Source organism: Mytilus californianus, unplaced genomic scaffold (genome assembly GCF_021869535.1).
Source record: "Mytilus californianus isolate M0D057914Y unplaced genomic scaffold, xbMytCali1.0.p SCAF_8, whole genome shotgun sequence".
Taxonomy (NCBI): domain Eukaryota; kingdom Metazoa; phylum Mollusca; class Bivalvia; order Mytilida; family Mytilidae; genus Mytilus; species Mytilus californianus.
In genome coordinates this window covers 74,674,820-74,818,998 of record NW_026262734.1, presented here as the reverse complement: position 1 = coordinate 74,818,998, position 144,179 = coordinate 74,674,820, and the positions used below count along the sequence as shown (strand labels likewise).

The following is a 144,179-nucleotide window of genomic DNA, read 5'->3' as shown; positions in this document are numbered from 1 at the left end:
GCAAATAGATCTTGACCTAATGAACAATTTTATCCTCATCAGATTTGCTCTAAATGCTTTGGTTTCAGAGATATGAGCCAAAAACTGCATTTTACCCTATGTATTATTTTTTAGCCATGTCGGCCATCTTGGTTCGCGGGAGGGGTCATCGGACACATTTTTTAAACTAGATACCCTAATGACGATTGGGGACAAGTTTGGTTAAATTTGTCTTAGTAGTTTCAGAGGAGAAGATTTTTGTAAAGGATTACAAAAATTTACGAAAAATGGTTAAAAACTGACTATAAAGGGCAATAACTCCTTAAGGGGTCGACTGACCATTTTGGTCAAGTGACTTATTTGTAGATCTTACTTTGCTGAACATTATTGCTGTTTACAGTTTATCTCTATCTATAATAATATTCAAGATAATAACCAAAAACGGCAAAATTTCCTTAAAATTACCAATTCAGGGGCAGCAACCCAACAACGGGTTGTCAGATTCATCTGAAAATTTCAGGGCAGATAGATCTTGACCTAATAAACAATTTTACCCCCATGTCAGATTTGCTCTAAATGCTTTGGTTTCAGAGATATAAGCCAAATTCTACATTTTACCCCTATGTTCTATTTTTAGCCATGGCGGCCATCTTGGTTGGTTGGCCGGGTCACCGGACACATTTTTTAAACTAGATACCCCAATGATGATTGTGGCCAAGTTTGGTCAAATTTGGCCCAGTAGTTTCAGAGGAGAAGATTTTTGTAAAAGTTTACGGACGACGGACGACGGACGACGGACGCAGGACGACGGACGACGGACGCAAAGTGATGAGAAAAGCTCACTTGACCTTTCAGGTCAGGTGAGCTAAAAATGAACGATATTCATTTGATAACAGTAAATTGGTGAAAAATACACTGGCTATCAACCAATCAAAACCCAGGATTTTTACATAAGGTGTAATTATAACAAAAATAGTTCGGATATATGCAAGCTAAATATAAGCTTAAAGTGCTTCACTGAATACGAGTACCTTATTAAACTAATCATCTGCCAAAAAGGGCATGCTACTTGTATAACGATTATATACAAAAATAAGTAAAGAAACACTAATGATGATGATGCTGAATGGAAGAAGCATCTGTAACAATAACAGCTGTATCGGTTGTTTTCTAATTGTAAAAAAATATAACAAATCAAAGTCACAGGGTTGTATACTTTTTCATCTTCACATGAAAGAAGCCAAATAAAGCTGTTTTCTGTATCTAGGTATTTTCAATTAGTACATATTTTAAAGCAGAATCTAATAACCAGCTTGTCGCTGGTGGCGGAGTGCTGGATATTTCATAAGAAAATGATATCATCTTCAATTGACCTAAACACCAACATATACGAATTGTTTACCTTTGTAAATCTTTTATTAACGATCCTGCTCAGTCGATTATTTACAAACACCGATTCTAAAAGCTTGTGACGTGCTTTCTAGTATCACATTTTAGACAAAACCTAGTCTCCATTTTAAACATACTTTTAAATTTGAAATAAGTACGTAATTAACTCATTCTGTAAAAGATTATCTTTCCATATACTTTTTAATCAAAACACCTTTAATTTCATTAACATTAAGATTATTAGTATCAACATTCAACTTTCATGATGAAGAGATGAAGGGTATACATTAATGAGACAGCAACATAACGACACAAAAAGACATCTAAAGAGGTCAACATACGGCTTCAACAATAGACAAATTTCTTTGCAATATGCCAAGCTCTGAATCGCTCCTAGCCTAGAATTAAAGTTAGGGCAGCCATTAACACCAAATTCCCTAAATGACAAAAAAAAAATTATGATATACCTAAAGGCATCCAATAAGTAGGTTCTTGTGACAGGGATAAACTAGTTTTTTTGAAACCCCAAAGCTCCCCCTTTTACATTATGTCTTGATCAGTGTAATTGCAATATAAATATAAAACAACGAACACTTAAAATCGTTTTGTTATTAAAAAGAACTTACTAGCTGAACAAGGGTTATGTCCCATAAATGTTTCTGTGTTACAGGTGTAATAAGATCGACATTTCCAGTCAATATCAGCATATAGGCCATCAGCTTTTCCTGTACAGTCTCGAAGTGTTCCGCATGGTGCACCTACATTTATCATACTGAAAAATATTCAATGCAAAATTAAAATAAAGAAGATATAAATCCCAAGATTATACCAGTAAGTCGAAACAATCTTCAATGACAATCACAAGAAACAATGGAGACAAGATGAGAACCCAGTCAGGCCAATAGTATTTCTCGTTTGAGTACTATTAGTATTAGTTTTCATTTTGTCATGTCGCGGCCTTTTAAAGCTTACTATACGGTATGGGTTTTGCTCATTGTTGAAGACCGTTTGGTGACATATAGATGCTTACATCCATATCACTTGTTCTCTGGTGGATAGTTTTCTCATTCGCAATCATACATCTCCTCATTTTATATAAGTGTTTGCCATTTAGTATCCTGCAGAACAAATAGGCTTGCAACTTCGCAGGATGATGAAATTAGATAACTACCAGAAAGGTATCTTTATACTATGCATAAATGAACACGGCATTTTTAGAATTCTTAATATATAGTTATAAAATGTAGCTAAGTAACAAATACACTATTTTCCGTTCTACTTTTTTTTTTAATTTACAACCACTTGAGACGAGTGTTCGTTGGGTAACTCATTTAATTGGCATCTTCGTATTAAACCTAAGCTGCTGTTTTGATTTCGGCAAAGTGAAACTTCCAACATTTTCTGTTGTATCAAAAACGTGTTGAGTTTCAGTCCAGACATTATCGTGATTTTTTGTGTTAGTTTTCGTTTACTATAATGTTTACTGAAGAAACACTGATATTCTTGACAACAGTTAAATACTTACTCATCACAAGCTTGTGTTACATTGTTGAAGACCTTGTTATCTGCGCATTGCACGGTTGATGCCACACCGCCTGTACATTGGAGGTACGTTTTGCATGCAGGCTCATAAATTCCATCTGGTAGTTGAGAGCAATCAGCAGCTAGAGAAGATGCTGAAAAATTTAAAATACATATACATGTCATAATTAGTAAGTATGATTAACTAATCAATATTAAAACTCAAGATACACGAATGGAGAAGATAACCATAGACCACTTTATGACCAATTTAATTCGAAAATGGAAAATAAAAAAAAACTAATTTTAATAAATCAAATTACTTCCCCCAGACGGTAAATTTTGTATATATTTGCTCTCAGCCTTCAAAGTTCTTGCATTTAAGGAAACACTGCAATTAAAAGCTCTCCATTCGTACATGTTGTATCATTTTGAGATCTTGTCATTAACATAATTATAGGTATGAAAACAGCCATACCCAAATATATGTTTTCCATAATTTGTTATTTGCTATTTATTGCTTCACAAATAGGGATATCGGAACGAGGGCCCTATACTTTTATGTATTGAGATATGGTTGTTTCCCTTACATTATATCTATTCAACAAATAACATTATAAATGGCTAAAGATTGTTCAAAATGTACAAAATGCACCCAATGTAATAGATTTTGAGCATTTATTAAAGGCTCTCTGAACTAGGAGTACAATTGTCTAATTTTCAGATACTTCATTTTTGAAAAGTGTAGAAATTTTATCCATTTATGGTCTGCCGACTTCAGAATTCAACTGAAATTAATGATAAAATTCTACACTTTCCGAAATGACGTTTTAAAAATGCATGCAATTTGTAAAACATATATAGCCATTTGTCATCATAAATTTTTAACTAGTAAGTGGTCGGTGAATAATTTCATGAAATATGTATAAAACTGGGGGTCTAAATTCTTGTTTATTGGGCGCATAAACATTGTGTATATACATTACGATCTATTACAAAAACAAGTAATATGAGCTACCTTCTTTATTAATATTTTCATTTGTTTGATGGTTTATTTTTTTTTATTATTGATGAATCAACAGTTTTAGTGTAATTGAAAGAATATTACCATAAGAAACAATGATAAACATATTTTCACATAATTGAAGATAGCTTACATTTCTTTATAAATTTTGCTCATTTCAGTAAAAATCAGAACCAAAAGTCACAGTTTGATGGTGGCAACAATTTTGTACCTCTAAACTACTTTAAGTGGTAACCGGTTTTGTTTATCGCTGATTGACTATAAATATTCCCTCCGATAATGTTCTTAGATTAAAGGTCAAACAGACATTGACCTCAGTTTATTTTTTTTAATTCATGACAACAGCTGGGTTATGGAAAGGAGAGTTAAGCTGAAGTATAACGAAGAACGTAACAAAATAGTCCGCTACTCGCATGAGTTAATGGTAAGAGGTCCACCGTGAAATATTGTGACAAATTGTGTTGGAAACTTTGAATTTGTTAGTTACTATCTGATATCGAAGAACATATCGATTTAACAGCATATGTTGTTTTATTCAAGAATTTGAATCTTCTTTTTGTAATTTTATTGAGGTCTAAAAGCGTTGACCGAAACACTTCATACTAAACATGTGAGCACGTTCAACGCTTTAACACCCCTATAAAGTTACAAAAAGAAGCTTTTAATTCTTATAATTACATTTTATGCATTGTACTAGACCGAAACTTTGAGCCGGATTTTTAACTTGCTTCCTCTCGCACACAAGTATATATAAATAGATAAAAACCTTAGGAACTATATGACCTTAAAGGCATATCCAAATTCATCGAAGACAAACTTCGCCTGAGGGAATTAAAACTTTAGTTTACTAAAAACGTATATTTCTTTTTAAATTGCTTTTAATATACTTTTCATTTAAAACAGTGAAAGATCAATAAAGGAATATCAAATTTATATTTAATATAAATCTATCTATATTAACAAAAGAGGTGTGGGGTATGAGACATCAACTAAACAACACAACAAAATACATCTAAAGAAACAATACATCCAAATTAACACAACAAAATAATACCGACACAACATAAGAAACCCCTATTAACCGGAGGAACACCTTAGACGTTGCAAGAAATGCATCTTTGACTATTCAGTGCAATATCAAAGATATAGAACGCCAGGCAATTGGCAGCATCTGCAACTTAAAAAGCATCTTAAAATGCTAGAAATTTTCGTTCAAAGTGCAAAAATGCATGATAGAAGAAGATAGTAAAATTTTAAAAATGTGTCGACTTACCGATTAGTGATGAAATGAGAACTAGACCAGCAAGGTACTGCATGTTTGAGATTAAACGTACGTGTGGCTTACAATTCTGGTGGATTTTAGATAACTATGATTGTGACCAAGTGTGATTTTCGTTTATCATTTATACCATTATTACGTATGACGTGAATTACTTCCACCTGGTTATAATCCGGGCGTAACATCATGTCATTCCGTTATTGAATCTGTGGTATCATCTAAAACAAACAGAGTACGCCTTCCAATCATACAAAACAAACCGCATAAACAGACCCAGACTGTTTACAGTGACCTATCTTTAATGTGTAATTACTGATAATTTCCGTTTTATACCACTGTTACTTGCAAAGAGACAATTAAGTTAGAATGTAAACTTAGAATCTCTGGAATGACTTATCATTTTGTTTAGTGTTATTACACTACTCGATACATTTAATGGGTTTTTGCATCTAAAGTCTATTTTCTTTAAATAAAATACTTTTACTCTTTTTTGTCTGCATAACCGTTATTCTGACTCATGTTTGCACTTAAGAACTCTTCCGAACACCTCAGCAATAGACATAGAAAAGAAATTTATATAATCGATGTATTTCATTGTACTGTGACTGCAAGGAAAAAGGGTAAGAATTATGCATATTACAGTTAAATCAGAAAGTTAAATAGAATTGAAAAACAGTTATTTAAAAAGAATAGAATCGTTCATAAAATATAACAGTCTAACTAACCAGAAAGGGAAAATGTTATCAAATAGGCCTCTAATGTAATGACTGATGGAGACAAGAAACTGAATATGCCAACAGGCAAATATCTAATGTTTTAGTGTCAATGGTTTGATGCATTATTGATATATATTATACTGAAGTGTATATAAAGCACTGACAGGATATATGAGACCATATACCCTGTGAACAAAAACGAATACACGCCAGTATAGTATAAATTGTTATTCGGGCTTCACAAGTGATATGGGCTCATATTCACTGTCAGTGCTCTATATACCCTTCGCCGGCTCAGGGGATATAAAAAACTGTCTGGAGTATAAGCCCATATCCCTTGTGAAGAACCCGAATGACATATAATATCCACGATCGTTATGTTCAAAGAAGCTGTGTATGGTTAAATTCAAATATAAGAAAACTTTGTATAAAACAATAGATTGATAGGAGTGTACTTCTTTTGATATGACATAAGTTTGATAAAAATGAAATATTAAGTAAGAAGAAACCTAGATGTCAATTAAAAAGTAAGTCAATAAACTATAACTGACACTACGACCTAAAGAAAATGTACTGATTAGAAGACAAACAACACTACAGCGCAACTAAACATTGAGCACCACGATCTGTATCAAAATTTGTCTGCGAACTCAAGTTCTGCAGAAAGATAAGCAGACGAGTTTCTGCTCCACTACTCATTACAAAAATTAAACCCTCAATAATAAGTCATAACGAGAAATAAAAGACTGTCATGTGTGACACCGCAATTCCGCAAAAACCAAGTCATGATTCCTAAGATAAATTCGAAATCATGAATTAAATTTACCATTAAGAAATCTTTTTTCACCCTTTATCAAGGAAATACCTATAAAACAAGCTGTTTAATATTGTTTATATAACTTTGAGATATATACTCCACATGCAGGTGCTGCTGCAACTTTTAAACTACTGTTTTGCTTCATTTATCTCGTTTCTTGAACTTTAGTTCGCAGCGGACGCACTCTGTCGATTTCTACAAGTGGACTACAATTAGTGCGCGGGTTATATGCTGACAAATTCGTACTAAAACAAGCACATTTAAGTTGATATTGTCAGATTTAGAAATTTCTTTGTTCGAATCAATTAAATTAGCGTTTTACGCAATATGATTTGCCCCTCCATTAACCAGATAGTCATGATAGTTGTATCTCTAAATGGACTATTTTAATGAAACAAAGATCGACTGATTCCTATAATCTTATTATTTTAAGTTAAGAGTTCGGAGATCTTGTATATATGTAAAAGATAAAGAAGTCAAATATTCTAATACTTTTTTCTAGATGGTTTAACTGATTCCTTTAATCTAATTATTTTAAGTTAAGAGTTCTGAAATCTTATATATATGTAAAAGATATATATAAAGAAGTCAAATATTCTAATACATTTTTCTAGATGGTTTAACTGATTCCTTTAATCTAATTATTTTAAGTTAAGATTTAGGAAATCTTGTATATATGTAAAAGATATATATAAAGAAGTCAAATATTCTAATACTTTTTTTCTAGATGGTTTAACTGATTCCTTTAATCTAATTATCTTAAGTTAAGAGTTCTGAAATCTTGTATATATGTAAAAGATATATATAAAGAAGTCAAATATTCTAATACATTTTTCTAGATGGTTTAACTGATTCCTTTAATCTAATTATTTTAAGTTAAGATTTAGGAAATCTTTTATATATGTAAAAGATATATATAAAGAAGTCAAATATTCTAATACTTTTTTCTAGATGGTTTAACTGATTCCTTTAATCTAATTATTTTAAGTTAAGAGTTAGGAAATCTTGTATATATGTAAAAGATATATATAAAGAAGTCAAATATTCTAATACTTTTTTTCTAGATGGTTTAACTGATTCCTTTAATCTAATTATTTTAGGTTAAGAGTGAGGAAATCTTTTATACATGTTAAGGACAGAGAAGACAAATATTATAATACTTTTTTTAGATGGCTACATGTTGAGTGTTTTCGAGAACAAATCTAAATCAAACCGCCATTAGTCTAAGAGTCACAAAGGTTTACGTTTTGAGGAAAGTACCGTTTTTGAAATATTGTATACTTGTTAGTTGTTTAACGTTGAACGGGAGATATATAGATTCTACCACTGCATAAAGTGTGATACGATATTTATCCACTCGAGACGGTTAAATTTTCAAATTTAAAACGCGAAGCTCGCCGAGCGTTTTAAATATTTGAAATTTAACTGTCGAGATTGGATAATTATTCCACTGTATGTTAAATTTGATAGCTAAATCAATGTTTGATTGGTTGAGACCATTCCACGTGACACTGAACAAAACTTCTTATTTCTTATGCAGCAAAAATACTGCAATCTGATTGGTTAATTACCCCGGTGTAAATAACACCCTACCCTTGTTCACCCCGCGATAAATAAAATTTTGCCGAAAAATTAAAAAAATTAAAAAATTTGCCAAAATAAAGAAAAAAAAAATAAAATGTCAAAAAAAAAAAAAAAAAAAAATATAAAAAATAAATAAATTTGAGGACAAAATTTGTAAAATTTTTAAAAAAAAATTTAAAAAAATTTTGTTTTCCCGAAAATTCAAAAGAACAATTTTTTTCTGAATTTCCCAAAAATAAAGAAAAAAAGTATTTGACAATACGCAGCAACATCAACGTTGAAAAAATGTTACACTGGAAATTTTTCATTAGCATTTTTCAATTGTACATCCCAGTTTAAAAATGAGTAAAGAAAGGAATTGTTCATAAGAAATAATAATATTCCCCTCTGAGTATCATATTCCACTCTGAACGTCGGGACTTGCTCGTTCGACGTTACGCGCGGTTACTGTAAGTAACGTTTTGAACGTTTTTAAATTGCGACAGTAAAGTCATTATAGTGTTCAAAATTATTTCAGACGTAAAATCAAAACTTAAATAATAGATAATTATCTTTTGATCAGTACTGTTTATACATGTTTTAAATTATGTCGTGAGTAGTTATGAAAACAAGTGGTTAAGAAAAATGTATGTAAATTAATGTTTTATGTTCAGGTATTTAGTAGTAAACAAAGTATAGGCAGTGGAATAAAACATTCATTTCCCTTGGCTTAGGGAGATATGAAGATTTCTTCACCCTCGAAAAGTCATATTTCCCTCGGGCTCGGCCCTCGGGAAATATGAATTTTATTGGGTGAACAAATCTTCATATCTCCCTCAGGCACGGGAAATAAATGTATAATATCGTATTGCATGATATTTGGTGGTGGAATCTGTTTCTCTAATGATTTTAGACGAAATGCAGATAATCTTAATCCTTCTTTTCGAACGACCTGCAGAAAGATATGTTCTTTCTATGTGACGTCATCGGACATGGTCGCCTTTTTCATGACGCCACAATAGAAAATTTGACGTCATAATCGAATTTTGACCAATAAAGAACTGAAATCAAACGAACCACACGTTGATTAAATAAAAATAATCAACAGTCAGGAAAAGGATAAATCGAGTAAGAACTATTAGAGAAATTTGATATGCATTCAAGACAAAATCAAGTTTAGATTGATAGTGGTCTGGTGTACTATGATCGAGAAATGTCGGATAATTATGACTTCCTTCCTGATATCGAAGAAACAAACTGCAAAACACTGATGAAATTAACTTAATGTTAAAATAAGGAGATATTGTACGATTACCAATGAGATAACCAAAAAACGTTTCAACTCGATAGTATCTTAAATATCCAGTACGGTGACGGACCACTTACAGACCGATAAAAGGTTGGATTTCTGTTTACTTATTTGTTATTTGTATAAATTTGTAGAATATGAATACACATATTACTGTTTTCGATTGTGAGATGTGATATGTTCTACAACCTAGATTAATGGAGAAATAAGTAACAAGTACTATCTTCAAAAAAGATATCTGACGCATTCAGATATGAGCTTAGAGTTTAAGGTAGATGGGGTGTCTAAATTATGATCCATAGAATTTTTTAATAATTTGCCAAAATGTAGTTTATATCATGCTTTTTTAAAAAAAATAATAAAAAGAATGGGTCACGGGGCTTATTTTCACGCTACAGGTTGTGCAAAATTGACAAATTTTGTATAGATTATGCATGAAAAACCCAATTTTCTGCCATTAAACGAAAACTACACCATAGAATTTTGAGATAAAATATGAGAAGATAGCTCTAATAGTATGCTTTCAGATAAGAAAAAGAAAAAATGGGGTCACGGGACCCGTTTTCTTGCTACATAATAAAATAGGTAAATTCCTAACACATTCTATTGTAAAAGTAACTTTATCTGAATTATCTGCCCTTACATTTGAGTTGCCTCCCCTTATGTGGCAAAGTTGGAAAAAATAGAATCAAACAAAAGTATTCTGTTTTTTCGTAAAATACAACCAAAAATATGATAAAATATGTCATTTTCTCTATTCAAATAAAAATTCTTACACACGAATTACCTACTACTCTCAATATTTGCACCTTTTATTAAAGATCTAGACCGATTGTTTTCTGGTATTTCAAAATCCAAGATGGAGGAAGACACCCTATCTACCTTAAAACAAACCATGAATCATTATCAGTTTTTTTTTATCGCAATTTGACGGCTGAAGCCTGATGATTCTGAAAGTTGAGTATTTTGCGTTTTTCTCTAAAGAATTAAAATATATATAGGTAATTAACTAAACGTATATGAAGGAATTTTTTCAGAGATAAAGAAGCAAATAGCTGTGAAATAGAAATAAACATAAACTATTATTATGTTACGTATACAATCTGTTATGAATAACAAACTTAAAACGATTTAGAACCATGAAGAAATGTCAATTATAACTTTATGTCAAGCACAACTTTAACAATTAGGGATACAACCGCAGATGATTTATATCATACAGCTTTTTAACAAGTAATCAAATTTGCGATATATGTATTTTGACATTCTTGATTTCAAGTATAATATTTTGTTCTCTTTGAAACTATTATTACGCCTTGGAAGTTTTATACTGCATTTGCAAGTACGCAAATCGATAAGATATATTTATAGCACTCGTACTATTAATAGCCTAATTGACCAGCATTAACTGCATTGGTAGATCTGATGAACCTGTCAGTGATATTTACCTGCTCATGTTTAAAAGGCTGAGCCTACCGTTAAAAAAATGACAGTGGTGATAATGATACATTCTTTACCTGAAATTATTTGATTTATCTGGATAATTTCATTTTAAAGTTTCGTTTTATATCCGTAATGGTTTCCTTTTATTGTAACATATATCTTTTTTTGTTGGTTTTTGTTCTTTTCTATAATTTCGTCCAGAGTAAAGAATTGTGACATCATGCCGTTACCATAGTTAAGCATTCTCAGGTCACAAACAAAATTTATTACGGACTATGTCAGTCTATAATGCGACCCTTGTTAGTTCTTACACAGTTCCCGATACGTCCATCTCGTCTTTATCCCGTTTGCAGTCTGTTCTTATTCAATTGAGAATGTTAGAAATTATAAATATCTAGGTGTTATTTTTTCTGCTTCTGGAAGTTTTTCTACGGCTAGATATGATTTATATCAAAGGGGATTAAAAGCTTTTTTCAAGTTAAAAAGTACTTTTGGTGAAAACATCCCAAAAATTGATAGTTGTTTACATATCTTTGGCCATACAATAAAGCCAATTTTAACATATGGCTCAGAAATTTGGGGAACTTGTACTTTTAATTTTTCAAAATGTCAAACAAACAGCCCCTTTGAAATTGAGAAAAAAATTTAGTAAGTTTGATTGCGAGAACTTAAGTTTAAAGTTCTACAAATACATTCTCGGGGTAAATAAAAAGTCATGTAATTTAGCTGTTATGAGAGAGTTAGGTCATACTCCATTGCATATTGAAATCATTTGTTCTATTCTTAAATTTTTACAAAGAATTAATGGTTAAGAAAAGGATCATTTGTTAAAACAAGCCCTATTCACAAGTATTGACACTCACAAATGTAATTAGTCATCTTGGTATTCTAATATTGTATATATTTTAAGATGTATTGATGTTGATATGGAAAGTTTTGACATTGAAAAGGTTAAAAATATTTTGATTAGTAGATATAGGATTTACTGGAAAAATACTATAGAAGATAATGCAAATGTTAAAAAAGGAAAATTGCGTACTTGTTTTAAATTTAAAAACATCTTCAAAAGGGAAGCATATTTATGTCAAGTTAATAAATTTCAATATCGAAAAAGCTGAACTCAACTTAGAATCTGTGCTCATCAGTTAGCTATTGAGAAAGGTAGATATAAAAAAATCGATAAAGATAACAGATTTTGTGGGCAGTGTAAAAATATGCAGGTTGAAGACGAGTTTCATTTTTTAATGGAATGTACTGCATATGAAAAGGAACGGAATTTTATTCTTAATGAAGCATGCATTCAATATAAAAACTTCCCTTATATTTCAAAGTATGAATAATTTATTTGGTTAATGTCATGTGAGTCAGAAAATGTTGATATGTCAGTGTCAAGATTTATAAGTACTTGTTTTGAAATAAGAGAAAATTTGCATTCCAGTAACTAACTAAATATACATGTAGTAGTGATGTAGTTTGTTTATTTTTATGTATCAGAGAGGGTTAATATTCTATTCTATTTATTTTCAAACCCCATCTGGTATGGAGTATAGTTATTTAATCATTTATTTTTAATGTAATATATCTTAAAAATTACTGTATAATTAATACTATATATATATGTATATGCTCGGAAATGGGCCCTTTAATTGGATTCAATAAATATTCTTATTCTTATTCTTCTTATACTTATTCTTATTCTTATTCTCATCCAGTTCAGATCGGTTAAAATGCCGTTCACCTCATCGGGACATCGTTTCCAAACAGTTCAATGTAGCTTGCAGTCTGTTTAAACCGGTTTGTAACTAGTTCTACTTAGTTCCTAACTAGTTCCTAACTCGATCACCTCGTTCACAGACAGTTTAACTGTACTATTTCTGACTACGTCTTCATCTCGTCCCTAGTGCGTTCAAAACGTAATTATCATCAAGTCGTGGCCTGACGGCTATAAAAACCAGCGAGTTTCTGCCAGTCCTCTCTCGTTCACTGCTTTTTATATATCTTTCTGTTGTGCTTGTAGTTTCATAACTGGTGTTTTTTTAAATGATGATACTGTATATGGTGACATGCTTTATAATTGTCAGATATTCCGTCTTCAATGTTATAAACCGAATTGTACGACGTTGCCCCCAGCAGAGCTATAGAAAAACAGTACATTAACGGATGTTACACGGACACTTTTTAGACGATACACGGACACTTTTTAGTTGTTACACGGACACTTTTTATGAATAGAATCACTCGTGCATGATCAGTGAGTTCATGGGCACTTTAAATTTCAATTAGATTTGAATTTTTTGTTTCACCGACATATTTCCTGTCTTTTTTATTAAAAAAAATGACGTTGGCATCAATTACTATATTTTTTTCAAACAATTCCAGTATATGTATCAGTACACTAAGGAATTGGCCATTTAACTTCAAAAAGGGGGTTATGGTTTTTTTCCTTAAAAAATATGATCCCCAATTGTTATGAGAAAAAATATATTGGGTCAAGCAGATGACAAAATAATGTTTTGATTCTTGATTTTCCGAATACCGTATATAATAGTGCTAATTTCGAAAAAAAAAATATTTGAGTGATAGCTTTGAAAAACTAAATAATTTTCTTACTCAGAAAAAAAAACATACCCCCCTTTTGAAGGTAAATGGTCGGTCCGTAAATGTATATTTTTTTTGCAATATATGGACATGAATAGTATTCTGAACAATGCTGAAAGTAAAGAAATGCTGGTACCGACGTTTATATTTCAATAAAAAAGACAGGAAATATATACAAAAAATCAAATCTAATCAAAAGATAAAAATCCTATCAACTCACCAATGCACGATTGATCCTATAAATAAAAAGTGTCCGTGTAATACATGTTCAAATAGGCTGCCGTGAAATCTTGAAGAAAATCATTCAATTTATGTCACCAATTTTGAACGGTAAGCTGCGATTGGATCATATTGTGACACGTGTTTAATCCTGACCAACACTATTAGAGACATATAAAAACCTATAAATATGAAAAATAAAAAAAAAAATCCAAAATATATGCCTTTATATATCTAATAACAAGACAAAAATCCATTTTTTATAACATTTCATTCACTAATGAAATAGGAAAATTATTCTTTTGATACATTTATATTGTTATTGAATTCATGTATATTGAATTCATATATATTGAATTCATATATTTGTGAGCAAACGCACGATTTTGATTGTTTTTTTAAGGGGGAAAGGGGGGATGGAATGACACATCCTGCATTTTTTCAACAAAAAAAGAATTAAGCCTGTTTATTTTTAATTTATTTTAACCCCTCCCCTTTTCCGTTTTTCCCCAAATAAAAATGTTAGATTGCTTACATCTGAAATCTTTTTCATACATTACTTACTTACGAAGTTACATTTTAAAAAGTCGCAAATGTGTTCGACATTCATCTTTTACTTGACATGGTTTTTTTTTTACAAAATTATTAGATTCTTAAATTTCTTGAGAAAAAACTCTCGGCTGAAGGGAAGTGAAAAAAATAGTTTGTTTAAACTGTAACTTACATTAACTGGTATATGGTCATTTAAGTTTCCAATATGTTTAATTTTGCTACCTCTTCTAAATGCAAAATGTACCACTTCTTTCATGAAACGTCGTACAAGTCAGATACAAAACAAAGGTAACAGAAAAACAGGCCGGAAACAAACTGCCGTATAGTTTTTCTGCACTTGTAGTCAGGTCAAGGTCCTCGGCTATCGCCTCGGACCTTCACCTGACTACTCGTGCAGAAAAACTATCCGGCAACGGTTGTTACCGGCCTGTTTCTTTGTTACCTTTATATTGTATCTAATACTTACAGCATGAAAATACATATGTTAATATAGTATGTATATTATTTCCCCTCTATATATATACAAACTAGATCTGCTATGACGTTCATTGAAGATACTCCAAGTTCCCCCAGAGCTGCAAAGTTATCCGTGTGTATGTGCATATAAGTAACCAAATGCTGAACCAATAAGAAAACGACACCTTTCTTTTACCATACCTTGTCTGATTGTACTGCAGACATGGTGTACGTTTTTAAGAACTGCATCAAAAAGCAATAGACGTACTCAAAACCAGTAGATTGTACTAAGAACCATTCAACCTACTGCAAACTTTTAGAACTGTGTATAAACGTGTTGCTAACTTATTCAGAACTAAGGCCGTGTTCACATTGAGCTGAACTCGGTCTTGTGTAAGTGTAATCTACACTTAAACTAAACTCTATTGCGTTCCCATTGATAAATATCAATGTTTACATGCAGTTTAAAACAGGTTTTGACTACATTCAGTTGATAGTCAATGTAGTCCTTGTATGGGTTAAGTGGTCATAAAACTAGCTATTAAGTTTGTGGATTTTATTGTTAATATTAAAGGAAGTTACATATATTGAATTAAAATAATTATAATGTTATTATGAATTAAGTTATTTACCTATTTATATGACAAAAACTCAAAAGTAACTCAGTGATTAAATTCAATAGCCTTTGTATGCCATTTTATTTTCAATGGGAGGGGACATTTTGCTGAAAGACTAATTCATTTTACATCGGTTAATAGCTTATTTATTCAGCGCGAAAATTATTTTACTTTTTGAATACAACTATTTCTTCCAAATTCTTGCATTGTGTAGGACAAAATATTCATTTTCATCATGTCTTGGAAAAGTTTTTTTTACAGTTAGTACCAGTCCAGACTATTCATTTTCAAAATCACACCATGTGTGACTGGAGAATAGAAATATGGTCACTTAGGTCTTCTTCCGATCGACCGTAAAACCCTTGGCAAAGTGGGGCGTCCGTTTGGTTTTCGGAATGTACAAACACTAAGCCACGTCCGATCAGTAAGGGAACATTTAATCCGATGTCTCGTGTAGAGATAGTGCCACGCTCTCTGCACGTTGAGAACCTTTGCAACAACTCTTTGAGGGGTCCGTAGGTGGCCTGTTGCAAGGCAAAATTTCTGTCCCTATCCAGTATACTCTCATTTTTCTAATGGCAGTCCAAATAGCCCCAGTGTTCATCTCAAACGGCCTTTATTACAGGACCTACCAATTGTATTTACTGTGAATATGTTCTCGTCCTGAACATGCATGAACTATTTGCCATTAGACGTTAAGCAACAATCAATCCAATATCTTTTTTGCCTATTCTTACGCAGCTGTAGCCTACGTAATCGTGAAATCTTAAAAACTCTTAAAGTTCTTCAAATTAATAAAACGATGTTCTTAAGGTACCGACATTTCATTTTCGTGGGACAACTCATTTTTTTTTACCTACTTAAATAAAAAATAAACAATTTTTTTTCAATAACATTTTAAACTCTGTATTGAATCCCCCGCCCTTAATTTTCAATGAAATCGGACGATTTGCCTCACTTCCCTCCTGAAAGAAATGTATTTTCTCTTTAAAAAACATTTCAAACAATATATATACCCCCCACCCCCCCAAAAAAAAATAAAAAAAAAATCTAAAAAAAATGAATTGGTCTGCGCCTAACTGATATATATAGATTCTACCACTGCATCGAGTGTGATACGATATTTATCCACTCGAGACAGTTAAATTTTCAAATTTAAAACGCGAGGCTCGCCGAGCGTTTTAAATATTTAAAATTTAACTGTCGAGAGTGGATAAATATCGTATTACACGAGATTTGGTGGTGGAATCTGTTTCTCTAATGATTTTCAAACAATACGCAGGCAAATTTATTCCTTCTTTTCGAATGATCTGCAAAAAGATGTGTTCTTTCTATGTGACGTCATCAGGCATGGTCGCTTTTTTTCATGCCGTCACAATAGGAAATTCAGAGAAAAGCAAGAAAATTCGACGTCATAATCGGATTTTAACCAATGAAGAACTGAGATCAAACGAACCACACGTTGATTAAATTTTTTTATACAATGGGTGCAGAAAGGGATAAATTGACGAAGAATTAGAGAAATATAGATTCTACCACTGCATCGAGTGTGATACGATATTTATCCACTCGAGACAGTTAAATTTTCAAATTTGAAACGCGAGGCTCGCCGAGCGTTTTAAATATTTAAAATTTAACTGTCGAGAGTGGATAAATATCGTATTACACGAGATTTGGTGGTGGAATCTGTTTCTCTAATGATTTTCAAACAATACGCAGGCAAATTTATTCCTTCTTTTCGAATGATCTGCAAAAAAGATGTGTTCTTTCTATGTGACGTCATCAGGCATGGTCGCCTTTTTTCATGCCGTCACAATAGGAAATTCAGAGGAAAGCAAGAAAATTCGACGTCATAATCGGATTTTAACCAATGAAGAACTGAGATCAAACGAACCACACGTTGGTTAAATTTTTTTTATACAATGGGTGCAGAAAGGGATAAATTGACGAAGAATTAGAGAAAAAAGTTTACAGACACATTTTCAATTCAATTCTGTCTATGTAATGTACGTGTAAACTACGTGTAAATGAAGTTTACTGATGTTAACAATTCTCATGTTCAGGTAATTAAACCCGTATACAGATGAGAACACATTTAATGTGAAACCAGTGTTCATTACATGAAACTAATTATAAACAGATTTACAGTACGCGACGTTTGGTGTGAACACGGCCTTAGTCTCGTTATCGTTTTTTTTATCGTATTTAGACAGAATAAAGACGCACTAATGACGTAATGCGGTCGAGTTGGGTCTGTGTGTCAACGGGATGAACGTGCTACAAACGAACTCGGTCTGTGTATACACGTACATTGTACATCCAATTGACGCCCGACCGCAACACGTCGTAGCACGTCTATAGTAAGTCCCAAGTACGACAATTCCGTTCGTCGTCAATCTCTTTTTTTTTTTTTTCATATTTTCCATTTGTATCACATGTTTTGGAAATAATTCCAGAACGAAATTTCAACGAGACTGAAACGTCAGAGGAATACATCCTGAAGAACGTTGCCACTCCGTCTAATTGTAGGACGGAATGGTCGCCCGGAAATTTTGAGTAGGCTCAAAGTTCTAAAGCACCCTTCCAGATCAAACCTGTCTATGAATTTCGTAAACAGACCGTAAGGAGTTGCTACTGCGTCTACTCCGTTTGCACACAGTTTAAGGTGGTTTGGCTACAATTTTGGGGTATTGCATATGAGACAGCAACCAAACAACAACAACTTTTTTTCAATGGTAAAAGGAGAAGTGATATCTTCACATTGAATCTTTACATATGATTTTATTTTTAATTCATATCATACATTTAAATGAATAAAATAATGACTAACATATGATATACATTAAATACAGAGTTAATCATTACCTAGTAATATCCAATGTATAATGTTGTCATGTGTATGTGTATTATTTATAATTTCACTGACTGACGGACGATGAACAAATATTCACATGACTTAGGCCGTGCTAACATTGAGCTAAAGTCGGTGTAAGTGTACTCAACACTTAAACTAAACTGTATTACGTTCCCATTGATAAAAATCAATGTCTACAGTGTATGCTCACTTGTTTTTGTTCATATATCTTTTGATTGAGTTAAGCCATTGCAATTGATATTTTATAGTGTGTCTTTCTATATTGTGATATTACACTATTGTTTCAGGTAGGGTGAAGGTTGGTGCCTATTAAAAGTTTAAACCCGCTGCATTTGTTTGCACCTGTCCTAAGTCAGGAACCTGATGTTCAGTGGTTGTCGTCAGGTAATGTGGTTCATAAGTGTTTCTCGTTTCTCGTTTTTTATATAGATTAGACGTTGGTTTTCCTGTTTGAATGGTTTTACAATAGTCATTTTTGGGGCCTTTTTAGCTTGCTGTTCGGTGTGAGCCAAGGCTCCGTGTTGAAGGCCGTACTTTGACCTATAATGGTTTACTTTTACAAATTGTGACTTGGATGGAGAGTTGTCTCATTGGCACTCATACCACATCTTCTTATATCTATGTAGTTTCAAACAGGTTTTGACTAAACGCAGTCGATAGTCAATGTGTAACTTGTGTGAGTTAAGTGTGCATAAAACTAGATACTGGTATGAAGAACGTGGCTTTTATGATGAATATTAAAGAAGTTACATATATTGAATATTATAAAAATAATTATGATAATATTATGAATTAAGTTATTTACCTATTTATATGACGAAAACTTAAAAAATGGCTCATTTAAAAACATGATTAAATTTAAAAGCCTTCGTGGAAATTAGATTTTCAGTGGGAGGGGGATTGTTTGCTGAAAGAATATTCATTTTACACCAGTTGATAGAACGGCTTATCTATTTAGCGCGAAAATAAATTTCACTTTTTGTACACAACTATATCGTGCAAAGTCCTGTATTTTGTAGGAGAAAATATCCATGTTCATCATCTCTTGGACAAGATTATTGTTTACAGTTAGTTCCATTCCAGAGTTCACTTCCAAAATCACCCCGTGGGTGTCTAGGAAATAGATATATGGTCACTTAGGTCTTCTTCCGAACCTTTGTCAAAGTGGGGCGTTCGTTTGGCTGTGCGAGATGTACAAGTACTCAGTCACGTCCGGTCAGAATGGAAACATTAAATCCGATGACTTGTGTAGAGAGAGTACCACACTCTCTGCACATTAAGAACCTTTGCAAAAAGTCTTTGAGGGGTCCGTAGGTGGCCTGTTGCAAGATAAAATTACTGTCCCTATCCAATATACTGTCATTTTCCAATGGCAGTCCAAATTGCCACGATAGTCATCTCGGATGGCCTCTATGACATGACCTATACCTATTGTATTTATAGTGAATTTGTTCTCGTGCTGAACATGCATGGAATGCTTGCCACTGGATGTGAAGCAACAGACAATCAATAAATCAATCAATGTTACGCTGTTTTAGCCTTTTTTAATCAATAGAACGATTTTCTCTACATTCATCTTCGTGGGGAAAGCCATTTTTTTATTACAAAAAATGTCAACCCCAGCCCTTCATTTTCAATAGAACCAAATGATTTTTATCACTTTCCTCATGCAAAAAATACTTTTTTTGATTTATACAATTCTACATCCCTACACCCTCAAAGACAAATATAATTGAAAAATAGAAAAAATATGAATTGGTATGCGCCTAACAAAAGTTTATAGAAAAACATTTCATTCAATTAAATGTTATGTACATGTAAATTACGTGTACATGTTGTTTACTGGTGTGAACAATTTTCATGTACAGGTGATTTAAACCGACGTACAGAGGAGAACAAATTTAATGTGAAAACAGTGTTCATTGCATGAAACTAATTGTAAACAGGTTTACAGTTCGCGACGTTTGGTGTGAACACAGCCCTAATTGCATACCAAATGATTCAACTCCGAGGCCTATCGAAGCATTTTTAGGATTAGGACATGTCCTAATACCATCTTAGGATATATCTTTGTCCTAAATAGTCATTTTTTGTATCTCAAACCCTCTTTTTAGCATTATTGTTTGAAACATGAAAATTATACTGAACAGAAAGATCTGTGCTTTCAGGACAGCCTTCGGCCTGTTTATCTAAGATGTCTTAAGATCTGTCCTTAGACCTATCTTAGGAACAAATTATGATAATGTTAGGATTGACTTACACCATGTCTCAGCATGCACATCGAAGCTTTCTTAGCTAGGACGTTATTACCACTGTCCTTAGTGTTAGCGGAAAGAAAAATTGGATATTAAAGAATAAAAAATGTTTAAAAATGCATTGAATTTCACCAGCAGTAATAATTATAAGATCAACATTTTTAATTATTATTAGTATTATTATAAAGATAATAGACATTATTCTTCTAATAATTGTACATTCAAACTTTTTGAAAAAAAAAATATAAAAAATGTAACTACGTTTTATATAAGAATTGAACTGATAATTTGTAAATAGTGACAACTAATAAAATATAATCGGTAACAATCATTATATAATTTTGGGAGTTTAATTCGAAGTGTCACGGTTTTATACTTAACAGGTTGCATTTCTGTAAATATAGACAATGCAATTTCCCTTAGGAACTCCCTTTACGGCTAAAACTGTGCCACTTTTACTATGAAGTTTCGTAAAAAATTATATCCTAGAATGGGAATTAAATATGCACTACTATTCTATTCAAAGGTCAAAACATAGGGCAGTGCGGCATATTTTCAACATTATATGCCCCGAACTTGTTAGAGTTTAAACTTATACTAACATTCTGTACTACCCCTATCTTCACTTTGGGCCTATTTCAGAATTCAATTTTCACCGTAACCATATGTTTTTATACTTGTAACATTTACAAGTTATGTCTCTATGAGATGAATCATAGAGATCATATCTGGGAACCAGTACGTAAACAAAATGAAATATCTATGAATATTACACATCTCCCCAAAAGAGGCGTGGTTTGAGAAACAGCTGTATTTACAAAGTGTAACCTACAGAGTTCAAGGTCAAATCTAGTGTATCTTTCATATAAATACGGAGCATACATAAATTATTTCATTACAGATCACATGCAGGCGCTTAGGGAATGGACCCCCTTTTTCTGAATATTTTTTTGTGTTTTAACTTTTTTAAAGTAAATATTCTTTAATATTTTAATCCATTTTCATTTGTTTAATGTGATTCGTATACTATGATGCCCTCTATTCTTATTTTCCACGTGGAGGGGCATCGTATATATGCTACTCTTATTGTAATATCTTTTGGATAAGAGCAAGAACACATTAAATTAGTAAAAATATATTAAAATATCAAAGAATATTTTCTAACTGAAAACTGAAATCCTTTAAAAAAAGTATTTAAAAAAAAGGGAATCAATTCTCCCCAAAGCGCCTGTGTAACGGACGTGATAATCTATACTTGCATATAATATCAATGTCATCCAAATAGTGGATTAATATAGTAATATAACCTAAAGTGAGGACCATCCTAAGACCATCTTAAGATACGTAAATAGGTGTCCTAAACTTATGACATGTCCTAGTCCTAAGAGTGCTTCGATAAACATTCCCCTGTTGTTCGGCATCTGTAAAGTTGTGATTCCTCCTTTTGATCATATTCACTCGTTTTTTTTAGTACTAAAATAGTTTAACCCCACTGTATTTATACCAAAGATGCACGAATATGAATCTGTGAGACTTTGAAATCTACTTACATAAAAATAGTTCATTTCTTTTACCGTTGTAAATATTTACACTTAAGTTAGTAATTTTTTTTTTAATTATAGAAAGTATTGTTTAGTGTTGTTTCGTAAAAGTTTAAATGTACAATCATTATATAAGTTTTTTTTCTAATAATTATAATAATAATACTATTAATAGTTTTTATTATTTTATCATTATCTAAATATCATTATTATATTCACTGGTTAATTGTTATGCGTTTCATCTTAATATGTAGGTTCTTTTTTTTATTTTGCTATTAACTTAGGATAGGGGTTACGTCATCCAAGTCCATCCTAAATCAGGTCCAAAGATATGTTTTCGGACAGAACCTATGACACTTTCGATAAACAGACCACGGAATCCTAGTTATAGAACTTCTTTGTAAGGTCCTTTGTTACATCTTTCGAAAAAAAAACCAGTTATCTATAGAATCTTCAAGGGAAAAATAAAAAAATAAGTACTTTTAGCTTACCTGGCACAACGGGCAATGTGCAAGCTATTGCTAACACTTGGGGCCTGTTTATCGAAGGTGTCTAGTATTTAGTTTGTGTCTTTATTAAATTACGGTAATAAAAAACATGGTTGTCATAGCTAGTAAAAGAACACAAGGGTAAACTATAATAAATTATAGGTAAAAACTCTAAGCATAAAAAAATATCAGCCATAGAAGATTTACAAAAATGCCAAAAACCGAAACCATTGGTTGACTCAGTAAGGAGATATTGCCCTAAAATCAAGATTTAATTTTTCTAATTTTGTATGCTTGCCAATTACCTCAAAGCTTTAATAGATGAATAGAAATTGTAAACTGTGAAACTTATTTACAATAAAAGAAATTAAAAAATGCCCCTAAATCATAATTCCAAAAATGAAAATTTAACTGATTGCAAAAAAGATAAAAAACAAATATAAAAAACGACATAGTTTTATAAGATGAGCATTTCATGCTCTTGTCGATCACTTGATTTCTCTTGACAACAAATATAACTTTATCAAATAAGGTTTATGGTACAAAATCAAAGATATGCAGATTTGATATACGAATATTTGTTTTATCTTTATATTGTTTTATTTATTTACAGAAAAAAATACTCATTGTAAACGGAACAAAGGAGAATAAAGATTGAATGACGAAGATTTACGATTACATTATTTTCAGATAAAAAACGTATTAATGGAATGGTTTCAGATAGAAAATTGATAGAAAAATTATCAATGGCAAGTTTCCAGTCTTAAATTGAATATAAACGGCTTGGTTAATGTTAATTATAACAAACTTATTTTGAAAAAATATTTTTTAACTAATCTTTATGTAGCAATCTAGCACATAATAGAAATTTTGATGTTATTATATAATTCAAAAGAAACAATAGTTTTTATAATTATTTTCATGTTGGAATTATACACATATTAATTTTCCCAGAAGAAATTTCCATAGAGGAAATTTGATTCTGTAAATTTTCTTTAAAATAATTTAAAATCTTTAATAGATGGATAGAATTCCTGTTAATTTCTTCAAATGTTTTTTAGTTCTTTAAATTTGCTAAGGATAAATTTAATACTGTAAAATTCCTTAGGGAAAACGTGATGTACAAGAAATTTCCTTTTAGGAAAATGTTTTTTTTTCAAATTTCCTCAAGGGAATTTTTAATGCACCAGATTTCATTGAAGGAAATTTTGAGTCAACACCAAGTTAGTCCATTTTTCTGTTTCTACAAACATTAAGATGCAAATTTTTGCACTTAGCGGAATGGCTAACCAGTCCCGAACAGCGTTATTTGATAAGATACACATAAACAGTGTAATAGTTCGTTAATGTAACGGCTCGGAAATTTAATACACATGCAACGTCTCGATAAGTCCCACGAAGGATGGTAGCGTTTACCTTTTTACATTTGTGCTTGTTTGTTGTTTTTCTTTATTTCAAATATATAAACACTCTTGTGATGGAACCGGTGCGTTATGTCATCGTGACGTTATCAACGGAAATGACTTTACTTAGAACGTTATAAGCTTGCAGGGCCTTAAAGAGACTAACGGAGATACTACTGTATGTGCGTAACAGGAAATGCTGAAAATTTGGAATCACTTTGTACACCATAAAACCTTTCTGTAACAAAGAACTATGTCATTTAATAAATCAAAATTTTATCTTTGAATTATTACATATTAAAAAAAATTTCATTTTACAAATTATGTTTTCTCCCTGTTATTTCTTTTTTATTATTATTCCATTTTTCAATTTTAACCATATAGCTTTCTTATAGATTTACTTTTATATAAATAGTAATTCGTTTGTATCTTTATTTGTTTATTTTATGTTGTTATTGAGTAAAGTATTCCGTATCTTCCTGGTGTACATTCCATGCATTGTTTTACATAAATTAACAGCTGAATCTTATTAACTACTAATTTACATCTAATTCCTGGTTTACAAGGTTGTAATTAATGACTGTCGTGTTCACTTGCATGCACTGTTGTATTTTATTTGCTTATTTCTTTTTATGATGTGAACTACCTAATAAGAATGTAAATTTACAAATAAAATAATGTATATGCAACATATTTACAGTTTTTAAAGAAAACATTGTAGCTATGTAAAATAAAAAAAAAAGGAAAGTGGTCAGTTTTAGATAAATAGTATTATTTTACTATTTAAGAATTTTTAGGTAAAATTACCCAGCGAAAAGAAAGTTATTTTTTGATTTATCGGATACCATTATTATTGTTATTCTTATTATTATTATTATTATTATTATTATTATTATGACAAAAAATTAAACCATTAAAAGAAGAAAAAGAAAAGCAATCACATAATTTACTGTTAAAGAAAACAAAAATAAACTGATTAGTATATGAAAAAAAACCTTGGGCCGGTTTCACAAAACTGTCTTAGGATGGTCTTACGACAAATCTTAGTCCTAAGTGGGTTTCACAAAGTGATCCTTACTTAGGACATCTCTTAAAGTTGATCAAAAAGACAGAACTACACGAGAGGTGTCTTAGGATAGTCATAAGTTTCCACGGCTTCCAAAAGAGTTTGAAGCTCTGATTCTGTGAAATTGGGACTCCGTTCTTGCTCATAACTAAATTGTTATAGGTTGACTGGTTATCAAACTGATTTGTCAACAATAAAAATTCGTTTGAAAAAAAAATCACGATTTTATCCCTTAACCTTCTTATAACTGATACTGTGATAAACTGAATTCAACTCACTTGTACAAAAAAAATTGTCATCATTTTATTCTTTTTTTCTACATTTTGTATTAGAATTGTTATATGTATATTGGTGTATTATAGTAGATTATTTATATAAATAACACTTATTTTTTATATTAATTTTGCAAATTATCTAGTTATGGAATATTTTAATCAATACGTTTAGTAATTTATGGGAGGCACCTACTACATTTTCATGAATTTTCAATAAATCCATGTTAATATTTAAAGATTTAAAGAACTTGCGACAAGTTTAGGATATCTTTGCTAAGATCATCATAAGACAAGTTCGAGGCAAGGTCTGAGATATGTCCTAAGATAGTCGTAAGAGCCTAAGATATTTCTTATGACAGGCCTTAGGATAGCTTCGTGAAACCGGCCCCTTAATTGAATACTCTCTTTTCTATGGAATGATAGGAGAGACAGAAGAGTTAACCAGATAATTTCAAACGAAATACAGTTAAGGTTGTATGTCACTATCAAATACAATAGGGGCCAGTTTATCAAAGCAGTCTCAAGACTAGGAAATATCCTAAGCCCATCTTAGGAGATATCTTTTGTCTCACTCAAAAATATTTCATCGTTTTTTAACGATTATATTCTCAGTTGTAAATATTTACACTAAATTTGTTTAATTCTTACAGAAAATGTAGTTTTTGTTTTGTGTTGTTTCATTAAAGTTTCAATCAACAATCATTATATTAACCCTATCAATTAACAATATGATACTTCTATTAACGTAGCTTATAACGTATCTTAATAATTTTAATTTATGTAAAACAATGCAAGGAATGTATACCAGGATGATAAGGAATACTTTACTAAAATAAAATTAACAAATAAAGATATGTTATAAACTTATTAAATCTCGATAAGGTTGTCAATAATTCACAACTGAGATATTTACAACAATGATTATGTTATAATGATGATAGAAAGACAAGGAATACTTTACTAACAACAATAATAATAAAAATAGTAATTTTGATAATAACTTTTCATGAAGGCCATTACTGTATTAATATACTGAACTAAATTAAAAGATATAATTATTGTTTGGCCAATGTTGAGGCGGCCGCCATAGTTTCCAGACGTAAACAAACGATATGACGTCACTAGGTAGTTATTATTTTGACGTGCAAATCATTTTAAAAGAGTTATTTTCGCTAGGCGGATATTCCCGAACAGTTATTTATTCCTAAGCGCATATTCCAAAACAGTTATTTTGCCTACGCGCAATATGCCGCGGAAAAAGAGGTTATTCTCTTGAAGGTCATATCTTTATTATTGTATTAGTAGTTACTATAGGAAAGTGTAATAATAATTATTGTTGCATTATTGTTATTATCATTAATATCCTATTGATTGGTTAATTCAAGGATTTTAATCATACTATAAAAATCCGTGGTCAATAGTAATACATTTTGATTTCAATAGATACCTTTCAATTTTGTTTGCTATTTACTTCTACGCCAACATTTACGATAGCTGTTAGGACATCCGAGGTTAAGAGAGCTTCTATGTGCATTCTCAGACATATCGTAGAACTGTTCTAAGATCATCCCAAATCACGTCCTAAGATACGTCTTAGGACAGATCTGATGACACCTTCGATTACAGGCCATTACAGCTGGTGCTCAAAAAAATGAATAAACGTATTTCTTTAAAACTAAGAAGGAGCGTTTTTTCTTAAACACCATTATGACATTTGTTTGACATTAATAGTAGTGAACAAGCAATAAATGTCTTGTTTATTCAAATTGTGTTATAAACTTTAAACTATTTTGGTTTTTGTTTTCTTGATTATATCAGCCCTGCTCATTTATTCATAAAGACAAATTTAAATAACTATGAAAGATGCTTTTATAAATAGACTTATTCATCTAATTTCATTAGTAACCAAATACTGTCCTGTAATACCCTCCTTGCAGTGTTTGTAGTGTACTATTACATATGAATCATCTGGTGTGACGACACTGTCTTCAGGTCGTGACTTATTTCACTCAACAATGGATATGATAAGACTTATCTATAACTTATCTCAGTTCCAACTTGGACATAGTGTAACAGAATTATGGAAATTAAACGTATTTTCAGCATTTGTGTATTTTTTTCTTCCATATATGGTAGGTTTGTTTAATATAAAATTACTTACTTAATATTTTATTGTTTCATGTCATATTTTGATAAGCAGATTTTATGATAATGTTTAAAATTGTATTTTACATTGACATACAAAAAAGTCAGTAGACCAATAACATTTCAAATTCATTTTTGTTTTCAATCATTATGTGTCTTATATATATTTTCATTCAGTTTAATGTAGTTGGCAATCCATTTTTAATAGATACATAATTAAATTAAATTAATTTGAATAAAGATATGTTGTTCATACATGTATATCATTTGAAAGACATATTTCTAGTAAATTTTTTTTTACTTTTAGAGATTGAACAGGATGACAAAATTTGAAAAAAGAAAAATAGTGTCTTATATTACGCATATTAAAATTGGTACAGTTTATATTATTAAATGAGGAGACACATATGTAGCCTCTGACTGTTGGCATTACTCTTTGAATAAATACAGAGTAATTTGGATGCTTTGGATTTGCGCCACTTATTGCCATATTATTTTCGTTTTTTTTTAATGTACTTATATTTTCAAACATGTATATAATTTCAATACACATTACTAGTAATTTGGAGGAAGAATTTTAAAATGCTTATGGTCTTGATTTTTTCCAGGTCTATGAGAAAAATAATTTAATTATCAGAAGTACACATTATTAATGTTTTGTTGCTTTCCTTGTAACTGTTGAAAAATCTTTTTGGAAATATGCATTTGCATGAATTAGAGTTTTTGTAGTTGGATATTGCGAATATAATATAATATAAAATAATATTTGAAGTATTTTGATATAATTTGATACGATCTGGAAAATTAAGGTTTAAAATGATAACGATGACCTCGGCATTATTACATACGCAGTAATCAATTCTTCATGTCCTCTTTTCATGATCAATACTAACAACTCTTTTTTATTACTTGTACATGTATAACTAAATGTTTAACATTTAATTTGGATCGTAAGATGAATTCAGTTACACATGCATACGCATTGTACGATAATTTAATGGGTGTTTGTCAAATGTCTAGTTATAATTTGCCGTTGAAAGTATTATAATTCGAAAATTCTTCAATACAATGTATAGTCAAATAACATTTTGAAAGCATGAAAAGGCTGAATGTATCAAAATAAATGTTTATCGTTATAATTCTAAAGAAAAACAATTATGATCATGCATCCTAAGACCACCTTAAGACATGTATCTAGATGTCCTAACTTTTAATTCTAGTATTAATCTGAACTTAAGACAGTTTCACAAACATCAACTAAAACAAAGATATGTCCTAAGACGATTTTATGACATGTCTTAGTCCGAAGATTATTTTTTAGAAAACCAAGTACCTGCTTTTCGAAAGTATCATAAGACACGTCATCGGACAATAGTTCATGCATGTTCAGGGCGATTGTTGTTGGGTATTAGTAATATAATATAATATAATATAAAAAGTCTATAGTTGTAATTTGATACGACTGGGAAAAGTTTAAAAAGATATCGAGGCTCTCGGGATTTTTAAAATTAGGATACAATTTTTGCACGTCGTACATATGCATATATAATATGCAGCATAATCAATTCATAATTCCATGTGCGCCTTTCACGACCAAAACTAACAACTTTTTATTACATTTACGTGTACTTAGATTTGAACCGTTAGAAGAATTCATGGAAGACAATGTATGACCTAAGTCATGAACCTGTTGTTCAGAAGTTATCGTTTGTTGATGTGGTTCTTAAGTGTTTCTCGTTTCTCGTTTTATATAGATTAGACCGTTGGTTTTCCCGTTTGAATTGTTTTACACTAGTCATTTTGAGGCCCTTTATAGCTTGCTGTTCGGTGTGAGACAAGATTCGGTATTGAAGGCCGTACTTTGACCTATAATTGTTTATATTTTACACATTGTGACTTGGATGGAGAGTTGTCTCATTGGCACTCATACGACATTTTCTTATTTCTATTAATTAAATGATAGTTTAATGGGAATACATTTAACGCGCAAAGTATTTTTCACGTGACAGTATACGAATTCTTATTTTTTATACAATGCTCATGTATAGTCGAATAACACCTTTATAGGTGTAATACCACGAAATCATAGTACGTCACATCCGGTTTCATACGAAAAAGGGTCGAAAAAAAATATTCCCTTGAATTTGACAGTTGTAGGAAATTAACCCTGCATTTCATTGCAGAAACAAATTCTGAGTCACAAACATATATTTTGGGTGTTTCAAAGCAATACTTTGGAAACTTCAGGTGACATGGTTACTAAAGCTTGTTAAGAGGAAAAGAAGGGGTGGAAATTTGATTGGTTTACTTCCAGTGATGGTTATTATCTTAAATGCAATGAAATGTTATGTCAAATTGTCACTGTAGTACTGGACAGGATAAAACTTTACTTTTGTCAAGTATTTCTTTATTTGAAACAAAGATAAATTCTGCACAATTTTTTGAAAAATGCCAATTTAACAGACTTATAGGGGAAAATCAATGGTGGTATTACTCATAAATGGGAAGCTGCACATGCACCTTTGACCTTTTATGTACTTTAATTTGTTTTAGATTTCATGCTATTTCACTCAAATATAGCAAACACATGATATATTATGAGTGTATTGAGTCTCAAAAACACATTTTAGAGGAACTTGCCATGAAATTGGGCTATAACATAAATATTAGTAGGCTGAGCAAGCGATACTCAGTGTTTTGGGGAGCTTTTATGACTTTTCTCCTCATTTCCTTTCTTCATCTATACAAGAAAACTGTTTCCTCAGTAATTCTTTCAGAAATATACAGTAATAAATAAAAGAAATGTCTTTTGAAGCAGTAACAACAATTCTTTTTAATGAAAGGGAACCATTTTATGTCCCGCTTTGGAACGCGGCGTAAACTTAAGTTTTACGTTAGGACTTATTGAAACCCCCATGGACTCATTAAACTTTTATATGGATAGTTCATTCAGCTTGAACACTTCAATTACTCATTTATTTTCACATTTCTTACATAAATATGTAAAACTGTTCTGTGAAATTTTCACTGTAGTACTGGACAGGATAACATTTTACTCTTGCCAAGTATTTCTTTATTTGAAACAAAGATAAATTCTGCAATTTTTTTTGAAAAATGTCAATTTAACAAAGACTTATAGGGGAACATCAATGGTGGTATTTCTCCTATAGCATGAAAAGGCTGAGAGTAGCACAAAAATTTGTTATCGTTATTATTTTAAAGGAAAAATATGTCTGACCGTCCTGAGACCATCTTAAGACATATTTCGATGACTTAACTTTACGAATAATTTTAGAATCTATTTCCACTTAAGAAACTTTCAAAAACATCACATAGGTCTAAAATATGTACTAAGACCATCTTAGGACATGTCTTAGTCCTAAGAAACTTTCGAAAACCAGTATTGCAGAATGTTTTACAGTTGTGTCCTACTAATATCTTAAATTAATTCATGAGTCACTTAAAATCTCACATAGGCAGGGAAACGGGAAAACAACCAGTCAGGAAAAGATATCCGGATTTTGATATGTGACTACTTTCTGGTGCAGAACTTTGCCTGATATATTCACACAAAACATACAATGTTATTACTAGCTTTTCAATGTACACAATTATTATTTGATGACAAAAAAGTTCTATCATCAAAAGACGAAAAGAGTCACTATTAAAAAGAACAATTACAGAGTTGTCATACAATTCCTTGTATTAGCATCATCTTGTAAGTATATGAACGAGCAAAAGGTTTTTGTAAATCTTTTTTAAATTATTATGCGAACAAATTCAATACCTTAATCGATTTATATTGTACTGTCTATGAATGGGGTATCACGTCTCTGCTGGATTGTCGTCTCATAAGTAATCATACAACATCTTCTTTTATCATTAACCCATCGAAGCCCCTGGTATCGCTCCTTTTGGAGTCCATGTTCCATCAGTTTTTGTTTGTTTCCTTGGTTTGTCTTAAATCGATTTATGAAATTTGAACATCAGTAAAATACTGTTGGCTAATTCTATATTTCCTTAGCTAACTCCCTGTAGAAGCGAGCACATTTAACCCTGCTTTACAAATCATATGCCGTATTTAATCTCTAGTTCAAGGTAGTGGTAATCCTATTTGTAAGTGCACTATTCATGTCCTTTATTGTTTGTTTTTCTTTTACGACTTCTGATCTAGATTGGCAAAGGCAAAGATTTGTGCCTACGTAAAACTGGTTTAACCACATTTTGTGCCCGAACTAAGTCAGGTGTTCTAGACCATATGTTTTGTTCGTAGTCGTTAGTCTTTGTTTGTTTGTACGGCTATCTAGCTTGACGATTTCGGTGTAAGAGGTTGGTGTGTTATGTTTAACCGTGAAGTATTTTTTTGTGATTGTTGTTACCTTTTTATTTTACATACAGTTTCAATTTGTATATTTTTCTAGGCGTATTGAGTGTTGACTGTACAGGTAGAAAGGATGGAGTTTATGAAAGAGGATGTAGAGCATTCACCAAATGTGTCAATGAAACAGCAGAAATTGTCAACTGCAAAAATAATACAAGATTTAATCCTGACAAAAATGAATGCGATTAGTAAGTTCACATGATATGAGTTTGTTTTTATAACTTTTGTCCCTTACAAATATAATTTGGCTGTCGAATGGTAATTCTTCTTTACTGTAATTAGTAAACCATAAACAATCATAACAGTTTTTTTTAAAGTTCTTATGTTTAATAATTGCTTATTTAATTTCGTGTTTGGTACACATTGATCTCATAGACTTATGCATGTTGACAAGCATACGTTTCCGTTTGGCTTTGAAAATTTTCACAGCTACGCTGGAGCTATTCTTTGATAGACATGTTTGTTATTATAGAAAAAAGGAATTTGATGGGTTTTTTTTAAATTAACAATACGTATTTCTAGAATAACAAACCTATTACAGTAGTGCATTAATTTATAACTCAAGTCATGAAGTGTTTATTTGATCATTCTCTAAATATGTTACTTATTATCAATATGTTTAGTAATAAAAAAACCCAACCATATTAGGTCTCAACCGCCTGAGGAAGAACTACGTTTATTCTGAGAGGGTTTACGGTTTTTTTTTATGCAGCCCCTTAAATACTACTACATGGTAGAATTTCAAAATTTGTTCAATAAGCTTGTTTTTGAAGGTAAATCCGGAATTTAAAAGCAATGTTTTATTTCCTAAAATTGATTTACTTTACCAGTGAATTTCATGTACCACCACCATGCGGAACATACAGAGAATGTGTTCATCTGGCAGATGGAAACTACCCGGATACAGAACATATGTGCACTTCTTTTTACACATGTCTAAGTGGAATATTTCTAGGTCACACACCCTGCGCACCAGGTATGTACAAATTCAATGCTTACTCATATTCAAGTGTTTACTCATTTCATATTGTAAGTCTTATTTCTTAATTTGTGGTTCTATAGAATATGAGGGATATCAAGGAGCCTGGAATTATTGATAACTCTTCAAAACAACTTCCACACAATACTCTAGAGGTTACTACTGATTATTTTATCTATACAAAGTTGCTATCTTCGAAATTAAATCTGTCTTTCAAGCTAGACAGATAAGTTGTTCAGCTAGAACTAGTTTCAAATGATGAATATCAATACTAGTAAACATGATCAGTTCAGAAATTTATAAACGAAGATTCTAACATCTTCCTAAATTACCTGATTGAGAGAATGCTTCATAATAAACGAAAACAACAAATCCATCTAAGGTATTTGCTTGTGGGAGTTTCAAAATTTATAAACGGACAATTTTAGAAAAGTTTATCATAATCATGTCAGTACTGAAGTACTGACTACTGAGTAGATGATACCCTCCAGCAGAGTTATCGATCCAGTGCTGTAAAAAAGAAAACAACACATTATACATTTAATGCGTCCGAAACGCTTTTCTGGATCTACCTTCACCAGGAACGCTCAAAGATGGATATGTGAAAGCCAATGATGTATAAGAACCGAAACAGTTGAATAGTTATATGACCAAAAAGGACCTAAAAAATAGCCAAATCCATGTAAGGTCAACTTTGCCTGAGGAAGTTGAAACCTTGGTTTCTTTATAATTTATCTTACAAATAAAAACAAAGTTACGAGATATTATTCATTTAGACAGCAAATAGCGATACAATTAACCAAAACAAATCCAGAGGTCAAATACAGTTTTTCGATTGTCTATACAATATGCCAAACCATAACTCGTTACGAGTCGATGCATGATGTAAATACATTTAAAATTGAATTTCTCCAAAGAACAAAAATAAGACTATAAAAGGTACATAAGAGAAATACAATAACATTCGTTCAGGAAAAATCACTTTAACCTATACCAAGATAACAAGAGCTCACACAAAACAATATTTAAAAAAGTAAAGAGGCGAAAGTGCATTGTAAAACAATTTGGATCATGCAATTGTAAGGTCAAAAAGGTTAAAAAGATTACAATTAATAATTCTGAAGGTGTCAAACTAAATTAAAGACTCCATGACATAACAACATAAACTTTACAGCACCAGATGGGCATTTCGACAAGTAATGTCTCTTCGATGATGCTCGAGGCGAACATAAAAATGAATGTTTAAAATCCAAAATTGTTTATGATCTGAATTACTATGAGCGTTGTTAAAGTTGTTTAGTAATTGAATTATTATAGATGTTTCTAACATTTTACAAAACTGCAGAGACTCAAATGAACGTAATTCTTAATTTAATTTATCAATTTAGGTAACCGTACTTACTAAAAAAATAAAATTTATGTGGTGAAAATCATTAACATTAAGATCAATGACAGGAAATAAAAACGAAACATGTGGCACTTATTCTTTTATTCTTACTTCTTGTTATAATACAATGCGAAAATTTGTTGATTTGATGTAATATCAAGTTGAACTATCTCTGTAGAATTTATTCTCTCACAAAATACCAGATTATCTGATTCACTAAAAAGTCAATAATTGTAAAACTTGTCTTAATCATAAAACTGAAATTTTAGTTATAGATAAAATAAGTAGTGCATATGTTATAATAATAAATTATCTTTAGATTTTGAGAATTTAATAATACATTTCATTAATCGGTTTTACCTTGTTTTGTCATTGTGTATAAAAAAGATATATATTTTGAGCATTATGTTTGTTTCTGCAATAAAGTATTCATTCATGCATTCTTTCAAAAATAAAATAATATACACTTTTTTTCATTTTGGTTTCAGGATTCGAACCCATGTTTAACTTTCTATAACTTGTCGGTTTTAATGCCTCCACGAAGGTCGGTGGTTTTCTCCCACCACCCAAAAAAACTGGAATATCAATACGACCGTAACCAACAATGATTTTTTTTAACTTGAATTTGTTAGAGTTCAATATAGTTATTAAACTCCTATCTGCGAGTCAGAATTGATAAAAAAATAACATGTCCATTAAAAATAAAAAACTACAAAAACCTTTGGAGCTTTATATGCCAAGTATCCCCATTGAAACTATTTCACCATTGTTATGGTGAAGATAAACGCTCAGTGTTCCTTAATTCAACAAACAAACAAAAAACAAACTCGGTGATTAATTACAGTGTAAGTGTAATGTTCTTCTATATTTTACAGGACTGGTATTTAACCAAGGGCTCCAGGTCTGTGACTGGCCCTTTAATGTTACAAAGCCATGTGGAGTATTATAATTATGACTTGCCATGTGACTAAGCGTTCTGTTTCCTCCTACCTCACTTTCTTTTTGTCTGACGCTTTGTTCATCCTACCTCATAGTCATCGGAAAATGCAATAAAGCAAAAACAATTGCTCAGGGAACCTCACACATCTTTTAACTTTTACGCAACTAATTTAATGAAATAAAGATATTTTGTTGTGTATGTGTACTTTTTTATAAAAAAAAAATCTATTTGACATTTTTTGGCGGTATGAATCCAAACCTAGAATGATAGATTTGTCGCAACTCCATCAAAAGGAAGATTTTGGTAATTATCCATTGTCCCTAATCGTGGGTGGGTCTAGATTTGCTGAAAAGTAAATGTTATAACCAAAGACCAACATCTCTAGACGTTTTATCTAATAATTTGATTATAGGTATGCATCACTATTTACATAAGATTTAATTAAAACAATGATATTGAGAATGATAAAAAAAGAGTTGTTTTTGTTTTTGTTTCGTACCAAGAAGCACAATAAGTTTATACAAAAATGTTTCATAACTATGCAGTAATCATAAAGACACTTAACTGGAAGACGGTTAAAGTCAAGAAAAGGTTTGAAGTTTTAGACGATTTCGACGAACAAGGCGATAAAGTTTGTAAAATAGCTGGTGGTTGCTCCGTTGGCCAAGCCAGTTCACCCGAATTATGTCTAGGATAAAACCCATTGTTAACAACTAAATCACGAAAAAATCTAGATGATGCTTTTGGGACTCTTGGTCTAGATGGATCACTGAAGTTAACAAAATGGAGTCCAAATCTTTCTGAATACCCTCTCATCCACTCAAAATTATCCATAAGGGACCAAGCTGTATATCCTTTTATGTTGATACCGTCAATGCGTATTGCTTGTTATATGAAACGAACATAAAAAAAGTTCAATTGAAATGAATGACATTAGGTTAAGGTCATGAAAATAATTAGACTTACTGACTAACGTATGACTGATACTTGGAATGTTGAAGAAGTAAGCCTTACTCGATGAATGACGACCATTCGTAATTGACAATTTATTGCTGAAGGTATAGAACCACTTATTGTGGACCCGGCCAGGAAGAATATAACAAAAGAAAGTATATGTTGTTTTAATACGGAAAGCTGTAAAATTGACAACATGTAAAATATTCTTGTAATTTTAGTATAAAATGATTGAGGATCACTACAGAAAACTTGCTGCATGTTTGGTAAAAAACTAAATTTTGAGAAGAAAAAAACGGTAGACAAATCTTGCCTGTTTTTCAGATCACAAGTACCAATTGTTGTACTTTTGATCTTCCGGGCACCCGATATCTTCGCTAGCGAAGAGTTATGATCCGACCAACTCCTCTTCACCCTTGGCAGATTAAGGCAGTATTTGTGTATACAGTGTAGTGCCATCTTACGACAGATAGAAGTCACGCCCACTCCGACTTCGTCATAATTGATCAATGACAGCACTTGTACTCTTTAGTTCGGAGATGTAAAAATGACTGTGTCTAGTGTTTACAAATTTCGTAAAGAAGACACCACATATATACGTTCACATTCCAACATTTGCACGAGGAACATAACTAATTTGTTGAGTATCAATTTCAACAGTGTCTCAATATAGTCCTATGTTTTGGGGACAGAGACGCGCTACACAATCTGCACGTGGCAATTGTTTATTTACATTTTCTACATTTACACGTGATCATCTTAAAGGCGTTTTAGATTAGAAGCAGATAGTTACAACTGCGACCGATGGAAATCATTACCTTGTGGATCCCAAATTCTGACTTAATTGCCACGGATGAAGAGGAGCGGGTCGGATCGTTACCCTTAGCTAGCGAAGATGGAAACCCGATCACAAATAAAAATAAAAAAATGTTGTCAGATTATCTGGACAATTTGATGTCCGTTATTGTTTTTCAATGTTTGTACGTCTCTTTCATGGGAGGAAACAGGTCGTTCTGTCCAATGATGTTTTATAATTCCTGCTATATTTTATGCTCATCATATTTGATTAAATGCTACATTATGATCCAAAAATTATGTTAAAAAAGAATGGTACCTTAAATTGTAGCTCACTTGGTAATAATTCATGAATAGTGATATGGGCTTCACCTTTCATCTGATACCTTAATTACTGAAATATATTCTACATAGTTTTATTTTTACACCTATACGTAGGAACTATTTTGTTTTAAATATGTACTACTTTCCAGTATGTTCTTTTTTGACCGGGCCCGGTTTGGTGGTGTAGCATCTTACAAGGTCTATTTTAATTATTTTTGCAAAGAATTCCGCTCAAGCCGGTGCTGGGGGCCGTCTTAAACTCTCAGTGAGGTGAGAATTGTTTTGCTCCGTGTTGAAGGCCTCACTGTGACTTTGAGATGAGGAACAGCAAAACAAGCGCTCTCCCTTTGCTTTTTTGTGTTTTTTGCTGTGCATGTACTGTTTTATGTCATAGTTGGATACCCCATATCCTTTGTTTTTCTATTACTACTGAAAGACTCATTTAAAAATATTGCTGGATTATTCAATTTGACTCACTTTTCACAGATTTTGAACCCACTCACTTATCATGGAAGTCGATATTTAGGTATCTAACGAACATCTGTAGCTACCTTAGCTTCCTACAGTAGCGACCACATTTTGACTCTTTTTTTCTAAATCATAATCCGTCCTTTGTTTCTTTTTCAAGTCTGTAGTCATCCTGTTTGTACCTGCATTACGCAGGTTTATTATTGTGCGATCTACTTTTACGAAATATTTTGTATCTGTACCGAAGCAGACTATCTTGACCATGTGCTGTTCGTTGTTGTTCGTCATTATATGTGTGTCGGTTTATATTCAGAGGAGTCGGTTTAGGTGATTGGTGTGGTGCATTGTACTTTGCGGTATTTTTGAAAATTCATGTTGTCCCTTTTCATCCCGTGTCTTATATCATAGAAAATTAGAGATACCTTTCAAAACATTATTGATGTAATGTTTATAATAAAATATCCGATGATCATCATGTAAACTTCCGTTTCTGTCAGAGATACCATTTTCTGTTATGTATATTGGAACATTTCCATAGTGGTTTCTCATCCAATTCAATGCTTTTCTTATTCCCCAAGGAGTTAGTTTCAACCATGAAGATCCAGACCTAGAAAGTTACTTTAACTTCTATTTGTAATCAAAATTTCTGCTTAAAATTCTAATTAAACCCCTTATGTATGAAGAAACAATTTAGTAGGTTTGAATTACTAGAACCATATGGATATTTTTGGTCATTTTCCAGCTTAAACCTTAATGTTAGAAACAGAAATATAAAGTTTCAAAAATTTTAGATGCCACTGTGGGATGCCATAATCATAAGTTCTCCGCCTGTAATCTTCCCAATGTATTATTTAACATATTTTCGTCGCGATAATAACCCTCTACCCAAACAAAAAAACAAAACTAGACTAAGAAAGTATTTATTAAACCTAGTGTGATCATTAAAACTAAATTTTAGGACTTTGGTTGTAGGCCAATACGACCACTGTCGATAATAAAAGAACATAATGGGAAACAAAATTAAGTCTTCAAATTAGCAATTATAAATGTTAGTTCTCATTCAATTGTCCTAAAGTCAACTATAATTTGGAATAGTTTATTCCTCATCTTCAGAATAAGTGTTGGATTACCGGGATTATTTGTTTTCAGTCATTAATATGATATCTATAATTTTCTACATTTGTTTTTTATCACCAACGATGCGAAATGCATTTTCAAATGCTTATGTGGTGCATTAAATATTGCAAAATAGAAGGATGTATCTAAAGCAGAGTTTAATTTATTTGTTGCACATTTATTATATCGTAAATACAAAATTTACTTAACAGAAGTGCTCTTATTTAAATAAATGGTCCTTAGAAAACACAAACCGTTACCTTGATGATATTATTTCGTTAAATAATCAAGAATTTGTTAATTTTAATGCTGAAATTTACCCAAAGGAACTGACTTGAAATAAATCTAATACAGATAGCATTAAGTGTCCTTTTTTTCCAGTTTCACACGGGAAACTCTATACTAAAATTTCTGACAAAAGAGACGGTTTTTTATTTCCCAATTCTTATTTTTTCATTTTTGGAAGGTAATGTTTCTTTGGCCACTTCTTACGTTGTGTATATGTTACAACTTGTTCGAGATGCCTGGGTCTGTAGTCGCACTTTAGATTTCAATGAAAATAACTAAAAACTTTACCAAATTCTTTCATAGATATAAATATTTTGTTAGAAACTTTGGCTGAACCTGTAGGTTTCTACTGTTTACTTATATATATATATATATATATATATATATATACACCATTTTTCAGACTGTTTATGACGTCTTTACCCTCAATCCGTTGGATGTGTACTGATTTTTGTTTGTTCATGTCTATCATTGTTTTTTCTCCATAGATTGTTTAGTTATACATTATGCCGTTATTTTTCTCGTTTGGAATGTTTCATATTTTCATGTCGGGACCTTTTATAGCCGACTTTACGGTATGTGTATTTTCATTGTTGAAGTCCGTACGGTGGCCTATAATTGCTTTAAACCACTTCATTTTAACTCTGGTTGATAGTTGTCTCATCAGCAGTCATACGACGTCTCCTCATTTTTATATTATCATGGATAAACATTTGCTCTAAATGAAGGTCATCATAATTACCCAATCCAAGATGGATCTTTAACGGCAATAATATCTGTGTCATCCCTATAATCAACTTTATATGTAGGAGTTCGGCGCATGGATACCATTTCCGATGTGTAGAAGTTCAAACCAATAAAATCAGATGAACCTATAGTAAAAAGCGACGAAGAGATGAGTGGCCCTGTAGGTTAATGTGGACTCGATACAAAAGAAACAAAATTACGCGTTAATAAGTGTAACCGGTATTGTTTTAAACTACAGGTTAAGGAAATTATGAGATTAAATAAGAAGAAAATTGACTGATCGACTTTTTATAGATAGTTCTGAAAAAAACGCTGATAATAAAAAGACCTTTTGTTCTTTTTGAATCAATTATATTGCTACAGGTAAGAGAAATACAAGCCTATTGCATCATTGGCACTCATACCACATCTTCCTATATCTATTGAATGAACAAGTTGCACACTTTGAACGTTATGCGTCCAATCAAATACGTCAGTGTGTACTAATTCATTTATCAATGAAGATTACACTTTATAAATTTGGTGTGTCCGAAACGCTTTTCTGGACTTACTTTCAGCAAACAACAACTATCTTAAGTCAAGGATGTATAATTACTTTAATACGTGAGAAGCTATACGAACAAAAAGGGACAAAAAAGAATAACCAAATCCATCTAAAGGACAAAAAGAATAACCAAATCCATCTAAAGTAAACTTTTCCTTAGGGAGTTGGAACCCTACTTTTTTTTCTTTTCTAAATTTATTCATGGATAACCCAATTACCTCAGTAAATAAGTCAAACAATAGGCAAAACTTTTAAAGCATAAGGAATTGTGTTTGTTTTAAATACTGAACACCAAAAAATCATATTAGTGATCTGACTTTTTTGTCGTTTTCTAAATACCTTTTATATATTGTTTCTCGTACTCGGTAAAACTTGGGAGTCTGCTTGAATTAAAATTTTGACGTCTGCTCTTGTCCCCAATTTTCTTCTTCATTATATCTGGGTAGTCACCGTCTACAAATACAGGATTGGCGTACCATCCGAGGAAAAACTGGTTACCTGTTTCAGACGCCTCTATGTCTTCCGGATTAGATTTGTCCGTTGGTTCTTGCCAATGGAAATTGTAGGTTATCCCAACATTTCCTGTCAGGAAATATGTATGACAAATTTAATGAAGCAGTGTAGACATTACCATTTATACCGTCACACTTCGTTTCAACAATTTAATTATGGCTTAATGCTGTACATAATAACGATGTAATCTTGATATTAGACTAAATATATCTTTTGTAAATTTGACAATGCACACAAGCTGGAAAATAAATAAAATGCATTTCTTAGAATGGATGACACACGTGTTAACTTGTTCAATTACTTGTAGAAATAGTTGTATCCAATTTTCTAGTGAATATACTACGTTGGACATATTATAAAATTTCGATTGTTAGGTCAGTTCCAAATGAACCATGTTAGTCTTGTATGTTTTTTTTTTAAATTTTGGTTCATTTATATGTTTCGGAATTTAGTGTGACGTCCATTTTCTCTGAACTAGTAAATATTTTTGTTTAGGGACCAGCTGAAGCCCGCCTCCGATTGCGGGAGTTTCTCGCTGTGTTGAAGACCCATTGGTGGCCTTGGGCTGTTTAATGCTCTTTGGTCGGATTGTTGTCTCTTTGACACATTCCCCGCTTCAATTCTCAATCTTAAACAAACAAAAAATGTGTCGGTAGTGACAAAAAATTTATCTAGTAAGACTGTGCTTTAGTTAAAGTTTTCACCAGCTTGAGTAGTCATGATAATTTTTCGCATTCCCGTTATGAACGTGTTGAAGTAGATAGACCACAGCCTGAATATGCTTTTGCAAAAATTATCATTTGGCCCATATGGCACTAAAACACCATAACTAAGGGGAAAATACAGAAATGAAGTTTTTGTTCTTCTCAAAGAATCTTAACTCTCTTTAAATACAAACAAAACAAAATCCATGATTCTCAGTCAGTCCAAACAAAATGGTGAAACATCACATATTTACTATGAGAATGAAGCCATAGAGAACGTATCAGAATATTCATTTTTGGGAATGTTGATAAAATGTAATGGAAATTTATCACAAAGTACTTTAGAGCTGACAAAAAAGGCAAAAAAAGTATTTTTTTGCAATAAAATCCTATACTAAATCATTGAATAATCTACCTATAAAAGTAGCAAATAATCTTTTTGATTCTTTAGTAAAACCAGTTATGACCTATAATTCAGAAGTAACATATTTGGATACATATATTTCTTTTCATAGAGCCAAAAACAGAGCCTTATCTTCAGGAAAACAAAATAATCAACTTGATTTTACAGACAAAACCCCTATTGAAAATATGCATCTTAAATTTTGTAAATCTACTCTAGGAATAAGAAAAAATGCATCCAATTTAGGAGCAAGAGTTGAATTAGGAAGATTGCCTATAGAATGTTTTATTAAAACACAAACCCTTTTATATTTAGCTAGACTATATAATAATAATATTAATCGATTGATAAAGGAAGCTTTTTCTCTAGCACAGTCTCTAGATTTGACTGGAACTTATTCATGGTATACATATGCAAAAAATATTATTGAAGAGACTAATATTGACCTTAATATTCTTTCTACTTGTAAGGACATAAAAGATGTAAATAAAATAAAAAACGATATAAAGTTAAAAATGAAAAATAGATATGAAGATTTAATTGAAACTAAATTTGAAAACATTGATGATAAAAGTAAATTGTATCTATATAAAAAAACTTTAAAAAGATTGCATACTAGAATCTTATCTAAATATATCTAAATTTCAGATAAGGAGATTGATCACTAAATTAAGACTAAGTGATCACTCCCTCTTAATTGAAAAGGGGAGATATTTTAAAATCCCAAGAGAGGAACGAATTTATCATAAATGTAAAATACTAGAGGATGAGAGACATTTTTTACTCTATTGTGATTATAATAAAACACTAAGAAATGCCTTTTTTGAACACATATGTACTGAAAATGATAACTTTAATAATTTAAATGAAGAAGAAAAAATTCATTATTTACTAAATCCATCAACGCCTTTACAAACAAATAAGTTCGGATCCTTCTTGAAAAAGTCATTAGAACTGAGGGCAGGGGACTCTTAACAGCTTGTTTGTTTTTATAAATTTTGATGCTGTTTTTTATTGTGTATGTTTGATATGTATGTATATATGTTTATTGTGTTAATACATGTTGGTCACAAACTGTAAAGTTTATACGACAATAAAATATTTGATTTGATTTTGATTTGACTTAATCCTCCAATACACAGCAAGGATCAATAGGATCTATGTAGGGATCAGGTGGAATCATATGTATGCATAAAATGTATTTTATATATCCTTACGTTCATGTTTATTTCAATAAGATTGACTTAGGTGTTGTGCCGAATAAAAAAGTGCTTTGAAATTGTCAGAGTGTTATTCTTACTGTGTTTGATTCAACAAATTTTATAAAAGAGAGGCTCGTATTGAAAATCACGGATATTCAATTTCTACAACTGTATTGGTTACTGCATCTATTTTTAACCGAGAAAAAAAGTATGGCTCTTCACATCATACTGCATGTATCGTATTATACCGACAAACTAATTCAACTGATATTTAGAAATAAAAATAAGGCATGACGTTCATTCTTTTGTCCTAAAATGTCATGTAAACCTGTGTTTGCGCGGATAACTTTCTAGTAACGGATTTTTACTAAGCACATTTCCAAAAAATAGCTCAAAAGCGTATCAATACTAGTGCATTTAAAATGGTTGAAGGATAGTTTATCTGCACCCATTTTAAATGCATTAGTATTGATACTCCTTTGAGGTTTTCTTCAGAAATTTGCTTAGTGAAAATCCGTCGGTTTTCAACATGCCAAACTACTTTAGCACAATAACCATATAATTTCACATGATTTTGTGTATACTTTTGTTACCTTTTTGAATCTTCCTAAATTCGTTGTTGTAAACACGATAAGCTTTTGCGTGTGCTTTAATGAGGTTATGCGCTGCAATGTAGACAGTTGTTCCTGGTTCTCCAACCTCAGGTGGCATTGTACCGCCACCATATCCACGTGTTGCCACAACCCTGGGCTCATTGAGAGTTATCCATAGTTTTACCTTCATTGCAAAAATGTATTGGTTAGTCGCTTTTAGAATATATACCTGTATCACATAGTGAAAAATATTATGATAAATACTTAATTTTAACGACAAGTTTGGATAATCATCCGAAAAGCATAATTTTTTCGAAATATGTTGCAAATCAATTAATAAAATTCCAAAAATAACTGCAAGACTTTCAGACCTAAACATGTTCGTAACATACATTATTGAAACTTGTATTCCATATTTAAAATTAATTTTCATTTTATATCATTAACGCACAACTATATTATTTCTTCATGAATATATCAATGATCTACAAAGGATTACACTTTTCCTAGACTGTAAATAATAAATATGTTTCAGATCATATGATGATTGAATTGCAGGCTTACAGTGTACTATATAAGCGTATGATTCTGAATAGTATACCATATTTATAGAGCATACATTTTCATTCCCTCTGACCATCCGAGCAAACATAATTAAAATCAACTTAAATGTCTCCGTGACACTATGGAAATACTGTCTGATTTTCATAAGGCTTTAATTTCAGTCTCTTTTATCTCGCTGTTTGCATCATTTTTGAAAAAGAATTGATACGTACAATTTGGACTTTGGTTTTGGCAGTTGTTTGTTAGAAATGTTTTCTAATCTTCTGGAATCCTGTGTACTTGATGAACTCTTTGCACCAGATTAAGAAAGTTATTACCTTTGACAATTTTTTTAAGGACGTACAATTCTGGGTGAATAATGTTTACTGGAATATACTTGCATCAGATAATCGAGCATTCACAAGTATTACCGCGCTGTATTTATGATGTAATATAGAGACTAGTTATACCAGTCCAATGTATGGTTGTTAGGAACGACCCTTCTAAAAGTCTGGAATAGAATATTAAGTAGTTACCATACTTTTATTTGTTTATTTCGTGTGGAATAGATTTTTAGCCTCTGCTAGCTATCAGAATTGTTTCCACTTTTCGTTGTTGATGTTGTTATGTTTTCTCATGTTAATCAACCCAATACCATTTCAATTCAACTGGCCCTAAGGGTCATGATTGATATTGCCGCCAATTGGCGTCCATCGTTCGTCGCTTACCTGTCTTCCTTAAACAATGAAGAAATGTTAACAGACATTTCTCGTGGTATGTATGTAGATTGCGTTTATGTTATTCTCGATAACCAACCAGCAAGACCGTCATTGATAACAAAATAACGGTGAAAATTTTATCAAAGATATCAGGCTTGTAATTTGGTAAGACAGACGAGTGTTTCGTCTTCATAAGACTCATCAGATTGAAAATCTAACAAGGCAAAAATGCTTAGAGAAGCAAAATCTACCCACATTCATTTTTACCAAACTCATCACACGACTTCACACAAGAGTTAATACCCCAATATGACAAATTTTGACCGGTTTTTGTTTTGTTTTTTTGTCTTTAACATTCACACATATGATTAATAGATGAAAACAAGCGACATTAATATAGTGTTATTAAATGGGTGTTTTCATATTAATCCTGTATTATGTTCAAGAACAGTCGTATTGGGTCGAAGTTAGCAGTATTGACTCGTGGCGTAGCCGAGGGCCAATACAGCTAATAGAGACCCAATACAACTGTGCGAGGACATAATACAGGATAAATATGAAAATACCCATTTTATGACACCTTTATTAACCAGTGACTTAAAATAATCACCAAAAGCTGATCGAGGACAAATACGACTGTAGGAAGATTTGTGCAGGATTAAAATGTCCTGTTCTAAAAGATACAAGATCGCAACATCTATCTAATTTGAATTCTAAATTCAAATTTTTTTCAAAGTTATCTGATGAAATGAAATTTGTTTGGATTCTTTCATCTGTAGTTTTGTTTGTTACTTAAAATTTATTTAAATTATTGCACTTCCTTATTTAAAAACGAAAGAAACTTCTAGAAAATATCAATGTAGTTTAAAAAATAGAAAAATAAAAAATCATTACTATTTTAAGTATTGAAACATTATTAGCATACTTACATATACAGTAATTATTTAGATTATAACACAGAATTGTTTATATTTATATTGCAATAATTAGCCTTTTAAACTCTGTAAGTGTAGGTAACATATCTCATTAGGGTGTATCATTCATTATGATTGTATAGCAATTAAATTTTCCAATTCACTGTACTAATACACTATACTAAAATGCTTTTATCAATCTTTGTATTGATTTAAACAAAAATGAAAAATAAATAACTAGGTAAAGGAAAAATTGAGTTTTTATATCCCTTGAAAATGACTCTCAGTATTTGTCTGTATCAAATGTAAATTTTTAGCAATACTACTATGAAACTACAGTATTACTTTACTATTTTGTGTAAACATCATATTGTCCAATATTACCCAATTTTGGGAAAATTGCCCAGTCCCAGGATAATACTTTGTCAACCCTGTTGGAAACAAAATATTCTGTTCCCAATTGGTAAGAAAAAAACCCGATATGGTTTGATATTAAAACAAATTAAAATGTGTCAAGCCATTGAAGGAAAAAAAATCAAATAACATAAAAATCCATATACCCCCTTGAAGATAAATTGCTAATCCCTTATTTGGTATTAGTTTTCTTCATCACATATAATAAATGTTCTTTTAAACAAACTGACAAAATGTGTTTATGAGTAAGAGTTTTTTAGTTTTCAGTCTAGTATCCTATAACTGTGCCGTGAACTTTGCTGCACCCTACTTGATTGGGATTTCCACTGTCACGAACAACTGTGTTGACACTCACGTAGCTACCTCTAGATGTCTTGTTATGTTTAATTTTGTTCCTCTCGCTACAATTACCCATATTCTTTCTCTTTTGCATGTACTTTAATCAAAAAGAATAATTATCTAGTGTAGTGTTGGTGACAAATTTTCTAGGAATAGATCACCAAGCTTTTAAAGGGATGACAGATCGATTGGATAAATTTTGGAGGGATGATAACTATTTTTCAACCCACCAAAGTGAAAAAAAAAAATTAAGGAGACTCGTTCCGCAGGTAATCAATATTGGAATAACCAATGTCGGTAATATTTAAAAATAGAATGAAGTAATTTGAAAGCTGCATGTGAGAGATATGTTAAAGACAATTGCGGAAATAGCTTTGTCCATGCTCTACCATGTGAACTCCCAAAAATAAATTCAATCACACATAAAACAATTGTAACTTGCACATCTGCACATGATCTATTTTTAAAATATATGTAAGGTTATGTATATGTATTTTTTAAATATTCATAATGTATGAACAGGGTAGTACTGGATGTCGCAGCTGCTAATCCATCCAAACAAAACGGATTGATTTGTCCAACCCAACCGCCCCCCCCCCCCCCCCCACTACCACCACTACATACACACCGAGTTAGAAGATAGTTAACCTTGTCGAAGTAAGAGTAAGAACCACCATCACAGCCTAAGTGAGCAAATGCTTACATTAATATGTGATGATTATGTGTGCTAAATGTCTCCTTTACACCATATCTCATGGTTATGCTCCTCAGATAGGAGACGTTTATAGAGCATGTTGACATAAATAGGTAAGTCCGTGTTTAACCATTGATAACCGAAAAATCATTTTGATGAAAAAAATTAGCATATTTACAGAAGATGCTTAATAATCCTGCAAAGTTTCGATAAATTCCTATGGAAATTGCAAGAAATATGTTGAAAATTGAGAAATGGCTAAGTCCGTGTTTTACTATTGGAAACCATTGAAATCAACTTTACTTTCTGCAGATAGTATTCAATTACCCTGTCAAAGTTTATTGCTTTCCCATGGAATTTCTAAAAGATATGTGGATATCAAACTTCTTCACTCGTAAAAATTGTTTTTTTTCAGAAATTTTACTTTTAGCCCGTTGACATGGTAAATCCGTCATTAAAAGTAGATTTATTCTCTTATATTGCCAGTGACCCCCTAATTCTATTCCAGTTTTACAAAATATAGACATCAAGCTTTCTGTAATTTTTTTCCCTGGGAATAATTCATCAAAGAAGTTATTTGCCCATTTCCCCTGTATATTCATTGCGAAATAAGCCTATCAGCACCCATTTGTCAGAGGACGAAAAATCTTTTGGATGGCTGATGACCCCCTAAATTCATTGTATTTATTAAATACCAATGCAACAAAGTTCAAGTCCACAAAGTTTGAGGAAAATCTGTCACTTTTGTTCCATACTATCGAACTACCTTAAATGAGTATTTAAAAAACAATTACCGTTTTAAACAGTCGAATTGTATCTATAAATAATTACTGCGGTCTTTGATTTTATGACGACTGCATAGTATATATAATAATGCCTTTTAACATTAGAAAGGCTTAATCTCTTCAACTTCGTACTTTATTTGGCGTTTTTAACTTTTTTGGATTCGAGCGTCACTGATGAGTCTTTTGTAGACGAAACGCGCGTCTGGCGTAAATACAAAATTTAATCCTGGTATCTATAATGAGTTTATTTAAAAGATTTTGTGAATTTTTTTTATCATTTTTACATAAATAATTAATTGGACTCTGGTACTGAAGAACATTCATGTATTCGTCTTGATAAACTTGAATGATTTCGGAAAGCTGTATGTTAAAAAAGTATTTTCTCTATAAAAAAATTTGACCATGAAAATGGTAGAAAAAAATATCAATTTGGCAATCTTAAATATATGTCTGTTTGCATCTTACCCTATCACCAAACTCCTTATAACAGATTCTGGCATATTCTGCAAAAAGATCTGAAACTGTTTCACTTAGCCAACCACCATAGGCATCTTGCAGAGCTTGTGGTAGATCCCAGTGATATAATGTCACCATAGGTTCGATACCAGCTTTCTTCAGACCATCTAATAGTTGATTGTAATACTCTATCCCTTTACGGTTGACACTCTTTGTTGTTCCATCGGGTAGGATTCTTGGCCATGACAATGAAAATCGGTAATGAGTTACCTGGCACAAATAGAAATGATTTATATCTAACCAATTTTATAAGTAATCAAATAGTATGTGTCTGTCCGAAGTCAAGAACCTGTAATTCAGTGGTTGTCATTTGTTGCTGTTTTAGCTTTTGTTATGTTGGGGCCATTTATAGCTTGCTATACGGTATTGGATTTGCTTGTTGTTAATGTCCGCGTGATGAAATATAGTTGCTAACATCAACGTCATCTGGTCTATGGTGGATAGTTTACATAGTTTTATACACTACATTTATGGGACTGTAACCCATTTGACCTTATTATACAGTAAACTATCGATACGGATAAATACTCTCTTGAATGTGAATGGTGATTAATAGATTTCCAGATGAAGGATAACCAACATCAAAGGCACCAGTTTTACTGTACCAGATTCGTATTTCAACAATATTCGATAGAATTATATAGGCAAAGCCATTTAAATAAAAATAAAAGGTACGTGCCAGTTCTTTACGAAAAAGGATTATTTTTCATGAAAAACTTTTTATTGGTATGTAGCAGCATTCAAGCAGCACCTTCATAAGTCACCGGTTCCCCATGCAGTTTCTGCAACATATATTGCATCTGTCGTGTCTTTTTGAAAAGTAAAAAATTGAAGACGAGATTTATTACCATATAAAATCATTTTTGCAATCAAATTGAACATATTCGTGGTCATCTGTGAAGCACATATTCCATGACGGACATCCAATTCTGAATGGCATCGTTAAATTTCAATGTGATGACTTTAACGTTACCAAAAGGAATCCTTTTATCAAAATGTTTACTAAAATCAGGAACCCTCTTTCAAGGAAATTTGTATATGAAACACAGCGCTTGGAATATAGTATCAACTTGGAGTAAATATACATAAGTTGGTGGTTCTTCAATGCTGCTACATAAAAACGGAAAGTTTGTCATATGAAAATTGAAAACATCATTTTTTTTGGAAATTTCAATTCTTAATTAACATTTACTGTCAATATTTAGATGAACAAAGTTTATCATGTTTGGTGTCCTATATTTAAAGTTTAAATTGATAAATGCTATCAAAATAATTATAAAGTTACCATATTTAACCAATTCATGCAAATATATGTTGTCATAAAAATCAAACATCTTAATGTAGATTGCAGAGAATCAAATGATAGAATCAGATCGGTTTTATTCTACGAGGTATTTAAATATATTTCTTTCATTTACTCGTATGGAACAATCAATCTCAAACTTGGAAAGCAGAAAACACTGAAATCATGTTTCATTCTGTTTCACGAAATGGGCTATGATTATATGATCTCGTAACAGATTATTGGTTTTGTTCTGATTTACATGCATGATTTGACCGACCCATTCCTTCTTGATACCTAACAGTTCGGCATAATATCTTAACGATTCGTTTAGAATTTTATATCTTTGAATCACAAAAAAAAATATTAAACCTCTCAGTATTTAGAATAGTTCACTAACACTGTCTTTTGTTGATTAGTATTAAAATTATTTAAACAAATGAGAAATAAAACACTTGGAGAAACATATTGATGGGGCTTGATGTTCAAAAGCAAATATAAAATTGAGAATGGAAATGGGTAATGTGTCAAAGAGACAATAACCCGACCAAAGAGCAGAAAACAGTCCAAGGCCACCAACATGTATATTTCGGACCATAACATACCCTGATTATTACTAGACCTCATATTGAGTCAGATTTTCACGTGCTAGCTCGCAAAAGTAGCTCCGCAGAAAACCTATTCCTTTCAGCTGACTACAAGTCATTACCGCGTATTTGGCGATGAAGCAGCATATTTAAAATTTAGTTTTAGGTTGTATCTTAGGAAGTTATTGCAAATACAACTTCCCGCGCTTAAGACGAGCACGAGAACACTTTGAATCGAAGCGGTCACAATGTAACAGAAAATATTTGAACCCATAATAGTCAAGGTTCTATAATGGACTTGGAATTTAAGTATGGTAAAAAAATACTCATCTATAATTTTAACATTTTATTTTTTCATATAATTTTTATACATTTCTATTGGATGTATTTTGTAGGAGAAGCCATATTTATGTTATATGTACTAATTTTGAAACTATCCACATATATTATAAACTCTGAGCCCAAATTGACGTACACTTAGGACAAATATAGGCAACCATAGTTTACCAATGTTTAAAAACAATACATCGATAAAGAAGTGATAACAAGCGTGATAACATGTCGTGCAAATAATGAAAACCTTTTGTGAACTGCAATATACTTACTTCACTTGACAATTTTGTACATAACCCATGTAATTCTACTAGAAAAGTCTTTTTAATATGACATTTATAGACTTACACATATTGTTCCACTAGGGATACCTTCAGTCTAAATTGATGACAACCCAACGAAAGTGTCCATCACGAACCTGATATGTGTTTTATTTACCTTAGAGTATCACAATTGGTCGTAAACATATAAATAAATGTTACATATGTTTGTTTAGATATATTTTTGTTCGTACTAAATTAATCCATCGGATGCATAAAGTACTAGAAACAATACCAAAGATTTCACATACAAAACAGGACGAGTTTTTGTTATAATCTGACTCCACTGTTGGTTTTTTTTTAAATCTAATAGTGTAAAATGTTATATGATAATATTCGTTTTTCTGTTTACCTGTCTTGCTGTTGTTTACCGAATGAATTTGCCTTGATCCTGTAAGTTTGAATTGTTTATGCTTTTTTTTATCATGTCGTTGTTGTTTCTGTACCCCAAAACAAATCAAAAGGTGACGTGAAACATTTATCACAAAATGATTTTCTCTTCTTTATTTACTAAAAATTCGAACCTTTATAAAAATAGCAAAAAGGATCGGTAAATGAAGAAAGACAATAGTGAAAGAAAAGGATTTAAAAATATCTAACGGTATCTGTAAATACTATCAGCATTTTGCAAATATACATATTTGTAGCTGTTGATGAACAAGGGGGTAACATTCTGCTATAAGCTGGTGGCATTTCAGTTGATCTTGATGGCACTACAGCGGGATAAAAACCATTGTTTGATATCAAATCCCTAAAAATCGTGCTGATGCTTTTGGGGTCCTCGTTCCATTAGGATCATTGAAATCAACATAGTGAAGACCAAAGCGTTCGGTATTAGCTCTCATCCACTCTAAATTGTCAATTAATAACCATGCTTTATAAACTTTGACGTTGACATCATCAAGCTACAATTAAAGATTGTGATAAGAAATAATGAAAGAATTATACCGGCTTTCACAAGAAAATAAAAAAAAAGTTCAAATGTAGTAAAGATCAAAATGACAAATCCTTCAAATACCATCAAAGAGACACTCAAAACAAATGGAAACCGAAAATCAGACTCCTAGCCATGAAGTCAATAGTTGGATAAGCAACTGATGAAAAAAAAAACAAAATATCAAAATCTAACAATGATAAAAAAATCAATATGAGATTTTTTTTCTATTTGTAATTGAATATGAATGAGTTCAAATGATGTTGCATTACAATATTTATTTCATACAGCGAGGCAAGTCTGCTTTGGTATGCTATGACTACGCTAAATGTTGAAGTCCATGCAGTCCCCTCCTCTTAATTTGTTCTCTGGTAAATACATGTAGTTGTCTCATTGACAATCATACACTTTGTTCTTATTTTGATTTTGATAAACCTAATACCGAAGTATTTGCTACTGGCATAAGCTGAGGATATAGTAAACGTTTGGTAGAACGCTCATTTCTTGTATTATAATCTTAGGGGAAAACAATTACAGAACCGACTTAATCAAAGAGAAAAATGGATACCATCCATACATTTTTTGCCATAGTAGATGAATGCTTAAACTTAAGTTTTTTGACACAACCCAATCAGACGTGATTTAAATGACCCCGTAATGCTAGGTATGTACTACTTCGCATTCGATACGTCGTTTAATACTAACTTTAAATTCGATTTCTTTATGTGATACTACCTACCTTTCAAAACGTTATTGATGTAATGCTTATGAAAATATACATGATGAGTATCTTGAAAGCTTTTATTTCTATCTTTCTGTAATATAAATTGGAGCGTTGCCATATTGATTTCTAATCCAGTTAAAGGCTTTACGTAATCCCAAGAGTGTAACCTTCAACCAAGAGGACACAGACCTACATGAGAAAGTAATGACATAACAAAGACTCCATACAGTCATTCCTTATGTCTATTGTAATGCAATAACATAGCACAATATACAGACTGTACTTAATTTCTCGTATAAAGTACCCTGCCACGTCCGGTCTGTGAAATTGTTAATTATTTTTCAGCTTCGTATCGATCGGATGAGTTAAGCCCATTTTAACTGATTTTTATAGTTTGTTCATATGTTGTCAAGTAACATAACTGTCCCAGGTTAGGGGGAGGGTTGGGCGCTCGCTAACATGTTTAACCCCGCCACATTCGGTATGTGCCTGTCCCGACAGGAGCCTGTAACTCAGTGGTTGTCATTTGTTGCTGTATATCATATTTGTATTTCGTTCATTGTTTTTACATAAATCAGGCCGTTATTTTTCTCGTTTGAATTATTTTACATTTGTCATTTCGGGGCCTTTTATAGCTGACTATGCGTTACGGGTTTTCTCATTGTTGAAGGCCTTAATGTGACCTATAGTTTTAACTTCTATGTCATTTGATCTCTGTTGGAGAGTTAAATCATTGGCAATTACACCACATCTTCTATTTTTTACACAAAACTTTTTCGAGGGATGAACAATAAAAAATAAAACTAATAAATCCGTTAAAGACTGTCTATGTTTAACCAGTAGGAAAACGAAATAAAAAAAAGAGATGTGGTTTGATTGTCAGATTTGACTACTTTCAACCTGAACTAAAATGACGTGGATATCAGCAATTGTAGATCACCGTGGTCTTCAACAGTAAGAACAGAACCATACCGTATAGTCTGCTATAAAAGGTCCCAGCATAAATAAAATGTGCTTTGATGAGGTTATGAGCTGATTCAACACTGTGTCTCTAGTCCTATAACTCCTGGAACCATGTGTCCGTCTCCGTACCTCTGTGTTACGAAAAAACACGGAGCTCATTAAGTGTAATCCATAGTTTTATCTTGGAGTTTAAACATATAATAAGTAATCGACAGAAAACTCATTGTTTTCAATACAATATAACAGTATAATCTATAGATCCTTTAAAGAATTTTTGAATTGCATATTACTGCAATTGCCCATGAACAATTTTTTAACTTTACATTTAACATATATCAAATTCGAACCATATAACCAAAATATAAAAAACCTGAATTTTAAATGGTCATGCTTTCTATTAACGTAATAATTATTTTTTGTCTTACCCTATCACCGAATTCTCGGAAGCATATCTTAGCATATTTAGCAAACAGGTCTGATGTAGATTCATTTAATCATCCCTTGTATGGAGTTTGTAAAGGTTGTGGCAAATCCCAGTGATACAAGTCACCATCTGTGCAATTCCAGCAGCTTTCAGACCATCAATCAATTTACTGTTATACTCAATTTCTTTACGATTAATATGTCCAATTGTACCGTCAGGTAAGATTCTTGGCCAGGATATTGAAAATCTGTAATGCGTTACCTAAACCGGACTGGTATGCGATATATGTTTGGTTGAACTATTCACGTCGCGCGTTTGTCACTGTAGGTATCAGCAATTCATTTAGCGATATATTCTAAATTCACACTTTTTTTAATGACAATGTCATGAATGTATAAATAACAATGAAGATTTTTCTCATTGTAACAGTCTATTATTTGTATATAGACGTTAAAAGACATATATGGAACTGGCACTGATTACAATGTTGTATGATGTATGATTTAAGTGATCATCAGCAAGAGATTGGAAAAAGGAGATGTCATGAAAATCTTAATCTTTTAGGACAAAAACGTTATATTTCGTGAAATAAATATCTCGATTAAAACTGATTTTAAACAATTGAAGTGCAAACCAATTCATATCAAGATAACAAACTAAAAACATTTTTATAAAACACTCATTTTTGAAAAATGTGAAGCTATATCCTTTCGCATTTTTACCTTTCTTTCTTAAATTATGATGTAATCAGCAATACTTAAATAGTTTCTCACCTTCATGTCCGACATAATTTTGATGTCTTCCTTGTATCTATGATAACTATCACATGCTTTGTCGCCTGTAGCATTGTTGTCTATCTTACCATTGTGTGAATGAACATCCCAGATGCTCGGTCCTTTCCCTTAAGTAGATGTAAAAATCTTGTATACATATAGATAGGATGGTGAGCCTTAATAGTCTATATCCACAATAAATTCCAAAATAAATGTTAAGACTGAGTAACTGTTTTGACCAATTCATGATACGTGCATCAACGTTTAAAAAATTTAAGTACTTGTTTGGAAACTAACTCATCACTTTAAACAGGTTCATATTGTAATAACCACACACTGTACACTCAAACGTAATATTACTATCTATAATGAAATATCAACAACCGGAAAGGAACATAATGGAGTCGATTTTTGATATTTCTGACGCATTGGATATTAACAAATTAGCATTGGGCTTTTAATTGACACACAAAAGAACTCTTTTCATTTTTTTTTCAAAATTTATACACATCTGTTTATACCTTAGAAATAGACGTGTTTAACTTATTGAACAATTTATTAATTAAACAAGCTATCACATACCATCTTCATTCCATGCTCCTTCTACTTGATAAGCTGCCGTTGCTGAACTCCAGGCAAAATCATCAGGAAAAGTCCCGTAGTAGAAGTCATCTAGCATTGGTAAATTGTTTGGATCACGTGGGTATTTGACAGATTCAAATGGCATAAGTGACACAGTTTCCTTGAAGAAACCGTTGGATAATATAAGATCCTTGTAAAAATAAGCTGAATCTTTTGGTATTCGTTTTCTTTGTGGATCCTTTAAGTCAACATAATACAAACCGAATTTATCTGTGAATCCTGAATTAAATTCAAAACCGTCCATCAAAGTATGAGCAAAAAATCCTCTCACATTACAATTGTCCAGTCGAATTGCTAAAAAGAGAATAAACTTAACTATATTTGAATTCAAGGTACTTGTTTTTTTAACATAATATATAAATATGGACTTATAAATATAGAAAAACGTTCCGGATGCATAACATTTATAAAGTGTTGCTGTCATTTTGTATAGCACTTGGTCGATACCGCTGCCGGTAGACTATTATTTTTCGAGGGTACCACTAGCTCAGTAATCTGTGCTTTGGGGCTTGCACGATATATAACATAACTTTCTTGAACACTAAGGTTATAAACACATAGGTATAGATTGCCTTAGTCGTATTTGGCCCAACTTTTCGGAATGTTGAGTTATTACTGCTCTTCAACTTCGTAATTTGATTTTGCTTTGCAACAGTTTAATTCCAGCGCCACTGGTGAGTCTTATGGAAACGAAACGTGCGTCTGACATAACACATTATTATCCTGGTATCTATTATGTGATAGCTTGTTTAATTAATAAATTGTTCAGTAATCTATTTCTTGAACAGTCCGTTGATAAATCTAGAAATGATTAAGAAACTAAGGTTCCAACTCTTCGAGCAAAGCTGTATTGAGATGGATTTGGCTATAATTTGTATGTCACTTTTGATCTATTAGCTGTGCACGTTAATCGGTACATATCTGCTTTCAAATTTGTGGCTGTGAGCGTTCATGCTGAAGGTACATTTAGGAAAGCGCTTTGGAGTAGTCATTCCGTCTGAATTTACTCTCATGAACCGAAAATATTTAATCAAACATTCGTGTATTAATTTTACACCAACTACACTTTGAAAGTTGATGGCAAAAACAAGAAAAAAACAGCATACGATGTGACAAAACGATCTCCAGTATCATTAATATCTTTTGGGATGCTGTCATGTTTATAGATGAGTGGTTTGATTGCATTTAATAGTTGTTTATTTTCTTAACCCGTCTCTACATATTCCGTAATAGACAGCATGCAGGCATCATTAATCTTCGGTCAAAAGTTCACACAAACATAAACAGGTCAGATAAAGTTGCATGCTTCATGTTTCGAAGTATATGTCTTGTTGGAAACAAGTGGATCACAGTTTTAATTACTTGCTCATTGTGTGAACAGCTTTTAAAGCATTTTTTCAAAACATTTATCATCTATCCCCACCGCATGATTCACCTTCAATATTTAAAACGACAGGGGAAAGAACTCAACAAATGAACCTCTTGAAATATTCAAATTGTAATTCAAAATTTCCATTTTATTTTCCAAGCATTTCATTTAACCTCTCCAACCTCTACTCAAGACCTTAACCTCGGTAGCCCACCTTCACACGGAGGCTGGTCCATTGCCACACATGGGCCGGCAGAAGAAGCTTCGTTTTGTCCTTCTTTCGATCATCTGTGTTGTTAAAGTTGAGCGTAGTGGTTGTACTTTCCACGAAAAAACTGTTTGCTGACAAAATCCTGGAGCAAAATTATTTTTCAGATAGTTAAGTGATTTCCCAAGGCGAAAATTTGATACATTATACCGTATCTGTAGTACCACTGGTTCCATGAAAGTTATTATTTAAAACTACAATCTGACAGTACACTTTAATTACCCTTATCAGACTGGACCCTTAAAAATGTCATACCTCGATTGAAACATATGTAAAAGAAACTCTTTCAGAGATTACATACATAGAAGGAAACCCTCTCAAAGCACTTATTCACACTCCGAGTACATATGTTTCCCTTAAGTTTCCCCTTGTTTGTTTACCGATTTCAAATAATTTGTCCAGTTTAGAACAAAGGTTTACTCCTGCCAACTCAAATATTCAGACATGCACGTATCTTTGATGAGTTTTAATTTTTTTTTTAATGTTTTAATCAGAATAATTTCTAAACATTCCCTTTAGCCAAATAAGATTTCAAATACAAATATCGTTACAATAACATGGAAAAGCGAAAATGATGAACAAATATATGAACATATAAAATACATAGGTCAGTAGTAACCTTTTCATTTAAAATTTTCAGAAAATAGTAATGACACAATATCCGGATATACCTTTTAGAATTTCATTTATATATTTCTTGAAATATGATATCCTATGCTGATCATGAAGTCTTCCATCATGGTCTGATCGTCCTGTCTCTGTAACGTAAACAGGGACATCTCCATACTTGTGTTTTATCCAATTCAATGTTTTCCTCATTGCAAAAGGCGTCACATATGATTCATAACCCGTGTCCGTTCTATTAAAAAAATCAGTTATCCGTTAAAATATTATATATCATTAAGTTTTATACATAAAAACTGTGAAAGAATGCAACATTTTGCGGAAATATCAAAAGAAAAAATAAAGATAATGAACCCCATACAGAGTTACAAACCTATAGCTCTGTCTTGAGTATACCGAATAGACTAGATGGATTGACAGTTGTATCATATACTTTTGAAAGCACCAAACATGTTGTTCCTATGAATAGTATTTGATAATTAAATATTTCTTCCTTTTGTTTGTATTAAGTATAAGAATTATGTTAGAATGAGCTAGTACATCAAATTCTGCCTATTTGAACAACGTAGATTTGAGAGGCTTATAGATGATAATTAATTAAATGATTATACAGTATCTTTGTTGATATTTTTATATACCTTTCCCAATTTGTATCTGCTGAGTAATCAACCATTCCATCTTTGAGTACACCTTTCAACTCTCCTTCGTGTGTCGTAGGTGTAACTTTTAATGCTGTGTAGAGATTTAGACCTAGGAAGTCAGCAGATCCTATAAATATTCGATTTATATGTAATTTATAATATTTCATTTGGTATAAATATAAAAAATAAGGACATGTGGTTTGATTGCCAATGATACAACTATCCACCAGAGTTAAAATGACGTGGATGTAAGCAATTAGATGTCACTATACGGCTTCAACAATGCGAAAAATCCAATACCGTAAAGTCAGCTATGAAAGGTCACGGCATCTGAGAAAACTGACAGCCTAATTTATAACAAAAAAAATTACGAAATACAAAACTGACTGATATGAACAAACGACAACGACACTGAATCAGCGAATCCTGACTTGGGACTGGCACATACTGAATGTGGCGGGTTAATCATGTTTGTGAGTGCTCAAATCTTCTCATTATCTTGGACCTTGGTGTAACAGCACAACATAAGAACAAACTAAAAATCAGTGCAAAAGTTTTAACTCAAAAGAAACATACCAAGCATAAAAACAACTACAGTAACTCAAAAAACAATAACACGTAGCACCGGTATAAGAATACTCGCAGTTACTGGAAGCTAGATCAATGCCAACTACGACATATGAATAAAGAAACTCATGAATCAATCAGTCCACATGCAACGGATTTAGTAAAAGACGTCATAAACAGTCTAAAATATAAGTAAACAGTATCGACAGGATATAGAATCATGAGTATTAATAACTGTACATCTGTAGCAATATACTAGAAATAAAAAGATGTGGTATGAGTGCCAATGATTTTAAGATCCAAATGGCCTTTACATTACTGTAATTTAATCTTACCTCTTAAAGACTCCTTCTCATGTTCAGAAAATGATGGAAGTCTTTGAATCTTATTGCTTTTATTTACACTTGATTTCATCTGTGCAGGATAATCTCCATCGCCAAAAATAGGATTTGCAAACCAATCTAAGTCAAATGCCATAGCAGTTGCGGAGGCATCCCAATCGCCTGGACTATACATCCTTAGAGGGTCAGCCCATTTTGTCCCTAATGCTATTCCCACTTTACCTATTAAAAAGAATATACGTGTGTCATCAACTACACCATGCCAGAAACTCAAGAAAAATTATTTCCTGTTTCGATAGCAAATTATTCGAATTTTAATAAATTCACAATCTTAATTGTTTGTATCAAGTTTTTAAACGGCTTTTTCAAATTGGTAAAATGAAATATGATTGATTCTATGTTTATAAACCTATTTCTTTATGTGCTTGTCACAATTTAGGAGAATGTAATTAAGTGGTTGTCATTTTTGTGCTGAATGTAATATTTGTTTTTCGTTTTTTATCATATATCCGGTCGTTTGTTTCCTAGTTTGATCTGTTTCACATTTTGTCATTTCAATGCATTGTATTGCTGAGTATACGGTATGGGGTTTGCTCATTGTTAAATGTCATATTGGGGACCCAAAGTGGTCTACATCTAGATAGATGAATTTACACCAAATCCAATAACATTTCATTAGCGTTCAGTAAATTAACTAAATAAAACCTTATTTTAACTTTTAAAGTTTTGTGATGTGTTCAAACGTGTTTATTGTCAAATAAAAATTATGCTTTTCCATTCACCAATTGTTGATATCCATATACTGCAGCATGAATATTTTGTCAACTAACCTTTTTGCTTTTTCTTAAACATAGCCTGGTACGTTCTATATACTGCAGCATGACTATTTTGTCAACTAACCTTTTTGTTTTTTCTTAAACATAGCCTGGTACGTTCTATATACTGCAGCATGAGCTCTGAGCAGGTTGTGAGCAGCAAGGTAGACCCCTATTCCATCTCTATGTCCAACAGATGGAGGGAAATATCCCGTCTCATACCCTTCATAAGCTAATAGTTTAGGATCATGAATTGTTATCCACATCTTAACCTTTAAATTCATAACAGAAGAAAAAAAATCAATAAAAAGACAAACACTGTAAATCATACTTCTGAAGTCTAGAATACAGAGACAAGGAAGATTTTGTTTTGCATTTGATCATAGTACAAAACTTTACTACGACTATGTATTTAAATTAGTGCAAAACCTTGAATATATTATATCATATTCTTAGAACATATGCCAATTTGAATAATTAGACATTCACAATATAAAAAAAAATCAGAATGTTAGAAAGCGTGTGTGGTTTTCTTTTACACAGGATCAGATTTGTTTCTCTTTTTTGGTATATATTTTTCTTGCAAAGTACATATATTATGACTTCCCTATGTCAAGCAAAATGATGATACTTTCAGCTACTCCTTTGTTTAAATCTTTTGATATTCTGCATCACTTATAAGCAGGACTCCTGATATTGCATGGCATATAATCAACCATTATGTAGGTTGTTATTATTATGTGATTTCCTGTTTTCACAATCCTTTCTCATTGTATTTCCAGTATTATTGTGTGTGTGTTTTTTAAATTTTGTGAAGCTAGTCATGAAATTTTGACATAATCATACAGAAATTACTTTTCAAGTACATTTTTTTTTCATTAGATTGAACAATTTATGGCTAAGCTAAAATTTCAAATTATATCCGTTCATTCTTCTCTCTCATGTGTAGTGTCATGAAATATGTGCATATCTACCTACCAGAAATGAATAAAAAGCAGCAAGTCGGTATAATTTTACAAAATGAATGAACGGAACAAAACGAGTCTCAGGTCGATCCCTTTATCGATTATAAATGACTAGACCGTCTAACCTTTCTTTTTATAAGGAACAACTAGTTACCCATTTTATTTAAAGTCAATATATATCTGAACTGAATGTAGTATTGGCAAGGCATGTATAGCTATAAATTTTGAATAACATTGTAGTGTTGAATGATGAGTATATATATATATCATCTCCGATGAATGGTAAAATAAAAATTTATTATTCAAATTATGTTGTGTGTTTTTTTATTTTTTTGTGTGTTTTGTCTATGATGTGACTTCGTCTCAGTTAAAAACACCTTACATAAAATTAATTAAATACATACCCTATTTCCATATTCTTCAAAACACAGCCGTGAAAATTCGTTGAACAATGTGACAGTATGGTTGTCGAGCCATCCACCAGAATTTTGTAACGCTTGTGGTAGGTCCCAATAATTGAGTGTCACTACAGGTTCTATTCCTGAATCAATTAAAGCATCAATCAGCTGTCTGTAATATTCTATTCCAGCTTCGTTTTTCGATTGAATAGTACCATTTGAGAGTATACGTGACCATGCTAACGAAAACTTGTAGTGACTCACCTATGAAATAAAAAGCAAAAATAAATTGCATTATGGTTTTAAAGACTTGCACATTAATCTATAAAATACTTTTGCATGAACACTTAGAATATGGTTTCTTTTAATTTCAAGCGCTCGTTCATTTATCATTGGGATTATTTACTCATTCTCAGGAAATCGGGTCCAATACTTGATTTGTTGTCCCTGTAGATATTTAAAGCCTCGTCTGCTTTAAAATGTCAAAAAAAATATGTTTTTGAAAATCAAAGGAGATATCTAGCTAAAACTAACATAATTTCCAAGTAGAAGAATATCAAAACTACTCCAGCCTCACACAAAAACGTATTATTTTGAATAAAACGAATGTCCCTGGTGGTATGGATATTTTTTCCTGTTGAGTATTTGACTTAAGAAGCTTGCAAAACATGTACTTATGTTGCCTTTTCCGATCTTTCACCATTCTGCCAGTCCATATTTATATCATTTTAAGTAGTTTGTCATAAAAAAAACCAACACAGTTTTGAGATTATATGTCACTATTTCTTTGACCAGATACGTTACCAACTTTTAATCAAACTCTTCATTTATCTAAAGGTCAATTGAAAGAATAACTATGTTGCTTTTGAAGTGTTAGTCCATAGTTGTAACCAAAAACAAAATTATTTGATGTGTATTTATAACAATTTGGAAAATTCATAAGCTACTTAACTGGGAAATTGCTTTTGTACATTAATTTTGAACAGATACGTTACTGTGGAATCCTTTGCATAAAAATTAACCACTTGCACGGGATCTATTTAACTGCATAAATATGTTTTAACATATTTGATCTTCCTTTTCAACAGTGAAAAATGTCCTGTTATTAGAAACATATTTGAAATAATGAACCAAGAATAGTTTGTTAAACAGATACAGTACCAACAGATACGTTACTATGTTTCGATTAACGATGATTTATCGATATCATTTCGGTATTCAGACATATGAGCTATCTGCCTTAATACATTTTTGTTTTGTTTTATGATCAATGAATAATATCATCAGTACAACAAGTAATGAGCTGCAATTTGCGAAGAGGACAACGTCAAATTTGGTAATTGTACTTTTAACTGGATATTTTAATATATTTTTCGCTAATATGTTAATTTAGATATTTTAACACACAGATAGGAATAAGACATTTGAATTTTGTACCAGGATAAAAATAATGTTAAAGTATTGTAATTCAGGGTGCAAACATTAAGTAATGTATTTGTTTCCTATGGTAACGTATTTGTTTCCTATGGTAACGTATTTGTTTCCTATGGTAACGTATTTGTTGCATGCCTTGAACAGATACGTTACATCTTATATTCTATTGTTTCATTCAAGTTTTAAGCATTACGCTCACTTCTTTGATTTCAAATATTATATATTTAAAGTTTATTTATAATTAATAGTTCCAGAACCGATATAACAGAGTTTTCAATATCAAAATCGTCTTCTCAACAGATACGTGATCTGTTTATTTCCAAGTTGAAAAAAAAAGATAAGATATATAAACATTTGAAAAAATATATGAAATTAACAAGTACAGTTGTTGATAATTGATATTTAAACATATTTGGATTAATATCTTGATACATATTTTATTAAGAACAACTATTTGTTATGTTTTTGTCTTCACAGTTAAATTTAATCAAGATATGGATTCCGAAACAATTCATTAACTTTTCAGAGTCTATCCCCAAGATTTATGATTATTAATTGCATCTTATGTACCTCTAGAATAGTTTTGGAGGAAAATATTAAAGCAATGTCACTTTGTATGAAAATTCGTTTGCTAAGGAAATAAGACATGACGGTCACGTATCTGTCATGTGGAAAACAGTGACCCATAGTCTTGACCACGATATTATTTTCACAGTAAGAGCTAAGATCAACAACTGTGGAATCTTTCAAAATATATATATACGAATCATTTGAGCATTATTAAAAGTTGGTTTAGACAAATTTATTGTCCAAGTATAATTTTGGCAAATGGTCCCGATTTGCTGAGAATCAGTGTTTTTGCAATGCTTGTGGACGAGTTTAGACCATTGTGGACAATGGAAACAATTAGAAATACAATCACCCACAACTAGTTTAAACGTCTAGGATGCAATTTCATGACCTTAATAACAAAATAATATATTATATTTGAAATAGAAACACATATATTTCAGCATTAGCAAATACTTCATACGTTTTTTATTTTCAATTCTCGACTTTGTGAATTTAAAAACTGACAATGCAGTTAACAGAATAAATAAATAAACAATTTGTAAAAATTTTAAATCAGTCTGTTGAAACACAAGAACATACATTTAGATCTTTTAACAACTGTACATCTCTTAGAAACAATCTATAACTGTCTGTTGATATATCGCCGGTGTCGCCATTTATTGCTTTTCCAGCATGAGTAAAATCATCCCAGACACTATGTCCTTTCCCTAGAAAATGTAAAAAAAAATGTATAGCTACAATCATGATAATTCAGTAGTACACAATGAATACAGTATCCCCTAGATACATAATCAACTAAGCCTGGTCGTTATTTTGTCGTTGACGTCGTCCTTTAGGGAGTGTTGTGTTATGAAAAAATCTTTTATTATGTCTGATTTACAAATTGTCTAGACCTTAATGCGATTTTTTTAATATCTTTCACCTCATGTTTTACTCTTAGATGTGTTAAAAAAATGTGTGTATTCTAATTGACCTATAAACAACATCTTATTTTGTTCATATAAAATTGTGAATTATACTTTAAATGGTTAGGTAGACATCTGAATTTTTATTCTAGAATCGAATATAGAAAATTTATGAAATAACACAGTGACTTTTCCATAAAATGCAATCTATGGAATAATGACACAATTTCGTTGTTAAAATATTCTTCAGTTATAAATTCGATTTAGTAGAAAAATATAGATTTATCTATAAGGTTTAAATTCAGATAAGGCAAATAAATAAATCAACCTTATATTATTACGAATATCTATATTTACCATCTGCATCCCAACCTCCTTCTATCTGATAAGCTGCTGTATTGACACCCCAGGCAAAGTCATCTGGAAAACTTCCATAATATATCGTGGCCTCATATTCAATCACTGGCAGCCCTCCTGGTGCCGTGAATGCCTTTTCCAAATAACCATGGTCTTTAATCAGATTATAATAAAATAATGATGACAGCTTTGGAATTCGGGTTCTGTTTGGGTCGTTAAAATCAATATAATGCAATCCAAATTTTTCAACGAACCCTTGCCTCCATTCAAAATTATCCATCAATGACCAAGCTGTATATCCTTTAACTTTACACCCATCCAATTTGATTGCTGTTAGATTTAAACAAACTTCGATTAATTTTGTACTTATATAAGTGTGCAACTGCTATACATTTGAACACTAGATAGTTGTTACTGTTATGTAAAGATCTATTATGAAAATTTAGCTTCCCAAACATTAAGTATCAATTAAGCGTTTCTGATGTATTTGCGCGCGCCCTAAATCGATGACGTCTAAGAATGAAAGATTAGAATAAGCACACATTTTAAAAACAGAAGAAGAAAAAAATCTGGTATTTTTCAATTTTCAATTTCATTAAGCATACCTTTGATAAAAGGCGAACATAAGATTCGACAGATATGATTCATGATTTTGTATATGTATTTTTAATTCATATCAAATATAATCTCTGAAAAATGCCAATATCTCAATTTTCTAAATGAAAATAATACTGTTTCAATGAACACAGATGCAATGTGTAAGCATCAGTCACGCCAAAGACAATACTAAATGTCATTTGAGTAAATTAATCTAGTATCAAATGATATAAAAACATCAACAATTGAAATAGATTGAACGAATCTAGTCTAATGCTATCTTTTATTTAAACATTTATGTTTAATGATTAAAACAACAACACATTTTACCCTACCTGTATTTGTTGTCATTTATTTTGGTGTTGTTTACATCGGGTGCTGTCTGACTGACAACTTAATCATACATTTGTATTTTATACAAACAGTATATTCATTTATAAATACCTTTAAGCATTTCATTTATGTATGATCTATAATAGTTTACACGATGTACATCATTCAGTGATCCATTTCTGTCCGAAACGCCGTTCTCTGTAACGTAGATAGGGTAGTTGTAGGTTTCAGTTATCCAGTTTAGAAGCTTACGTAATCCAAATGGTGTCACCCACAACCAACTTGACCCTGATCTATAATTATATGTGTCTGAATATCAAAGCTCAATTCATTTATAAATAAAGTAAGAAGATACCTAAGAAAGGGAAATTAGAAAACAGGCAACACATAATTACAAAATGCTAGAAAGAACCACAAAATAAAACGACAAAAAGAACGTTGAAAAACTAGGGTATTTGAAGATGTAAGCAATTTGACAAACTCATGACACTTGTCTTGGAAAACATGGAAATTCTTTCATGACAGATGACAGATTGGCATGTTCAATCAGGATTGATATTTGAAATCAATCCACTGTTTAATTGTACAGAATTACATCTCATCTCAACCACACAAAGAAAGTTATATAATATATTATAACTTCTTCTACTACTTTTTTCATTGACTGAGAAAAGATATATATGTCGATCAAAAACATTTTGACAAATCTTAACTTACCCAAGCCAACTTGGATCTGTAGCTGAACCAACCCCTCTATCTACCCAGTAACTTATATCATTTTTTATATCAAATTGTTCTTTGAACATTAGACTTGATCCATAGGCATTCAATCCGAGAAAATCAGTACTGTCTGAAAGAGAAAACAGGAAAAGTCTTGTTTCAAATAGAAAAGGCAGAATTTCAAATTAAAAAATTAATACACGAAGTACACTACATTCCGTCCTATTTGAGGTGAAACAATTATATATGTATTTTTATATTAATGAATGGAACTTCTCGTTTGTAAATTAATTCACTAACTTTCTTTCTGCCAGTTTGTGTATTAAACGTGTTATGCAGTACTTCCAAATGGTTTATCATATTCATTCATTATTTCATGTCAAGTAAACTAATTGTGATGTACCTAGTGGTTGTCTAAAATCTAGTAATTTCTAAATTTCTTTCCAAATTGTCATTTACAATTAATTTTTTTATTACACCTGAAGTGTGAGGTTTTGTTCAATGTTGAAAGCCTTACTGTAATGTTGCGACGAAGAACAAATGTGCTGTTTTCTTAAGAGAGTTTAGGGATTTGTGAAAGAAATATATATCCATATTAACTTGACTTGTTCAGAACTTCTTTCATGTGTTGTAAGTTTTTTATGTACATCTAATGTTTGCATTTTAACCCGTCAGGGTTTTACTTTTTGTAATAATGTTAAACATTTATTATTTGCATAAGTATACAAATATGAGCATTGCCCATTTTTGCCTGTTTTCGTATTGCAGACCCCTAAAAGTAAACACTTCACGTCATCTTCAAAATTAGTTCATGCTGTTTTCCATGTTTAATAAATTCTATAGTAGAAAAGGTTGTTAATGCATACTCACTTTTTATTAAAAGTTTTTCACTTGCTGTAAATTCAGGAAGTCTTGATGAGGACATATTTTGGACTTGACTATTATTTCCCACACTCCATTTCATTAAATCGGGATAATCACCATACACTACTGGACTTGCGAACCATCCAAAATCAAACATCAATGCTTGTTCAGAAGCTTCTATATCATCTTGATTATACGGGTTTCTTGGCTCAGCCCAACCAACATTTAGTGTAATACCAACCTCGCCTAACATAGAAATATATTTCAATGAACAGTGTCTTAGTTTTCTTTAAAATTATAATGAAAGCTTTACGTAACGATAAGTACATTTACAATATGTTGATTCAGACTATTTCCTCTCTAATTTGAAATGTTGTATATAAAAAAATCACATTAAGATGATTAAACATACACGTGGCCACATATAAAATAAGGAACTATAATTATTTCAATGAGAAATTTCTTTAAACAATAGATAACACAGATTCATACAGTGCCTAATTGTACCATTTTAGTCAAAATGATACTGACTATTAAACCAAGCTTAGATAGGCAACAACATTAAAACTGTTTAATATATTCCAAAATTCCAAAATTAGGCAAATATGTAAAGATTGGAATAAAACTGTTGTTCTTAATTTTTTTTCAAAGCAACATAAAATACTGAACCATTTTGTTGACTCCAATCTCTTTTATATAGCCTGTATGCTTTTGAATGTGACAATATGATGTTGTGAGCTGCAATATATGTGTTTGTGCCTTTTCCGTGTTTGGCAGGAGGGAATCCGCCTTCACCATAACTAGTCCAGGCTGTTATCCATGGTTCATTAAATGTAATCCATAATTTGACCTTTTAAAAGGCAGGAACAATATTATTTGTATCATGAAACATATTGTATAAAATCTAATGTTTCTGTCATTTTGGTTCATTTGAAGGTTTTTCATTCATATGCAATAATTACTAGTAAGTAGACTGAACCGCTTTACCTGGCAAAAAGACATACCACAGAAAATCAATCATTATCAGGGTATTAATAACCAAACAATGGCCCTATATTGGACACAAATTTGATTGGAACGAGGTTTGTCTAATTTCTTATTCGTACTAATGAACAGTTGTTACTGGAAACGTAGTGTAGAATGTCCATCTTATCATTATTCGGTCAGAATATTCATTCAAAAACGCAGATATTTTCAATAACTGCTAACCTAACCCTACCCCTGAGGAACAAAGTTATTTTTTCATAGAAAAATTCCTCAAAGATAACATGGCTTATACTGTGTTACGTCAGACGCGCGTTTTGTCTACATAAGACTCATTCGTCGTGCTTAAATAAAAAAAAAAGCTGAAAGAAAAATTAAGGAAAGTTGAAAAGCATCAAAAACCTTATATTGTCTATCAGTTGTCTAGGTCAAAAGGCCACAACTTCCTGAAAAAATTGCTCATCTGGAACAACTCAAATTAAGTTTTCACTTCAAATAATATGACTGTATACATAATATATTTTTAATCGATTCAGGAATTAAGGAAATAAGCCCCAAAAATGGTATTTTCAGGCTTATTTCTATATCATAGTCTTTCAACTTCTGCGAAAAATAACTCACCCAAAGATAAACCAAAGCGTAATATGTTACTTTTTATGATATGCATATCTACCGAATATCTATTTTATTGATTCAAGAATGCCTTCCTCATTGCTATTGGGACAGAATAATTACGCAATCACACATACTTTGGACATGAAAGGACTATAACAGTAAAGTAACAAGTTTTCAAACGATAACAACTCGCAAATCGATACCATATATAAACAAAACATATCCGAATATACCTTGAAGTTATCCATATTTGATTTTCCCCGTTTTGAAATTTAACCTTTTGTCCACCTGATCAATAAAGGAGACTTCATGACTAGATTTTAACGGTTATGCCAAAAAGACAAAGCAGCTTTAAAATTTAAAAATGAAGATGTATAGTTTACTTAATATACAAAAAAATCTATAAATATGAAAGTTTCTATACTTTATATGCATTCTTACAAGGTTATATTATTTTACTCATTATTTAATAAAGATCCTTTAACAGTTGTCCGGATGTGTTGCATTTATAATTATAAGTTACAAGGATGCATTGTACTGTGCACGAATGGCTTTACTGAATCAATCTTAATCACTTTAAATTCAAAAGCAAAAGAATATACATGTATTTGAGATTTTCACTTTAGATGGATAGAAGACTCAAAGAAATCCTGAACAGATTCAGCTCTCCGAAATAAATTTCAAGTATTTTCAGTCTGTTTTTACGGAAACGTCCTTTCGAGTCACATTTTTTGTGTACAGTTTTACTATTATTAAGTATGGCACTGTATGAAGTATATTTCTCTGCTGTACTATTTTACTGATGTTGTATTTTTCTTATCTTTTTCATATGATACTCATTTTGGATAACAAGAGATATGCCTTGTAATACCAATCGCCAAGTAGTCAAAAATTAAACAACCAGAAATGTAAAATGATTATGATATCAAATTTGAATGTACAGCAATTAATATAGTTTTCAAATGTCATTAGAGTAGCATAAACTGAAAACGCTTCCGGCGTTCGCTGATGTCTTTAGTAGGGTCCAAGTTCTTCAAAATGTGCTTTTATGTACAGTGGTGTGTGGACTGCTGTTATTTTATGTGTTTTTCTTGATCATGGTGTTGTCTGTCTTCTTTCAATCATTATTTAAGATCTTCTCGCGTTCCATTTTTAAATAAGAGCCTACATCGAAAGCTTGTATATAAAAATAAGGAGATGTGGTATGATTGCCAATATACAACTATCCACCACCGTTCAAAAGAAGAGGATGTAAGCAATTATAGGCAACTATACGGCGGCTTTCAACAATGAGAAAAACCCATACCGTATAGTCGGTTGTAAAATGCCCCGATATGAAAAAAAAGAAACGATTCAATTGAGAAAAACAACGGCCTAATCTGTAACAAAACAATTTGCGAAAACAAATATGAAATACAGGAACCAACGGCAACCACTGAAATACAGGCTCCTGATTTGAGACAGGCTCAAATAGAATATGGCGTGGTTAAACATGTTTGAATGCGCCAACCCTCCCCTTACCTGGGACAGTGGTGTAACAGTGCAATATAAGAACAAATTATAAAAATCCGTTGAAAAGGGCTTAACTCATCGGATTGATACAAAGCAGAAACAAATCTAACAAACACACAGACCTGACGTACTAGGGTATGTATACATCCCTAAAAACAAAAAAGACAGAAAGTACAGATCTAAGAGAACTCATGTGTATTTATCTATTTTATCACACCAAAAAGGGTCAATCACATGAAGTGAATCTATTTATAGTATAAATTTAATCTCACCCTATCACCGAAGTTTTTAAAGCAGATCTCAGCATAGTCTGTAAAATATTGCTGGATAGAGCTATTCAGAAATCCACCATATTTGTTTTCTAGATTAGCAGGAAGATCCCAGTGGAATAATGTTACCATAGGTTTGATTCCTTCCGCAATAAGTCCGTCAATCAAGTTGTTGTAGTAGTTTATACCTTCTTGATTTAAACTCGAGTTTAACCCATTAGGTAATATCCTAGACCAGGATATTGAAAACCGGTATGCGTTTACCTGAAAAAGACATTATTTTTAGACACAGATATCCTGTGAGTATCAAGAAAATTCCTTGATAAATGTAGAAGTTCACAAATAACAAAAAAGCTATCGCGACTGAGCACGTATTGTGGCTATCTGCAACATCGGAATAACTGTATTGTGTTAAAATATTTGCTAACCTATGAGATGATTTTAGAGTCGAACTTACAAACATTGACAAAGCATGTCGAAAAACGAGTATCTTCTATTGTCCAACATTAACGTTTTCTCTTTTGGTATTTTTTTGTTGTAAGTTTTAATGGACATCCCTAATAAAGGGAATTTGCCTTTTTAATTTTGTTATTTGGTAGAAGGCATTTACACATGAATTATAACTGTGACTAAAATAAAATTTTGTAATTCCACATTTGTTGTATTCCTTTCTAGAAATATTTGACAGTCCTTTCTCTACACGTCTCCTTACATTAAGATATATTGTTACCTCCAATGAGTGATGTCTAAGTGCTCAAATCCTGGACACGTTTATACTCAAAAGTTGAAATCATTCAGATAAAGTAATGAAAGAAATGTATTAATTAATACACTAAAAAGCAGTAAAAGATTTTCCATAACATTTTTACACTGCATTGATTTAAACACATTTCAAAACCTTTTACAACCTGGTAATTTAGTCTAGAGTCAAGTATTGTATCTTTAAGAATATAAGAACCAATATTAAAATGAAAATTATAAAGAAGTGTAATAAATTGTACTGACCCCCATTTCTTTCAAGATTTTTATGTCATCTTTATATTTGTGATAACTATTACAAGCCACATCACCAGTAACATTGCCAGCAATTGTGTTACCCAAATGAACGAAGTCATCCCAAACACTTGGTCCTCTTCCTACAAGGTAAAACTGAATAAAGTATAATTGTACAATCTAAACGTTAGTGACATGTGCTGTCTTCTCAAAAGAAATTTGTAAATAACAAGATTATGATAAAAAAGATATATTAATATTGAATACCAACTTTGAAATACTCTGAAATAAATGAAACAACTTTTTGACAGAAACATTATGAAATATGGCAGTCTACATCCAGCGTATGATTCAGACAATCAGACAACAGATTCAAAGGAGGAAAAGTTAGACAAAATAATATTATAGCAATTTCTTTCATTAAAACTTACCTCCTTCATTCCATCCTCCTTCAATTTGATACGCAGATGTAGCAGAACTCCATACAAATTTCTCTGGAAACACGTCGTAATAAAATTGATTTTCATATGCTGGAGCAGTCCCACTACCTCCTTTTCCCGGGAAGCCAGGTCTAAACCCATGTTCTTTAATGAGCTGCTTATAAAATTTGAAAGAAGATTTTTGTGTTCTCGTCCTGTTAGGCGAGTTAAAGTCTATGTTGACGAGACCAAAAGGCGATTTATATTCGTTTTCCCAATCAAAACTGTCTAGGAATGACCATGCTGAATATCCAATCACATTACAGTCATCATATTTAATTGCTGAAGAAAAAAATATTAAATACAGATAAAATATTTTTTTAAAATGCTAATGTATGATATATTTGTTATTGTCCAATATCTTGTTTAATATTGTTTTCATAATGACTATGATTTGTCAGATAATTCGCAGTGAAGACATTTAAAATATCTGCCATTGCAAATGTTATTTTTGTGTTTAAATTTAAGTGCAATAGAGTTGACTTTGTTAAAATGACCTTTGGGATACTGGCTAATGAAACTATTTTTCTTATAAATATGTCCGTATTATATCGTATCCTTTTTTTGTAATGATTTGTTTTTCAATTGGAATATCACAGTATCAAATTGCAGAAAATTCGTATTTGCCTTCATATAAGTCGAACCAGTTGGCAAGTTAGCATTATAATATTATATTTAGTTTATTAGTATGTAATTTAAACAAGTGTAACATCAAGGGCTTTTGTGTTTCAATCGTTGCTAAAATCTAGAGCAGCCTTTTAAAATACTCTACCTTTTAAAACTTCGTTGATAGATTGCCTATAAAAATCAATTCTTTGTAGGTCCTTTATTTTCCCGTTATCACACATACCATTCTCGGTAACCAGTACTGGTATGTTATAGTTGTAGTTAATCCAGTTTAGTAACTTCCGAATACCCCAAGGGGCTACTTTAAGATCTGCCTTACATGTTCTGTATTATAATGAAATTATCAAAAAAGATGCAAAAGTGTCACATCTTGTGAAAACAACTGTATTTCAAAATAATTAAATATTCACACGTTTACATCAACAATAAATATTCAGTAGAGAACTGACAAAATGATAAAAATAAAAGGGAAAGGATTCTCCGATTATAGCAAAAAGTAATTACTAGGGTACAAAAAAATATATTAAACAGTAATGTCCGACATTTAATCATGCAAAACTTAATGTTCAAGTCTCTTTTTACATTTACCATTCCCATAGATATAAGTAGGTGACACAATATATTATATGATGCTTAATAAATTACCCTTTCCATTTAGGATCTATATCTATTTTCACTCCAACGTCTTTATCAAAATCCGATCTATAGCTAACATCAAACTCATTTTCAGGGGCAACAGTTTTGGCAGTGAATGTGTTGACAGCCAAAAAATCTACAGTTCCTGTTGAATTACAAAATTTATAATGAGCAATTAGTAGCAAAACTATAAGAGAGAAAAGATGACTTTCGAAGTTTGTAGGGCTTTTTCCAAAAATATTTTTTTCCGACCAAATGTTTTCTGATTTAATATGTCAAATTAAAAAATTCCAAAGATGCGTTTATTTTTGGAAATCATATTTGGTCAAATCTATGTGTATATATTGCTTGTTTAAATTTGTATTTTCAATTACATAAGTTAAAATTTATTTTTAATGACATAAGTATACAACATGATAGAAAGGAGATCCTGTGATCTATTTCCATATTTGAAAACATACATTTCTGTAAGAGAGTATCATGTCCAAGTATACGTGAATATACTGTATGCATTGACATAGAATAAATAAAATAATAAATTTTGTCTTTTTACTTCAATCAAACTGTGCATGGTAGAAGTTTTGCAATATGTTCCTGTCAATAAAGAAGATACTATAATTTCAATATCAAACCTTTAAGAATATTTGAATCCTGCCTTGTTAATCTTGGCAATTTTTCAGAATTTTCATGACCACTTTTCATTAAGTCTGGATAGTCTCCATTTTTAATAATAGGATTTGCAAACCACCCCAGATTAAACTGTAGGGCTCGCTCTGCAGCCTGTATGTCCTGTGGGTTATTCGGATTTTTTGGTTCAAACCACTCTGTATTTAATGCAATACTGACCATTCCTGGAAATATCCGTTATTGTTGATAGTGACAATATAGCACACGTGTTTATATTTTATTTTTGTGTTAACATCTAATTATAATGAAATATAATAATTGAATTTAACTTCCATGATTATGAAGTTCTCTGTAAATAACTTTCGAAGTTATAAAGAAACTAAGTTTCCAACTGCGTGTACCCTAAACGTAAAATACAACATGAAATTCAACACAGCTTCGTCTGATAATATATGGACGTCCTAGATACCCAAACAATTTTGTATATATTAGAAAAATCAAACGAAAGGAAAATTTTGATGTTACCCGGGAAAACCTCTTTAATCGAACAGTTTGTATCTCTTTTACGTCTTGTTAAGGAAAATTTTAAACTGAGTGTCACGAAAAATATATAATTTCTTATTTGAAAGTTAAACGAAACGTATCACTTTATTCAAATGCCTAGTGTAAACTTTATTATGAAGCGATCTTAAAATAGTTGTATGAAAACAGTCTATGGTAGAAGATAAAAAATATAATGGACGAACCACGTCTGTTCAAAAACATGTATGATGTTTAGAATCTCATTATAGGGAAGGTAAATGAAAGAAAGTACAATACATATCAATAATTATTCTTACCTTTTTGTTGTGCTTTATATGTTTTGTTGTACAGATGATATACAGCGGCATGGGCAAGCATAAGATTTTTACCAGCAATATAGCTCACAGGTTTACCAGGTGCAGAATTATTTGTTGCCACTCTCAATGGATCATTTATTGTTATCCATTTAGTTACCTAAATGCATACAAGTTCATTTAATTACATGTACACGGTTTTATAAAAGAATGTTTGATCTTTCGAAGAAACACCATTATTATAAACCTAAAACAGAGCGTTTCATTATATATAAGTAAGACCAATGCTTGAAATAGTATATATAATGAAGACTTTCGACACTTATATATATATATAAATGAGTGTGTATCAAACAAGGCTTTGATAAATAAAAACTGATCAAAGATCTTCCCTTGTATTTATCCATAAGTCAAAATTTATAAAAGTAAACCATTATAGGTCAAAGTACGGTCTTCAACACGGAGCCTTGGCTCACACCGAACAGCAAGCTATAAAGGGCCCCAAAAATTACTAGTGTAAAACCATTGAAACGGGAAAACCAACGGTCTAATCTATATAAAAAACGAGGAACGAAAAACACTTATGAACCACATCAACAAACGACAACTACTGAACACCAGATTCCTGACTTAGGACAGGTACAAACGATTGCAGCGGGTTTAAACGTTTTAATGGTACCAAACCTTCACCCTTTTTCTGAAACAATAGTGTAACATCACAACATAGAAAGACACACTATAAAATATCAACTGAAATAGCTTAACTCAATCAAAGGACATATTAACACCCCTGAACATACACTGAACAAATAAATTTGACCTATGATACAATGTAAATACAAAATATATAAACTAAGGGAAGAATAATACAAGTAACATGTTATACCGCTATGAAATGTTAAACAATATAAGAAAAACAATATGCTCGAACAAAAATATCAGCCAATTGCAATTACTTTAAACACAGGTAAATGAAATAATTTTGTTGTTAGTTATACGTGTAGGTAAACGGACAGAAAGTCACAGGACACAAAGTCACAGGACATAAAGTCACAAATTTGATAGGACAAAAAGTCACAGGACAAAAAGTCACAAATAATTTGTTGACAATTGTTTGAATATATAAGAGAAAGATCTTGAAATATTTTCTTTTTATTACATATATTAATTTTTAAGTTTAGGAAATTGTTCATAAGCCTTGATAAATGAAAAATTATTAAATTTTAATCATGCAAAGGATATATTTATTGGCACAATGAAGCCATTTAAGTACCAAGCGACTTTGACATTTTGTTTTAATTACAATTATTTGATCATAATTGATACTTATTGATGAATATTTTAAAAACAAAAATGTTTACTCAAAGAAAAATAACTAAGCCAAGAATTATCTAACAAATAGTTTCCTGTTTTACTTGTGTTTACAGTCTTTTTCGTTAATTGCGTCTGTGCTACAGATCTAAACGGATTTCTTTAGATTGTATTTGTGAAAACTTGTACTCATTTTATTTTCTTTCGTAACATTGTTAAAGGATTTTACTTTGAGAAATTTGACCGCTTTCGAGTTATATATATCTATGTTTACCCGATTCTAAGTATATAAAAATAAGAATATGTAGTATGATTGCCAATGAGACAACTATCCACCAGAGTTCAAATGGAGTGAGTGTAAGCAATTATAGTCCACCGTATGGCATAAATCATTGCTTTTAATAGTTTCCAGCTTTTTTGTTACTGTCTCCTTTTGATATTCATGTTCTACTCAATCTTCCTAATTGTTTTGTTAAGTAAATAAAATAAAAACTAGGTTGTGTCTTTAAGGTACACATTGCCTTGCATTTCAGAATATTCCTGGGTCGTTATTTTGTCGAAGGTATGTAACTAGTGGTATTGTTGAATGATAATAGTATAAAAAGTTTATCTTTTGAAAAAAATGAAACAGGTGAAATCATTTATCTGAAAGATCTTTCGACGTTTCGATATCAAGGAATATATATAAACTTCACTTATAAACTTTTTTGATTTATAAAAACAACCCCATCAATTCATGATCGGTCCTCTGGACAAACGTATTCGTTTCTTTTATTTTTCTCATCAGCCTATGTTATCAAATATGTTTTAATTCGATCAACACTTGTGTGGTATAGTTTTTATGTATATCATGGAAAATAATGGGTGTAGTGTATTGATTCATCACTTCAACACACCAAATTATTACACGCACATACAAACATCAAACGCAATGGAACCTAGCTTACATACTTCAAACAGTATCGTTACAAGATCTCGTGCAATTAAATATTAATCGTACTGGTTTAAAATGCATTTCGTCTGTAACAAAACTTTTTGTCAATAATTAAATGTATAATTGATAATAGATTTGATACCGAATGTTTAAAGTTGTATGTTTTTAATAGCGCCTTGGTATCTTCTTCCTTTTTACATTCCTATTAATTATTTGATATAAATAAAATTCGACATTACAAATCAAACGAGAAAAAGTAACGGTCTGATTTATGTTCAAAACAGTAAACGAATAACAAATATTATATACAGCAACAAACGACAACCTTTGAATTACAGGCTCCTGACTTGAGACAAGCACATACAGAATGTAACGGAGTAAAACATGTTTGCAAGCGCCCATACCTCCCCCTTTACCTGGGACAGTGGTGTAACAGCACCACACAATATCAAACTAATAACATAAGTTGAAAGGGGCTTTACTCATTATATCGATACAAAGCAAAATCAACTATCAAAACAATAAAGACACAAAGTACAGTTTTGAGAGTACTCGCTGTTACTGAACACTTGTTCAAAGCCAATAACAACTAATAAAAAAATCATGTTAGTTAACATATCTTTATTATGTAGAATATGCAATTATGGGCTTTACTATATTGACTACATGATTTCTATCACGAGAGTTATCAATAAATAAAATATATCTCTACTTTATGCAAAAATATGGAGATGCTATAATTGCCAATAAAACAAATATCCTCGAGAGTGTAAATAGCGCGAATAAAAGCAACTTATGGTTACTGTTTATTATTTCTTACTTCTATTCTATTGGTATAAGTTTGGTTTGACTTACCCTGTCTCCAAAGTATTTCATGCAGATATCAGCATAGTTCTTAAAATGATTCCCAGTATCTTCACTGATCCAGCCACCCATCCTCTCGAGTTGGTAAGGCAAGTCGAAATGGTATAAAGTAACGATTGGTTCGATATTGGCCTTTCGTAGCGTGTTGATAAGTTTATTGTAATAATCTATTCCTGTCTGATTAAGACTCTTGTTTGTTCCATCAGGAAGTATTCTTGTCCAGGAAATAGAGAAATGATATGCTGGTACCTTCAATGAAATGATCACAGACAGTGTCCTGATTATTCAAATTATAAATCAGAGATAAATGTTAAACGTTTCAAGGATACGACAGTATTATCAAATGATTTTCAACCAATTTTAAATAATTCAATGATTCAATGAACACAAAAAGTTCTTTTTAGCAAAAGGAATGTTAATTCATATAGGGAAGATCGTTGTTGAAATTCCAAATAACAATACTTCATAGATGACCTCCTTTTTAATAATGCCACATTGAATGAAATATATATAACAAATATCTATTTAAATTGTGTGTACCTAAAGTGTATTTGAGATCTTAGTTCTTTTTCAATATTGTCTGGCATATTTGTTTAGTTTATTTTCGAAATCAATGGAGGTTACAAAACATTGAAGAAAAGTTAAAGATATGAGAAGCAAACAGCTTTAATATAAGTTGACGGAATGTGTTTGTGTGTTAATATTTGGAAAGTCTTTTGTAATAATAATTTTATCTTCTGAAATTCACAATGGAAAAGATTTTTTACCATTAAATAGTTTCAGTAGGATATTTATATAAATTGTAAAATAAAGTAAGAATTTTTGAGAGGAGTGACTGAAAATCAAAATGCTGTCCAGATGGCAAAATCTCTATATGTAAAAAAAAAACCATCAAACTCTTCGGACAGTTTTGGATGAATAGCAAACAAAAATTCCAAAAGTTTTGAAAGCCAGAAATGTAAGAGTGAGAACGTTAATACAGAATTACTAATTCTGTCAACGTCAACTGTCAATGAGGAATCTGTAACCTTTATTTTGATACATAATTTTACGAAAAGCTTTAGAACAAAAGGTATGCTTTAAATCATGGCAATATCAAATCACTGACTTTAACGCAGAGGTACCGACTCAATGGTGTAAAAAATGGTATAATATCGATTTGTGTCTGTTCTATCCGTATTTTGGGAATACCGTCGTCGGGTCAAAAGACATAAAGATATAAGGCCTTAAACTATATAAAACTTTGAAAGCATAAACACCACCTAAACAGAAAAGCCAAGAAAAATGTAAAGTCAGCGACACTTGTTTCTCGAAAAAAACCTTCATAATTGAAAAATCAAAAGTTTTAAGTCATTTAAATGTACCAATAAAATATAGGGGTTGCTGATCAAGTTTTTTCAAAGTTAAGTAAAAGTCCGAGGAAGTATGCAAAACCCTTACAGGAACGTAATTATGTTGAGAAAAAAATTCAAAGTCATTCAACCGTTACTTACACCGAGATCTTTCAGTAACTGGATATCTTTATCATAGTTATTGTAACTGTCACTCGAAACATCTCCAGATTTGTTTTCGTGTAGACCATCTGAATGTAGCAGGTGATCCAAAACACTTTCACCTTTACCTTTATAACAAAACAATGAAGCATTAATACAATAACATTAACGGTATCAATTTCACTGAGCCAGATGCGTATTTTAGCGTGCATTCTAAAACTTCAACCTTTTACTGAAAATATTTTCACAAGCGACAATCTCTTGTGAGTTTTTAAGCTAAAATAATTTCGGTCAAATACAAACTTTTATTTTTTAATGGATTCCTTAAATATGTTGTTACATAATGTTTTCTTGGAATATATTAATTTTAAGATTCGTATAGTATAGTCAATATTTTAATTAATCATTTTCAACCAACAGCAACTCTTTGAATTCTTTAATCGGAACAACTTCTAAATACGTCTTGTCCGATTAGAGGCAGTTAATGATACAATAGAACTATATTAGACTTACCATCTTTATTCCATCCACCTTCTACTTGGTACGCAGATGTACCAGTAATCAACATAAAATCATCAGGAAACCGCTCATAAAAAATACCATTTATCTGTTTAGGGGGTACTGTTGACAATCCACCAATTCCGGGATAACCTGGGACGAACCCATTATCCATAATGATTTGTTTGTAGTAATATGACGATAATTTAGGAATCCTCGGTAAGTTGGGATCTGTGAAATTCACCATACAAAACCCAAAACTGACCTCAAAACCATCTGTCCATTCAAAACTATCCACAAGAGAACGTCCATAAAAACGTTTCAGATTCGTTACCCTGTCTGTTTTGATAGCTGTTGAAACGGTGAAACAATATTTTAGTACATGTATACGGAATGTTTTTGCACTAACACATTTTTCTATTTTTAGTAATTAGCTTAGACATGCATGTATTATAAAAAGAGCGTGGATAGAAAACCACTAGCATGTTCAACTTGCATCTCTTTTGGAATAAGTTACTCATACTACTATTATTGAATGTCTAAAGATTAAACTATGGTTTCCATTTAGGAAAATTAAAGCATTCATAAGATATCGGTAGATCTTGCAATGTCTTTTTGTATTTATCTTTGTAAAAGAGGCAAACTGTCCGTTGAATTTACCTTTCAGCACTTGATTTATGTGCGCTTGGTACCAACTGACATTTTCCGAGTCCTCAAGCGAGTTACTTCCTGTTTTTGGTCGGCCTAGATACCCAGCAATATACATCTCTTTATCTGGGTAATGATGATTCACCCAATTTAAGATTTTTCTTATTCCTGATGCTGTTTCAGGATCAGATCTATAAGTAGTCCAAATCAAAGAACTTAACAGATACTAAAGCTAAAATTGAATCATATTGTTGATTAAATCTAAAAATGAACAGATGTTGCAAAGTCGAAATTCGGTGGGAAAGTTAACTCGATTGGATTAAAATATCTATCTGTAACTGTTTGAATATCCGAAGTAAGCAGAATCCAAGACATAGAGAATAATTCTAAGATTATTAAGATATTACAACATGGAAAATATGACTTTGGTGTCAAATATACAACATAAAAATGTTTAAAAGACTGATTGATTATTTACAGTAAGGTTTACAAATACAGAGATTGCATTTAGAATTAAGAAGGGTGTTATGACTCAAATTCCATGAACTCTGTTCTAATTCTACTTTTTATTAAACTCAATACATGAACAAGTTGCTATAATGCTTACCTGTATTTATAAATTTGTAAACTTTTGTCGTTATCGAACGAGGAGAATGGCCCTTCTATTCTTGAGACCGGTCGGGCATACATTGTTCCGACATATAGGAGATCCAAAAAATCTAGAGTTCCTGTCAACACAAGAAGTATATGACATGAAAAATATTCCTCCAAAACATATTTACAGCAAAAGCGCAATATAATTTTGCGAAGGAAATAGACAGACATTGTGATTATTTTGAATATAATTTTCCTCTTCAGTATATGAGATGATTATCCTAATACACCGAGAAACTGCCTATTGAAACAGTTTGGCTTACTGAAAAATTGTAATGCATCATAGTCACACAAACATAAAAAACTTAAGAAATCGTACATTTTATAAAGGCTGAAACTAGTCAAAACAAGCCGACAGAGGATATATTTTGCATTAATAGCTAAATATCGGTCCAGACGCTATCTTAACCATGTAATATTTTGCTGTTGATGGTCCATGTTTGAAGGTAAATTTTCAGAGAAGAGTCTGTGATTGGTGTGGTCTAATCTACTGTCAAACATGTTTGGTAATATTTGTTGACTTTTTATATGGATTACACAAAATGTCAATATTATAAAGACTAAGTTACTAGAAATACAGTTTCCCTACATCCTTTGAGAAGTCTTTTATTTTAATTACCTCAAACGGATGAGCGATTCAGACAATGTACATATACGTATTTTACAAGAAGAGGGAGAGGTTCAAGAAATTTTAAAAGACAAAGATTTTTTTGGCTTTTCCAAACAACAACAACAACAATAATAATGATACTAATGACAATAGTAATAATAATAAGAAGAAGAATAATAATATTCTCTACACATTTTTTTGCTTCTGTATAATTTTACATCTGAATGAAATTTTACATCTTAAGAAAGGAAATCTGCACGTAAATTACCTTGCACAGCGTAGGGACTTGTTAGATTGAACTTTGTTGTGAATGACTGCATCTCCTCGGGCCATATTCCGTAGAACAAGGGATGTGCCCACATGCCGATATCAAAATGCAGCCCTCTATCTCTAGATGTATCATTATTATCAGTCTCATACCAGTTTGATTGTAAGGTGATTCCAACACGACCTGAAGTAATTCTATTGATTTTAAAAAATCATCGTCATCATCATAATCATGTTTGCAATATACAAAATTAAAGAAATTAAAGCAATGTTGAAATTTGAAGATGTGAACGCGCAGTAACAAGACAATTAAAAGAATAATTTGTCATGCAACATTTCTAAAATGGTTTTTCTTTGCGTTTTTTTTTTTTTTTTTTTTTTTGTTGGTAAGAAATAGATAAAAACTGTTTACCTTTTTGTGTTGTTTCATAAACGGTTTTATACAGTCGGAATGCTGCAGCATGAGACTGTAAAACATTGACAGCTGCTTTATATACAGATTCTGCAGGTCCACCAATTCCAGGAGCCATGTCTGTCAGTCCGTATCCTCCATAAATAAAAGTGTAAGGGTCATGGAATGTGATCCATTGAGTTACCTATATAATTTTTAAAAATAAATAGAAGATATTAGAAGAGGAGACAATTCATTCCACACCAGGGTCATTCCTTTAAGTTCTTCAGTCTTTACTTAAATTCCCAATATCATAGTTTTATATGTGTACCTGATGGTTTTATAAAAACGTTGGTATATTCCCTAACATGTCACCATGTAAAAGCATGTTTATCAGTGTATTGATTTTGAAAAAAAAATATGGTAATGGCAAATACTTGACATATAAAAAAATGAAGTCTAAACCAAAAACAATTTTGCGGAAGTAAAGCTGTGTATTGTCGTGTGTTGATTAGGGATCTTATAGGATGCCGATGTTTGCAGAAACAAATAATTTTTTCAGTGTGTGTTTCCAAATAACTGCAAATGCATTGTGGAGCACAATATTTAAGTTAGATTTAAAGTTGAGATGATATTACTTTCACAAGAGACGTATCAAATTAAGAAATATAAGTCCCTAAGTTGGGAAGTAAGTCTGTATATTTAATTACCAAATAGTGTCATGAGGCTTTCCATAGAACTTCGTATTAACGATATAACATTCGTTTTTTGAATTTTATATTATAATAACCTTTGTTCCAAATGTCTCAAAACATTGGTCACAATAGTTTCTGAAGGTCTGTATAATATCAGGATTCAGCCATCCTCCTATGTCCTGAAGAACCTGAGGGAGGTCCCAGTGATACAGCTCTACCATTAGATGAACACCAGTCTTCCTGTAGGCATTAATAACACCATTATAATGCTCAACGGCTTTAGCGTTTAAATTGCCCTTGCCATTTGGTTGTAGTCTACTCCATGACAGTTGTAGTTTGAAGTGTTTAGCCTAAAAGAAAATTATTGCAGTACTTACTAGGAAAAAACTCTGTTATTACTTTTTACAGAAAGAAATCCTAATATTGGTCATTTGAAAATTGTCTTTGTTTTTATGTTACATCTTTTTGTCGGGTTTCGAATTACACTGATTGTCAACCAAAGGTTGTTGTCTCATACAAACGCATAGGTCAACCATTCACATATCGATTACAACAGGGCAAAGAGGTTCCAATTTTGTATCTTTTTTCAAAATTTAACTAAAATTGAGAATGGAAATGGGGAATGTGTCAAAGAGACAACAACCCGACCATAGAGCAGACAACAGCCGAAGGCCACCAATGGGTCTTCAATGCAGCGAGAAACTCCCGCACCCGGAGGCGTCCTTCAGCTGGCCCCTAAACAAATATGTATACTAGTTCAGTGAAAATGGACGTCATACTAAACTCCAAATTATACACAAGAAACTAAAATTAAAAATGATACAAGACTAACAAAGGCCAGAGGCTCCTGACTTGGGAAAGGCGCAAAAATGCGGCTGGGTTAAACATGTTTTTTGAGATCTCAACCCTCCCCCTATACCTCTAGCCAATGTAGAAAAAACAAACGTACAACAGTACGCACAGTAAATCTCAGTTTAAGAGAAGTCCGAGTCCGATGTCAGAATAGGAAACAAAAGAAAATAATCAAAATGACAATAATACATAAATAACAACAGACTACTAGCAGTTACTGACATGCCAGCTCCAGACCTCAATTAAACTGATTGAAAGATTATGTCTTCATCATATGAATATCAGGCACAATCCCTCCTGTTAGGGGTTTAGTATTATACCGTCATAAATTATATGAGAAGAACACAACCCGTGTCATGCCAACAACTGGTTTTAGAATAAATATGTTTAATTTGTACTAGTTTAGTTTGTCAAAGATAATAAATGGAACAATTAACAATAAATCAAAATAGTGCCTAATGAGTGCATAACTGCATATCTAATCTTTTAAAAGATAATCAAAAGACTCTTTTTTACACTTTAAAGTTTGAAATTGTGTTGGAAATTGATAATAATCTTACCCCAAGTTGTTGTATACATTTAACATCTTCCGGGTATTTATGATAACTGTCTGATGCTGTATCTGCCGTGGCGTTGCCTGGAATCTTTCCTGGTATATGTGTAAATTTATCCCAAATGCTTAAACCTTTGCCTAAAACAGTGAAACGTCTTGTTTGTGACATTTTATTTATATAATAACATGTTTACTCCCTGATTTGAATATAAATACTATTTGTTTTACGTCTGGAGTATTTAGAGACAGAGTATTAAATAAAACTTTTCAAGACGTGTTTGTAAAGAGTAAAGAATCTATTTTTTTATCTTTAAAAAAATTAATCTAATGTTTACTTAAAATAATACTAAAACCAAAAGACATATCTAAACTCTTTAAAACAAAATGTATACGACTATAAAATTAACTCAAAAACAAAATCAGACAGTTACTCGAGAGAAAAATTACAGACTTGATTAATTTTAACTAACATTTTAAATAACACATCAGAAGCAATAAGTTAGCAATAATTACACAAATACTTCATTTTTACAAAAGTTCCTAACAAAAATCGTTTCTAAATGAAATTAAACTATTCCAAATGCATTCCATTTTGACAAATAATATCCTTAGGCAAAACAAATTCCTAAGTTAGAAACATCTGGTGGTGACTAAGATAATCCTCATTACGGATATTAATTGTAACACAGAAAATATACTCTTACTCTTTTGTGGTGTCAAAGCTTCTTCAGGCAAAAATAAAAGATAAAGAATAAGTATCTATATGAAAATTATTTCGTTTCAGCGGCTCATCTCTTAATACGGTACCATTTAAAAAAAGAATGATGAATCGCTCTGTAAAATAACATCAATCGTCTGATAATTTTTTTTTTGGTGGGGAGGGGGGTCAATTTATGTTCCAATTAGATTTGCATATTATCATACGTTCTGAAATATATATTTTTCTGTTGTTGAATAATAAATGCGATCCAACTCTCAGGTAACAATTGGGATACTTGGCTCAAGTAGAGATAGAAAAGTCGAGCATTCGAATTCATTGATTTTAGAATTATTTTTCAGTATAAAAATAGCGATATATTGTATTAAAGAAATACCTCTTTTCTTAAATACCAGTGCAAGTGGATAAACAAACGGATTAGGATCATATCTTTACTGAAATCTGTAACTTTATGACGTAAAACAATATTCACAGGCACCATTTTAACAATTCAGTTAAGAAAACGGGAGGATAATAAAGAAAAGTGTGACTATCCGATTACTATGTAAAACTGATGACAGAGGTGAATATCTTAGAAATTGTCGAAACTGCTGCACTTGTTTTGAACTGAGAAAAAAAATAAAGAAATTTCTAGGTTATATATTTCAATCGGTGTCAAAATGTCATGTCAGTTAAAAAAAATCATTCATTTTTGTAGGCAATTAATGTATGAAATTGTTGGACAGTAACAACACCTTTTTCATATTCTTATTTAATATTTTTTATTTTGTTTAATCAATGAATTTATTTGTAAGTTTAATCGTAGTTTTTGCATTCTCTAAGTTTAAGAACAAACTATTTTTCTCATACATCACTGCACTTCAGTTCAGTAGCAACGGTGTAACCAATATTTACAGAGATCTAATTATTCAAAGATAACGGCGAACAAATTCCGGTATATCGTAGAAAAGAAAATATCATAATACGTATTTACATTCATGGCAATAAATAACTAAGTCAATACGGTTATATACATAATACGATAAAGATATATCCATCATAATTTACAATCTATTGAAAGTTTGTCTACACGTTGTATCATTCAACACTTATTAAATCCCTGTAAGAGACTGAACTAGTAAGAGAAAGCTTGTCTAAGGAACCGAAGTTTATTTGTCCAATATTAAAATCGGCTCAATTTGTATTTTCGAAGTCCAAATCGTTAAGAAAATAAAAATTATAGAGAGTTAATGAATAGAAATCTACGTGATATTTATCACATAAATATAAGGCCGAATTGTACGTTTATCTCACAGTTTTCAAATGAAATATTGGAATATCATTATTTTTATTTATAGTTAACTCATTGTGTATTACGCCAGATTATATTTTATCTAGACACAATATATGGTAAAGACACTGATACAATCTTAAAAACTATACGCTTGCGATTTTTTTTTATTTAGTGTGATTAGATTGCCTTCTAGTTAACATCTCTTTGTGAGTTTTTGTTAATATTCCCAATGCTGAATTTTTTACGTTTTCAAGTATTAAGTTATTAGAAACTGACATTATTAAGTGAGGCAAGAGGATTAAAAATGGCGAATGATAGTTTCGAAATATTTACTTGGAAATGTCACATATTCAAGAAAGAATGATGAAATAATTCGTGCGTCTCAAAAATAATGCTTTCAAGAGAACTTACAGAAATTTTATCTGATAATGTAGAGTATATACGATTCTTAAAAGTCTTCAATAATTTGAGGCAGGGCACCTGCTGACCGATTACTGAATGGTTAGGTAAATCGTATGGTTTGAAGCCTAAGACAAAAACATTTGAGCTAAAATGTCAAGTAATTGTTCGGAAGATTTTAAATGATTTTTTTTTGCTATTCCTTATTGCAATGATTATCAAATTGAAATGAAAGGACCATAAATACCGTCTAGGTTCCATGCACCCTCTGTTTGATAGGCAGAACTGCAAGCTCCCCATCCAAAACTCTCTGGAAATTTTCCTAATAAAAATTCTTCAGAATTGCAAACTAATAAAAGCGATGAAAAAATTAATATTTTAAGCATCCTTTTGAGTATTTATGATGTACCACTTTACGAGCGGTCCGTTGAAAAAACTGTTATCTATTCATTTTTCTTATCGTGAATGTTTGTAAAGTATAGATAACATAATCACAATATATGATGTGTGTACGTATGTTTTATAAGTTAACGAAAACAGCATTTTATAGAATTTGGTTTGTTTAAAGCATTTCTGAAATTATCTACATCAGGAGTGTTTAAAAATTGGGGATGCTTTATTTTCTTAATCGCTAACTTTACAGTAAGAACATCCCCTTTAATTCGATTTTGAATGAAACAAAGTGACCTAAACTATATATATTATATGTATTACAATTTATGTTATGTTTTTTTAACATGTGGTTAATAATCGCTTTCAAAACGAGATTATTAAAACACAACGAATATTTTTCCTTCCCTATTCATTTAGTTTCCATAACAATCGTTCACATTCAATGTTGCAAAATACAATGTTTAAGCTGGGACATAATAATTTGCATAATGATTGTTGATTTCATTGTTTGAAAAATAGTGTCCGACAGTATAAAGCGTTTGCTTCTTACTGTGTATGCCTACTTTCATTGAACCTTGTAAGTGCTAACGTAACAACTTTTATAATCAAAACGAATACAGCTACAATTTGGGAATGCAAACATTTAATTTAGTTCACCTGGCCACATAGGCATGTGAGACTTTTTTTCACCAACTGGCGTTCGTTGTCTGTTAACCGTTACACAAAAAGTTAATAAAAAATATTCCTTTCGGTATTTAGTTAAAAATGTGTCCAATGATCCCGCCTGCTAACCATTATATGGCCACCAAAGCTAGAATAGAACATAGGAATGTTTAGTATAACAGGTTATAAGATAATAAACAATAAAGAAAATAAAACAAAAACAACAAAAAAACCAGAAGAGAACAAAATCGTTCAGTGTCAGAAATATATACAATGTAAATATCTACTGTTTGACGACCCCTTATATGAGTAATTGTCCTTAAATGACGAATTTTATCATTTTTGCGATATTGGCTTTTATCTTGAAAACTATAAAAGATGAAGTGATACAGTTAAGAGCAACACAGATTAGCGGATGACCAAAATTGTCAGGCAACTCCTTATAAGAGTTATTGCTCTTGAATGATTAGTTTAACCCATTTCTATGATTTTGTAAGAGACTACAGAAGAATAGAGAGTGATAGAATCTGCAAATAACAAAAATGACCAATAGGACCAATATTGGATGTTGGATATGTACTGATTGACATTTTAGTCTTAGATACTTAGATTTTTTTATTAGTTGTTATTTGCTTTGAACTAGCTGTCAGTAACTGCCAGTACTATCAGATCTGTACTTTGTGTCTTTGTTGTTGTTAGGGATGTAAAAATACCCTTTTTATAGTTTGTCATTATGTAGTGCTGTCCAAGGTAAGGGGAGGGTTGAGCACCCACAAACATGTTTAACCCCACCACATTCGTTATGTGCCTGTCCCAAGTCAGGAGCCTGTAGTTCAGTGGTTGTCATATTGTTTTTCGTAAATGGTTTTGTTATAAATTAGGCCGTTAGTTTTCTCAATTAAATTGTTTCATATTTTTTATGTCAGGGCCTTTTATAGCCGACTGTACGTATGGGTTTTTCTCATTGTTGAAGGCCGTACGGTTGCCTATAATTGCTTCCACTTCATTTAACTTTGGTGGATAGTTGTCTCATTGACAATCATACAACATCTCTTTAATTTTATGTAGTAGATAGATAGAAACTTTCAAATAGCAAAACAGATCAGCTGTTACAAGGAAAAGCTCTGCTTACAAATCATCTTGGCCGGTATCGTTAAATTACTCCTTATATGCTCCTGAATGATGATTTTTACTCAATCTTATGGGTTTATAGTAGATAGAGATAATCTGTAAATAGCAAAAATGATCAATGTAAGATCTACAAATAATTCAATATGACCGAGGTCGTAGACCATAGAAAGAGTCCTTATAGGAATTATTGACCTTGAAGGGAGATTTTTACCCATTTTTCTTGTGAATTTTTGAAGAAGCTGTTACAGTAGTAAATAGAGAACATGTAAAAAAATAAAACTGATCAGCTAGTCAAGATATACAAATAAGTCAATATATCCGAAATCGTAACTTAACTCCTTGTACAAGTTATTGCCTTTGAATGATGATATTTATCTGTATTGGTTTTCAGGAAGCTGAAGCAGATAGACAGAACTGGTTCAGAGCAAAAATAATCTGCAGATCTACCAAAAAGTTATCCGAAATAGTCGATTGACTCCTTATAGAAGTGTTTGTCCTTAAATGACGACTTTTACCTATACTAATTTTGTGCTTTTAGTTGATAGAGAGAAAAATACAAACAACAAAATGTCAGCAGGACAAGATCTACTAATTAGTCAGATGTTCAAAATTATAGTCGACTCCTTCTACGAGTTATAAATGTCCTTTAATGATGATTGTTTTTCCATTTTTGTGTGGGTTTTCGCGAAAACTTGTGTATATAGAGAAACTGTAAAGGACCAATAATGAACAACAAACAGACTATTTCAATTTCTATTGTAATGAATGAGGTCAATCATCGTCATTGCACATTCGGCTCTTACTGTGACGTAATAACATAAGCATTGTGATATTGGAAATGTACGGGAAAAAGCAGGAGTGTCAAAGTCGTCGAAAATCAAATAATTCGTCAACATGATTGAAATCATCATTCTTCTCCTTATAGTAATTTTTGGTTTTACACTTTTTTCTTATGCCAGAAGATATAGGAAATCTTGTTTTACCATTGTATTGATCGCTTGTCACTTGTACACACATAATATTTCAGTCCAAAATGTCTGCAGTGTTTCTCGGTAGCCGTAATCTGCAACACTGTTTCCAGTATAAACAACATGGCATGGAGGAAGGTGTTGCTTGTCTTTGAGGTTCTATTTATACGAATATTTTTATGAACTATGAAGGACTCTGTTTTCAATATGTGATGTCATCAATTATGGTCACACTTTAATACTTTGGAGGTGTTTAGGTAAAATTTTGATAATCCAAACTTTGTGTCAAGTTTCAATTTTTACTAAAATATATTGTGGTTAACCTAATTGTGGGAATTAATTAGCAATCTACTCTTTGAATACAATTTTGATATAATCTAAGCTTAAGTTCAAGTTCGAACTTTCTACTAAAATAAATGTTTGACATAAATAATAAAACAAAATGCCAAAGCAGTAACCGGTAACCATAAAAATACAAATAGATGGTCAAAGGAATACCATCTATAATATAAGTATATAACCATAAAACACGGCATGAAAGAGTAAAGATTGATTAATTGTACTACTTAGGATTAACCCGTAGAAGATGTTCTAACTCCACGTCTTACCCTAGTTTATTCCAATTTGAAAAAAAAAAAAAGGTTGAGAGGTGAACCCCTTTACATATGAAAGTGACAAAGCAACAAATAGATTTTTTATAATGTCGGGACGTTTTACACGTACTATACGGTATGGGCCCATACGGAGTCCTATGGCTGCTTACACCCACGGCATTTGATCCGTAGTGGATAGTTGTGTCATTGGCAATCATACAACACATCTTTTTTTTTATATTTTATACTTTAAAACTTTTTTTTTTTAAATTATAAACGATACTCTAACGATGAGAAATTGATACAACCTAATTTATCTGATAACAACATTAAGGATTTTCTTTAAGAAAGTGGAGAACTGGTTAATAACAATTTGTATTGATTTCCAGAAGATATGGACCTTTCAAATTCTTGTGAAAGATTTGTAGATATGAATTTTTCATTCATTTGAAATGCGGTTCATTGTTATATCAAGATACATATTATTATATAAGTGTTTGTTAAAATGTGTTATTGGAAATATAAATGCAAATACATGATGTTTTATTTCACTATTTATCGAGATAACTGCATTAGAAGCTTGTGAAATTGAAATTTAAAAAATATTAATCTTTTCTGCATATTGATTAAAAAAAATATGGAAAAAATCTGAAGCTCTTTTAAGTCACCAATTTTCGGAATGTTCCTTAGCATGTTACAATTTCCCCAAAAATATCCTTTTTCCACATCTTAGTTTTCGAGTACGCCGGTCTGCTCTTGTCACGTGAACTTTCAATATAGAAATATTGTCTATTAGTGAATATAAAGATTCAAAAGTTGTGTCAGCGCAGGTTTAAAACAGCAAAGATAAATTTTTAACAAACAGGATATCCTTCAAAGATTTTTAATATTTTTTCCACAATTTTAAGAATAGGTTGTCTCGATTTTTGTACATGTACGGGCATTCAATGTTGGGATAAGTCCGTTTGAATTTCCTTAGTAACTTAATTCAATCTTTGCTGCATATCAATCGATTCTGTTGGTAATTTTTCCTTTACTTCTATGATCTAGCTGCATACATATATGGCATGTTCCAGAGAGGTATTCAGCAAGTAGAAAAATAAATTGAGGTTGGCACTCTAGGCATTTATCCGCATACATGTAGCAGCTTCTGTATCCTTGGGGGACTTTTGTATGTTAAGGACACAAATAAACACGAATAAGATTGTTTTTGTTCTAAAATTTTGCTCTCAATAAAAATAAGGTCTGCTACCCGCATTGAGGTGGCACGGTAGTATTTACATTCCGGAATTTAGGTTGCTCTTTTGTGTACTTAAGTCAATGTATCTGAACAGTGTGATTGGACAAAATATACAGTATCTACTGATCATACTTTTAAAACTGAGGGATGAATCAGGTGTAGAAAAATATGAAATAATTTTACATGCAGGTGAAAATGAATTCTTGAGAATTTTTTTAAATTCTGCATTCACTGCTTGATAAAAGACCTAAAAGCACTAGTGGCCTTAGGTTTATAAAGATAGCAAAAAAAAGTAAACGGTCATGACACATATTCAAATTCATTTCTGAATATTATAATGAAAGTACTTCAGTTAACTGTGTATGTAGAATTTTGAGCAGTGTTAGAAAGTGGGGGAAATTCTAAAAAGGCTATCATTATCACAATGGGCCAGGAAATACTACCGTGCCCCCTTGACAAGAACATGAGAGCGAGTTGTTTATCAAACCGAATACGGAATAACCCTTTCCGATTCCGGAATGATACAGATACCAGACTGTGAACTAGCAACCCTTATTTAATATTGAAATTATGTATATAACACAGCATTTTAAACCAATCTTACACAACTTTCCTATGGTCTGTTGTAATCGTCGTTAGTTTAAACAGTTTTTATTAATGAAAAAATATAACAATGTAGTAGTACAATGTTACATGAAATTCAAATATGTTGTACTCGTCGTTTGTTATAATTGGAGGGAAATGATATGGAAATTTTGTTCTTATTTCAGTTCGTTTAAATTTATTGTTACTATTTACAAAACCTTTTCTTTTTTGTGAATTTATAACTATTAGCGTCCTTGCTAAAGCGGTACAAACTCAAAAGATCAAGTTTTCAGTGTTTGCAAGTGAGATTTCTCACTGTGATCGCTCGACAAGGGTTTAAAAATGCTTTAATATAGGTAATCCTTTTCAATTTATCAATCAGGAAGTTGAATAGTACTATTTAAAGCTCCTCAAATTTTGGGACTTCACAAACAAAAGTCATATGTCAATATAGACTTTATTTAGAAAGTTGGGTGATGTTACTTCCTTTTTTGTTTTCTTTAACGACTTCTGTTTGAACGAGGCTAAGTGACTTAATGCTACTTTAAAGAATTCAATTGTATTAGAAATCAACAATTTTCGATTGGGTAAGTAATTTCGGCAGTAGTTTTGTGCATTCTTTTATTTTTTACTTATTTCGTTTACATTTTTTATTTGACGGGTTTATTAGAAGTATAACAATGAAATATCAAAACTCAAATGGATTGTAGAAAGGTGAGAGGTTTTTTTACTCCGTGTTGAAGGCCTCATTGTGACTTTGAGATGAAGAACAGCAATAAAAGCGCTGTTCCTTTGCTTTTTGTGTGTTTTTTTGCTGTGCATGTACTGATTTTGTGACATGGATGGATACCCATATCCTTTGTTTTTCTATTTATTTTTATTTTTTATTTTATTTCAAACCAGGTCATACCAATAATAATCTACTAATGTTAGGAAATCATAGTTTCACTCTATGGCTATACGTTTGATTGGTTTAAAGTTCGTTTAGTGTTAAGACCTTCGAAATAGAATAAGAATACCGTCGGTTATTGAGTTTGAAACTTTCTATTACTTTTTGTGTTTTCTTTAAACATGTTAAACATAGCTTGTTGCGTGTGTTGGTACGAGACTAAATGTCTGAACGCTGCATAATTATGATATATCAACTTGATCCAATAGTAAAAACTTAACGCTAGGTTGTGCTATTTCTGTGTAGATTTGAGTACTTAATGTTTAATTTCTTTTTCTTTCTTCTGTTCTGATCCTTTGCTGATGGTAAAAACCTCTACATTAACCTGATCTTATCGTCGTTTAAACGATTGATACTTGTCTTGCATGCTGATCCGAGGTAAAACGGGTATTTTATTTATGTTTAATATCATTTTTGTTTAGGGCTTTGGTTTTGGCATCGTAAGAGTAATACTAACAAAAATATGCAAATAATGCAATTGTCTGTTGCAAAGCGAAAAGTTCTGTCCCTGTTTGGTGTTTCCTCATTTTCCAGCGGCTGTCTAAACTTCCCGCCTTTCATTCCTACCTTGCAGAACTTGCTCACAGTATTAGCTGCTAATTTGTTCTTGTCCTGAAAATGCACGAAATACTGGGTAATGGACGTTTAGGAAGCAACAATCAACATCGGCAATCATAATGTATAATGCGTGATGCATTCAAACATACGGGTTCTCTTTTATCATCTAGCGGAGTGTTTTAAGACATAATTTTCTCTGGGCTAAACTACGTCATAACATTTATGACCAGTATAGCTGTGATTCAAAATCTATTTACGCAGACTGTTTCAGTTGCCCTCTTCATAATTACTTTGTTTTAATTGTTAATGTTTTAAAAACGTCTTGATGAGACCAAGTGTTTGTCCGTTTAATTGTAGTCGTCCTATTATCTTGAAAACTTGTCGTACAACAAACAATAGAAATTGTAGGAAGACTTCCCCCACTCTATTCGCAATATTAATATTTGGAGTGTTCCTATTCATTCAAAGACATAATATGTATTTTTTTTATCTATTCCTCGATGTTGTTGTAAGGTGTGAGCTCTTTGCTTCATCGTCAAAGATATTGGAGGAAAATCATGGTTGAGAACAGCAATTAAGCGCTGGATGCAAACTCACATACTATTTTAGAATGGATTGACTTATGATGATTAACAATGTCAATTGCAATTGCATTGTGGTTAATGTCTGACCTATGACCGCACATTCGTTTTTCTTCTGTCTTTCGTTTCATCAACCCGAAATGAGAAACTTTATAGCAAACCAATCACCATTTTTGTAAATTTTTTAATTTAATATTCAAAGTTAAGAATGGTATCTTGGAACATTGTAAGTATAATTTTTATTTGTCGCTTATATAATATGAATGTTGCTTAAATTTAAATATTGTATGTTTGTAAATATTTGGAATTTACAACAAAATGATTTGATTTAATTTTGATTTGTAGACGTGTAGTTTCTTAGGGAAAGATGCAAATGGGATTTTCCATATAAATAACAAGTGTTGTTATGTATACTACCCGAACAGTAGAAACGGTGATTCCAGATAGAAGATAGTGAAAACCATCAGTCTTTTAAAAAAAAAAGGGTTCGTCTTTCTAGTTCAGTCAGAATCAAAAACGGCCTCTTATTACTATGTTTTTATCAAACTCTAGATCAAAATTAGTTTCTTTTTTTACAAAAAAAATCTCAATGGATCATTTGTTAAAAGTTTAGTGCAGATATAGATGTAGTTTAAGAATAATAGAAATTGTGATTTCCTTAGAAAGCCAAGTGCATTAATACCGCCATTCTTGATGTATAATCTGAACGAAATTGAGAGTCAGCCAATTATCATTCCATTAAAGTTTCAAAATAGTTACAGAGTAGAAGAAATTTCAAAATTGACTAATTAGAAGTAATAGTTCTCTCTGTCGGTCATGTTTTGATGAGGTGATAAGTTTTCAACCTTAAAAAACGATTCTTGCTAATTTTAGTCCACATTTGGTATGCAGTTTGTGTGAAAATTATAATCTGTAAAGTTTAAGTCACGACTAACGAACGAAGCCGAGTGATACATGTATATACTATAAATTTCATTGAATTGTTGAACAAGGTGAACTCTTATAGTATAATGCATTCAATGGTTATTAAAGCACTGCTACTTTCGTGTGTCCGAAGCGCTAATCTGGATTTATCTATATGAGGTCTGGAACGCTCAAACCCAAACATTTAAATGCCAAGTAGGTAAAAGACCTCACACATTTAAATGCAAAAGTAGGTATAAGACCTCAAACATTTAAATGCTAAGGAGGTATATAAAACCTCAAACATTTGAATGCCAAGGAGGTATAAGACCTCGAACATTTGAATGTCAGGGAGTTATAAGACCTCAAACATTTGAATGCCAAGGAGGTGTATAAGACCCCAAACATTTGAATGCTAAAGTAGGTATAAGACCTCAAACATTTAAATGCCAAGGGGGTATATGACCTCAAACATTTAAATGCCAAGGAGGTATAAGACCTCAAACATTTGAATGCCAAGGAGGTATAAGACCACAAAAGTTTGAATGCTAAGTAGGTATAAAACATCAAACATTTGAATACTAAGTAGGTATAAGACCTCAAACATTTAAATGCCAAGGAGGTGTATAAGACCTCAAACATTTGAATGCCAAGGAGGTATAAGACCTCAAACATGTGAATGCCAAGGAGGTGTATAAGACCTCAAACATTTGAATGCCAAGGAGGTATAAGACCTCAAACATGTGAATGTCAAGGAAGCATAAAACATCAAACATCTAAATGCCAAGGAGGTATAAGACCTCAAACATTTGAATGCCAAGGAAGAATAATACCTCAAACATTTGAATGCTAAGGAGGTATAAGACCTCAAACATTTGAATGCCAAGGAGGTATATAAAACCCCAAACATTTGAATGCTAAGGAGGTATAAGACATCACACATTTGAATGCTAAGTAGGTATAAGACCTCAAACATTTGAATGTCAAGGAGGTATATAAAACCTCAAACATTTGAATACCAAGGAGGTATAAGACCTCGAACATTTGAATGTCAGGGAGTTATAAGACCTCAAACATTTGAATGCCAAGGAGGTATATAAGACCTCAAACATTTGAATGCCCAGGAGGTATGAGACCTCAAACATTTGAATGTCAGGGAGTTATAAGACCTTAAAAATTTTAATGCCAAGGAGGTATATAAAAAGGTATGAGACCTCAAACACTAAATCGAGTTACGGATAATAAAGATAGACAAATATCTTAACTTCTTTGTTTGATTGAAATTTTCATATTTTTTCAGGTGGATATCAAAATAAAGAATGTCAGACAATTTTTCGAATTTATCCGCAATAACAGTGCTGAAAAAAATAATTTCAATAGAGGATTTTTAAGGGTCAGATAATATTAAGAAACTACAGAGTCTCAACAGACTTAGACAGGGCCAATAACTATGGCTGACTGCAGCTGCGTTCGTAAGTAAATCACATTACAAATTCAATAAGACGATGTACCTGAAAGAAAAGAACCAATTGAATGCGTATGCAAATTTGTCGCTGGATATATACTTGTCCCACAAAACTGTTGATAAACATAATCTGAATGCATATATGTGTATGTAATGTGCGAATCCTAAAATGTCATTTTTACTATATCCGTGATGAATTTCTGATGTAGAATGATAAATAAACAGACGACAAATTCAAGATTTTAAATAAAATAAGAAATAATATATAATGTGTACTGTTTTTATAAATTCATGATATAGGTATGAGATGCGGACGGGTTTTCATCGCGCCTATAGCCATCCAGGTGCAAAATTGATACACAAATAGATAAATATTAAGAATAGTTCACGAACAGAGCGTGCAAGAAATTTAAAAGTAGCAATTAAGTTTCATTTGCAGAAAAATGTACCTTTTAACATAATTATTAATGTTGTTTAACTTAAAACAGGTTTTGTTATTCAGCTTGTTGATATTAAATCAAATTCCACTATGCTGTTTTCGTTATGCGATTCATGTTTACTGTCGAATAATGATACTAGACTTTCATTTCCACTGTAGGGCGATTCGTTTCTATTGCATATGCGATGCATTTTCACAGAAGGAAATTAATTAATTTTCATTATATAAAGTCTTAATTCAGCCGACTCTCTAACAAAATTTATGAAGTCAGAAGGATTGAATATATATGCATACTTAGTGAGTGAAAGTCTGAGGCAATATATCAATAAATTCCTTAAACATGGTATTTATTGCTAATATGTTCAATTCTATTTTTTCAAATAATTTGTCCTGATCTATATGTAGGATAAAATTTATTCTTTCCTATGACCCGTCATTATTAAATACATATATCTTGGACAGTTAAGCCAATCCACGTCACCGGAAAAGCAAAGTTTCTGTTTCGGTCTAAATCTACATCGCATACTAATAAATTAAACGTCATTAGAGCTAATTTCCTAATGCTTGTAGTTAAAAGGTGTGGTTGGCCTTGATTGTGTAAATGTTGCCTAAGCATCGTAATTAAGATTGAGCAAACGTTTATACAAACAAAGCAAGCAAGCCAACCAAACCTTTAAACTACAAGCGTTAGGAAAATAGCTCTAATGGATGCATTTGAGATAACAAAGAGCATTCACAAAACGATCTTCATTTCACGATTGAATGAGTGGAAACGTTTTCATCTTGCACAAACAATTGACGCTTGGATGACTGGATAATTGATATTTATCATGCCATTGTGTATACATCTTATACAGTAAAGAAAGTTCGAGCAACAGTCGAGTCACCTTAAATATGCTTGAATTTCTTATAAGTCGGTGTTACAAATAAGCCAATACGCAATTGTGAGAATACAAAGAAATGTTGAAAACAGTTTATTTTTACATGTTTAAATGGTTCTATACCACGGGGTATAACCGCCGTACAGTTGATTCCGGACGTTAATCGCTACATCGCGAAGCAATGTTGGTAGATATACCGTTCTTAAATTTACACCAAAGACTAATTGACTAACTGTTCAGTTAAGTATTCAATGTTTATGAAAACAAAGTTTACTGCTCCTGGCAGCATTGTATATCATTTATATTACATGAACACCATGTAACTATTTTAAATAGACATTTCTGTGAATTACTTGTAAACATGGCGAAACAAACACTATGTGTAACTCAAACTTGATTAAACTACAAATAGAGCATAGTTGGTTGGCTCTTTCACTAAATGCGACCGTGTATTTTGTGCTTTGTTGTTGTTAAAATACATAATACGAATGAGAAACCCGTTGTTTTAATTTTATTTGAAGACATTTACTTGAAAAACTGACCTCAGAATTTTGACACTGTACGATTCATTCTCTTTGTAGTTTGTTTTCTTTCTTTAGTACCGTTCGTTGTACATTCTTGTACTGTTCGTTGTGCAAATGCCTGTAAATACGGTAGAAATATGTACGACACGGCGTGACAAATGTTCAAAGCTTTTTTAAGCGAGTTATAAAACTTTTCAAAGAAAATTCGTCGTAGATAAACGTTATATTCATGGATGTTCTGCTCCAGTAAATTTTCAGATCCATGACAAGCAAATAGCAAACTCACCAACAATATTTGAATATTCATGATATGAACGTGGTTATACCCGTGTATATTCAAGTAAGCATCTACGACTAGCTTGCATTTCAAATTGTAAATATCATCAATATTAAAGTCATTTAAAAACTATTTTCAGTTGTTGTATGTCGAATAATCATATAAAACGACAATGAAAATTCATCGCACTACCAAGAATTCCACATCAGAAATGATTGCACTTACAGTGATAATTCATCGCATCTATAATTAAAATGAATCGCATTCAGTAATCAATATTATGGATTCTGCTGCTTAAATAACACTTTTTTGGACTTTAATCCTGTTTTATACATTAAAAAGTTATATTCTAATGAAATTCTGTCAAAACATACATTCAAATCTATTATTTTGTATTTTCAAAAAGTAAACAAACGCAGTTTTTCCCATCATCCTTAATTCTACAATAGACATACTCGCATACAACAGTGAAAATGAACTAACTGGATTCGCACTTTATATACACTGGGTATGATGTTTGCTTATATTCTGTGCTACTTTTCATTCATTCCTAAAGGATAAAAATCACGGTACAGAACCTGAACTATTTTAATGTCAACAATAAACTAAATCATGGCACTAAATTTTTATTGAATTCAAATTATATACATTAGCTTTTTCAACAATTAATAACAGATATGTACGACAACAATAGTACGTAATAAATGATAACAGGTTGTAATTGGCAGTAGCATTTTCTGTGTTTACATTGCCATGGTTTTCATTCAGAATCACTTATTAATAATCAAATCATTACCAACTGCACCAAAATAATGACAAAAACACTACAATAAACAGTTTTCATAATGACGACGATGCTTCCTTTGAAACAAAGGACCAATTTTAATTACAATTTGCATATACTTACATACTCTTCCCCCTTATAACTAACCCACTCATCGTAAGCTTAAAACACAATTATATTTGATCTATCTGTTACAGACTTACATGACCTTGATTTGAAATATAACAAAGAGAATGATGCAACGTTCGTAACAACGAAGGCAGTTGAAACCATTACAAAATCAGTAATTGAAAGAATCACAACAACAATTATTGGCAAACCTGGAATTGGTAAAACCTCCACAATAATCCATGTTGCTCTGAAAATGAGGAAAAATAATGGTTACAGAGTTATTCTGTGTCATAGTCCATCTGATATTGAAGCACATTTTAGGGCAAACAAAACTCAATTATTTATCCTTGATGATGTACAATGTATGTGGAAGATACACAATTAATCAATCCGCTGTAGAAGAATGGATGAAACATGAACAAACCATTTTGCGTATCTTAAGTACAAGAAAAGTGAAGCTGCTTATTTCATGCCGATTGCAAATTTATCACGAGAAACAATTTCAGCTACTCAAATTTTTCACTGAGAACTTCTATAATCTTTCTTCAGAGGAATTCTGTCTTTCAGCTGAAATACGACTTAAAGTTGCAAAGAAATATTTACCGGTTAATGCTGTAAAACTGATAGATAACAATTATCTTATGAAATTTGGCATATTTCCTTTGATGTGCTCATTGTATAAGAATAATCCGAACATAAAAGTTAGTGAGTATTTTGAAAATCCATACAATTTTTATTTGAATGATATCGAAATACTTAAAAAACAAAGCGATAAACGCAAATTATGTGCTTTACTTTTGTACGTCTTACACAATGGTTTCTTGAGTGAGTCAAAGATAAGTACAACCAGTAGATCCTACTATGAAAATATTTTTGATGAAATTGGTCTAAATCGGGGCACTCCAGTTTGTGACATTGTGGAACAATTGGACACACTTGACCATACCTATCTAATAATAATCAAGTCAATTCTATGGAACGCCATAGCTGTCTTATGTGTCTTTTTTATTGCTTTTCTATTATACGAAGGTGTTTTTCTATTATACGATGGTGGTTTTCTATTATACGAAGGTACTTTTCTATTATACGAAGGTGCTTTTCTATTATACGATGGTGGTTTTCTATTATACGAAGGTGCTTTTCTATTATACGAAGGTAGTTTTCTATTATACGAAGGTGCTTTTCTATTATACGATGGTGGTTTTCTATTATACGAAGGTGGTTTTCTATTATACGAAGGTGCTTTTCTTTTATACGATGGTGGTTTTCTATTATACGAAGGTGGTTTTCTATTATACGAAGATGCTTTTCTATTATACGATGGTGCTTTTCTATTATACGATGGTGCTTTTCTATTATACGATGGTGCTTTTTTATTATAATAAGGTGATTTTTTATTATGTGATGGTGGTTTCCGTGATTAACCGGAAGCGTGGCGTGTATTTGAATGTCATAGCTGTCTTATGTGTCTTTTTTATTGCTTTTCTATTATACGAAGGTGCTTTTCTATTATACGATGGTGGTTTTCTATTATACGAATGTGCTTTTCTATTATACGAAGGTGCTTTTCTATTATACGATGGTGGTTTTCTATTATACGAAGGTGCTTTTCTATTATACGAAGGTAGTTTTCTATTATACGAAGGTGCTTTTCTATTATACGATGGTGGTTTTCTATTATACGAAGGTGGTTTTCTATTATACGAAGGTGCTTTTCTTTTATACGATGGTGGTTTTCTATTATACGAAGGTGGTTTTCTATTATACGATGGTGCTTTTCTATTATACGATGGTGCTTTTTTTATTATAATAAGGTGCTTTTTTATTATGTGATGGTGGTTTCCGTGATTAACCGGAAGCGTGGCGTGTATTTGAATGTCACCGAACCAACATGGCGGCCATGGCTGTGAATACTAAAATGTTAAACGTTTTACAGAAATTAAACTTGCAGCAAGCATTTCTAAACTTTGAGAGAGAGAAAATCACTCCAGACATTGTATGTAGGCTTTCGACACATGAAATTGAAATATTAGGTGTATCTAGTAGGGCAGATATGATGAAGTTAAGAACTGAATGTGTAAAATATGGAACGTCTGCCCCTAATAAAATAAACTCTGAATGCGGCCCTCCGAAATTTGATATTCCAAAGTCTGTTCTTGAAAATGGATTTAAAATATCCGACATTTCTAAATTGTTGTCCGTGTCTGAAAGCACCATTTACCGAAGAATGTCACAGTTTGGATTAAGCAAAATGAATTTTACACAAATTGATGACAGTGATTTAGACTTGACACTTGGACAAATAATGAAAGAGTTTCCATTGTGTGGCGAAACACTATTGCAACAGATGCTTCTATTAAAAGGCATAAGAGTACAGAGATGGAGACTAGGGAGTGTATGCATCGATTAGATACCGCCGGTGTACAGGCGAGACGTACTGGTAGGCTTAATAGGCGTGTTTACAATGTAATTGGTCCAAATCACCTCTGGCACATAGATACAAATCATAAACTTGTCCGGTGGAGATTTGTTATTGTAGGTGGCATTGACGGGTTTAGTCGATTGATAACATTTTTAAAATGTACCGACAACAACACATCAAGAACAGTTTTGGATTGTTTCTTCTCCGGTGATGCAAAGTATGGGATACCCAATAAAGTTAGGTCTGACAAAGGATTGGAAAATGTTTCTGTGGCAAACTACATGTTGATTCAAAAAGGCCCAACAGTATGGTAACGGGAAAAAGCACTCATAATCAACGGATTGAGAGACTATGGAGAGATGTGTATGAAGGTGCGCTTAGTTACTTTTACAACTTATTTTATTTCATGGAAGATGAAGGTTATCTAGACCCACTAAAACTGACAAACTTAGCTGCTCTCCACTTTGTTTTCATGGACGAACTAAACAGGAAGCTTCAATTTTTGGCAGAGGCATGGGCTGGTCATAGACTACGCACTGTTAATTCATCTCCATTGAGCTTGTGGACTTCAGGTCAACTTCAAAATGCCGTAGGAATTACCGAAGGAGAAGCAAATTTGCAAGATTTTGGAATTGAAGGCTATGTGGATCAAAATGATGTAGAAGAGGGCGAGAGACTAATATTTGGACCCCTTGCACGCATGATAAGTGATCAATGCAGGCTGGATTCAACTCGACAATTGATAAGAAGCAATACTAACTTTGAAATAGATTATTATCTTGAATGTTTGGAAGTCATTGAAAGAAATAACTAAACTGGTTATTAAAACTTATTTGTAATTTACTAAATTTCCTTCATATCTTGAACGTAAATGAATAACTGCATAACTTCTTTATATACTTAATCTTATAAAACCCCATGACTTTTCAACAACTTCAAGCTTTACAGTGGTATATTGGTTATATGTAACTGTATTATTTTGTGTAGAGGTAGTACATGTACAATGTACAGATCTGTATATCCTCTTACTATTTTAGTATTTATTATAAACAAATTTTCTAACTTATATGGACGCTGAGTTGGCAATTGTATTGTGCAAGTCTTTTTGCTGCGCGTCTTTCGAATCTTGATAGGAAGTCGAGTAGATTGAGGGGCAAGGTTAGTGTACCCATAAACATGGTTCAACCCCACCACTCTGCCAAGTTTTGACAGAGTGCCTGTACCAAGTCGGGACTTCTCTCTACCTTCTGTACATTTTCCTTTTTGTGTTGTCGCTGTATGTCTCTATTTTTGATGTTTTATATCGAATTATTGCCATTCCTTGTTTTATCTTTATTTTTTATATATAAAGGTTGGCTACATGGTTCAGCTAAATGAAATTCTTCGGTAATGCTTTAAATGAAAACTTATGTAACTGTGACTTTTACATGCATTTAAAGAATTTGGCCGATAATGAACAAATATTTAAATGTTTGTGTTTGAACTGAAAATCATTAATTGTGTCCTGAATATTAAGTCATTGGTCTTACAATTTGCCAAATTAAAAAGTACTTGAACCAGAGACATATAATACTAGAGATAAGCAACTTTGTGAAATCTCGAGAAATATCGCAGCCACATGCTTTGATAAGAATATAACATGTATAAGAGTCATATATAGAGAAAGAAAGTAGTTAAGTTTTCAGAAATATTCCTTAATTTTTCAAAAACTTAACAAGATATCTAAATATACCGATCACAGAAGTTGTAAAAGAAGTATCAAAAATCAACACATGCCCTCAATACTTTGTTATTTAGTAAGTTTCAAAATATTGTCATGATAATATGAAAACTTCATTTTGTCATAAAATGTTCCAGACCGAAATCTCTTCAATTTTCTATTGTATAATATTCAGAGTTTCCAATCTCTTGTTTTATATGTCTCCACTTCAACTAACTATAATCGGTTCGGTTTAGACAGGTTTTACTGTGTCACAAGTATTGCGGGAGTACACAAGTCCATTGATTTTAAAAAAAATGTGTCGGCAAGCTTTAGCGAACAGGTACTTTTCGAAACTGTCCGAGGTACTAGTATGTAGCTGAATGTACTTATTTTTACTATTAGACTTGGGTTAAAACCATTTTTGATGTAATGAAATCAATGCTAATATTTGCGAAAATGCTTTCCAGTGAATAAATTTGGCTATATAGGAGTATCACCTATCTTGAACTTGAGCTAAATTTCATTTCAAGGCATCTTCTACCGTTCACCCACTAAGAACAGTCTCCAACTTGTGTGGTGATGCTCATCTATAACGCAGAGGTGTTTATCTAATTTAAAAGTTTTTTTTAGTAGTATCACTGTTGAGGGCCAAATGCGAGAAATTTTCTAAGAGGGTCTGGGGGGCATGTCCCCCCCCAGATACCTTTTTTAAAACTTAGAGTCATGGTATGAAGATATCAAACACAGAAAATTCAAATTAAATAGATTTTTTTCTACTGAAATTCCTCCAGTCAGGTTTACTAAAATAAATAAACTGTTATCATAGAGATATGTCTCCCTTATTGGTAATTTTTATAATGCATATGTTGAAATTAAAATAGCAACACTTTAACATGCAAGTTTTGCAAATATTCAAAGTCAATGAACCATGGCTGAAGGTACATGGCTAAACAATCTCCATGGAAATGAGATGTGCCAATGCTAATACCAAATACCATTGACTTATCATAATTTCCTTTAAACAAAATTAAACACAAACTAATACATGTAAACTAAGCAAAATTTCAAAGTCAATAAACCATAACTGAGGGAGCAAGGTCAAATAATCTTTGTGGTAATGAGGTGAACAAATGTTATGACAACTGCATACCAAATATCATTGACCTACCACTAGTGGTTCCCGATAAACCAACCTAATCACAAACTAATGCATGAAAACTAAGCAAAAGTTTAAGTCAATAGACCATGACTGAGGGGCGGGGCCAAATAATCTCCATGGAAATGACATATGCCAATGCTTATACAACTGCATATCAATTGTCATTAACTTACCACTAGTGGTTCCCCATAAACTCACCTAATCACAAACAAATACATTGAAATTAAGCAAAAAATTCAAAGTCAATAGACCATGAATGAGGGGCGGGGCCAAATAATCTCATTCCATACGCCAAAAATACTGGACCTACTGCTTAAAGTATCTGTGATAAAGACTTCACCACCAAAACTTAACCTTGTTCACTGATCCATGAAATGAGGTTGAGGTCAAGTGAAAACTGTCTGACTGGCATGAGGACCTTACAAGGTACGCACATACCAAATAAAGTTATCCTATTACTCATAATAAGAGAGAAATTAACATTACAAAAAATCATAACTTTTTTTCAAGCAGTCACTGAACCATGAAAATTGGGTTAAGAACATAGGCCATGTGACAGACGGAAACTAAGTATCATTGAGCATCTATATACAAAGTATGAACAATCCAGGTCTTCCACCTAAAATATAAAGCTTTTAATAAGTTAGCTAACGCCGCCCGATCACTATCCATATGTTGAGCTTTCTGTGAAAAGTCGCAGGCTCCATAAAAACTAAACAAAAAATTCAGTCAATAGACAATGACTGAGGGGACGGGCCAAATAATCTCCATGGAAATAAGATATGCCAATGCTTATACAACTCCTTACCAAGTATCATTAACTTACCACTATTGGTTCCCCAATAATTGACCTAATCACAAACTAATACATGATTCTTAGGAATAATTTCAGAGTCAATAGACCATAACTGAGGGGGCATGGCCAATAATCTCCATGGTAATGAGATATGTCAATACTAATACAACTGCATACCAAATATCTTTAACTTATCACTAGGGCTTCACCATAAACTAGACCTAATCACAAACTAATACATTGTTGACGCCGCCGGAAACAGCATACCTATGTCTCGCTTTATGACTCCATTAAGCGGTACAAAATCTACTTAAAAAATGTTGAACTAACTATTTCATTTTAAAGACTTAATTGATTTTCTTGATTTTTTTTTTTTCGTATTTCATTAGCAATTGGTCCGTCCCTTTTTCAAATAAACTCCACACTTCCGGTTAATCACGGGAACCACCATCACATAATAAAAAAGCACCTTATTATAATAAAAAAGCACCATCGTATAATAGAAAAGCACCTTCGTATAATACAAAAGCACCATCGTATAATACAAAAGCACCATCGTATAATAGAAAAGCACCTTCGTATAATAGAAAACCACCATCGTATAATAGAAAAGCACCTTCGTATAATAGAAAACCACCTTAGTATAATAGAAAAGCACCTTCGTATAATAGAAAACCACCATCGTATAATAGAAAAGCACCTTCGTATAATATAAAACCACCCTCGTATAATAGAAAAGCACCTTCGTATAATAGAAAACCTCCTTCGTATAATAGAAAACCACCATCGTATAATAGAAAAGCATCTTCGTATAATAGAAAAGCAATAAAAAAGACACATAAGACAGCTATGGCGTTCCATACAATTCTCTTCAATGAACGTTTTGATGAAAGTCTACTCCCGTATTCACGACCGCCTTTTTGATGTAATATGCTTTTATTTTGGAACAAAAGTACAAGCCACATTTATCCGTTACGTATCAAGTGCGGTATTGTGTGAGAGGACACAACTAGAAAGTATAAGGGAAGACCACGAGGAATTTCAGATTATGATTACAAACGATAATGAACACGCATATATGATGAGAATTATGAAAGATATTAGGAACGGGGAAATTTCCTCCGTAGTCAGCAACCATCAAATGAAATTTCCGAAATTTAGAAAAATTTTGGTTGCTTACATGCAAAAAGGTTTTTACCTGTTGCCAATGTTTGATATATATTACAACACTTTTTGTCATGATCTGATCGACAGAGAAGGAAATTCAATTGCATCATTGGCCTGTTCAAAAGGATACGTTGAAATTACTGAATATATTATCAATGCTATACACAATGTCCATTTATCAATGTTCCATAAAAATCTTATAATGCATACAGCATGTCGCAGTGGAAGTATAGGTATTGTTCAGGTTTTACTTGAGAAAGGAATAAATGTTAATTCGTTGGATATTTACGGCCAAACACCAATTCTAATAAGTAGTGCTAAAGGACATGGCCATATTGTACATTTACTGATTAAAAACGGCGGCAATATAGGACTACAAAATGATGATGGGATGACACCTCTTTTATGCGCAAGTAAAAAAGGACATAATTCAGTTGTTAAAATGTTACTCGATAACAAAGCAGATATCAACGAAAAAGATAATCAAGGCAAATCGCCATTAATCTGGACAAGTAAAGAAGGGTATGACAAGACAATAGAATTGCTAATAGAACATGGAGCTAATATCAACATAAGTGATCGGAACAGTAAGAGTCCTTTGATGTGGGCATGCCAATGGGCACCTTATTCAACTGTTATGCTACTTATTGAAAAAGGAACAGATATAAATCAAGAAGATTCCAATGGTTGGACGCCAATCATATATACATGTCAATGGCGTAATAATAGTTTTATAGTGAAATTCCTTATTCAGAATGGCGCTGATATTAGAAAACCAGATAATGCAGGGAGAACACCACTTATGTGGGCGGGTATCACAGGAAACAACTGTGTCATTGATAAGTTAATTGAACAAAGTTGCAATATAAACGAAAAGGACAACATAGGAAAAACAACAATATACTGGGCATGTCTAGAAGGAAAAATATCAACAATTGATTTGCTATTTAAAAAAGGTGCCGACATTAACATAACCGATAATGCAGCGACAAGTCCGATCTCGTGGGCGTTACATCACGAAGACAAACATTATTTGCGACTTCTCAGATATGACATGGAAGATAAATGTGATTAACATGGTAATGTTAACCTCCTCTAGGTCTTCGGTGTCCTAGGATCAGGGATTGAACCCTTCAACTCCAGTACACAAGTTTCCAAATTTATTTACATTGGAATCTGGGGTTTAAAATTTTAAGACTGAATTAGATGGACGGATGGATGATTTAAGTCCAAAGGTGAATTGAATGCATATTCAGGACGAGAACATGATAATGATATGAATAAAACCCTGCTTTGTGTTAGATCGATATACATTTTTAACGTGCATATTCTGATTCTTATTCGAGCCGACCAGCCTTTGATCTTACTTCTAAATGCCGCGTGCTTATCAGACGAGGATGAATAATTATTTGTAATATTTGCGGTACATGATAATTTTGATGTCATTATCAGTATGGACAAAAAAAAGTAAAAAGTTTGAATGGCTTCTGGAATGTTACTATTACAACGATTACAGATAAACGCTCAAACCCTAAATTAGATTGCGGGAATTTCATTCTGGCCATATTCCCGCAATCTAATTTAGGGTTTGACCGTTTATGACGATTGATTGATAACGTTTAATGGCCTCGCCTTGCAACATCAGGTCGAGCCATTTAATTTCTGAATATATTTTCATCAGACCTATTACTATTATTATGATAACGTAACGAAATATATATACAAGTATTCTCTCTTTTCCGTTTAATTTTAAGAATGGGATGCTAAAAGAAATAAAACGAAATTGTTATTAAACAACAGAAAGAAAGAACCATTTGGACGATGCTGAAGAACAAGTGTTTAACGTGCAGTGGCAAATATTACATGCATATTGGGACGAGAACACGTTCCGATGTTAAGAATATGAACCCTGTTGTGTACTAGACACGTTTAGTCGGATTTTAACGTGCTACTTCACAAGGCAACATTCCATTAGATGACATATAACCAAAGGACACATTATTCCGAACCCGAGCAAACCAGTTCATGATTCTTACTCCCAAATACCGCGAAATAGCGGAAAAGCAGCAATTAAAAGTGTTGACGTTATGATTTGACTTTGACATGACCGGGTACCGAACCGACGATCTCCCACAATCGAGGTGAGCACGCCACCACGAGACAACGTAGTCGGTCATCCTGTTTGATGACAACTTGTTATTCTTTTAAGAGAGGCTGAATATACCAAAGGAATATTCAAATTCATAAGTGGAAGACAAACGGACAACACCATGGCAAAAATATGAAAGACGACGAAAAGACAAACAACAGTCTACAAATCACAATATGGAAAACTATAGACTGAGCAACACGAACTTGATGTGAACCCATGCACCGGAACGGGGGTGATCTCAGGTACTCGGAAAGGGTAAGCATGCAGGTCCTGCTCCACACGTGACACCCGTCTTGTTGCTCATGCAAGTACGTTTTCGATGATAAGTATTATTCTGTGATGTCACGTTCAACGAAAAAAGGACGAAATTGTCTTTACGACAATTAAAACATATCTATAGTCATCTGCAAAACAGTTATTCCATAACGGTCAACATTAATTAAATCTCTCTTATTAAGATATAGAAGTATGCCGTATAATACAAGTGTTTGAACAATTAAAAAAACTTGTAAGTGAATAAAAACAATAACCATAGACACAGAGTTCGATTTGCTCAAAAACTTACTTATTTAGACCAAAAAGATTCAATCTCCATGGTAGGGTCATACCTTTTGAAAATTAACCGATGTCTGTTGGCCATTAAAACGCAGAAACTTTAAGTCTTTGACACTTGAGATCTTCACGAATGATCATCAACTCGTGTAACCTTGAAAATACCTCAAGGTTAGATGGTTAGGTCAAAGGTCAAAGTCATTGTTCCTAAAATGCACCGAACTATGTGCAGAAATGTGGTTTCTCGATACTAAATTGAATACGACATATGAGATTGCAAACTTTCTTGGATATATGTTCAAATATAATAAGAGTAAGATCCCTATTGATTTTGAGGTCACTATGTCTAAGGTTAAGGTCGTTGTAATTAGAAATAATAACAGATTGTGTACCAATGTATATTCCGGATGCTAAATCAAATACTACATATAGGATTGCAACCTTTCTTGGAGGTATGCGCTTTGGTCACATGTAATACGTCATTTTGTCTAAGGTCTATGTAATAGTTATTTCAGCAAATTTGGTAAGACGATATTACTGTCTAGACCCGTATACTGTCCACTTGAATTAACTGCCTTATTCATAACTTATTCATACCTTGAGAAGGCTCCGGGCGATTGAGAGATACATTTGTATCCATGTAATGTTAAATATTATATATTGTCCTCTAGTCTTAATTTTTGTCGTTGGGCTACTGCCTCGTTTAATTATTTACCTTTAGCCATAAAGATCTTAAAATCAATCTTATTATATGTGACCATATATTCAAGTACGGTTGCAATCCCATATGTAGTACTAGTATTCGATTCAGTATCTGGGAACCACTTTTCTGTACATATTTCGGTACATTTTTAGTAACAATGACTTTGACTTTTGACATGGTGACCTAAACATCAATGGAGATCTTCCTCTCATTATATCGGACCATAACTCCAAGTAGTAAGGTTGCAATCCGATATACAGTACTTGAGTAAGCATCTGGAAACGAAAATGATCAACCAACATGTCAAAACTATAAACCCACCACCACTTTGTATAGTGGGGTTTCGTAACATTTAAAATATTTAGTTAATTAATTAAACTGCAAGTGTAGTTTTGAGATTAGAGAAGATCTATATAAATTTAAAACAACAATTCATTTGAAAATATTTTCACCTTTTCTGACTTTTTCTACACTCATTAGTCTAAATTGAAAGATCAATCAATGGCATGGAAAAGGCAAATATTATTCTATGAATATGTAAGATATACATCAATGTACCAGCAACCCATAGACACAAAACACCAAAGGACAACTAGATTTTCACGATATTGTATAAATAGCTTAATGTCTAGAAAAGTTAAAATCAATTTAACAGAAATTATCAAAGAACTGCTGTCAATACCAAATTCCCTAAATGAAAACAAAATGTACATTCGGATTTAACAAAGGACAATCACTGAAGAGGTATTCTGGCATGACACAGTCGCATGAACACGTGACATGCCGAAACTTGTTTTTTTATAGGTTCATTAATCTCCAAATGTAGAAAACCAAAATAACATAAAATAAAATCAGGTAAGAAAAAACACTTGTTTTAATATGATACCAATAAGAATGCACACGTTGTCTCTTTTCATTTCCACGATATTTAGCTCACCTGGGCCCACAGGGTCAAGTGAGCTTTTGTCATCACTTTGCGTCCATCGTCGTCTTTTGACTTAACATTTTTCATCTTTCTCTCTGACTTTCTCTACTGTACAGATATGAACCAAACTCAGCAGAAATGTGAGTAAGGTTGTTCTTTATAAATGTATAATAAGTCGGGCTTGAAAATAAGGTCCTTTAAATGACACATTAACATTGCCTTATAAGGCAATAACGCGCTTTAATCATAACGCCTTATAGTTTCCTAATTTATAAGTCTAAAGAGCGTAACAAAAATTAACAAAAATAAACAAATTTGCAGGCCACCTACAGCAAAAGAGTGACTAGAAAATTATTTTTCTTTTCAAATACAAAGTAAAGTTACCGTTGCCAATCATATAAATTTTTTTTTATCAGGGATGATATTTTTGTAATATGTTGCAATGGTAACGGAAAAATGTAAAAGAATTTGAATTAAGAATAAGACCTAATTTGTATCATATTTATACGGAAATCCGGACTTATATATAGTGATATAAGGTCTTAAGGCTGCCTGAAATGGTCTGTGGACTGATATGAGCTGATGTAATCTAGATGTTCATCCCTGAAATGGTCTGTGGACTGATATGAGCTGATGTAATCTAGATGCTCATCCCTGAAATGGTCTGTGGACTGATATGAGCTGATGTAATCTAGATGCTCATCCCTGAAATGGTATGTGGACTGATATGAGCTGATGTAATCTAGATGCTCATCCCTGAAATGGTATGTGGACTGATATGAGCTGATGTAATCTAGATGCTCATCCCTGAAATGGTATGTGGACTGATATGAGCTGATGTAATCTAGATGCTCATCCCTGAAATGGTCTGTGGACTGATATGAGCTGATGTAATCTAGATGCTCATCCCTGAAATGGTATGTGGACTGATATGAGCTGATGTAATCTAGATGCTCATCCCTGAAATGGTATGTGGACTGATATGAGCTGATGTAATCTAGATGCTCATCCCTGAAATGGTATGTGGACTGATATGAGCTGATGTAATCTAGATTCTCATCCCTGAAATGGTCTGTGGACTGATATGAGCTGATGTAATCTAGATGCTCATCCCTGAAATGGTATGTGGACTGATATGAGCTGATGTAATCTAGATACTCATCTGATAACACTATCATTACACTGTTTTATTTCTTAACAGTTTATAGATATAATATGCCAATTATTAAGTATTTGGGACACATAAAAGGCGAATTAAGGGTATTAATAACATTTTTAAGATGTGGACATTAACAATTCACTATTTCGACCCCTCCTTTTTCTTCCCGGTTATGCCCCCTATTAAGTCCTAAATCGTATAATGATTTAGATTTTTTTTCAAAATATTCATTTCATTCATTCAAACCTTTCACATAAACAATTTGCGATTTTATTTTATGTTAAACAGTTGATAACTTTACAGAGTTGATCTCATTAGAATACTAGTATGAATTCGCTCTAATAATTGATTTAAATTCTCGAATAAGCAAAGCTGTCACTACATACTATTGAAAATTACACAATCGCCTGATTTTAACTACGGTAAAGCATCTTTAAATAAAAATCTGTTGACTCAATTAGTCAAATGTAAATGGCATTTTTCTGGATGTTGCTGAACCAGTATTGTTGTAAAAATTTAAAAGAAAAGGACATTTTCACCTTTAAAATTATTACATTTAGAATTACTGAAAGCATCAACAAAATGGTGAATTTATTTTGAAATCATTCAAGTCAACATTAGTTTACATATGTGGAACATTATAGGGGAAGATGCATTATTGCCAGGGGCGTCTCTAGGATATTTGAAAGAGGGGGCGTAGAATCAAATCTGTCGCCGAGCGGAGCGAGGCGAAAAAAATTTTGGACCTTTTTTTTGCTAAAAAACATAAAATATGATAAATTGCTATATTCAATACAATATTAGCAGATTACGATAGTTTTTTTGTTTTTTTTTTGAAAAGGGGGCGTACGCCCATTACGCCCTCACCTGGACCCGCCCCTGATGGCAAGCAATTTCAAGTAACTAATCACATTTTTACACTTTCAAAGAAATACTTTTAGAAACTTTTACACACTAGTCAAATATTGTTGACAAAGTTGGCTATCAAAAGGGATGTTTTGTCCTTTTGTTAGTTTTATTTTGTGTGTGTTTCGAGCCAATCAGACAAGTCAGGCCTTTTTCAACTGAATTTTACAATGTTTCTTATGTTGTGCATTTACACTATTGTTCAAGACTTGTAGGGTTGAGCGCTAGTAAACATATTTACCCCCTTCCCCCACCCCACACATTCTTTAAGTGCCTGTATCAAGTCGGGAGCCAGTGATTCAGTGGTAGTCGTTGGTTATATTGTCTATCATAATTTTTTTAGTTTATAATTTTAGCCTAAACCAGAGATAGATTTTCTCATTTTATTTGTTTTAACCATTTGTTCATGCCGTTGCCTTTTATAGTTTGCTATAGAGTATGGAGTTGGCTCATTGTTGAAGATTGTATGATGGCCAATAGTAGCTAACATCTACGTCATTTGGTATTTGGTGTATAGTTGTCTTATTGGCAATTTCCCACAACTCCTTATTTTAGCTCACCTGATCCAAAGCAAGACCAGAATTACACTTAAGACGACAATGCCGAAATCGTTGGTCGACTCCTTAAAGCAATTATTGCCCCTAACTGATATTTTTTACTAATTTTTGTGTTTTTTCTTTTAATTTTGAAAACTATAATAGATAAAAAGAAGCTTTTCATAGCGTAAATGATCAGCAGGAAAATATCTACAAATATTTCAACAAAGGCAAAATTGTAAATAAACTGTTATAATAGAAGAATCATCAGATGTTAATTCAGCATTTGAAAATATTTAGACAAACTTCATGGAGGTTATTGACAAATATATACCTTTGAAAAAGAGGAAGCCATCAACAAACCCGCTCTATTTTATGAATCAAACTTTAGGCAGGAATATTCAAGAGAGAGGCTCTAAGATTTATTTATGAGGAATATTCAGCAAGTTGTGGAATTTGGAAGACTTTTTAGAAATACTGGTGTGAATCAATTCAAAAGGAATTGGCTTTACTTATGTAATCGGTAAAATTTGCAGTGGTGTATTAAACAAATTCTAAGGGAGTTGGTGTATGCTCTTTCCCATCGCGGCCGGTCCACTTTATATTGATTTTTTTTATAAATGTGTTTGAGTCCTGAATATGCATGAACTGCTTGCCACTGAACGTTAATCAAACAAGAAACTATCAATCTCATCATGATGTCTATGTGGTAGTATGTTAATTTGGATACTTTTGATTTTTGTATCATACTTTGATATTTTGATATTATATATCTTATGAGTTGATATCTTTAATTCTAAGTACTTATTGCCGGAGTAGTTTCTAGTCATGCATCAGTGGTTATATCTCTTGTAAGACTTCTTCATGGCTCGGTGAGTTTTGATAGATTGGGTATTTGTTTATTATTATACTTCATGTCAAAATGCCAGATTTTGATTGGTTAATACGAGGGAGACAATTTACTCTATCCTATGGTAAATACTATATTACCCTTCACGGAGACGCTTGATCAAGTGTGCGCTTTATTAAATACGGATGTACAAGACGTCATAGTTTATTAATTTGAATTTGAAATTTAATAGACAGTAATAACAGAACATTCAGTATAATAAATTAAATAACACATATCTGAGAGGGTGATAGAATAGATTGTTACCCCTCGAAAAGACATTGTCAACATTGGCTTCGCCTCAGTTGACAATGTTTTCTCGGGGTAACAATCTGCTCTATCACTCTCTCAGCGTTGTGTTATTTATGTACTACAAATGTATCTAGGTTTTACTAGTTTGTGTTATGAAAACTATCTCTTCTTTATGCTTAATGGTTAATTAAGTCATATGCCTTTTTTGGAGGGAGATTCTTTTGTTTGGTTAGATTTGGCTTATATTTTGAACTGAATGTTGCTGTGCTGTTCCGTGATATAATTTGTATTCATATTTGGTGGACTTCTTTGATTTTATCAAATAAGGTCAGTTTTTTTTCTAATTAATATCTCACATTCCTACTAATATACTGATATGAATGTATTGTATAGATGATTTTGTATGAATGGTCAAAATGAATGATTTCAGAATAAAAGGTGCGTATGAAATATTAAAACACATAAAACACATATAAAATATTGGTGAAATCAGATAAACTAGTCGACACAGTCAAAATAACATTTTGTAAGTATTTAAGCCAAACTATATGAATATCTCAGTTCTTTTTTTACATTCTTTTTGGACTCATGATGGTAAAATCATAGCTAAAGAAACACCAGAATCGGATTATATCGTTATTTCGTGTAACCAGGATATTAGAGATCTAGGAGGTGAAATTTCCGATGAAGACGACGATTATTAAACTGTTTACCGCTACACGTGTATCCTTGTTTACAAACTCTATACTTGTTTACAAACTTGTCTTAAAATAGATACTAGTGAGCGTGTTCTCGACATATCAATTCTATTATTAATCTCAAATCGCTCAACCGGAAATTTTGATTTGTTCTTTAGTGAATTACCTGGGCTGTGTTGTAAGTATATGTTAGCACATGCTTACAACTTCTCGTCCAATCAAATTGCTTATATTTGCCTTCTAATTTTCATAGTACACACTTTTCCTGTGTACTAAGTAACTACGCATGAATGACCACAAGGGTAAGATTTCATTGTGTCGTAATCAAGATATTTAAAACAAAAATTGCCACTGGCTATTTTGAAATAAAATGCTGTGTTCCAAATTAAATTAAATAGTTTGTAATTAGTTTTCACATTGATTTTTAAATATCCTGCTATTAAAATCTTTGGATCTAAAAAATGTTTTTGACAATTGCAAATTTTATCATTTAAATAAAGGGTAATACATATGGTTCTTTATACCTTGATAAGAGTACAACGATATCTTAAAATTATGATAATGTATCATCCATGCAATTACTTTGTACACAGAAAAGTGTGTACTATGAAACCTTGTGAAGGAAAATTAAAGCAACTTGGTGATAACTTTTTAAACTTTCTTAAGGAAAGTGATCTATTTCGTAATGAATTGATTGATTTCTTGATTATTGGTTGCTTAATGTCCAGTGGCAAATATTTCATGCATGTTCAGGACGATGTCATGAATTGAAAAACTGTGATGATGTCTGAAGATAATGTGCCACCTATATATATATATATAAACATATTCTGATAAATCTTTTAGTTTTTACTTTGAACTAATAAAAAAAAAAAAACACAAAACCTGTAATCTCTGATCTATTTGTAGTTGCTTTTTAATGCCTATCTGCTAGACTATATCTTTGGGGACAAACTATCTATATGTTTCAAATTTATTATAGCTTTAGTTTTACTGTGAAATTAAAAAATGTTTTCAAAACATGTAAAGCTTCCACTGCAATTTAATTATTGCCTGCTTTTGGTCAATTTATTTTGTCATCTTAACTTGTAAGAAGAATATGTATAGTAAAACACCGCTTTATATCAGTATACATACTTACACCAGCAGCTACCATCTTTTCATTCTGGAGTCAAGGGCCTTTTGAAATCACATATATTACAATGAACTACTGAGTAGATTTACAAAATTCGTTAATGAGCTCCGTTTTACAAACACCTGTGATACAAGTAGTCAGCCAAAATAAACTATCAATAGACCAATTAAAAGATCACTCGAGTTGTAAATATGTGCTAAATTGGATAGTCTATGGAAAGGTATATACTATGAAATTAAGAGCTTGGGGCAAGCCCCTCGCTCTAAATTTCATAGTATATACCTTTCCATAGACTAACCTAGACTAAGAGAATGATAATCCCTTTCTCCATGAATAAGTACGAGCGTTAGCGAGTACTTATCATAAAGTAAGGGATTATCATTCTCTTACAAACTTAGAATATTGTAAAGTGCTCAAGGCTCAAATGATCTATCAATTAGTTTCATTGTCAGTGCAATGTTTATAATTGATGCATGACTTCCTTTTTCGGCATGTCATTTATGGATTAGTTTTAGTGATGTGAGGACTTTCTTGTCATTTGGGAAATATTTAAAAAAAAAAAAATGCGTTATAGATATTAGGTGACACAACAGTAGAAAGAAAAGGTAGGAATTGTATGTTTCCTGATTGTGAGTATGAATGTAAATCATGTAATATTTTAGTGAGGAATTATCCTTTTTTTATTTACAGTTTAAATCAATTAATACATTTGAGTAACAACTAAATTTTATTTCACAGCCAATAATTTGGTCCGGCTTTTTACATCAAATACTGTTTCATTATGTCAGGGAAATGTTCAAAAATAATGCCCTTAAAAGAGTTTTTAATATGTTCAAAACTAAATTCCTGTTTTTTTTTTATCGGAATACATGTATTGGAAATAACTATTCTCCCCAACCGCTGATCAAGTAATCAAAGTTTTGGAAAGCTAAAGATTTAGGTTATTTTTTATCTGAAAGATTTTTTTCATTTTTTTTTGCATTGCTTTGGTATTGTTTAATTTTATAGTAATTTGAAGTTATTAATATTTTCATAATAACATTCACTGTACCAATTTTACTGCACCAGTGAACTTCAACTTATTTTGAGATTTTTGTTTGTTTCACAATTCAACTTTTAGTCAGTTTCAATCACTCTGTGATAAATTCTTTCAATCTGATAAATGTGCTTCAGGGCAGTTGTAACTCATTTATAGAAACTCTTTGTTTTGAACTGTAAATAGACCCAAATAATAGGATAATCCCTTACTAAGAACATGATTTACATTCATTCTTCACAATTAAGAGGCATCCAATCCTACAATTTCATTGGTCGAGAGTACTTTGCTATATTCTAACTTCAGTAATTTAAAAATTTAAACGCTAAATTTTGTTGTGTCTGATCACAAATTAATGTAGATATTCGAATTTTAATTACTATACAAATTTCAACAGATACAAAAAATGTATAAATATATATATTCATTTATAGATTGATTTAATCTATAGTTAAAAAGTATATTATAACCTTTTTTCCAATTTTGATATTTGCAAACATACATCGATTTACAGAACGCAAGTATTCCTTGTACATACACTGTTTTTTGTTTTATATGTTCATATGTTTTCATTCTTACCATTCGAAGTCAACAATTAAGTCATTTTTTCTTTGTTTAGTTTTTATACAGCCCTTTTTAAACATGTGTGTCAGATCAATTTTTGACAATGGGTAGTGACGCAATCACACATAGAATAACAACAGGGCTATTTTACGGCAAAATTAGTGGAGTACTTACAAGAAAAGCGATAAAAATACATGTCAATATATATGATGTATTTTGTTCATTTATACTATGGCTTTGTTGCTTAGTTAAAAACCAATTATCCATGCTGAAAAACATATTATCATTCTTGTTTATTTGTCTGATATATGTAAATATGTTGATTTTGGCAGTAGATGTTGAATCAAATCCAGGCCCTCCGAATACAGTTGACATTTCAGACCAAAGTATATCAATTTTCCACTGTAATATACGCAGTTTGAGAAACAAACTGGATTATATTTCAAATGTTATAGAAGAATTCGATATCATATTTTTTTCAGAAACTCATCTGGCCCCTTTTATTACGAAAAAATAGCACTCCCGGAATTTGAAACACCAATAAGGAAAGACAGGAACTCCGATGGAGGCGGAGTTATCATGTATTATAAAAGTAACATTAAAATAAAGCGGCGTCTGAATTTGGAGCATGATAGTCTAGAAATTATGTGGTTTGAGTTGAAAACAAAATTGCACGTAATATTGATAAACATTACTTATCGATCTGAGCGCTTTTCACCGTCCAATTTTTGGTCGCTATACGATATGATGTTGAAAAGGGCATTAGACGAAACTAATCATATTATTTGTTTGGGTGATCTAAATAAAAATTTTCTTCTCAACCTACCTAACTGTATCAGTGATATACTAAGTATAAATGGTCTATTTAATACAATTAACGACGCTACTCATTTTGATTCACGAACTGGTTCGTTGTCCTTATTAGACCCAATATTAATAACTGATTCCATTCAATTTATTGACTCGGGTATTATACCTATCAATAGAGACATAAGTGATCATGAAGGTACTTACATAACAGTCAGAAGCGGGTTCAGTAACTCGAAGAGTTTCAAACGTACAATATGGGACTATAAAAGGGGGGATTATAATTTAATGAAACAGATGGTTTCAGAGGTCGAGTGAATAATTTGAAGAAACAAATTAAACAAAACTTTTACGAAAATATTAATGAAAACTTAAATGAACTCAAGCAAACAAATAGTAGAGTATATTGGCAAATCATAAACTCCTTATTAAAAGAAGACAGATCTTCAAATGATATTCCACCGATGCAAAACCCAAGTAATAATTTTGAATTTTCTTATGATGCAAAAGAAAAAGTTGATATTCTAAATATATATTTTTGTTCAATAGCTAGTCTAGATGAAGAAAACAAAAATTTGCCTGACTTCGATGATAGAGGTATTAATGTTTTGTCAGAAATTACTGTAACTTTAGAAGACGTTAAAGATATTATTTCTACTTTAGATCCAAATAAAGCTGTTGGTCCAGACAAAATCAGTAATAGAATGCTTATAACAGTAAAAAATGAAATTGCACTTCCCTTATGTATTCTTTTTAATAAATCGCTCTCTCAAAATATATTTCCTAAAGATTGGAAATTGGCATATGTTATTCCTTTATTTAAAAATGGAGATAAGTCAATGCCGTCTAATTATAGACCGGTATCGCTTCTTTCTTGCGTGAGCAAGGTACTGGAAAAAATAATATATAAACATATGTTCAATCATTTAGTTTCTAATAAACTTTTGTATAAATTTCAGTCTGGTTTCATACCCGGCTGCTCTACTTTTCATCAACTAATTGAGATGTACCATTCTATCGTGTATGCTTTAGACAATAAATTTTATACAAGTTTAACTTTTGCTGATGTAAGCAAGGCATTCGATCGAGTTTGGATAAGGGGCCTACTTCACAAGTTAGAAATATATGGTATAAAAGGCAATCTGTTAATATGGCTTGAAAGTTACTTAACAAATAGAACTCAGAGGGTAGTATTAAAAGAGGCGACTTCCGAATTAGGTAATCTTAAAGCTGGTGTTCCACCGGGTTCGGAACTGGGTCCTCTTTTATTTCTAATATTCATTAATGACATTGCAGATGATATGATTGGATTAAGTAGAATGTTTGCAGACGATACATCTATTGGACATACTGCTCCAGATGAAACTACTCTTCAATCTATGATAAATATCAATCTACAAAATATTAATTCCTGGGCAAATGATTGGCTAGTTAAATTCAATCCCAATAAAACTAATATCATGTTGTTTAGTAACAAAAATTCAAAAAATAACTTGATTTTTGATTTTGGCGGAGTTCAGGTAGATACAGTTACTAGTCACAAACATTTAGGTATATTTTTTAGCAGTGACTGTAAGTGAACCAAGCATATTGATTCTTTAATAGAAAATGTATCAAAAAAATTAAATGTTCTTAGACGTTTGAAATTCCGACTAAAAAGGGAATATTTAGAAAAAATATATTTAACTTTTATTAGGCCCGTTCTAGAATATTCTTCTGAAGTTTGGGATAATTGCGGACAGTTAAATTCTGAAAGATTAGAAAAATTACAACTGGAAGCAGCACGTATTGTCACTGGTTTAACAAGCTATGCTAGCACTCAATCACTTTATTTAGAGACGGGATGGGAAAAGTTAAAAATTAGACGGGAAGTTAAGAAATTAACTTTATTTTACAAAATTATGAAAGAGAACGCTCCAGAATACTTATTAGATTTAATACCCCCTACAGTTGCAGAAACAAATAATTACAATCTACGAAACAGTCAAAATATATACCAAACCTCTAGCAGACTGTCCCTTTATCAAGAATCATTTATTCCATCTAGTATTAAACTGTGGAATTCGCTGGATTTAAGTATTAGAAATGAACTGTCTTTAAATATGTTTAAATTAAAAATTAAACAGAAATATTATAAAAACAAATCACCCCCTACATATTTCACTATTGGCGATAGATATTTAAATGTTTTGCACGCAAGATTAAGAAACAAATGCAGTGCCCTTAACATGGATCTGTATCACGCAAATATTAAACCTAACGCAATGTGTCAATGTGGTTATTTATATGAAAATGCTCAACATTATTTCCTTTCATGTAAAAATTATACAGCTCAAAGGAATATCTTATTTTTTGAACTTAGAAAAGAAAATATACCTACTGACTTGGAAACTTTAATGTACGGCAATGATATGTTTAATATGAACATAAACACGCTAATTTTTACAAAAGTGCAGAATTATATCAAAGTTATAAATTTTAATAGAATGACCTGAAAAATGACTATCAGTAGAATATTTGGTAGAACTTAACACGTTAAATATTAAGATATATAATTTATAATGAGTTCAAAATTTCTCACGTTTTCATTCTTTATGCATAATTTTATAAGTCCAAGACATATTTTTGATATTGTCATCTAAAATTAACAGAGTTAGCTTTCTTTGTACAGTTTATTTGTATTTGTATTACAGGGTCATTACATAAATTATTGATCTGGGGTGTTTATTTTTAAAATTCCCAAACTACCTTGTTTTATAAAGATATATTCAAAAATTCTGCCTATTAGTTAATCCTAATTCATGTTTTTATGTTTTGCAGGAAGTGATTAATAGCGACTGTATCACATGAAGAATCTTCAGAGTTAAACACATAGAAAGGAAATATGTAGATTATCCAATGCATGACATAAGGTCAGAAGCAGTTATGAGATTTGAAATTGGTATAAAGGAGATGTCAGACATCAGAGAAGACTTAAAGCAAAGTTTACAGGTAGAAGACTTGATTGGTTGATTTTTTACCAATTGTCATAAATTAAAGAGAGGTGGTATAATGATTGTCCATGAGACCCCCCAAGGGAAGTGCAAATAATGCAGATTTAAGCAACTATAGGTTAATTACTATATGACTTTCAACAATGAGCCCAATCCATACCATTTATAGTCAGCTATGCAGCTGCCCTGACATTGGTTGTCTACTGTACTGTTGCAAATGTTTCATATATATTCAAGATGATACAAAAAATAATAGTTCACTTAAGTATAAGCTTCTGTAAATTTTGTAAAAATTGTTGGAATTGAAATATCACTAAAAAAAAGGATTTGTTGGTGATGGCCATAAAATTTGCCTTGCAACAAACCATCTGCAAATTCTTCATATAAAGCGTTGTAACTTGTTACACAGGAGACTATTAAAAAGAAATAGAAACAATTTTCATTAGTAATTTCCCTCAAAATCTTTTATCAGATCAGACTTTTTCTGTCATTGTCGAGCCTGCGACTTTTGTCGCAAAAGCGAGACATAGCGATCCTACATTCCGTCGTCGTCGTCGGCGTCGGCGGCGTCCACAAATATTCACTCTGTGGTTAAAGTTTTTCAAATTTTAATAACTTTCTTAAACTATCCTGGATTTGTACCAACCTTGGACAGAAGCTTGTTTATGATCATAAAATAGTATCCAGAAGTAAATTTTGTAAAAAAAAAAATCAGTTTATCCGTATTTTACTCATAAATGGACTTAGTTTTTCTTCCAGTTAACATAACATTCACTCTGTGGTTAAAAGTTTTTCAAATTTTAATAACTTTCTTAAACTATCCTGGATTTCTAACAAACTTGGACAGAATCTGGTTTATGATCATAAGATAGTATCCAGAAGTAAATTTTGTAAAAAAAAAAATCCTGTTTATCCGTATATTACTTATAAATGAACTTAGTTTTTCTGCTAGTTAACATTACATTCACTCTGTGGTTAAAGTTTTCAAAATTTTAATAACTTTCTTAAACTATCCTGGATTTCTACCAAACTTGGACAGAAGCTTGTTTATGATCAAAAGCTAGTATCTAGAAGGAAATTTTGTAAAAAAAAATTTCCTGTTTTTCCGTATATTACTTATGAATGGACTTAGTTTTTCTTCCAGTTAACATTACATACAGTCTGCAGTTAAAGTTTTTAAAACATTTATTAGATTCATAAACCATCCTGGATTCTTACCAAACTTGAACAGAAGCTTCTTACAATCAAAAGATAGTATCTAGAGGAAAATTTTTAATAATTATTTCCCCATTTTTGTTGAGCCTGCGACTAACAGCAAAAGTAGGCGAGACACTGGGTTCCGTGGAACCCTTACGATTTTTTTAAAACGTATTGGTATCTCATCTCATTTCTATGTAGGTTATAAAGTCCTGTGGTTTTATTGTCGAGCCTTCGATTTTTGTCGCAGAAAGCTCGACATTATTATTATTAAGGGATAGTGATCCGGCGGCGGCGGCGTTAGCTAACTTCTTAAAAGCTTTGTATTTTAGAAGATGGAAGACCTGGATGCTTCATACTTTGTATATAGATGCCTTATGTTACGAAGTTTCCGTCTGTCACTTGTCCATTGTCCATGACCTCATTTTCATGGTTCAGTGACTACTTGAAAAAAAAGTTCAGATTTTTGTCGAGCCTGCGACTTTTGTCGAAAAAGCAAGACATAGCGATCCTACATTCCGTCGTCGTCGTCGGCGGCGACGTCCACAAATATTCACTCTGTGGTTAAAGTTTTTGAAATTTTAATAACTTTCGTAAACTATCTTGGATTTCTACCAAACTTTGGACAGAAGCTTGTTTGTGATCATAAGATAGTATCCAGAAGTAAATTTTGTAAAAAAAAAATCCTGATTATCCGTATTTTTCTTATAAATGGACTTAGTTTTTCTGCCAGTTAACATTACATTCACTCTGTGGTTAAAAGATTTAAAAATTTTAATAACTTTCTTAAACTATCATGGATTTGTTCATAACTATATTTGGTATGTGCGTACCTTGCAAGGTCCTCATGCACATCAGACAGTTTTCACTTGACCTCGACCTCATTTCATGGATCAGTGAACAAGGTTAAGTTTTGGTGGTCAAGTCCATATCTCAGATACTAGAAGCAATAGCATATTCGGTGTATAGAAGGACTGTAAGGTGTACATGTCCAACTGGCAGGTGTCATCTGACCTTGACCTCATTTTCATGGTTCAGTGGTTATAGTTAAGTTTTTGTGTTTTGGTCTGTTTTTCTTATACTGTATGCAATAGGTCTACTATATTTGTTGTATGGAAGGATTGCAAGCTGTACATGTCTGCCTGGCATGGTTCATCTGACCTTGACCTCATTTTGATGGTTCATTAGTCAATGTTTAGTTTTCTTGGTTAAGTCTGTATCTTAGAAACTATAAGCAATAGTTCAACTATATTTAGTGTATTGAATGATTGTAAGGTGTACATGTATTTCTTGTTTGGTTTATATGACCTTGACCTCATTTTCTTGGATTATGTTAAGTTTGTGTGATAGTTGTAGTAAAGCTTTATATTTAGAACTATCAACATAATATCAATGATTAGTAAAGAAGGCGAGACATTTCAGCGTGTGCACTCTTGTACTTCTTTGGCATAGTTTACATGTTGAAGAATTCCCATTTTTGTCTTGCCTTGATGGAGTCAAAAAACTAGACTTAGGTATGCTGTTTCTGTTCAGGGGCGGATTCAGGCGGGGGCGTGGCGTGTGTGCACCCTCCCCCTAAAATTTGCAAAGCATGGGTTGTCCTCAGCTTAATAAAGAATATTTCGATAATTTTACCTCAAAATTTTTTTTTAAGTTTGCGCTCCCCCTAACCGAAAGTCCTGGATCCGCCCCTACTGTTGGCAGCTTCAACAATGTATTAGTTTATGATTAGGTCAGTTTATGGGGAACCACTAATGAAAGGTCAATAATATTTAGTATGCAGTGGTATTAGCATTCACACATCTCATTTCCATGGAGAAAATTTGTCCAACCCCTTCAGTCATGGTCTATTGACTTTGAAACTTTTGCTTACTTAACATGCATTAGTTTGTGATTAAACATAAAGGTCAGTTTAAAGGAAACCACTTGTGGTAGGAAAATGATATTTGGTATGCAGATACATCAACATTGGCACATCTCATTTCTATGGAGATTATTTGGCTCAGTCATGGTCTATTGACTTTGAATGTTTTGCATAGTTTATATGTTAAAGTCTGTGATTAGATCAGTGTAAGAGGAACCACTAATTAATGTTAAGTCAATGATAGAATTAGCATTTGCAAGTCTTCTTTTCCATGAAGATTATTTTGCCCCACCCGGCTCTAATCAGGGTTTATTGACATTGTTTACAAGTTGAAGTTTGTGTTTAGGTTAGTATTATGGTAGCCACCTTTGATAAGCCAATGGTAACAATGGTATGCAGTTTTATAAGATTTGGCATTAGCATGATTTTCATGGAGGTTATTTGGTCCTGCACCTTAAGTTATGTTTCATGGACTTTGAATATTTTGCATAGTTTACATGTTTAAATATTGCCATTTGTATTCAATATTTGCATTATACTGTCAAAATTACAAAAAGACAAGACATAGCTCTGTCAACAGTTTATAATTTCAAGAGTTTTAAAAAATTTGGACAGAAGCTTCTTCATAATCAAGAAAGAAATAATACTCTGATCAAAATGAAGACTTTTCTTATTTATTTACTATATTTTACTGATAAATGGGCTCACAAGTTTTGGTCAGTCAATATTTAACTTTTGCACTGACAGCAGTAAAATTAAAATTGAGAATGGAAATGGGGAATGTGTCAAAGAGACAACAACCCGACCAAAGAGCAAAAACAGCTGAACTTCAACTTGTGGGCAGGACACTGATTCTACTGAACCCTTTACAATCTGTTTTCAGACTGTATTAAAATCTATTAAATGATAGTATAATAAGCATAGTTTTTGTCTCGCCTTGACGGAGTCAAAAAGCGAGACATATGTATGCTGTTTCCGTTGGTGGTGGTGTCAACAATGTTTTAGTTTGTGATTAGGTCTAGTTTATGATGAACCACAAGTGGTAGGTCAATGATATTTGGTATGCAGTTGTATTAGCATTGGCACATCTCATTTCCATGGAGATTATTTGGCCCTGCCCCCTCAGTCATGGTCTATTGACTTTGAAACTTTTGCTTAGGTTTACATGAATTAGTTTGTGATTATGTCAGTTTATGGGGAACCACTAGTGGTATGCAGTTGTATAAGCATTGGCATATCTCATTTCCATGGAGATTATTTGGATATGCCTCCTTAGTCATGGTCTATTGACTTTGAAAATTTTGCTTAGTTTACATGTATTAGCTTGTGATTATGTCAGTTCAAGGGGAACCATTAGTGATAGGCCAATGTTAATTGGTATTCAGTTGTATAAGCATTAGCACATCTCATTTCCATGGAGAATAATTTGGCCCCGCACCCTCAGTCATGGTCTTTCGACTTTGAAACTTTTGCTTAGTTTACATGTATTAGTTTTTGATTAGATCAGTTTAAGATGAAGTTTATTCAATTACATTTGGTATGCACATCTATTGGCATTTGCAAGTATCGTTTCCATGGAGATTATATAGCCTCATTTTAATTTTGGGGATATTTAATTGTTTTTATCCAAATTTTAATTGGGGATGTTTTACTGTTTTTATCCAAATTTTAAATGGGGATATATTACTGTTTTTTATCCAAATTTTAATTGGGGATGTTTTGGGGTTTATATTCAAATTTTAATCTTGGATATTTTACTGTTTTTGTCGAGCCTGTGACTTTTGTCTCAGAAAGCTCGACATAGGGATAGTGATCCGGCGGCGGCAGCGTTAACTAACTTCTTAAAAGCTTTGTTTTTTCAGAAAGTAAAAGACCTGGATGCTTCATACTTGGTATATAGATGCCTTATGTTATGAAGTTTCTGTCTGTCATATGACCATTGTCCTTGGCCTCATTTTCATGGTTCAGTGACTACTGGAAAAATAAATGTGGATAGTGTCCACATGTGGACACAGATGATGCCCCCGCTTGCATATCATAAAGTTATAAAGGGACATAACTGAAGAACCGTAAAAGTGACTCTACCCAAATTTGAACTTGATCTGAGTTTTGTGGTAATAAGCATTGTGTGTAAGTCTCATAACATTTGGTTGAGGCTAACTAAAGTAGAGAACAGAAACTAAAAATTTAGCATTTTTTCTATTTGTAAACACGCATAACTCTAGAACGGTTGTGTATAAGTTTTATAACATTTGGTTGAGACAAACTAAAGTTAGAGAACGGAAACGAAAAATTCAGCAATTTTTATGTTTATAAAGGGACATAACTCAAGAATGGTAAAAGTGTCGCCACCAAATTTCGTATTTAATCTGTATTATGTAGTAATAAGCATTGTGTATAAGTTTCATAACATTTGGTTGAGGCAAACTAAAGTTAGAAAACGGAAACAAAAAATTTGTACTTGATCTTAGTTTTGTGGTAATGAATATTGTGTATAGGTTTCATAATGTTTGGTTGGGGCAAACTTAAGTTACAGAATGGAAACTAAAAATTTTGCAATCTTTCGATTTATAAAGGGCATAACTCAATAATAGTTAAATTGACACTACCCAAATTCAACTTGATCTGTGGAAGTCAAAATTGAACATTGCATTGTATAAAGTATTGATTGTAGTTCATTCAACTATAATCATGGACAAAGGAAGATAACTCCAATTTAGAAATTACTTGATATTTAGAAGAAAATAAAAATTTTGCAATTTTCCCATTTATACTTGATCTGTGTTTTGTGGTAATAAGCATTGTGTATAAGTTTCATAACATTTGGTTGAGGCAAACTTAAGTTAGAGAACGGAAACTAAAAATTTTGGAATTTTTCCATTTATAAAGGGGCATAACTCTAGAACGGTTTAAGTGCCGCCACCAAAATTCAAACTTGATCTGTGTTTTGTGGTTATAAGCATTGTGTATAAGTTTCGGGACGTACGTTCGTACGTACGTACAGACGGACAAGGGTAAAACTTAATGCCCCCGCCGCTACGGCGGAAGCATAAAAAGTTCAGATTTTTTGTAATGTTAATTTCTCTCTTATTATGAGTAATAGGATAACTATATTTGGTATGTGCGTACTTCGCAAGGTCCTCATGCACGTCAGACAGTTATCATTTGACCTCGACCTCATTTCATGGATCAGTGAACAAGGTTAAGTTTTCGTGGTCAAGTCCATATCTCAAATACTATAAGCAATAGGTCTACTATATTTGGTGTATGTAATGATTGTAAGGTGTACATGTCCAACTGGCAGGTGTCATCTGACCTTGACCTCATTTTCATGGTTCAGTGGTAATAGTTTAGTTTTTTGTGTTTTGGTCTGTTTTTCTTGTATTGTATGCAATAGGTCTACTATGTTTGGTGTATGGAATGAGTGTTAGGTTTACATGTCCAACTGGCAGGTGTTATTTGACCTTGACCTCATTTTCATGGTTCATTGGTTAAAGGTAAGTTTTTGTGTTTTGGTCTGTTTTTCTTATACTGTATAAAATAAATCAACTATATTTGGTGTATGAAAATATTTTACGATGTACATGTCAGTCTGGCATGTTTTATTTGACCTTGACCTCATTTTTATGGTTCATTGCTCAGTGTTAAGTTTTTGTTTTTGGTCTATTTTTCTTATACTTTCAGCAATAGGTCAACTATACTAGTATTTGGATTATGGAATGATTGTAAGGTGTACATGTCCAAATGGCAGGTGTCATCTGACCTTGACCTCATTTTCATGGTTCAGTGGTCAAAGTTAAGTTTTTTAGTTTTGGTCCTTTTTTCTTATACTATATGCAATAGGTGACTTATATTTGGTGTATGGTAATATTTTAGGATGTACATGTCTGTCTCGCAGGTTTTATCTGACCTTGACCTGATTTTCACGGTTCATTGCTCAGTGTTAAAATTTGGTGTTTTGGTCTATTTTTGTTCAACTATAAGCAATAGGTCAACTATATTTGGTGTATGGAATGTTTATAAGGTGTTTATGTCTGTCCGCCAGGTATCATATGACCTTAACCCCTTTTACATGGCTCATTGGTCAATGTTAAGTTTTAATGCTGAACTTTGTTTCTTAGAAAATATAAGCAATAGGTCAACTATATGAGCAAGAAGGTGAACTGTGGTTTATTTTTATCAATAGTACCGCTTAAGTCGACGATAGGGACCGTCTTGGCCTTGTTGTAGGGTGTGAATGATTCGTTCATTGTTGAAAACCCTACATCAACTGTCAAGATGAAGAACACTTACAGGAATAAAAGCCCTGTTCATTGATAATTTTCTATGTTTTCTATTTATTTTTTAGCGATTTTGTCCCATGTACATTAACTCCATATCCTTTAATTTTCTATTGGTGCATGGAATGATTGTAAGGCGTATCTGTCTGTCTGGCAGGGTTCATACAGGCATCAGCAGCAACGACATTATCTCATTATTTACAGCTTAAAATTTATAATGTATGTCTGATAGCATTTACTTCAACATAACTTCAATTAAAAATACACGACAGGCGAGACATTTCTGTGTGTCCACTCTTGTTATGAAAATTTTATTTGGGGATGTTTTAGTGTTTTTATCCATATTTTAGTTGGGGATATTTTACTGTTTTTATCAAAATTTTAATTGGGGATGTTTTACTGTTTTTTATCCTAATATTAATTGGGTCATTTTATTGTTTTTAACAGGGACAGGGTATTTTTTATGTTTATCCAATTCTAATTGGGAATGTTTTGTACTGTTTTTAGCCAAATTTTATTTTTATTCAAATTTTAATTGGAGATGTTTTACTGTTTTCATCAAAATTTTAAATGGGATATTTTACTTTAATTGGGATCGATATTTTACTGTTTTTATCAAAATTTTAATCTGGGATGTTTTAAGGTTTTTTTTTTATCTTAATTTTAATCAAATGCTCCGCTGGGCGCAGCTTGATACGACCGCAGAGGTCGAACCCTGAACAGTTGGGGCAAGTATGGACACACCATTCAAGCTTGATACAGCACTGAATTTGGATTGTTATTAAATATTTGACACAGCATAGGTTTCTGACACAGAATGAATGTGGTCTAAAGAACTTAAAAAAATTTAATTTACCTATTCAAACCATATCATTATTATTTGCTTTTATATATAAATCAGAAATAACCAATTTAAAATGGAAAATTTTTAAAGAAAACTAGATGCTCTAAAGAGCCTGTGTTGCTCACCTTGGTCTATGTGCATATTAAACAAAGGACACAGATGGATTCATGACAAAATTGTGTTTTGGTGATGGTGATGTGTTTGTAGATCTTACTTTACTGAACATTCTTGCTGCTTACAATTATCTCTATCTATAATGAACTTGGCCAGGTAGTTACAGTGGAAAATATTTTGTAAAAATTTACAAAAATTTACAAAATTTATGAAAATTGTAAAAAATTGACTATAAAGGGCAATAACTCCTTAAGGGGTCAATTGACAATTTTGGTCATGTTGACTTATTTGTAGATCTTACTTTGCTGTTACATTATTGCTGTTTACAGTTTATCTCTATCTATAATAATATTCAAGATAATAACCAAAAGCATGCAAAATTTTCATAAAATTACCAATTCAGGGGCAGCAACCCAACAACGTGTTGCCTGATTGGTCTGAAAATTTAAGGGCAGATAGATCTTGACCTAATGAACAATTTTATCCCATGTCAGATTTGCTCTTAATGCTTTTGGTTTCAGAGATATTTTAAGCCAAAATCTACATTTTACCCCTATGTTCTATTTTTAGCCATGGCGGCCATCTTGGTTGGTTGGCCGGGGTACACCGGACACATTTTTTAAAGTAGATACCATAAAAAAAGGAAAAAAGGAAAAAAAAATCCCTCCCCCAAATTTTTTGAACCCCCTTATGATTCATCACCCCCCCCCCCCCCCAAAAAAAAAAAAAAAAACTCAATCCCAACCTTCCCTTTGTGGCCCCTTTTGGCCCCCAAATTCCTAAACGTTTAAGGCAATTACCCCCAAACTCAAACCCAGCTTTCCCTTTGTGATATGGAACCTTGTAGTACAATTTCATAAAGATCCATACACTTACACACAAGTTATTGTCCTGAAACTAGAAAAATGCTTGTTTTTTTTGCCCCTTTTTTGCCCCTAATTCCTAAAATTTTGAGGCAATTACCCCCAAAAATCAATCCCAGCCTTCCCTTTGTGGTATGGTAAGTTGCAGTACAATTTCAGAGAGATTCATACACTTGAACACAAGTTATTGTCTGGAAACTAGAAGAATGCTTATTTTTGGCCCCCTTTTGGCCCCTTATTCCTAAACGTTTTGGGTAATTACACCCAAACTAAATTCCAGCTTTTCCTTTGTGATATGGAACCTTGTAGTACAATTTCAGAAAGATCCATACACTTACACACAAGTTATTATCATGAAACTAGAAAAATGCTTGTTTTTTGCCCCTTTTTTTGCCCCTAATTCCTAAAATTTTGAGGCAATTACCACCAAAATCAATCCCAGCCTTCCCTTTGTGGTATGGTAGGTCACAGTACAATGTCAGAGAGATCCATACACTAACACACAAGTTATGTCTGGAAGTTACAAAAAATGCTTATTTTTGGCCCCTTTTTCCTTAACTGTTGGTACCATAAACCCCCAAAATCAATCCGAACCTTCCTTTTGTGGTATTGAACCTTATGGTTTTTATCATTATTTTAAATGGGTCATTACTATTTTTTATCCAAATTTTAATTGGGATTATTTTACTGCTTTTATCCAAATTTAATGGGGGATGTTTAAGTTATTATCCAAAATTTAGTTGGGGATATTTTAGTGTTTTTATCTCTTAATTTTAATTGGGGGATATTTTACTGTATTTATCTAAATTTTGATTGGGGATATTTTACTGTTTTTATAGAATTTTGATTGGGGATGTTTTACTAGTTTTAATTTTTACAAAATTTTATTTCTGGAGATCTTATTGTTTCATCAAAATTTTAAATAGAATATTTTACCTTTTTTACCAACATTTTAATGACGCTTTTTTTTTTAAAAAAACTTGCCGTATAAGTCATATCAAAGTCAAATCAGAGACTTTAAAAACTGGTACTTCCAAAAGGAAGAGGCAGGTGTCTTACTGCAGGCATTTTGTCTTGGTGTACTAGCACCTTAAAGTCCAGATAACCCACAGGCCAGCTGGCTAGTACAAGCAGACAGGTACTTTTGTACCATTTGGCATTTTAAAAACTTTTGGCAATTTTTACTTTTGGACTTTTACATTTTTCTATTTAATTTTTAATTGTTTTAAAAATATTTTTACACCTTTCAGATATATATAGATTCTACCACTGCATCGAGTGTGATACGATATTTATCCACTCGAGACAGTTAATTTTTCAAATTTAAAACGCGAGCCTCGCCGAGCGTTTTTAAATGTTTAAAATTTAACTGTCGAGAGTGGATAAATATCGTATTACACGAGATTTGGTGGTGGAATCTGTTTCTCTAATGATTTTCAAACAATATGCAGGCAAACTTGTTCCTTCTTTTTGCATGATCTGCAAAAAGATGTGTTCTTTCTATGTGACGTCATCAGGCATGGTCGCCTTTTTTCATGCCGTCACAATAGGAAAATTCAGAGGAAAGCAAGAAAATTCGACGTCATAATCGGATTTTAACCAATGAAGAACTGAGATCAAACGTACCACACGTTGATTAAATTTTTTTTTTACAATGGGTGCATTTAGAGAAATAAATATACACATTTGGCTGCATAATGCATGGTTATCCAAGGATAATTTATTTTTATAATTTACATCACACATTTTGGCTTGTAATGTAACTTTGGCTTTTACCTTAAATTTCAAGAAATGATATAACCATTTAATATTGAAAATAAAAACTACAACTTCAAAATTGGCTCAATACAAAAAAAGAAATTTCATGTTTCATGTCAAAAAGTTTTGATCTTTTCAATGTTGAAATTTTTATTCTTCCATGCTCGGTACTTCTTGATTAAAATCTTTTCATCAACTAAACTTTAGATGGGGTATACCAACACACAGAGTAGGCTAATATAGGTGGCTAAGGTTGGTATGGATAAGAGAGAAATGGAGGGAGGGGAGAAATAGGAAGAATTGAGAGGGTGTGGGTAAATTATGAGAGTGGTATATAAAGATTTTATGTTCTATAGGGAGAAAAAGGAAGAATTGAGAGGATGAGGGTAATATTGAGAGAGGTATGAAAAGAAGTAAGGGAGGGAGTGAATTTGTGCGAGAGAATGTTAATTTCTGTGTAAGGGCTTGATGTACTGGTCAAATGGAAGTGCAGTTTTCTCTTTTCTCTCATGTAGTTTCTATTTTCTTCAGAAATCTTTTAATATTTTAACTTCTGAAATTACTGCTGTCTAAAACTTTATAAGTTAACGGCCTTTCTTGTTACTGATTATGTGTTGCTTTTATATAAACATTGTAGCACTTCTCAGTGACTAGATAGGGTTGCAGCTTTTCATCAATTTTAACAGCATCCTCTAATAGTTCTATATGCAGTGATATAAACACTTTCTGAATGTTTCTTTCATTCTGAGAAATTTTGCTTCCAGTCTCTTTAAATGCATGCTCAGCATCTTTTTATAACTTTCTTGGTCTTAATTCTTCTTTGTGTATCTTTGCTGTCAAGTTTATTATTCATTCTCAAGAATCAAGAAGATAATTGTTGCTAGGCAGTGCAATTTGTTGCCAAGTTAAATTTGTGGATGCAAAAAGGGGTCAGAGGTTGCAGAATAGAATCCGGTATATTAAAATTGTTTTAAAAAAAACCATAAATCTGTTGCCTAGGATTATGTCTGTTGCTAAGGAGAAAAGTGAATTATCATATTGAGTTACTGAAAATATATAATTAATTTGTAAGCACTTGGAAAGAATTTAAACATATTTCCAGATACAATGCACAAAAATCTTGTACTTAATATTGCAAATGTCCCCTATTGTTGTTGCCTAGCAACCTTCCAGTTGGAATAAAGATATGGAAAAACTGACTTTAAAAAAAATTAAAATGTAGGCTACAAATTATACAAAATTAATGGATTCAGAAAAGCTGGTAAACTGCTCATCATACTTATCTGTTTATTTTTTTTATTAAACTATTATCTGTACTTAGTTACTTAAAATTTAACTCCCTTACTCAGGAATATATATTGTGTTGCTAAGGACATGACATGCCACAATTGGGTTCACACTTTGTTTCCTTGTCATAATTGCCCACCCGAATCTCACCCTGTGAGTTGTTTAATTTTGTCGGCGAGGTATTATCTGCATCCAACCGAAAAACCATAACCGTAGATACAAAACAAAGAATGAAATTGGCTCAGAAATTTACTTACTACGTTACATTTGGACCAAAAAGATTCACACTCTTTTGGTAGGGTTATACCCCTTTGAAAATTAACCGATGTCTGTTTGCCATTAAAACTCAGAAACTATAAGTCGTTGACACCTGAAATCTTCATCAATTGTCATAAATGCATGTGAACTCAAGGTTAGATGGTAAGGTCAGTCATAGTTCCTGAAATGTACCTAAATATGTGGAGAAATGTGGATTCTGGATACTAAATTAAATACAACATGTGAGATTGCAACCCACTATCTCTAAGGTTAAGGTTGTTGTTACCAGAAGTAGACTTCAATGTGTGTATTAATGTCTTTTCTGATGCTAAATTTAATACAATATATGGGATTGCAACTTTTCATGGATGTATGGTCACATATAATACGAGGAGTCACTTTACCTGAGGTCAAGGCAATAGTTACGAAAAAAGATTTGGTAAGACCCGAATTAATTGCCTTATTCATACATCATCCTTAACTAATTCATATCTTTATAAGACTCAGAACAATTGAGAGCTTGAAATATTTGAGAGATATCCGTGTATTTTTAAACATTTAATGTTGTCCTCTAGTCTTAAATTTTTTTGGAGCTACTGCCTCATTTTCGTATATGTAATTATTGTATTATCAGATTCAGTATCCCTAAACCACTTTTCTACACATTTTAAACTTGTTTTGTATAGGACCATTAATCTCCAAATGTGGAAAACCAAAAGAACATAAAATAACATACAATAAAATCAGGTAAGAAAAAACACTTACTATAATATAATACCAACAAGAATGCACACGTTGTCGAGCTAAGCATACTCTCACTCATAAATTCAAAGTGTCCAAAAAAAAAAAGGTATTATGTGTTTGACAGATTCAAAAAGCGCACACATGTTACAACTCGTCACTGTTCAGCTGCTGACCAAATATATAGTCATTCTTTTAAGTTATTTTGGAGAAATGTGTGCTGAAAATATTTGAAATTCTTTCAACAAATTGAAAATTCAAAGTACATGTATGGTCATACCAAGTCTTTGTATCTGACAAATCAAAATTACTACTCGTCATTGTTAAGTTGTGAAACAAATATGAAGTCAATCTGTTCAGTCGTTCCGGAGAAAAATGTGACCAAATTATTGAGAGTAGACTTTATACAGCAATGTAACAAATAGGAAGATACAACCTTGTACAGTGGTAACACATACATTTGTAATGATTCGAACTTAATATGGAAGGAATAAGAGAAACATCCATTATCTGTAAATAATTTTAGGAATACTCTTCTTTGAAACCACTGGTATTAAATTTAATGTTATCGAAATGATTGAACCAATACATGCGTATATACTAACTAAGTCTTGCATACACGCGTTTTTTATATTTATTACAATCTTTTACATATTATCGACAAATAATATTTCATTCAGTGGTGGTTGGTCTCAAGCTAACTAAGTTTCGAGTTTGTTGCCGAAGTTTACCGGATAGTGACATTGATAAACAATAATAAATTGCTTCGCCGAGCGCAGCTGGATACGACCGCAGAGGTCCAACCTTGAACAGTTGGGGCAAAAATGGACACAATATTCGCGCTTGATACAGGTCTGAATTTGGATTGTAATTAAATATTTGACACATAATAGGTTTCTGACACAGAATAACTGTAGTCAAAGAACTTAGAATTGGTTATATGATTTGAATTTATATTCAATTTTTTGCTTTTGTGCAATACACTTTGCTGTTGCGAATTGACCCCCCCCCCCTTTCCCCCCACAAAAAAAGTTACCCCCCTTTTTGCGTGAACCCCTGAGGGTTCACGCATATATATTAGTTAGAAATCTAGTCTATGGAGGAATATTCGGAAGCTAAATTATTGTTCATTCGGAACACCTGTTCATCTTATCTGTATTAGCTTCCTGCAATTAAGAGCACCTCCATACGGGGTATCTAAGATATTTAAAACATGGCAATAAAGAATTTTCACAGATCGCTAATTCACTTATCTGATATTTGATAATTAGCAATCTATAGATCCTTTTCAAACATGTCTATTAAACACATTTATTCCAAAAAAAAAACAGTTGTTGGCATGATACGGGTTATGTTCTTCTCATATATTTTATGATGGTAAAACTATGATACTTAACCCCTAACGGGAGGGATTGTACTTGATTTTCATATGATGAAGACATAATCTTTCAATCAGTTTAATTGAGGTCTGGAGCTGGCATGTCAGTAACTGCTAGTAGTCTGTTGTTATTTATGTATATTGTCATTTTGTTTATTTTCTTTTGTTTCCTATTCTGACATCGGACTCGAACTTCTCTTAAACTGAGTTTTACTGTGCGTACTGTTGTACGTTTGTTTTTTCTACATTGGCTAGAGGTATAGGGGGGGGGGTTTGAGATCTCAAAAAAAAATGTTTAACCCCGCCGCATTTTTGCGCCTGTCCCAAGTCAGGAGCCTCTGGCCTTTGTTAGTCTTGTATAATTTTTAATTTTAGTTTCTTGTGTATAATTTGGAGTTTAGTATGACGTCCATTATCACTGAACTAGTATACATATTTGTTTAGGGGCCAGCTGAAGGACGCCTCCGGGTGCGGGAGTTTCTCGCTGCATTGAAGACCCATTGGTGGCCTTCGGCTGTTGTCTGCTCTATGGTCGGGTTGTTGTCTCTTTGACACATTCCCCATTTCCATTCTCAATTTTATATTTATTGTAAAGCTACATTTTATGCATTGCAAGGGTTTACTGACTTGAGCAAAGTTGACAGTTGTACCCTTTGATAAACAAGTGAAAGTTAAATGGTCAAGATTTAATTATAACGACCTATGGTATCAAACATCTGTGTCTAGATATTCACAGAGAGATATTTTAAAATAGTGATGTGGTTTCTACATAATGAGTTATAGTGGGCTTTGGGATTTGATTTGTAACAATAAAATCATTATGCATACTTGTCATTTTGACAAATCAGGTAAAAAAAATCTGTTTCAAATGAAAATAAAACAAGTAAAATAAAGACTGTTCGTTAATATACATTTTTTACAACTTTTACTGTTTCCTTTTAACAGTATTCTCTATCAATTAAGTTATCTTGTAAGTTAATTAAATGTTTATTTAATTCATTGATGTCACTATTATTTCTTATATAATTCACTCTGTAATACTCTTAAATTTATGTGTGTTTTGGATGTGCACTAGTGATTGGTAAATATTGATACGTTTCTGTATTTTTAATATATATGTGACTTAACATCAAGAATTCCATTATTATGGAATAGTTCCGGTATCTAAATAGATGGTGGTAAAAGGGGGGGTTCTGAACACGGAAACACGTAAAATAACAAATCGCAAAAACGTTGCACGGAAAAAAAACACTCTGGAAAAACGAAGCCAAGGAATAAAATCGTAAATATTAAGGAACAAAGTACCAAAAGTTACTACTCAGTCGTTCCTGGAGATCATGCAGTCATTATTTATGGACATGGCGACCCTGCATGTGGTCACCTTTTAGCGTCCGCTAGTTGCATCCGATTTATCATAGTAATACAATAGGCTATTAATAAATATCTTGGGACCAGTTAATAGGTTTATTATTTAAAACAATATCTGGGCTGACTTTGAATTAGTCCCGGTTTACTTTTTAATCAAATGCGGGACAAGCACGAGAAAATAAGAGTACCGACACGAAACACGCCGCGGAAAATAAAATAAGGGAAAACACGAAGCACGCACATCGAACCAAACACGAGAAAACGAAAAATAAAACGTCGAAAAACGAAAACACGTGAAATAAAAAGGCCGAAAACGTTGCACGAAAATAACCCTTTACCACCCTCTATATAGGTCATACTAGATGTCGACACCTCATAATAGAACTTAAGTAGATGGTCAATTTCGTTTGGTAGGTTAAAGAAATCTTCAACTTGCTCTAATTTGCCTGTGAAGACCATAAAACTATTGACAGTTTAATTTGATTTTTATTCTGCATTGGAACTTATCTAAGTTTTTAATGAATAGGACAGACAGATGCAGATCTGTGCATGTTGATGAAAATATACCACCCATGGGCGCTTCTATATAATGTGTTTGTATAACATAGATATAAGAAGATGTGGTATGAGTGCCAATGAGACAACTCTCCATCCAAGTCAAAATTTATAAAAGTAAACCATTATAGGTCACAGTACGGTCTTCAACACGGAGCCTTGGCTCATACCGAACAGTAAGCTATAAAGGGCCCCAAAAAATTACTAGTGTAAAACCATTCAAACGGGAAAACCAACGGTCTAATCTATATAAAAAACGAGAAACGAGAAACACTTATGAACCACATCAACAAACGACAACTACTGAACCTCAGATTCCTGACTTAATTAGGACAGGTGCAAACAAATGCAGCGGGTTTAAACGTTTTAATGGTACCAAACCTTCACCCTTTTTCTGAAACAATAGTGTAACATCACAACATAGAAAGACACACTATAAAATATCAACTGAAATAGCTTAACTCAATCAAAGGACATATTAACACCATTGAACATACACTGAACAAATAAATTTGACCTATGACACAATGTAAATACAAAATAAATAAACTAAGGGAAGAATAATAAAAGTAACATATTATATCGGTAAGAAATGTTAAACAATTAAAGAAAAACAATATGCTCGAACAAAAATACCATCCATTTGCAATAACTTTAAACACAGGTAAATGAAAATAATTTTGTTGTTAGGTATACGTGTACAGTACCAATAGAGAAAGGAAATATTTTTACAAAATAAATAATATAGAATACAAAATAAATAAACTAAGGGAAGAATAATAAAAGTAACATATTATATCGGTAAGAAATGTTAAACAATAAAAGAAAAACAATATGCTCGAACAAAAATACCATCCATTTGCAATAACTTTAAACACAGGTAAATGAAAATAATTTTGTTGTTAGGTATACGTGTACAGTAACAATAGAGAAAGGAAATACTTTTACAAAATAAATAATTTTGATGTTCATAGTACGAAGTAAATATTTATAGTTATACCAAACACTTATCAAAGCTGGTATATAGACCAGATATAACCCTGAATAACATTAAATAACAAAAAAGCAATACAATTAGTATCAACAGGTCAAATAAACAAGAAAGTACGATTTGAGAGTACTCGCAGTTACTGACAGCTAGTTAAAAGCCAAAACAATTAATAATAAAAAATCATGCATCAAAGACTAAAATCAACTAAAACACATCCCAGGGATTTAGTATTTTAACGTCATGGACAGTCAAAGAAGACATGACTAGTGCAATGCCAAAAATAAATGTATCGACAGACAGTAGGATAGTTAGGAGTTTAACCTCTTTATAGATCTAAACGATCAACAGTCCATTAAACTCAAATTCATTGTTTCTAAGAATTAATTTAACAAATGCAGTTAAATCTATTTTGTTGAGAATCTTTAAAGTATATTCTTCTGTTTGTCAATTAATTCTAATGCATTGATAACAGTTTCTTCTAAATTATCAATGATCATATTTGTGTACATTGACGTACATCATAGGCAATAAGAATGAATACTTTTTTTTACCTCGTGTGACTCTATTTTATTAATGATTTTTTTTGTATCTTGAATGTAAAAGTTATGCCTCTTCAATAATGGTTTTATAATTAGATCAAGTATGTATCTCTCGCGGGAGAGTTACACTTATTGTTGATTGGTCGGTAACGAACAGTAATGTGTCCTGCTAGCTGACCAGTTCGCAATGCCTCATTAGTTATTTCTAGATTAATTTTATGAATTTTTGGAAGAAGGTACATGTGTCCCCCATGTTTTTGAATCATTATTATTCTTTAAGAAATTATACGTCTGGGAGTCTATTTTTTTTCTCCTTGCTTTATGTTTAACACTTCTCTCAACATGCCAAAATTGTTATGATTTACAATAAAAAGAAAATATTATCCTCCACACACATGGCCAAGATAACACTGATATATAACTTCTTATTCAGTTGAATTAATAATTAGAATAAAAAAGTTCTAAGGTTCACGTATTGTCTTTTTTTTTTTAAAAAGCAACTTGTTTTTTGCTTTTCATTTTGTGCAATACACTATTCTGTTGCGTATTGACCCCCCCCCCCCCCCCCCCCCCCCCTTTTTTTTTGCAAAAAAAAAATAATATTTGAAGAATTTTTCTTTTTAATTTCTGAAATCTGAAATGAGAAACAATTGACCCCACCCCCCCACCACAATTTCTTTTAACCCCTACCCAAATTTTTTTTTTCACCTCCCCCCGCCCCTTTTTCCCCCAAAAAAATTCTTTCCCTCAAGATATGGTCATAATCTCAATTCAAATTTCCAATGGAGTTTGCAACCATAATTACCCATTTAAATACATCATTAAAGTCTTAAAATAGAAAATGACATACATAATTATGGCTAAAATTAATATTCCTTAATAGTAAATTCTAAAAATAAATTGACAGCTAATCATCTCAAGACAATACAACATTTCTTTATACATAATTTAAAAGCAGTGTAAGGGAGGTAATCAAAACGTTGTGTTTGGATTACCTCCCTTACACTGCTTTTAAATTGACCATATCTTCAGTAATTGTCCATTAGGCCACAGACCACAATTAAATTCTCTATTAGTTCTTTATAACGTTTTGTTTCATTAAAAAAATTGCACTAAATCTTTTTGTCAAATATTTTGTGTGTGTAAAGTACAGTGCTAGTCCAAACATATATCCAACATTCAGAAAAATTGCTCCCCAGTATCTTACAAATTTAGCCAATACACATCCATACCCCTATGGACAAGTCAAGAGATGTTCCGAAAACTGTAAATATCACCTTTTTGCACCTGGCCTAATCACTCTTTCCATATCAAAATCAGATAAAATACAACATCCAAAAGTTTATTTCACACCTCTTCTTTTATTTCCACCCCCAAAAAAAACTAAGAAATGAGTGAGGAAGGGAAAGAAAAAAAATTAAGAAAAAAAAACACTCTAATTAAAAGGAACTATATTCTTGGACGATGAAAAGTGGGATCATTAATTGTTGTCTGGGACCATTAACCAGGAAACCCTTGTTTTTCCCCCTTTTTTGCCCCTAATTCCTAAACAGTTTGAGCCATAACCCCCCAAAGCAAATCCTAACCATCCCTTTGTGGTATGGAAACTTGTGGTATAATTTCAGAGAGATCCATACACTGTTCCACAAGTTATTGTCTGGAAACTAGAAAAATGCTCATTTGGGCCCCTTTTTGGCCCCCAATTCCTAAACTGTTAGGACCATAACCCCTAAAATCAATCCCAACCTTCCTTTTGTGGTTATAAACCATGTGTTCAAATTTCATAGATTTCTATTTAATTATACTAAAGTTATTGTCAGGAAACCAACTGTCTTCGGACGACGCTGACGATGACGACAAAGACGTGATACCAATATACGACCGCAATCATATAATAAAATGCTCCGCTGGGCGCAGCTTGATACGACCGCAGAGGTTGAACCCTGAACAGTTGGGGCAAGTATGGACACAACATTCAAGCTTGACATAGCACTGAATTTGGATTGTGATTAAATATTTGACACAGCATAGGTTTCTGACACATAATGAATGTGGTCTAAGAACTTAATTTTTTTTTAATTTACCTATTCAAACCATATCATTATTATTTGCTTTTATATATAAATCAGAAATAACCAATTTAAAATGGAAAATTTTAAAGAAAAAAAAAGGAACCCCCCCCCCCAAATTTTTTGAACCCCCTTATGATTCATCACCCCAAACTCAATCACAGCCTTCCCTTTGTGTTATGGTACCTTGCAGTACAATTTCAGAGAGATCCATACACTTGAACACAAGTTATTGTCTGGAAACTAGAAAAATGCTTGTTTTTTGGCCCGTTTTTGGCCCCAAATTCCTAAATGATTAGGGCAATTACCCCCAAACTCAAACCCAGCTTTCCCTTTGTGATATGGAACCTTGTAGTACAATTTCATAAAGATCCATACACTTACACACAAGTTATTGTCCTGAAACTAGAAAAATGCTTGTTTATTTGCCCCTTTTTGCCCCTAATTCCTAAAATTTTGAGGCAATTACCCCCAAAATCAATCCCAGCCTTCCCTTTGTGGTATGGTAAGTTGCAGTACAATTTCAGAGAGATTCATACACTTGAACACAAGTTATTGTCTGGAAACTAGAAGAATGCTTATTTTTGGCCCCTTTTTGGCCCCTTATTCCTAAACGTTTTGGGCAATTACACCCAAACTAAATTCCAGCTTTCCCTTTGTGATATGGAACCTTGTAGTACAATTTCAGAAAGATCCATACATTACACACAAGTTATTATCATGAAACTAGAAAAATGCTTGTTTTTTGCCCCTTTTTTTGCCCCTAATTCCTAAAATTTTGAGGCAATTACCACCAAAATCAATCCCAGCCTTCCCTTTGTGGTATGGTAGGTCACAGTACAATGTCAGAGAGATCCATACACTTGAACACAAGTTATTGTCTGGAAACTAGAAGAATGCTTATTTTTGGCCCCTTATTCCTAAACGTTTTGGGCAATTACACCCAAACTAAATTCCAGCTTTCCCTTTGTGATATGGAACCTTGTAGTACAATTTCAGAAAGATCCATACACTTACACATAAATTATTGTCCTGAAACTAGAAAAATGCTTGTTTTTTGCCACTTTTTTGCCCCTAATTCCTAAAATTTTGAGGCAATTACCCCCAAAATCAATCCCAGCATTCCCTTTGTGATATGGAACCTTGTGGTATAATGTCAGAGAGATCCATACACTAACACACAAGTTATGTC

The 144,179-nt window shown here is 32.0% G+C and overlaps 5 protein-coding genes and 3 long non-coding RNA genes across 10 annotated transcripts in view; 4 read left to right on the top strand and 4 right to left on the bottom strand.

Moving 5' to 3' along the window:
• The window catches only part of LOC127712486 (chitin-binding domain protein cbd-1-like), a 6,509-nt gene extending 1,207 nt beyond the window's left edge, over positions 1–5,302 (bottom strand). The window contains exons 1-3 of the mRNA XM_052218949.1: positions 5,187–5,302; positions 2,894–3,044; positions 1,995–2,140 (exon numbers count right to left, since the gene is read on the bottom strand). Of these exons, the coding sequence (XP_052074909.1) occupies positions 1,995–2,140; positions 2,894–3,044; positions 5,187–5,229 (340 nt within the window). The 5' untranslated portion in view covers positions 5,230–5,302. The remainder of the gene's footprint in view (positions 1–1,994; positions 2,141–2,893; positions 3,045–5,186) is intronic.
• Positions 5,303–27,410: 22,108 nt separating this feature from the next.
• LOC127712488 (chondroitin proteoglycan 2-like) lies at positions 27,411–35,413 on the top strand. Its single transcript, XM_052218953.1, has 4 exons — positions 27,411–27,517; positions 31,952–32,099; positions 32,742–32,887; positions 35,153–35,413. Exons 1-4 carry the CDS (start codon positions 27,466–27,468, stop codon positions 35,224–35,226), a joined length of 420 nt encoding a protein of 139 aa, XP_052074913.1. The 5' UTR covers positions 27,411–27,465; the 3' UTR covers positions 35,227–35,413.
• Positions 35,414–35,431: 18 nt separating this feature from the next.
• Positions 35,432–66,244, bottom strand: LOC127712489 (lactase/phlorizin hydrolase-like). The gene is made up of 16 exons (XM_052218954.1): positions 66,073–66,244; positions 65,032–65,361; positions 64,349–64,476; positions 61,769–62,026; positions 60,485–60,671; positions 59,579–59,806; positions 58,674–58,803; positions 58,083–58,270; positions 55,715–56,068; positions 55,133–55,260; positions 48,742–49,002; positions 43,869–44,052; positions 40,793–41,035; positions 39,905–40,034; positions 38,181–38,365; positions 35,432–36,101 (listed from the first exon to the last, which is right to left on the bottom strand). The coding sequence occupies exons 1-16, from the start codon at positions 66,080–66,082 to the stop codon at positions 35,755–35,757; spliced, it is 3,291 nt and encodes a 1,096-aa protein (XP_052074914.1). The 5' UTR covers positions 66,083–66,244; the 3' UTR covers positions 35,432–35,754.
• A 1,224-nt stretch (positions 66,245–67,468) lies between these two features.
• On the bottom strand, positions 67,469–73,324 carry LOC127712849 (lactase/phlorizin hydrolase-like). The gene is made up of 6 exons (XM_052219455.1): positions 73,170–73,324; positions 72,346–72,679; positions 71,931–72,057; positions 70,929–71,189; positions 68,341–68,395; positions 67,469–67,518 (listed from the first exon to the last, which is right to left on the bottom strand). The coding sequence occupies exons 1-6, from the start codon at positions 73,243–73,245 to the stop codon at positions 67,469–67,471; spliced, it is 903 nt and encodes a 300-aa protein (XP_052075415.1). The 5' UTR covers positions 73,246–73,324.
• A 19,976-nt stretch (positions 73,325–93,300) lies between these two features.
• On the top strand, positions 93,301–101,295 carry LOC127711106 (uncharacterized). Its single transcript, XR_007986498.1, has 3 exons — positions 93,301–93,443; positions 97,148–97,319; positions 100,415–101,295. It is a non-coding gene; the product is annotated as an uncharacterized LOC127711106 (long non-coding RNA).
• An 8-nt stretch (positions 101,296–101,303) lies between these two features.
• LOC127711105 (uncharacterized) lies at positions 101,304–102,132 on the top strand. 3 transcript variants are annotated; one of them, XR_007986497.1, is made up of 3 exons: positions 101,304–101,357; positions 101,463–101,693; positions 101,827–102,132. It is a non-coding gene; the product is annotated as an uncharacterized LOC127711105 (long non-coding RNA). The 3 variants fall into 3 exon arrangements; XR_007986496.1 differs by having other exon boundaries at positions 101,421–101,693; positions 101,890–102,132; XR_007986495.1 differs by having other exon boundaries at positions 101,421–101,693.
• Positions 102,133–106,812: 4,680 nt separating this feature from the next.
• Positions 106,813–107,266, bottom strand: LOC127711609 (uncharacterized). Its single transcript, XR_007986809.1, has 3 exons — positions 107,192–107,266; positions 106,961–107,107; positions 106,813–106,918 (listed from the first exon to the last, which is right to left on the bottom strand). It is a non-coding gene; the product is annotated as an uncharacterized LOC127711609 (long non-coding RNA).
• A 33-nt stretch (positions 107,267–107,299) lies between these two features.
• On the top strand, positions 107,300–108,893 carry LOC127711608 (ankyrin repeat domain-containing protein 50-like). The gene has a single exon (XM_052217705.1). The coding sequence runs from the start codon at positions 107,456–107,458 to the stop codon at positions 108,647–108,649; it is 1,194 nt and encodes a 397-aa protein (XP_052073665.1). The 5' UTR covers positions 107,300–107,455; the 3' UTR covers positions 108,650–108,893.
• The last annotated feature ends 35,286 nt before the right edge of the window (positions 108,894–144,179 follow it).

Coding starts and splice junctions, on each gene's coding strand:
- LOC127712488 (XM_052218953.1), top strand. CDS start 27,466: ATGGAAATTAAACGTATTTTCAGCATTTGTGTATTTTTTTCTTCCATA. Junction 32,100..32,741: donor GACAAAAATGAATGCGATTA/GTAAGTTCACAT, acceptor TTACTTTACCAG/TGAATTTCATGTACCACCAC. Junction 32,888..35,152: donor TCACACACCCTGCGCACCAG/GTATGTACAAAT, acceptor TATATTTTACAG/GACTGGTATTTAACCAAGGG.
- LOC127712489 (XM_052218954.1), bottom strand. Junction 62,027..64,348: donor AGTTGTTAAAAGATCTAAAT/GTATGTTCTTGT, acceptor TTTATTTCATAG/GTGAGTCACTACAAGTTTTC. Junction 49,003..55,132: donor AAATTATGTCGGACATGAAG/GTGAGAAACTAT, acceptor TATTTGTGCCAG/GTAACTCATTACCGATTTTC.
- LOC127712849 (XM_052219455.1), bottom strand. CDS start 73,245: ATGTGTGATAACGGGAAAATAAAGGACCTACAAAGAATTGATTTTTAT. Junction 72,680..73,169: donor TATCAACGAAGTTTTAAAAG/GTAGAGTATTTT, acceptor TTTTTTCTTCAG/CAATTAAATATGATGACTGT. Junction 71,190..71,930: donor AAATCTTGAAAGAAATGGGG/GTCAGTACAATT, acceptor TGTCTTTTTCAG/GTAAACGCATACCGGTTTTC.
- LOC127711608 (XM_052217705.1), top strand. CDS start 107,456: ATGATTACAAACGATAATGAACACGCATATATGATGAGAATTATGAAA.